General features: G+C 47.6%; 1 protein-coding gene across 1 annotated transcript; it reads left to right on the top strand.

Annotated features, from left to right (window-relative positions):
- The first annotated feature begins 78612 nt into the window (after positions 1 to 78612).
- SMOX (spermine oxidase) lies at positions 78613 to 134645 on the top strand. Its single transcript, XM_063925319.1, has 7 exons — positions 78613 to 78796; positions 91347 to 91581; positions 92392 to 92618; positions 98347 to 98520; positions 116413 to 117109; positions 126401 to 126561; positions 134126 to 134645. Exons 2-7 carry the CDS (start codon positions 91374 to 91376, stop codon positions 134261 to 134263), a joined length of 1605 nt encoding a protein of 534 aa, XP_063781389.1. The 5' UTR covers positions 78613 to 78796; positions 91347 to 91373; the 3' UTR covers positions 134264 to 134645.
- The last annotated feature ends 9534 nt before the right edge of the window (positions 134646 to 144179 follow it).

Below are 144179 nucleotides of genomic sequence, written 5' to 3'. Positions count from 1 at the left end.
CCATTCTTTCAATGGGGAGAGAATCATATGCAGTGACAGTAGACGACATGTCCGTAATCGTTGACAGGTCCTTCAGTCCGGACCAGATGTCAGCATCAGCAGTCGCTCCAGACTGCCCTGCATCACCGCCAGCGGGTGGGCTCGGAATTCTGAGCCTTTTCCTCGCACCCCCAGTTGCGGGAGAATGTGAAGGAGGAGATGTTGACAGGTCGCGTTCCGCTTGACTTGACAATTTTCTCACCAGCAGGTCTTTCAACCCCAGCAGACTTGTGTCTGCCGGAAAGAGAGATCCAAGGTAGGTTTTAAATCTAGGATCGAGCACGGTGGCCAAAATGTAGTGCTCTGATTTCAACAGATTGACCACCCGTGAATCCTTGTTAAGCGAATTAAGGGCTCCATCCACAAGTCCCACATGCCTAGCGGAATCGCTCCGTGTTAGCTCCTCCTTCAATGTCTCCAGCTTCTTCTGCAAAAGCCTGATGAGGGGAATGACCTGACTCAGGCTGGCAGTGTCTGAACTGACTTCACGTGTGGCAAGTTCAAAGGGCAGCAGAACCTTGCACAACGTTGAAATCATTCTCCACTGCGCTTGAGACAGGTGCATTCCACCTCCTATATCGTGCTGAATTGTATAGGCTTGAATGGCCTTTTGCTGCTCCTCCAACCTCTGAAGCATATATAGGGTTGAATTCCACCTCGTTACCACTTCTTGCTTCAGATGATGGCAGGGCAGGTTCAGGCGTTTTTGGTGTTGCTCCAGTCTTCTGTACGTGGTGCCTGTACGCCGAAAGTGTCCCGCAATTCTTCTGGCCACCGACAGCATCTCTTGCACGCCCCTGTCGTTTTTTAAAAAATTCTGCACCACCAAATTCAAGGTATGTGCAAAACATGGGACGTGCTGGAATTTGCCCAGATTTAATGCACACACAATATTGCTGGCGTTGTCCGATGCCACAAATCCACAGGAGAGTCCAATTGGGGTAAGCCATTCCGCGATGATCTTCCTCAGTTGCCGTAAGAGGTTTTCAGCTGTGTGCGTATTCTGGAAAGCGGTGATACAAAGCGTAGCCTGCCTAGGAAAGAGTTGGCGTTTGCGAGATGCTGCTACTGGTGCCGCCGCTGCTGTTCTTGCGGCGGGAGTCCATACATCTACCCAGTGGGCTGTCACAGTCATATAGTCCTGACCCTGCCCTGCTCCACTTGTCCACATGTCCGTGGTTAAGTGGACATTGGGTACAGCTGCATTTTTTAGGACACTGGTGACTCTTTTTCTGAGGTCTGTGTACATTTTCGGTATCGCCTGCCTAGAGAAATGGAACCTAGATGGTATTTGGTACCGGGGACACAGTACCTCCAACAAGTCTCTAGTTGGCTCTGCAGTAATAATGGATACCGGAACCACGTTTCTCACCACCCAGGATGCCAAGGCCTCAGTTATCCGCTTTGCAGCAGGATGACTGCTGTGATATTTCATCTTCCTCGCAAAGGACTGTTGGACAGTCAATTGCTTGGTGGAAGTAGTAAAAGTGGTCTTACGATTTCCCCTCTGGGATGACCATCGACTCCCAGCAGCAACAACAGCAGCGCCAGCAGCAGTAGGCGTTACACGCAAGGATGCATCGGAGGAATCCCAGGCAGGAGAGGAATCGTCAGAATTGCCAGTGACATGGCCTGCAGGACTATTGGCATTCCTGGGGAAGGAGGAAATTGACACTGAGGGAGTTGGTGGGGTGGTTTGCGTGAGCTTGGTTACAAGAGGAAGGGATTTACTGGTCAGTGGACTGCTTCCGCTGTCGCCCAAAGTTTTTGAACTTGTCACTGACTTATTATGAATGCGCTGCAGGTGACGTATAAGGGAGGATGTTCCGAGGTGGTTAACGTCCTTACCCCTACTTATTACAGCTTGACAAAGGCAACACACGGCTTGACAAATGTTGTCCGCATTTCTGGTGAAATACTTCCACACCGAAGAGCTGATTTTTTTGGTATTTTCACCAGGCATGTCAACGGCCATATTCCTCCCACGGACAACAGGTGTCTCCCCGGGTGCCTGACTTAAACAAACCACCTCACCATCAGAATCCTCCTTGTCAATTTCCTCCCCAGCGCCAGCAACACCCATATCCTCCTCATCCTGGTGTACTTCAACACTGACATCTTCAATCTGACTATCAGGAACTGGACTGCGGGTGCTCCTTCCAGCACTTGCAGGGGGCGTGCAAATGGTGGAAGGCGCATGCTCTTCACGTCCAGTGTTGGGAAGGTCAGGCATCGCAACCGACACAATTGGACTCTCCTTGTGGATTTGGGATTTCGAAGAACGCACAGTTCTTTGCGGTGCTTTTGCCAGCTTGAGTCTTTTCAGTTTTCTAGCGAGAGGCTGAGTGCTTCCATCCTCATGTGAAGCTGAACCACTAGCCATGAACATAGGCCAGGGCCTCAGCCGTTCCTTGCCACTCCGTGTGGTAAATGGCATATTGGCAAGTTTACGCTTCTCCTCCGACAATTTTATTTTAGATTTTGGAGTCCTTTTTTTACTGATATTTGGTGTTTTGGATTTTACATGCTCTGTACTATGACATTGGGCATCGGCCTTGGCAGACGACGTTGCTGGCATTTCATCGTCTCGGCCATGACTAGTGGCAGCAGCTTCAGCACGAGGTGGAAGTGGATCTTGATCTTTCCCTAATTTTGGAACCTCAACATTTTTGTTCTCCATATTTTAATAGGCACAACTAAAAGGCACCTCAGGTAAACAATGGAGATGGATGGATACTAATATACTTATGGATGGACGAGCGACTGCCGACACAGAGGTAGCTACAGCCGTGGACTACCGTACTGTGTCTGCTGCTAATATAGACTGGATGATAATGAGATGAAATCAATATATATATATATATAATATCACTAGTACTGCAGCCGGACAGGTAGATATATTTATTATGTAATGACTGATGACGGACCTGCTGGACACTGTCAGCTCAGCAGCACCGCAGACTGCTACAGTAAGCTACTATAGTAGTATGTATAAAGAAGAAAGAAAAAAAAAAAAAACACGGGTAGGTGGTATACAATTATGGATGGACGAGCGACTGCTGACACAGAGGTAGCTACAGCCGTGGACTACCGTACTGTGTCTGCTGCTAATATAGACTGGATGATAATGAGATGAAATCAATATATATTATTTCACACTAGTACTGCAGCCGGACAGGTAGATATATTTATTATGTAATGACTGATGACGGACCTGCTGGACACTGTCAGCTCAGCAGCACCGCAGACTGCTACAGTAAGCTACTATAGTAGTATGTATAAAGAAGAAAGAAAAAAAAAAAAAAACCACGGGTAGGTGGTATACAATTATGGATGGACGAGCGACTGCCGACAGAGGTAGCTACAGCCGTGGACTACCGTACTGTGTCTGCTGCTAATATAGACTGGATGATAATGAGATGAAATCAATATATATTATATCACACTAGTACTGCAGCCGGACAGGTAGATATATTTATTATGTAATGACTGATGACGGACCTGCTGGACACAGTCAGCTCAGCAGCACCGCAGACTGCTACAGTAAGCTACTATAGTAGTATGTATAAAGAAGAAAGAAAAAAAAAACCACGGGTAGGTGGTATACAATTATGGATGGACGAGCGACTGCCGACACAGAGGTAGCTACAGCCGTGGACTACCGTACTGTGTCTGCTGCTAATATAGACTGGATGATAATGAGATGAAATCAATATATATATATATATATATATAATATCACTAGTACTGCAGCCGGACAGGTATATATATTTATTATGTAATGACTGATGACGGACCTGCTGGACACTGTCAGCTCAGCAGCACCGCAGACTGCTACAGTAAGCTACTATAGTAGTATGTATAAAGAAGAAAGAAAAAAAAAAAACCACGGGTAGGTGGTATACAATTATGGATGGACGAGCGACTGCCGACACAGAGGTAGCTACAGCCGTGGACTACCGTACTGTGTCTGCTGCTAATATAGACTGGATGATAATGAGATGAAATCAATATATATATATATAATATCACTAGTACTGCAGCCGGACAGGTATATATATTTATTATGTAATGACTGATGACGGACCTGCTGGACACTGTCAGCTCAGCAGCACCGCAGACTGCTACAGTAAGCTACTATAGTAGTATGTATAAAGAAGAAAGAAAAAAAAAAACCATGGGTAGGTGGTATACAATTATGGATGGACGAGCGACTGCCGACACAGAGGTAGCTACAGCCGTGGACTACCGTACTGTGTCTGCTGCTAATATAGACTGGATGATAATGAGATGAAATCAATATATATATATATAATATCACTAGTACTGCAGCCGGACAGGTATATATATTTATTATGTAATGACTGATGACGGACCTGCTGGACACAGTCAGCTCAGCAGCACCGCAGACTGCTACAGTAAGCTACTATAGTAGTATGTATAAAGAAGAAAGAAAAAAAAAAACCACGGGTAGGTGGTATACAATATTATATATATATATTATATACAATTATATATATATATATATATTAAACTGGTGGTGACTGGTGGTCAGGTCACTGGTCACACTATCAGCAACTTGCAAGTAGTACTCCTAAGCAGACAATCACAATATATATTATACTGGTGGTCAGTGTGGTCACAATGGCAGTGTGGCACTCTGGCAGCAAAAGTGTGCACTGTACGTTATATGTACTCCTGAGTCCTGCTCTCAGACTCTTAACTGCTCCCCACTGTCAGTGTCTCCCCCACAAGTCAGATAATATACAGTCACACTATCTATCACTTCAGCAAGTAACTAGTACTCCTCCTAATGCTCCCCAAAATTACTACTGTGTCTCTCTCTACTGTCTCACTCTCTTCTCTATAAACGGAGAGGACGCCAGCCATGTCCTCTCCCTATTAACAAAGCAGAATTCCTTTATGTATTTATAACCCTTTATGAGGTCTAAGAACACTGTACGCTGAATGCGTAAGAAGTACCGTAAAGGTACGCTATTTGCGTATCGATCGCTTAGCCGTGATCGAGACGCTCAGGCGTCACGTTCACTCACGAGTAAATGATCACAGGCAGGCACGCTATTGGCTATAGACAAACGTAATGATTCGCTATGGCGTAGCAGACGCTCGAGACCACGAGGAGGTCACCAGCGGCGCAGACGCTCACAACACTATACCTTTATATCTATATTTTTAACAATGAAATACACAGTATACCTTAGTGTTGAGACAGGGTGTAAGTGCAACCTGGTGTAACCTGATTAAATACAAAGCTGCTTGAGAGTCACCGACGCTCAAGTGAATACTTAACACTATAAGAAATACACCGATACTTGTTTAGGGTCCAAAGCCTACTATATGTATTATAACTAATATACTTGCAAAAAGGAATCACAGTACAAATGATACACTACAATATAACAGAGACTTCCTAACCAAATAACTACACTATAAATACAATACAATTCAATCTAATCAAGGGAAAATACGAGAGAGAGAGTAGAGAGAGAGAGAGAGAGAGAGAGATGAGAGATGAGAGAAATGGCTCACAGTAAGACAATATGATCACGGAGAGACTTACGCACAAGGGTAACGATCGCAAGCGCTTTCTGGACAGCCAGCTTCCCGATTATCAGCAATGAGAACCGTTTGATGAGAAGTGCAAGCTGGATGCCACAGGCCCGTCTTTTATGCTACTCACACAATGCAATCTAATGGTCCCTACAATCTCATTGTCCATTGGACGCAGGAATTCGGCTTCGCATTATAACAAAGGTCATAGGTTGATTCATACAGGTGGGCTGTATGTGGTCTTGGTTATGCAAAACAATGGGTGATAACTAACACATTCCTGTCTTCTGGAGAGCTATTGTTTGGCGAATACAAAACAGAATCCTGTCTGGGTTCTGTTCTATATTCATGATGTCCACTTTCAGTTGAGACAATGACATCTCAGCCCTCATTCTCCTGTATACAAATCCAGCCCCATTTGTAAACACAGGTGTTGGCCCTCCTCATTGAGTCTCAAAGCTCAGTGTAATTAAAGGCTATTGTACTCCGTCTGCGGGAAAGATACTGATTTGGAGTACAATTGATCTTCAATTACTATTCCGGTGCTTACCTTATGCATGTAAAGATATGAGGCCCTCCCAACATGCAAACTATTGTTTGGGGGATCTCTGAGGTCAAAGAGCCATTTGAGACCCACTGATACCTGTACTGTTCAGGTGCATGACTAAGTAAGAACAAATAATAATAAATGGACATAACTTCTTATGTCCATAACTATTCGCACGAGCGATTAATCCGCTCCAAACCAACACCGGAATATTGCTATTTAAATACTCTTCCGATGGGTACCAAACACCACTGTATGACTCCTGTTAGACCCTTCGCACAATACAAAGAGGGATTCCTCCGTTCAGGGACATTCTATATTAACCAAACTTTCAGAATCTATCAAAGGGACCATGATCTATAAAATACATTATTAATGAAAATATGTAACGATTGAGTCGCACGCTATGATTACATAAACTCTACCGTAAATACGCATACCGTGCGCCTGCGGGTGCCCGCGGCTGTGAGTATGTGCACGTACGGGAGAGCGTACGCCTGCGCAGCGCGGACATGAATGAGGTGCAAATATGGCCGTGTGCATAGAGATATTTTTCTGACTTTGACAGTCTACCCTTTGGCAGTCAATAATAACTGCCACCTTCTAAAACATTTCAAAAGGAGAAAAATATAGGTCAGGGGTTAATTCATTTCCATGGTTGGGCAGGGGAGGAGAGAGGAGTAGGTGTGAAGAGGGTATGACCTAGTGAGATAGCAGAAGCGTGTGTGTATGAGTCCATGTTTGGGGGGTCATGTATCATCGTGCCGTACGTGTTGTAAATCAAGCTTCGAGGTATTGCGAAGTATACATTTGAATTCCTTCTTATCCCGTGGTACAGGTCTGTGGATGGGCTGTCAAACTTTACCGAGCTCTTTTCGGTTTTTGAACAAAATGGGGAGCACATTTTAGTTGATGATACATGAATGGGGGAATATGTGATTGCTGATATCTGTGCCTGTATTCCCTATACTATGTGTGTTATTACCTGAGGGTTGTAGAGATGAAGATGAAGAACACTTATGGAAAATGCAATGATATTCTATGTCAGGTAAATGTACATCTGTCGTCGAAGTTTTGTTCGGTATCAGTTGAAAGTCGTCTTCTTTGCGCTGTTTTGCTCCTTAGGCATGAGCAACAAGCTTTGTCAGTGCCATCAGATTTACAAAAAATGTTGGGCTAGCGTGAGTTTAAAAATACTAGGGAAACTGGGGATCCATGGCAAAGTTCATCAAGTGTCCATTTCTCAAGTGGTCAAAAACTCTTTCTTTGGTCCATCCGTTGTCTGTATAGCGACTCGTCAACTTCCTCGTCCAAGGGGGTCTTTTTATCTTGGAGAAAAGCAGAAAAACAGGTGAAAGAAACGGACCGTATAATCGCATTTTCATCACATCCTGGTTTCTATCATTGGGTCATAAATCAAATCCAGGTTAATTACAGTTTCCTCACTCCTCAAACTCATCACTCTTGTACTTTGTTTGCACTTTATTAAAGCCTGCCCGCATCTAAATATCAATCCAATCGATATAACGACACCTAAAATACATAGGAGAAACTTTCCAACATCCATTATGACTCCTTGAGCCCAGTCTCCCAAACCGGAGAACCAATTTCGCGGGTTCAACCATGACACCCAACCAGTCAGCTCATTACCAACAGCAGTAAGAGTGAGATTGTGTTTTCGGCGAAATTCCCATTTTAATTGGAGAATATCGTCCATTTTTTTTGGTCTATGACCTCTACCGGATCCTCGGTGCTATTCGTGATGTACGTGCAACACTTCACGCCGTACTGTGTTGCCAATGTAACACAATATCCGCCTGTCACTGCTGTGAGGTAATTAAGAACCATTCTATGCTGTACCAGTTCTGTTTTATAAGCTTGGAGTTCTCTTCCAGTGTATCTAAACGTGTCATCATACATTTCAGTGATATTATCTAACAAATTGGCGAGTGCGGAAATGTATCTATAATTCATCACTCCTCTAGCGGTGCGAGTGAAATCTAACGCTACCAGAACCTGAATCCCGGTGGATTCATGGATTAGGTCAGAGGCCGGATGTTCTAACCTTTCTGACAGTTGTCTTTTAACTCGGTGCTCGTAATGAGTGTGAGTATAAGGAGCTTGGGCACCACGGTGTATGTCTTTCATTTTATCATGAGTTACAGTCATCACTTCAGGCAATACTTTTCCAATATAACACAATCCTTCAGAGTTTGGGGCAAGCCACTTGTACGCCTTTCTCCCGCATATGAAATAAGCATCATCGGGGAGAACATATGGGACGGAGAAGGACATTACCATGTTACAAACCTTCCAGGTGAACTCTCCTGATCCTAATTCTTCCATCTGCTTAATGCACGTATCAGGCTGTACGATATGTGCACAGTATCCTGGTGATACTTCTCCAACTCTAGTAATCCTATTTCCTAAGGTATATCTATACCTGAAAGATTTTCCTCTACTAGCTATGTGGCGTACAAGCTCTGTATCTGTAGGCATTCTATCTGCTCTGTGTGAAAAGGTCATGGTGTGGTTACTCCATGACACTTCCCAATTTCCCGGCTTTCTGGGATTGGAGATGTTAAAACATAACAGGGACCTATCCACATGGTACTGGTGGAGCTTCAAGCTAGGAGGGCTGGAGATATTAAACCTCCGGTCCACCGGTCTCCCACCATTTAACTCAAGTACCTCCCCTATCGTTAAAGGAAATGGTACTAGCCCTGATTTGCTATGACCCTGAGGTACTTGAGAGCATACCCAACAATCTGTTTTGTTTAACACATTACCCACTAAAGAGTGATAGTCACTCAATGGATGCCGGTCCATATGGATATTAAAACTGGATTGGCATTCCTTTATGCACCCATCCTCAATGACATTGTTACAAAGCCTACAGATACAGTTTTCTTCAGCTAACAATCCTTCAAAGAAAATGTTTACAGATAACATGGTTGTTAGATCGTGCCCGGTACTCGCCTTTGCTTGGTGATTGGGTTGCTATTGGAAATTTACACCTCCGTCTCAGCCATCAGGACCTTTCTGGATCCTTTCTCGACCTCACTGGTACTCTCACCGAAACAGACTGTTCTGGTCAACATCATGGTCAACAGGAAAATCCATATCACAGTCTCTTGGGGCAAGTCCATCTTACAGGAGGAGAAAAGAAGAAATTTGTAAAGGGGGTATAAGAAAACAGTTTGAGGGGGAGAGAACTTGTTACGATAATAAGTTCTCTCGTCTTGTTGTTCTTCTTGTTCTGCTGTCCTCTCAAAGGTGCTGTCTCTCAGTCTTCCAAACGAACATTCTGGTGATGCAATATTCCTTCCTAACCGGCGATCTTTCTGTAAGGAGCAAAAATCTGGCATTACCATTGGTCCAACTGAGGGGTGACATAGCATCTTTAAACCATGGAAACATGAGTGGGAAGAGAGAGACAACAACAACAAAAAAAAACCAAAAGAGATAGAGAACAATTCATGTGCATATATACATTACATAACTCGACAATAACCATCAATAAGAAAAGAGAAACAAAGCATTTTTAAACATTGTCAACATTAAGAAAACATTGTTAGCATTAGAAAAACATTGTCAGACTTATTAGGCTGTCATATCTATGTGTCTAATGGTCTCCTTGAGCAGTCCCTCCCCACCAGCACCTGCATTACTCCACTGTCTGTATCTGGCCAGAAATACATTGTGGCGGAGGTCATGCTGGGGTTTGGTAGACTTCTGCAAGGACCAAGTGGATAGGCAATGTGTGAATTCTTACCACTACTCGTCAGAGATGGGGATAGAGAGAGAGAGAAAAAAAAACATTTTTCACAAATACATTTACAACTTTTCCCCTGGTCATTCCTGTGTCTTTCAGTGAATGACCTCCCAATTTATTAACCGTTACCTCAGGCTTACCATCAGTTCTAATGTTCACCTTTCCTGACTACATATCATGAGTGTGGGCCAGAATTCTTCCTGTCGGATCTCTGATTATAATTTGGTGTGTCCTTACTTTGCTCATTTCTTGGTCTAGGGGGTCTAACTTTATGTGGGCTGTTACAGTTGCTAGCATAATGCCCTTCTCTTCTACAATGGTAACAGATCCTTGGCTTTCTCCAAGTGTCAGTGAACTGGGGTCTTGGCTGATTTGATGCCTCCTCAAACGCTTGGATGCTCATCACCATCAACCGCTTTCCCTGTACCTACCTGATTCCTTGGATACCATGATAATGTCGTTGTCTAGGGAGTTGATATACCTTCTGTGAATCTTTGATCATACAGTTAGATCTTTCCTAGGATCTGGGTAATCAGACATGATTGATCTCAATTCTGTCCGGGACCAGGGATGGCGCATTGCACTGTCCTTGACGGGAATGGTTCCCTGATCGTCAGTCTTCCCATTGGGGACTGTGATCACCCTGACAGGACTAAACTCAATTACATCACCTTGTTTTGGTCTTACAATATGGGGTACATTTGTTTGTGCGTGATATAAAACTTTGTACGTACCTGTGGACACGACCTCACCTGACCCTCCGTTAGGGGGTTTGATTATTGCCTTTACCGATTTGATCGTGTCCACCTGGATGTCTTGTAGGATGGCTTCTGGAAGAGGTGCCGACATTGTTCTGGGCTCACTTTCTTGTTTGTATTCCTGAGGGAAGTTTGACATGGGGTGCAACTTGTATAGGTTAATAGTTGTACATTCAACAGTATTACAATAATCATTGTTACATTTATTACACTTATTCTTATAATCTATACTACAGTTGCTAAGAGCGTTTTTATTGTTCACCCTTGTGCTTTTCTCTCCGCAATCAACTCCTCTCCTGATGCCATGTCTCTCCCCTCAAGATAAGAGTCAGAAAAGTCAATTGAATCTCTTTGTAATTCACCTTCCTGTTGCCATAACTGCAAATAATCATAATGTTTACTTCGTCTCTTTGTTGGTTCAATGAGACATATCCTCCTCCTTAAATTTTGTAACACTTTTGGGCTAAAGCTGCCTATATTTGGGAACTTCTCCCCATCATGTACAGTCATTCTCTCCCATTCATCACATAAAACTTCTGCGTGATTTCCTCACACATGATGTACCTTGCCGACACGACTGGTCGGTTCTCTGAATCAACCCGAACCGAGGTTGATCGCCCCCTACCTGAACAACTGGCCCCCATAATCTGCAGGTGTTGCTTACTACTCCTTTGATCTTTATATCACGGTCTTCAGCGAACCCTTACAGCAAACCAAATTATTCAAAATAGGCCGGCGGTGGCGGTTTACCGAGTACCCCACTCACTCGCCCACCTCGACCAATACGACCTGATCACACCGATATGGTGCTGGCGTACTCGATACAGGGCCCTACCAGAAACCTTCTGTTTACTGGAACATGTGAGGGTTACCCGCAGGACACTTACTCTTTCCAGTAAAGGTGGGGTTGTTAGATAGTTCCTGAGTGACCAGCGAACTTCCCTTCAAAAATAAAAAATTACACAAATCACGTCAGAATGTACAACTAGCGTTTATGACTTTTGTACGCAAAATGATACTAGTCAGGTTTACTAATGCCCACAATGACGTGCGGTACAATCGTTCAGTACATAAACACTACCTGTTATGTACTGAGAGATCAGTGGAATCGAAAATTTCGGCTGCGAATTCCTTCAGCCAGAGCTTATATGGCCTATATGGGTTCTGCACCAACCCCCGGGGTTGTGCCTCTTACCTTTACAGCGGACCTCTTTGTCTCCTTATGACCTCCTGGTCTGTTATGACCTCCTGGTCTGACCTCCTGGTCTTGTACTGGTCCGCTATACTCTAATGCTCAAATATTTATTTTAACCAAGGATGCCTCCTTAGCCACCGTATATGTCACTTACACGTATGTCCCTTACGAGTACCCGATTTCTTTTTGGTTCAACCTCTAAGTTATATAAACTTATGTGATAAAAACACACTCACTCAACACATGTACACTTTTGTTTCTATATCTATTTCTGCGCAGAAATTTTCTTTAGCCCAGCTGTGTTACCAATTAGGAGCAGGATCTGTTAAACTAAATTTCAGATTTCCAAAAATAGACTTGCGTTATTTATCGCCTGTTGCGCTATTTACCGCTTTGCGCTAACTACCGCTTTTGCGTTAATTATCGTTTTGCGCTAAAATTCAACTTTTCGTGACTTGGGCTACGTGGGCGTAACCGGACGCTCCTTTGCGTAATGTACGCTGCGTGCGTCAGCCTTTGGATTGCGTACGCTAGTCTTTGTTAGAGACACGTGTACGCAAAACAAAGATCCACCGTAACACAATATACTTTTATCAATGTAAACGATCCCTGATCATCTACCGCGTACCCCACTGGCTTTGCCTTATCTCCCAGGCAAACCTGTGTGTTTGTCTACACTTTTAACTATTACCTCTATTCTTAAACTATGAAATAACAGCAAGTCTCTTTTTGCACTTTTCTATCAACTATAAAACTGGCAAACAGGATAGTGATATACGAAAAATGAAATACACAGATGGAAAAGAAATGCAGATATATATATGTATGCGTGCGTATATATGCAAGACAGAAGAAAAATAAACAGTTTTAAAAGACACTAGCGTTTTGTTCTTACCTCCGGTTCCCGGATTCCTTCAGCACTCTTTATCTAAGCGAAGCAGACGCTTATCCCATCAGCACTGCGAGACAACCTTCCGCCCTTTGCTGGGGGATAATGTCTGCTGATCTACCTAGTGCAGATATGTGAAGGACTGGACGGCCCCCAATTAACAAAGCAGAATTCCTTTATGTATTTATAACCCTTTATGAGGTCTAAGAACACTGTACGCTGAATGCGTAAGAAGTACCGTAAAGGTACGCTATTTGCGTATCGATCGCTTAGCCGTGATCGAGACGCTCAGGCGTCACGTTCACTCACGAGTAAATGATCACAGGCAGGCACGCTATTGGCTATAGACAAACGTAATGATTCGCTATGGCGTAGCAGACGCTCGAGACCACGAGGAGGTCACCAGCGGCGCAGACGCTCACAACACTATACCTTTATATCTATATTTTTAACAATGAAATACACAGTATACCTTAGTGTTGAGACAGGGTGTAAGTGCAACCTGGTGTAACCTGATTAAATACAAAGCTGCTTGAGAGTCACCGACGCTCAAGTGAATACTTAACACTATAAGAAATACACCGATACTTGTTTAGGGTCCAAAGCCTACTATATGTATTATAACTAATATACTTGCAAAAAGGAATCACAGTACAAATGATACACTACAATATAACAGAGACTTCCTAACCAAATAACTACACTATAAATACAATACAATTCAATCTAATCAAGGGAAAATACGAGAGAGAGAGTAGAGAGAGAGAGAGAGAGAGAGAGAGAGATGAGAGATGAGAGAAATGGCTCACAGTAAGACAATATGATCACGGAGAGACTTACGCACAAGGGTAACGATCGCAAGCGCTTTCTGGACAGCCAGCTTCCCGATTATCAGCAATGAGAACCGTTTGATGAGAAGTGCAAGCTGGATGCCACAGGCCCGTCTTTTATGCTACTCACACAATGCAATCTAATGGTCCCTACAATCTCATTGTCCATTGGACGCAGGAATTCGGCTTCGCATTATAACAAAGGTCATAGGTTGATTCATACAGGTGGGCTGTATGTGGTCTTGGTTATGCAAAACAATGGGTGATAACTAACACATTCCTGTCTTCTGGAGAGCTATTGTTTGGCGAATACAAAACAGAATCCTGTCTGGGTTCTGTTCTATATTCATGATGTCCACTTTCAGTTGAGACAATGACATCTCAGCCCTCATTCTCCTGTATACAAATCCAGCCCCATTTGTAAACACAGGTGTTGGCCCTCCTCATTGAGTCTCAAAGCTCAGTGTAATTAAAGGCTATTGTACTCCGTTGCGGGAAAGATACTGATTTGGAGTACAATTGATCTTCAATTACTATTCCGGTGCTTACCTTATGCATGTAAAGATATGAGGCCCTCCCAACATGCAAACTATTGTTTGGGGGATCTCTGAGGTCAAAGAGCCATTTGAGACCCACTGATACCTGTACTGTTCAGGTGCATGACTAAGTAAGAACAAATAATAATAAATGGACATAACTTCTTATGTCCATAACTATTCGCACGAGCGATTAATCCGCTCCAAACCAACACCGGAATATTGCTATTTAAATACTCTTCCGATGGGTACCAAACACCACTGTATGACTCCTGTTAGACCCTTCGCACAATACAAAGAGGGATTCCTCCGTTCAGGGACATTCTATATTAACCAAACTTTCAGAATCTATCAAAGGGACCATGATCTATAAAATACATTATTAATGAAAATATGTAACGATTGAGTCGCACGCTATGATTACATAAACTCTACCGTAAATACGCATACCGTGCGCCTGCGGGTGCCCGCGGCTGTGAGTATGTGCACGTACGGGAGAGCGTACGCCTGCGCAGCGCGGACATGAATGAGGTGCAAATATGGCCGTGTGCATAGAGATATTTTTCTGACTTTGACACTATGAATCTCAATGCACGTGTGAAAATGGCGGCGACGCGCGGCTTCTTATATAGAATCCGAGTCTCGCGATAGAATCCGAGCCTCGCGAGAATCCGACAGCGGGATGATGACGTTCGGGCGCGCTCGGGTTAACCGAGCAAGGCGGGAAGATCCGAGTCGCTCGGCCCCGTGTAAAAAAACATGAAGTTCGGGCGGGTTCGGATTCCGAGGAACCGAACCCGCTCATCCCTAGTAAGTACACCCTGCGATTCCTGTAACCAGAGGCGGATTGGTCATAGGGTCTACAGGGAAGATTCCCGGTGGGCCGGCGCACCTGCGTGGGCCTGTTTTGTTTGAGGACATGTGGTCCTTTTTATAGACATAATGAATAAGATGCAAAATAATTTGCATATATGAAAATTACTGCCACTTATCCTGTGATTGCAGATGATCTAGTGTATGCTCTGTCTGCCTGCTTGGCTGACATATAAGATTAAGTGAATAGTGATTGGGATACGGTTGGTGTAATAAGCAAGAAAATATATCTTTCTAAAGAATGATATAGTTTCCTAAATTCTGAAGGTGTTTTCGTATAATGTGCTCATAATATTTAATTTTATTTCTTTTTAACTTCCCCCTTGATGCTGGACATGCCCACTATCTGGAAAGTCTTGGGGGGAGGGTGCTGCTGCCATGGCCCATGGCTAGATCTTACACCTCTGGTGCTGCCCATGTGGGGCCACTAGTACAAATTTTTCCAGGGTCGCTTTTTGTTCCCAATCCGCCCCTGGTTGTAACCAATCAAACTTTCTCACAAAATATACAGAAATACAGATTACATTTCAAAAGATAAAACCAAATTTTGTTCCTTTCTTTCATATAACACCTAAAACCAGTTGGCTCCCTTATATACAAACTGATTTAGCATACACTGACTCTCTCACAAATGTAACTATGACTCAAATTTCAATTGCATTCCTCCTTTCCTATATCCATGACCGTGACAGAAACCAGTTTGGCTTATTCACAATCTTAATACCTTCTTCGAAAGTTCCCCAATACCCCCTAGCGCAGCGTTTCCCAAACCTTTTTGAATCACGGCGCCCTAGAGTATCAGAATTATTTTCACGGCACCCCTGGACCAAAAGTTTCTTATTGAGAAATTTAATAAAAGAATATTAAATTAAGTAAAATGAGATTTATGGTAAGAACTTACCGTTGTTAAATCTCTTTCTGCGAGGTACACTGGGCTCCACAGGGAATTACATTGGGGTGTAGAGTAGGATCTTGATCCGAGGCAACAACAGGCTGAAAAGCTTTGACTGTTCCCAGAATGCATAGCGCCGCCTCCTCTATAACCCCGCCTCCGTGCACAGGAGCTCAGTTTTTGTTAACCAGTCCAATGCAGTAGCAGGTAAAAATAAGATTTTACTTACCGATAAATCTATTTCTCGTAGTCCGTAGTGGATGCTGGTGACTCCGTCAGGACCATGGGGATATAGCGGCTCCGCAGGAGACAGGGCACAATAATAAAAGCTTTAGGATCAGGTGGTGTGCACTGGCTCCTCCCCCTATGACCCTCCTCCAAGCCTCAGTTAGGTACTGTGCCCGGACGAGCGTACATAATAAGGAAGGATATTGAATCCCAGGTAAGACTCATACCAGCCACACCAATCACACAGTACAACCTGTGATCTGAACCCAGTTAACAGTATGATAACAACGAAGGAGCCTCTGAAAAGATGGCTCACAACAAGAATAACCCGATTTTTGTAACAATAACTATGTACAAGTATTGCAGACAATCCGCACTTGGGATGGGCGCCCAGCATCCACTACGGACTACGAGAAATAGATTTATCGGTAAGTAAAATCTTATTTTCTCTGACGTCCTAGTGGATGCTGGTGACTCCGTCAGGACCATGGGGATTATACCAAAGCTCCCAAACGGGCGGGAGAGTGCGGATGACCCTGCAGCACCGAATGAGAGAACTCCATGTCCTCCTCAGCCAGGGTATCAAATTTGTAGAATTTAGCAAACGTGTTTTCCCCTGACCAAGTAACTGCTCTGCAAAGTTGTAAAGCCGAGACCCCTCGGGCAGTCGCCCAAGATGAGCCCCCTTCCTTGTGGAAAGGGCTTTTACCGATTTTGGCTGTGGCAGGCCTGCCACAGAATGTGTAAACTGAATTGTATTACAAATCCAGCGAGCAATCGTCTGCTTAGAAGCAGGAGCACCCATCTTGTTGGGTGCATACAGGCTAAACAGCGAGTCAGATTTTCTGACTCCAGCCTTCCTGGAAACATATTTTTCAGGGCCCTGACAACGTCAAGTAACTTGGAGTCCTCCAAGTCCCTAGTACCCGCAGGTACCACAATAGGTTGGTTCATGTGAAAAACAGAAAACACCTTAAGGAGAAATTGAGGACGAGTCCTCAATTCTGCCCTGTCAGAATGAAAAATTAAGTAAGGGCTTTATATATGATAAAGCCGCCAATTCTGACACACGCCTGGCTGAAGCCAGGGCTAATAGCATCGTCACCTTCCATGTGAGATATTTTAAGTCCACAGTGGTGAGTGGTTCAAACCAATGTGACTTTAGGAAACTCAAAACAACATTGAGATCCCAAGGTGCCACTGGGGCACAAAAGGAGGCTGTATATGCAGTACCCCTTTTACAAACATCTGAACGTCAGGCACTAAAGCCAGTTCTTTCTGGAAGAAATTCGACAGGGCCGAAATTTGAACCTTAATGGACCCTAATTTTAGGCCCATAGACAGTCCTGTTTTCAGGAAATGTAGGAAACGACCCAGTTGGAATTCCTCTGTAGGGGCCTTCTTGGCCTCACACCACGCAACATATCTTCGCCAAATGCGGTGAAAATGTTTTGCGGTTACATCCTTCCTGTCTTCGACCAGGGTAGGGATGACTTCATCTGGAATGCCCTTTCAGGATCCGGCGTTCAACCGCCATGCCGTCAAACGCGGCCGCGGTAAGTCTTGGAACAGACAAGGCCCCTGCTGGAGCAGGTCCTTTCTTAAAGGTAGAGGCCACGGTTCTTCCGTGAACATCTCTTGAAGTTTCGGGTACCAAGTCCTTCTTGGCCAATCCGGAACCACGAGTATCATTCTTACTCATCTCCCTCTTATGATTCTCAGTACTTTTTGTATGAGAGGCATAGGAGGGAACACATACTCTGACTGGTACATCCACAGTGTTACCAGAGCGTCCACCGCTATTGCCTGAGGGTCCCTTGACCTGGCGCAATATCTAGTTTTTTGTTCAGGCGGGACTCCATCATGTCCACCTTTGGTTTTTCACAACGGTTTACAATCATGTGGAAGACTTCCCGATGAAGTCCCCACTCTCCCGGGTGGAGGCCATGCCTGCTGAGGAAGTCTGCTTCCCAGTTTTCCACTCCCGGAATGAACACTGCTGAGAGTGTTATCACATGATTTTTCGCCCAGCGAAGAATCCTTGCAGTTTCTGCCATTTCCCTCCTGCTTCTTGTGCCGCCCTGTCTGTTTACGTGGGCGACTGCCGTGATGTTGTCCCACTGGATCAATACCGGCTGACCTTGAAGCAGAGGTCTTGCTAAGCTTAGAGCATTGTAAATTGCCCTTAGCTCCAGTATATTTATGTGGAGAGAAGTCTCCAGACTCGATCACACTCTCTGGAAATTTTTTCCTTGTGTGACTGCTCCCCAGCCACTCAGGCTGGCATCCGTGGTCACCAGGACCCAGTCCTGAATGCCGAATCTGCGGCCCTTTCATAGATGAGCACGCTGCAGCCACCGCAGAAGAAACACCCTTGTCCTTGGAGACAGGGTTATCCGCTGATGCATCTGAAGATGCGATCCGGACCATTTTTCCAGCAGATCCCACGTAAAGGTTCTTGCGTGAAATCTACCGAATGGGATCGCTTTGTAAGAAACCACCATTTTTCACAGGATCCTTGTGCAATGATGCACTGATACTTTTCCTGGTTTTAGGAGGTTCCTGACTAGCTCGGATAACTCCCTGGCTTTCTTCTCCGGGAGAAAACATCCTTTTCTGGACTGTGTCCAGAATCATCCCTAGGAACAGTAGACGTGTCGTCGGAAAAAACTGCGATTTTGGAATATTTAGAATCCACTCGTGCTGTCGTAGAACTACTTAAGTGCTACTCCGACCTCCAACTGTTCTCTGGACCTTGCCCTTATCAGGAAAGCGTCCATATTTCTTTTAAGAAGAATCATCATTTCGGCCATTACCTTGGTAAAGACCCGGGGTGCCGTGGACAATCCAAACGGCAGCGTCTGAACTGATAGTGACAGTTCTGTACCACGAACCTGAGGTACCCTTGGTGAGAAGGGCAAATTTGGACATGTAGGTAAGCATCCCTGATATCCAGTGACACCATATCGTCCCCTTCTTCCTGGTTCGCTATCACTGCTCTGAGTGACTCCATCTTGATTTGAACGCTTGTATGTAAGTGTTCAAATATTTCAGATCTCACCTAGCCGTCTGGCTTCAGTACCACAATATAGTGTGGAATAATACCCCTTCCCTTGTTGTAGAAGGGGTACTTTGATTATCACCTGCTGGGAATACAGCCTGTGAATTGTTCCCAATACTGCCTCCCTGTCGGAGGGAGACGTTGGTAAAGCAGACTTCAGGAACTTGTGAGGGGGAGACGTCTCGAATTTCCAATGTACACCTGGGATACTACGTGTAGGATCCAGGAGTCCACTTGTGAGTGAGCCCACTGCGTGCTGAAACTCTTGAGATGACCCCCTACCGCACCTGAGTCCGCTTGTACGGCCCCAGCGTCATGCTGCGGACTTGGCAGAAGCTGTGGAGGGCTTCTGTTCCTGGGAATGGGCTGCCTGCTGCAGTCTTCTTCCCTTTCCTCTACCCCTGGGCAGATATGACTGGCCCTTTTGCCCGCCTGCCCTTATGGGGACGAAAGGACTGAGACTGAAAAGACTGTGTCCTTTTCTGCTGAGATGTGACTTGGGGTAACAAAAGGTGGATTTTTCAGCTGCTGCCATGGCCACCAGGTCCGATGGACCGCCCCTTTATACAGCAATACTTCCATGTGCCGTCTGGAATCTGCATCACCTGACCACTGTCGTCTGGCAGATATGGACATCACATTTACTCTTGATGCCAGAATGCAAATATCCCTCTGCGCATCACGCATATATAGAACTGCATCCTTAAAATGCTCTATAGTCAATAAAATCTTGTCCCTGTCAAGGGTATCAATATTTTCAGTCAGGAAATCCGACCAAGCCCCCTCAGCGCTGCACATCCAGGCTGAGGCGATTGCTGGTCGTAGTATAACACCAGTATATGTGTATATACTTTTAGGATATTTTTCAGCTTCCTATCAGCTGGCTCCTTGAGGGCTGCCGTATCTGGAGACGGTAACGCCACTTGTTTTTATAAGCGTGTGAGCGCCTTATTCACCCTAAGGTGTGTTTCCCAACTCGCCCTAACTTCTGGCGGGAAAGGGTATACCGCCAATAATTTTCTATCGGAGGAAACCCACGTATCATCACACACTTCATTTAATTTATCTGATTCAGGAAAAACTACAAGTAGTTTATTCACACCCTACATAATACCCTTATTTGTGGTACTTGTAGTATCAGAAATATGTAACACCTCCTTCATTGCCCTTAACATGAAACGTGTGGCCCTAAAGGAAAATACGTTTGTTTCTTCACCGTCGACACTGGAGTCAGTGTCCGTGTCTGTGTCTGTGTCGACCGACTGAGGTAAATGGGCGTTTTTACAAGCCCCTGACGGTGTCTGAGACGCCTGGACAGGTACTAATTTGTTTGCCGGCCGTCTCATGTCGTCAACCGACCTTACAGCGTGTTGACATTATCACGTAATTCCTAAATAAGCCATCCATTCCAGTGTCGACTCCCTAGAGAGTGACATCACCAATACAGGCAATTTGCTCCGCCTCCTCACCAACATCGTCCTCCTACATGTCGACACACACGTACCGACACACAGCACACACACAGGGAATGCTCTGACAGAGGACAGGACCCCACTAGCCCTTTGGGGAGACAGAGGGAGAGTTTGCCAGCACACACCAAAAACGCTATAATTATACAGGGACAACCCCTTATACAAGTGTTTTCCCTTATAGCATTTTTATATATGTAATCATATCGCCAAATAAGTGCCCCCCCCTCTCTGTTTTAACCCTGTTTCTGTAGTGCAGTGCAGGGGAGAGCCTGGGAGCCTTCCTCACAGCAGAGCTGAGCAGGAAAATGGCGCCGTGTGCTGAGGAGAATAGGCCCCGCCCCCTTTTCGGCGGGCTCTTCTCCCGGAGTTTGTGAGATCTGGCAGGGGTTAAATACATCCATATAGCCTCAAGGGCTATATGTGATGTATTTTAGCCATAAAAAGGTATTATACATTGCTGCCCAGGGCGCCCCCCCCAGCGCCCTGCACCCTCAGTGACAGTTGGTGACTGTTGGTGAAGTGTGCTGACAACAATGGCGCACAGCTGCAGTGCTGTGCGCTACCTTATGAAGACTGAAAGTCTTCTGCCGCCTGTTTCTGGACCTCTTCAACTTCGGCATCTGCAAGGGGGGTCGGCGGCGCGGCTCCGGGACGAACCCCAGGGTGAGACCTGTGTTCCGACTCCCTCTGGAGCTAATGGTGTCCAGTAGCCTAAGAAGCAAATCCATCCTGCACGCAGGTGAGTTTTCTTCTCTCCCCTAAGTCCCTCGTAGCAGTGAGCCTGTTGCCAGCAGGACTCACTGAAAATAAAAAACCTAACTTAAACTTTTATTCTAAGCAGCTCAGGAGAGCCACCTAGATTGCACCCTTCTCGTCGGGCACAAAAATCTAACTGAGGCTTGGAGGAGGGTCATAGGGGGAGGAGCCAGTGCACACCACCTGATCCTAAAGCTTTTATTATTGTGCCCTGTCTCCTGCGGAGCCGCTATATCCCCATGGTCCTGACGGAGTCACCAGCATCCACTAGGACGTCAGAGAAAGAGACGATAACCATTAGTAGCCACATACACCACATTCTCACGACAGGAGAAAGTGTCAGCGGCTAATGCCATACCAACCCAAAGAAGCTAAGTGTGTCAGTGTGGGCACCCTGTGGAGCCCAGTGTACCTCGCAGAAAGAGATTTAACAACTGTAAGTTCTTACCATAAATCTCGTTTTCTGCTGCGGGGTATACTGGGCTCCACAGGGAATGACATTAGGGATGTCCTAAAGCAGTTCCTTATGGAAGGGGACACACTGTGGCGGGCACAAGAACCCGGCGTCCAAAGGAAGCATCCTGGGAGGCGGATGTATCAAAGGCATAGAACCAGGGCCGGCTCCAGGCACGTTCGACTAGAGCGGCCGCGCGGGGCGCCACCCTTTATGGGCGCCGCGCGCTGGCGCCGCCATCTTTGTGCCTGGAGCCAGCCTGCAGTGCTGCCTGGCATAAACTTAAGTTGTTGTGTATGCGGCTGTGCGGCGCCGGCGTCTGACGTTAGACGCCAGCGCCGGGCAGCCGCGCACACAGGAGTTTAGAAGAGCCGCCCGCGTCCTCAGCGGCACTCCCCCTCCCGCCACAACCACAGGTATCGTGGATCGGGCTCTGTGTGGGGGCACTGTTGGGGCATATCTTTCACTGTGGGGCAATTATGTATCTGGAAATGTGGGGGCATGTATGTCTGCATTGTGGGGGTATATCTTTCACTGTGGGGGCGTTTATGTATCTGGCACTGTGGGGGTATATCTGCACTGTGGGGGCATTTATGTATCTGGCACTGTAGGGGCATATCTGCACTGTGGGGGCATTTTATGTATCTGGCACTGTGGGGGCATTTATGTATCTGGCACTGTGGGGGCATTTATGTATCTGGAACTGTGGGGGCATTTTATGTATCTGGCACTGTGGGGGCATTTATGTATCTGGCACTGTGGGGGCATTTATGTATCTGGCACTGTGGGGGCATTTTATGTATCTGGCACTGTGGGGGCATTTATGTATCTGGCATTGTGGGGGCATTTATGTATCTGGCACTGTGGGGGCATATCTGCATTGTGGGGGCATTTATGTATCTGGCACTGTGGGGGCATATCTGCACTGTGGGGGCATTTATGTATCTGGCACTGTAGGGGCATATCTGCACTGTGGGGGCATTTTATGTATCTGGCGCTGTGGGGGCATTTATCTGGCACTGTGGGGGCATTTATCTGGCACTGTGGGGACATTTATCTGGCACTGGGGGCATTTATCTGGCACTGTGGGGGCATTTATCTGGCACTGTGGGGACATTTATCTGGCACTGGGGGCATTTATCTGGCACTGTGGGGACATTTATCTGGCACTGGGGGCATTTATCTGGCACTGTGTGGGGTCATTTATCTTGCACTGTGGGGGCATTTATCTGGCACTGTGGGGGCATTTATCTGGCACTGTGGGGGCATTTCTGTATCTGGCACTGTAGGGGCATTTATGTATCTGGCATTGCTGGGGGGCATGTCATGTGTTGCTGGCACTGCTGGGGGCATATCTGGCACTGTGGGGGCATTTATCTGGCACTGTGGGGTCATATCTGGCACTGTGAGTGCATTTATGTAGCACTGTGGGGTCATATCTGGCACTGTGGGGGCATTTATCTGGCACTGTGGGGGCTTTTCTGTATCTGGCACTGTGGGGGAATTTCTGTATCTGGCACTGTAGGGGCATTTATGTAGGGACATATCTGGCACTGTGTGGCCATTTATGTATCTGGCATTGCTGGGGGGCATGTCATGTGTTGCTGGCACTGCTGGGGGGCATGTCATGTGTAGCTGGCACGGCTGGGGAGCATATCATGTAGTGTTCCCGCTAGGTGTCTGTGGCTAGGCAATGTGTCTAACGTGCTCTGCCTGGCGCAAAGTGTCTAACGTGCTCTGCCTGGCGCAAAGTGTCTAACGTGCTCTGCCTGGCGCAACGTGTCTAACGTACTCTGCCTGGCGCAAAGTGTCTAACGTGCTCTGCCTGGCGCAAAGTGTATAGGAGGTTCTACCTGGTGCAGTGTGTATTAACTGCACTACTGTGTGGTGTAATGCGAATTGCCACTATTATGTGGCCACGCACCTTCCCCACGAAGCAACGCCCCTAAATTTTTGCTGCACGCCTCCGGCGCGCACTGTCCATGCTTTCCCATGTAGGTAAATGAGCACCAAGCATTACAGTATGTACATCATTTTGCCCTCCTAACTTAAAAATGTGCCCTCCCTGCCCTGAAAAGTGAACACTATCGTGTAGCTGGCACTGCTGGGGGGCATATTGTGTGTAGCTGGCACTTCTGGGGGGCATATCATGTCTATCTGGCACTGCACATTGTGTATCTGGCACTATACTGGAGACATTATGTGTATCTGACACTATACTGGAGTCATTGTGTGTAAGGAACACTACTGTGGCTGTTATGTGTAAGGCTGCTAATTGTGTGCGTAGAGGGGGTGTGAAAACATATTTATTTATAGTCTAATAATATGAAGTCATGAGGCCACGCCCACTTTCCCTTTCCGGGCCCTCAACATGGTTTGAATGACCGCCTCAGAAAATCCTTTGGCCCTCAAGACGGAAGCTTCAAGAACCACGCCATCAAAGCCAACCGGGCTAAATCCTGATATACACAAGGGCCCTGAACGAGGAGATCTGGGTGCTGTGGAAGTAGAAGGGGACGCTCTATCGAGAGACCCTGCAGATCTGAGAATCAATGCCATCTGGGCCACGCGGGAGCGATCAGATTCCTCCTTCTTACTTGAACTTCCTTATTACTATGGGCAGGAGTGACACCGGAGGGAACACATATGGCAGCTGAAAGTTCCAAGGAATTGCCAGTGCATCCACGAATGCCGCTTGAGGATCCCTTGTCCTTGCTCCGAAGACCGGAACCTTGTGATTGTGTTAAGAGACCATCAGGTCCACATCTGGAAGGCCCCACCTGTCCACGAGGAGTTGAAACACTTCTGGATGGAGGCTCCACTCTCCGGCGTGTACGTCCTGACAACTGAGAAAATCTGCTTCCCAGTTTAGGACCCCCGGAATGAACACTGCCGATATGGCTGGCAGATGGCGTTCCGCCCATTGAAGAATCCGTGATACTTCCCTCATTGCTATGCGGCTTCGATTGCTGTCCTGATGATTGATGTATGCCACCATGGTGGCGTTGTCCGACTGTACTTGAACAGGTCTGTGCTGTATTAAATGCTGGACCAAGTTCAAAGAGTTGAACACCGCCCGCCATTCCAGAATGTTTAACGGGAGGAGAGACTCCTCCTTGGTACACCGACCCTGAAGGGAGAGTTGCTCCAACCCTGCACCCCAACCTCTCAGACTGGTATCCGTTGTCAGAAGGACCCAGTTGGAGATCCAGAAGGGACGACCCTGCTCAATCGTTGGTCCTGAAGCCACCAGCTCAGTGACAGACGGACCTCTGGAGACAAGGAGATCATTTGAGACCTGATCTGGTGAGGTAAGCCATTCCACTTGGCAAAAATCAGCTTCAGCAGAGGGCAGGAATGGAATTGAGCGCACTCCACCATGTCAAAAGCCGACACCATGAGACCTAGTACTTGCATCGCCGAATGTATAGACACTTGCGGACGAGATAGGAAGCATCGAATCCTGTCCTGAAGCTTCAGGACTTTCTCCTGAGACAAGAACAACTGCTGGTTGTGAGTGTCCAACAACGCCCCCAGGTGCACCATGCTCTAAGAAGGGACCAGGGAAGATTTCTTCCAGTTGATGAGCCACCCGTGGGCTTGCATAAACCGGATAGTCAGATCCAGATGGCGTAGGAGAATTTCTGGGGAATTTGCCAGGATCAACAAGTCGTCCAGGTACAGTAGGATCCTGACCCCTTGACGGCAGAGTACAGCCGTCATTACCGCCATGACCTTGGTGAAGACTCGCGGAGCCGTGGTCAAACCAAAAGGTAATGCCGAAATTGGTAATGGAGGTTGCCAACCGCAAACTTCAGGTATTGCTGATGCGACATTGCAATAGGAATATGCAGGTAAGCATCCTGTATGTCCAGGGAGACCATATAATCCCCAGGTTCCAAAGCCAGAACAAGAGAGTGAAGAGTTTCCATACGAAACTTGGAGACCCTCACAAATTTGTTCAAGGACTTGAGGTTGAGAATGGGCCGGGCAGACCCATTTGGTTTTGGGACTAGAAAATCCGGGGAATAGTACCCCATGCCTCTCTGAGCCAGAGGCACCTGTACTACCACTCCTGTGTTCAGGAGGGACTATACCACCGTATGAAGAGTTTTTGCCTTCACCTGATCCGAAGGGACGTCTGTTAGGCAAAATCGATGAGAGGGACAATTTTTGAAGGATACGGCGTAACCTTGAGTGATGACTTCCCGTAGCCAGGCATCGGAAGTGGTCTTCAACCATTCCTGGGTATACCCTAGAAGTCGGCCCACCACCCTGGGATCCCCCAGAGGGAGGCCCTCCCCGTCATGCAGCAGGCTTGTCAGTCTTGGAAGCAGGCTGACGGGCAGCCCAGGCCCGTTTGGGTTTGGGCTTATTAGGTTTGGAAGTGCAAACCTGTTTCGGGTACGCCTGACTCTTTGCTTTCCCTGAAGGACGAAAGAAGCGAAAGGAAGTACTCTTAGCATTCGTACCGAAGGGGCAGTACTAGGTAGACAAGCTGTTTTAGCAGAAGCTAAGTCAGCCACTATCCTGTTGAGGTCTTCTCCAAAAAGTATGTCTCCTTTAAAAGGGAGCACCTGCAGGGTTTTCTTAGAGTCCAGATCCACTGACCAGGACCGCGGCTAAAGAATCCGGCGATCCAGTATGGACGTAGTAGAAGCCTTGGCCGCCAGAATACCAGCATCAGAAGCCGCCCCCTTAACGTAATGAGAGGCTGTGACAATGAGGGTCATTCTGAGTTGATCGCTCGCAGCGCAGCGTTCAGGGCAAAAAATGGCATTTCTGCGCATGCGTATGCCCCGCAATGTGCGCGCGCGATGTAAGGGTACAACAAACGATGTGATTTTGCACAGGCTCTAGCGAAGAATTGAGTCGCACTGACAGCCGCAGAGTGATTGGCATGAAGTGGGCATTTCTGGGTGTCAACTGACCATTTTCAGGGAGTGTTTGTAAAAACGCAGGCGTGCCAGGGAAAACGCAGGCGTGGCTGGGCGGGTGTGTGACGTCAAATCCGGACTCGAATAGGCTGAAGTGATCGCAAGCACTGAGTAAGTTTTGAGCTACTCTGAAACTGCACAAACTGATTTTGCAGAGCTCGGCTGCACAAACGTTTGCACTTCTGCTAAGCTAAAATACACTCCCCAGTGGGCGGCGGCATAGCGTTTGCACGGCTGCTAAAAACTGCTAGCGAGCGATCAATTCGGAATGACCCCCAATATACAATAGACATTGTCTAGCATGATCAGAAGCGTTGGAAGACATTTCAGCTTCCAACTCCTGAGCCCACGCTTCAATAGCCTCTGCAGCCCATGTCGCTGCAATAGTGGGTCGATGCGCAGCACCTGCTAGGGTGTAGATCGCCTTTAAACAACCCTCCACACGCTTATCCGTCGGTTCTTTCAGAGACGTGACGGTAGTTACCGGCAGAGCAGAGGATACCACCAGCCGCGCCACCTGCGAATCCACTGGCGGGGGTGTTTCACAATTTTTACTAAGTTCTGCCGCGAGGGGATAGCGAGCCAGCATTTTCTTGTGAGGCGTGAATTTCTTTCCTGGATTTTCCCAGGATTCCTGACGTATGTCAACTAAATGGTCAGAATGAGGTAAAACTTGTTTAACCACTTTCTGACGTTTAAACCTGTCCGGTTTCTTAGGGGCAACATCCGGCTCTGGGTCATCAGTAATTTGAAGAATTAGCCTGATAGCCTCCAACAAGTCAGGAACATCCACCTGTGAAACAGATTTCCCATCAGAAGCATCAGGATCAGAATCTGTGGGGTCAGTATAAACGCCATCCTCATCAGATGAGGTGTCTGGTACGTTGGTGGATTGTGAGGAAGTAATGGCCTGCTTAGAGGACCCCGTGGTCTTGTGGTCCTCTAAGCGGGCCATTACTTCCTCACAATGACATGAGGGTTAGATTTCTGTTTAGTCAGTGATTGGTTCAATTGCTGTAATTGAGAGGACAGTTGATCTGCCCATGGGGGATTAACCGCAGGGACCATAAGCGGTTGTACCAGCACAGGAGGTCCCATAGGGGGCGCAAGTCTAGTTACTAGTAGAGATGTGCACTTGAAATTTTTCGGGTTTTGTGTTTTGGTTTTGGGTTCGGTTCCGCGGCCGTGTTTTGGGTTCGACCGCGTTTTGGCAAAACCTCACCGAATTTTTTTTGTCGGATTCGGGTGTGTTTTGGATTCAGGTGTTTTTTTCAAAAAACACTAAAAAACAGCTTAAACCATAGAATTTGGGGGTCATTTTGATCCCAAAGTATTTTTAACCTCAAAAACCATAATTTCCACTCATTTTCAGTCTATTCTGAATACCTCACACCTCACAATATTATTTTTAGTCCTAAAATTTGCACTGAGGTCGCTGGATGACTAAGCTAAGCGACCCTAGTGGCCGACACAAACACCTGGCCCATCTAGGAGTGGCACTGCAGTGTCACGCAGGATGGCCCTTCCAAAAAACACTCCCCAAACAGCACATGACGCAAAGAAAAAAAGAGGCGCAATGAGGTAGCTGTGTGAGTAAGATAAGCGACCCTAGTGGCCGACACAAACACCTGGCCCATCTAGGAGTGGCACTGCAGTGTCACGCAGGATGGCCCTTCCAAAAAACACTCCCCAAACAGCACATGACGCAAAGAAAAAAAGAGGCGCAATGAGGTAGCTGTGTGAGTAAGATAAGCGACCCTAGTGGCCGACACAAACACCTGGCCCATCTAGGAGTGGCACTGCAGTGTCACGCAGGATGGCCCTTCCAAAAAACACTCCCCAAACAGCACATGACGCAAAGAAAAAAAGAGGCGCAATGAGGTAGCTGTGTGAGTAAGATAAGCGACCCTAGTGGCCGACACAAACACCTGGCCCATCTAGGAGTGGCACTGCAGTGTCACGCAGGATGGCCCTTCCAAAAAACACTCCCCAAACAGCACATGACGCAAATAAAAATGAAAGAAAAAAGAGATGCAAGATGGAATTGTCCTTGGGCCCTCCCACCCACCCTTATGTTGTATAAACAGGACATGCACACTTTAACCAACCCATCATTTCAGTGACAGGGTCTGCCACACGACTGTGACTGAAATGACGGGTTGGTTTGGACCCCCACCGAAAAAGAAGCAATTAATCTCTCCTTGCACAAACTGGCTCTACAGAGGCAAGATGTCCACCTCATCATCATCCTCCGATATATCACCGTGTACATCCCGCTCCTCACAGATTATCAATTCGTCCCCACTGGAATCCACCATCTCAGCTCCCTGTGTACTTTGTGGAGGCAATTGCTGCTGGTCAATGTCTCCACGGAGGAATTGATTATAATTCATTTTAATGAACATCATCTTCTCCACATTTTCTGGAAGTAACCTCGTACGCCGATTGCTGACAAGGTGAGCGGCGGCACTAAACACTCTTTCGGAGTACACACTTGTGGGAGGGCAACTTAGGTAGAATAAAGCCAGTTTGTGCAAGGGCCTCCAAATTGCCTCTTTTTCCTGCCAGTATAAGTACGGACTGTCTGACGTGCCTACTTGGATGCGGTCACTCATATAATCCTCCACCATTCTTTCAATGGGGAGAGAATCATATGCAGTGACAGTAGACGACATGTCCGTAATCGTTGTCAGGTCCTTCAGTCCGGACCAGATGTCAGCATCAGCAGTCGCTCCAGACTGCCCTGCATCACCGCCAGCGGGTGGGCTCGGAATTCTGAGCCTTTTCCTCGCACCCCCAGTTGCGGGAGAATGTGAAGGAGGAGATGTTGACAGGTCGCGTTCCGCTTGACTTGACAATTTTGTCACCAGCAGGTCTTTGAACCCCAGCAGACTTGTGTCTGCCGGAAAGAGAGATCCAAGGTAGGTTTTAAATCTAGGATCGAGCACGGTGGCCAAAATGTAGTGCTCTGATTTCAACAGATTGACCACCCGTGAATCCTTGTTAAGCGAATTAAGGGCTCCATCCACAAGTCCCACATGCCTAGCGGAATCGCTCCCTTTTAGCTCCTCCTTCAATGCCTCCAGCTTCTTCTGCAAAAGCCTGATGAGGGGAATGACCTGACTCAGGCTGGCAGTGTCTGAACTGACTTCACGTGTGGCAAGTTCAAAAGGTTGCAGAACCTTGCACAACGTTGAAATCATTCTCCACTGCGCTTGAGACAGGTACATTCCACCTCCTATATCGTGCTCAATTGTATAGGCTTGAATGGCCTTTTGCTGCTCCTCCAACCTCTGAAGCATATATAGGGTTGAATTCCACCTCGTTACCACTTCTTGCTTCAGATGATGGCAGGGCAGGTTCAGGCGTTTTTGGTGGTGCTCCAGTCTTCTGTACGTGGTGCCTGTACGCCGAAAGTGTCCCGCAATTCTTCTGGCCACCGACAGCATCTCTTGCACGCCCCTGTCGTTTTTTAAAAAATTCTGCACCACCAAATTCAAGGTATGTGCAAAACATGGGACGTGCTGGAATTTGCCCATATTTAATGCACACACAATATTGCTGGCGTTGTCCGATGCCACAAATCCACAGGAGAGTCCAATTGGGGTAAGCCATTCCGCGATGATCTTCCTCAGTTGCCGTAAAAGGTTTTCAGCTGTGTGCGTATTCTGGAAACCGGTGATACAAAGCGTAGCCTGCCTAGGAAAGAGTTGGCGTTTGCGAGATGCTGCTACTGGTGCCGCCGCTGCTGTTCTTGCGGCGGGAGTCCATACATCTACCCAGTGGGCTGTCACAGTCATATAGTCCTGACCCTGCCCTGCTCCACTTGTCCACATGTCCGTGGTTAAGTGGACATTGGGTACAACTGCATTTTTTAGGACACTGGTGAGTCTTTTTCTGACGTCCGTGTACATTCTCGGTATCGCCTGCCTAGAGAAGTGGAACCTAGATGGTATTTGGTAACGGGGGCACACTACCTCAAGAAATTGTCTAGTTCCCTGTGAACTAACGGCGGATACCGGACGCACGTCTAACACCAACATAGTTGTCAAGGCCTCAGTTATCCGCTTTGCAACAGGATGACTGCTGTGATATTTCATCTTCCTCGCAAAGGACTGTTGGACAGTCAATTGCTTGGTGGAAGTAGTAAAAGTGGGCTTACGACTTCCCCTCTGGGATGACCATCGACTCCCAGCAGCAACAACAGCAGCGCCAGCAGCAGTAGGCGTTACACGCAAGGATGCATCGGAGGAATCCCAGGCAGGAGAGGACTCGTCAGAATTGCCAGTGACATGGCCTGCAGGACTATTGGCATTCCTGGGGAAGGAGGAAATTGACACTGAGGGAGTTAGTGGGGTGGTTTGCGTGAGCTTGGTTACAAGAGGAAGGGATTTACTGGTCAGTGGACTGATTCCGCTGTCGCCCAAAGTTTTTGAACTTGTCACTGACTTATTATGAATGCGCTGCAGGTGACGTATAAGAGAGGATGTTCCGAGGTGGTTAACGTCCTTACCCCTACTTATTACAGCTTGACAAAGGCAACACACGGCTTGACAAATGTTGTCCGCATTTCTGGTGAAATACTTCCACACCGAAGAGCTGATTTTTTTGGTATTTTCACCAGGCATGTCAACGGCCCTATTCCTCCCACGGACAACAGGTGTCTCCCCGGGTGCCTGACTTAAACAAACCACCTCACCATCAGAATCCTCCTGGTCAATTTCCTCCCCAGCGCCAGCAACACCCATATCCTCCTCATCCTGGTGTACTTCAACACTGACATCTTCAATCTGACTATCAGGAACTGGACTGCGGGTGCTCCTTCCAGCACTTGCAGGGGGCGTGCAAATGGTGGAAGGTGCATGCTCTTCACGTCCAGTGTTGGGAAGGTCAGGCATCGCAACCGACACAATTGGACTCTCCTTGTGGATTTGGGATTTCGAAGAACGCACAGTTCTTTGCGGTGCTTTTGCCAGCTTGAGTCTTTTCATTTTTCTAGCGAGAGGCTGAGTGCTTCCATCCTCATGTGAAGCTGAACCACTAGCCATGAACATAGGCCAGGGCCTCAGCCGTTCCTTGCCACTCCGTGTGGTAAATGGCATATTGGCAAGTTTACGCTTCTCCTCCGACAATTTTATTTTAGATTTTGGAGTCCTTTTTTTACAGATATTTGGTGTTTTGGATTTTACATGCTCTGTACTATGACATTGGGCATCGGCCTTGGCAGACGACGTTGCTGGCATTTCATCGTCTCGGCCATGACTAGTGGCAGCAGCTTCAGCACGAGGTGGAAGTGGATCTTGATCTTTCCCTAATTTTGGAACCTCAACATTTTTGTTCTCCATATTTTAATAGGCATAACTAAAAGGCACCTCAGGTAAACAATGGAGATGGATGGATACTAGTATACTTATGGATGGACCAGCGACTGCCGACACAGAGGTAGCTACAGCCATCGACTACCGTACTGTGTCTGCTGCTAATATAGACTGGATGATAATGAGATGAAATTAATATATATATATATATATAATATCACTAGTACTGCAGCCGGACAGGTATATATATTTATTATGTAATGACTGATGACGGACCTGCTGGACACTGTCAGCTCAGCAGCACCGCAGACTGCTACAGTAAGCTACTATAGTAGTATGTATCAAGAAGAAAGAAAAAAAAACAAACACGGGTAGGTGGTATACAATTATGGATGGACCAGCGACTGCCGACAAAGAGGTAGCTACAGCCGTGGACTACCGTACTGTGTCTGCTGCTAATATAGACTGGATGATAATGAGATGAAATTAATATATATATATATAATATCACTAGTACTGCAGCCGGACAGGTATATATATTTATTATGTAATGACTGATGACGGACCTGCTGGACACTGTCAGCTCAGCAGCACCGCAGACTGCTACAGTAAGCTACTATAGTAGTATGTATCAAGAAGAAAGAAAAAAAAAAAAAACACGGGTAGGTGGTATACAATTATGGATGGACGAGCGACTGCCGACACAGAGGTAGCTACAGCCGTGGACTACCGTACTGTGTCTGCTGCTAATATAGACTGGATGATAATGAGATGAAATCAATATATATTATATCACACTAGTACTGCAGCCGGACAGGTAGATATATTTATTATGTAATGACTGATGACGGACCTGCTGGACACTGTCAGCTCAGCAGCACCGCAGACTGCTACAGTAAGCTACTATAGTAGTATGTATAAAGAAGAAAGAAAGAAAAAAAACCACGGGTAGGTGGTATACAATTATGGATGGACGAGCGACTGCCGACACAGAGGTAGCTACAGCCGTGGACTACTGTACTGTGTCTGCTGCTAATATAGACTGGATGATAATGAGATGAAATCAATATATATTATATCACACTAGTACTGCAGCCGGACAGGTAGATATATTTATTATGTAATGACTGATGACGGACCTGCTGGACACTGTCAGCTCAGCAGCACCGCAGACTGCTACAGTAAGCTACTATAGTAGTATGTATAAAGAAGAAAGGAAAAAAAAAAAACACGGGTAGGTGGTATACAATTATGGATGGACGAGCGACTGCCGACACAGAGGTAGCTACAGCCGTGGACTACCGTACTGTGTCTGCTGCTAATATAGACTGGATGATAATGAGATGAAATCAATATATATTATATCACACTAGTACTGCAGCCGGACAGGTAGATATATTTATTATGTAATGACTGATGACGGACCTGCTGGACACTGTCAGCTCAGCAGCACCGCAGACTGCTACAGTAAGCTACTATAGTAGTATGTATAAAGAAGAAAGAAAAAAAAAACCACGGGTAGGTGGTATACAATTATGGATGGACGAGCGACTGCCGACACAGAGGTAGCTACAGCCGTGGACTACCGTACTGTGTCTGCTGCTAATATAGACTGGATGATAATGAGATGAAATCAATATATATTATATCACACTAGTACTGCAGCCGGACAGGTAGATATATTTATTATGTAATGACTGATGACGGACCTGCTGGACACTGTCAGCTCAGCAGCACCGCAGACTGCTACAGTAAGCTACTATAGTAGTATGTATAAAGAAGAAAGAAAAAAAAAAAACCACGGGTAGGTGGTATACAATATTATATATATATATTATATACAATTATATATATACTAGGTGCTTCATCGCGCCCTACGGGCGCTCTTCACACCGTCGCAAGGGGCTACGCCCCCTTAACCCTTGCATGCCTTTCTGGGGTTTAATATTTGTATTATATGGAGTATTACCTGCATTCCTTTGTTAGTGGTTAAATATTGCACAATGAAAGGGCATGCGATGGTGAAGGAGGCGCAGCCCCTTGCGACGGCGTGAACAGCACCTGCAGGGCACGATGTACAGAATGTAGCGGGTGCGGGGGGGACTGCGGATGGTGTCTGTAGATGCTGCGGGTGGAGGGGAGGCAGAAGTGGGGGTGGGGCCCGGATGGGGAAGGTTCGGGAGGTGCTGCGCGTGGGGGAGGGGCAGAGGAGTGGGGGATGCAGATGGGGGAGGGGTCCGGAGGCACTGCAGGTGGGGGAGGGGCAGGGGTGCCACGGGTGGGAGAGGGGCAGGTGTGGGGATGTTGTGGATGGGTGAAGGGTTCCGGAGGTGCTGTGGGATGGGTGTGCCGGGGGTTGGGTAGGGGACCGCAGGCACCATGGGTAGGGTAGGGGCAGGTACGGGTGTTGCGGCGGATGGGAAAGGAGGTCCGGAGGTGCTGCAGGTGGTGGAGGGGCAGGTGCGGGGGTGCCATTGGTGGGGGAGGGGTGGGGGAGGGGGGGACCGCTGATGGAGGAGGGTGTCTGCAGATGCTGCGGGTGGAGGGGGGCAGGTGTGGGGGGAGACGTATAAGGGGGGTGAATGGTGGAAGGGGCCTGGAGGTGCTGTGGGTGGTGAAGGGGTGGGAGCCACGGGTGGTGTAGGGGGTCTGGAGGCACAGCATGTGGGGGAGGGGTGGAGTGCCGCATGTGGTGGAGGGGAAGGTGCGGAGGTGTAGTGCATTGGGGAGAGGTCTGGAGGCGCTGCGGGTACTGTACATGCCATAAAAGGTAGTTGGAGGGTATGCAGTAACAGGGCCAGGACAGGGGTGACAGGGTCAGTACAGGGTTGACGGGGCCAGGACAGGGGTGACGGTGCCAGGACAGGGGTGACGGGGCCAGGACAGGGGTGACGGGGCCAGGACAGGGGTGACAGGGCCAGGACAGAAATGATAGGGACAGGATAGGGGTGACAGGGCCAGGACAGAAATGATAGGGACAGGATAGGGGTGACAGGGCCAGGGTAGGGGCAGCAGGACCAGGACAGGGGTGACGGGGCCAGTATAGGGTTGACAGGGCAAGCACAGGGGTGACAGGGCTAGGATAGGGGTAACAGGGCCAGCATAAGGGTGACAGGGCCAGGATAAGGGTGAAAGGGCCAGGATAAGGGTGAATGGGCCAGAATAAGGGTGGCAGGGCAAGGCCAGGGGTGACAGGGACATGACAGAACACAGGGCACGGGAGAGATTGGTATTAGGGACAAAACAGTGGTGACAGACAGATGTGTCTTACCGGAGTCACTGCTGCTGGCTGCTGCTGTTCCATTCCAACCTGTTGGGATCTGCTGCTGCTGGAGACTTGGCATGGCTGCCTCTCTCAGGCTGGAGTCCTGCTTTCTCTGCCAGTCCGCATCCCTCCCCCCCTCCTCAGTCACACACCGCAGACCTCGCGCAGCTGCCGGGCACTGTGGTAAGGTGAGACTGGAAATGACTGGTTAGCCCCCAGGAGATGCTGCGGCTGGAGGGAGGAGGGGGTCATAGCATGCACGTGGCGCGGACCTCACGGCTTCCGGGCACTGTGGTAAGGGGAGACTGGGAGTGACTGGTTAGCTCCCAGGAGTCGCTGCGGCTGGAGGGAGGAGTGGGTCAGAGCCTGCAAGCAGCTCGGATTTCTGCAGCGCTACCCGCCAGCTAAAGTATGTGAATGAGCTGGGCGCACTCCACTGCGGGTGGCAGCGCTGCAGCTAGCGGTGGGGTTGCCGGGGCTGGAGATAACAGAGGCAGTATGGAACCTGCACAGCGGCAGGTGCCCCACTAAACTGCAGCTAAGAAGCGTGGAGTGTGTCAGAAAGTGACGCTCCTCCGCACCAGAGAGACCCTGCTGAGTATGCCGATGTGGGGGGTCAAGCACACAGTGAGCCGGTGCCCGTCTGTCTGTATGACATACCCCTCACACACCCCCATACCTCCCAAATGTCCCGATTTTCGCGGGACAGTCCCATTTTTTGGGGTCTGTCCCGCTGTCCCACCCGCGGGTCGCAGTGTCCGGCGGTGGGGGGGGGGGGGGCAGTTGGAAAGCTCCTGTACTCGCTGTTCTGCTTAGCAGAGCAGCGGTGAATAGTGGAGACAGAGGGAGAGGGGGCATCAGGGGGTACGGATTACGGGGGGGGGGGTTTCCAGCAGCAGAGCCGGATTAAGGGGGGGGGGGGTGGCCAGGGGATACGTACCGTTGGCCCCACAGTTTTAGGGGGCCCCCCGGCTGGAGTAGCTCTGTCCCAGCTCAGAAGCTCCCCCCGTCCTGCCAGCAACAGCGGCAGCATTGTGCTACAGTCAGCACACGCTGCTGCATATTGGCAGGTCTGTGGTGTTGCAGGGAGGCAGCAGTCTCCCTGCTTTCTTCTCCCTGTGCGGGTGTGTAGGGGGAGCGACCACGTCCTCTGGATTTAGCCCTAGCTGAGGGGTCAAAATCCCATAAAAAATTTTTAAAAATTAAAATCGGAATTTGCATAAGGGGGCGTGGCCGCGCGGGCCGCGATTAGGCCACGCCCCAACCCACAGCAGGCACACCAATGAGATAGGGCTCCCCTGTCTCAAGTGCCCTGTGCCCCCCGGACTCATAATCAGCCCCTGGGGGCATGCCAGCAGCTCACAGAGCGCTGGGCAAGCCCCCTCACTGACGAAAATGGGGGCCCTCCCGTGAAGCCACGCCTCCTTTTCGCCGAGGGTGTTTCCCTCCTTCTGCCTGGAGAAAGCTCCTGCAGAAAGCTGGGAGGTATGCACCCCTGCCTGTGACATGCCCAATGCCCATGCTATCTGCTTCTGCTCCTAGTCTCCTGTAGATTTGGCCAGATCTCTGTGACTCATTTGAATAACTCCGCCCACTGTTGTGACTCCGCCCAGCGTTAGCAAATGAATCACAAGGTCACATAATAGGGCTATTATATAGGAGATATATATATATATATATATATATTAAACTGGTGGTGATTATTAAACTGGTGGTCAGGTCACTGGTCACACTATCAGCAACTTGCAAGTAGTACTCCTAAGCAGACAATCACAATATATATTATACTGGTGGTCAGTGTGGTCACAATGGCAGTGTGGCACTCTGGCAGCAAAAGTGTGCACTGTACGTTATATGTACTCCTGAGTCCTGCTCTCAGACTCTAACTGCTCCCCACTGTCAGTGTCTCCCCCACAAGTCAGATAATACAGTCACACTATCTATCACTTCAGCAAGTAACTAGTCTAGTACTCCTCCTAATGCTCCCCAAAATTACTACTGTGTCTCTCTCTACTGTCTCACTCTCTTCTCTATAAACGGAGAGGACGCCAGCCACGTCCTCTCCCTATGAATCTCAATGCACGTGTGAAAATGGCGGCGACGCGCGGCTCCTTATATAGAATCCGAGTCTCGCGATAGAATCCGAGCCTCGCGAGAATCCGACAGCGGGATGATGACGTTCGGGCGCGCTCGGGTTAACCGAGCAAGGCGGGAAGATCCGAGTCACTCGGACCCGTGTAAAAAAAAATGAAGTTCGGGCGGGTTCGGATTCCGAGGAACCGAACCCGCTCATCTCTAGTTACTAGCGTACTCAGTAGCGTGGAAAAAGTAGCCCAAGGCGGGTCATTTTGAACCCCCGTTGCTACGGTCACACTGGGGGGTAAGGAATCCCCAGAACCAGAACCCTCAGCTATATTCTCCTCAAACGTGTCTGCAGCGTCACCACCACGCAATGTGGGATCAGCCCCAGCTCCGTCGCCCCTTGTAGCTGACATCTGAAAGCTCAATGCAAGGCAACACAGTACAATATCAGCAGCACAATACCTGACAAGAACCCCCTGTGTATGTATTTGCACAAACAGAGATTTCCAGAGGTATATGGTGACTAAAATTCACAGAGAAAAAATAGGATTTTAATACCTACCGGTAAATCCTTTTCTCTTAGTCCGTAGAGGATGCTGGGGACTCCAAAAGGACCAAGGGGTATAGATGGGATCCGCAGGAGACATGGGCACACTATAAGACTTTGAATGGGTGTGAACTGGCTCCTCCCTCTATGCCCATCCTCCAGACTCCAGTTAGAGAACTGTGCCCATGGAGATGGACATTTCGAGGTAAGAATTTATTGTTTAAACACGGTGAGTGCCATACCCCCTCACACCTCGAACATGCCGCAGAACGTGGCATTCAATAGAACAAAAGCCGACGGCATGAAAAACATACAGCAATATGCTGACCGAAAATGTAACACAACCTGTGTGTAAACACGACAAATAATCACATCCCGCTTGCAGACTTGACTGAAAAGAAACACCACATGAGTGTAACCACAACCAATAGCTGCAGGTACAGTACGCACTGGGACGGGCGCCCAGCATCCTCTACGGACTAAGAGAAAAGGATTTACCGGTAGGTATTAAAATCCTATTTTCTCATACGTCCTAGAGGATGCTGGGGACTCCAAAAGGACCATGGGCTCTATACCAAAGCTCCAGACCGGACGGGAGAGTGCGTATGACTCTGCAGCATCGATTGAGCAAACATGAGGTCCTCATCAGCCAGGGTATCAAACTTGTAAAACTTAGCAAAAGTGTTTGAACCCGACCAAGTAGCTGCTCGGCAAAGTTGAACCGCCGAGACTCCTTGGGCATCCGCCCAAAAAGAGCCCACCTTCCTGGTAGAATGGGCCTTCACTGACTTCGGTAACAGCAATCCAGCCGTAGAATGAGCATTCCGAATCGTATCACAGATCCAGCATGCAACCGTCTGCTTAGAGGCAGGAGCCCCAATTTTTGTTGGGAGCATACTGGGTAAACAGAGCCTCTGTTTCCCGAATTTAAGCCGTTCTGGCGACATAAATATTCAAAGCTCCGACTACCTCAAGAGACTTCGAATCAGCCAAGGCTTCAGGAGCCACAGACACCACAATAGGTTGGTTCATGTGAAACGCAGAAACCACTTTTGGTAGAAATTGTTGCCGAGTTATCAACTCCGCTCTATCCCCATGGAAGATCAAATAGGGCCTCTTGTGAGACAAAGCCGCTAATTCCAACACCCGCCTTGCGGACGCCAAGGCCAATAGCATGACCATTTCCCAAGTGGGAAATTTTAACTCAACCTTTCATAAAGTTTCCAACCACTGTGACATAAGAAACTGCAACACCACGTTAAGGTCCCATGGTGCCACTGGAGGCACAAACGGAGGTTGGATGTGCAGCACTCCTTTCACGAAAGTCTGAACCTCTGGAAGGGTGGCCAATTCTTTTTGAAAGAAAATTGATAAGGCCCAAATCTGCACTTTAATGGAGCCTAACTTTAGGCCTGCAGCCACCTCTGCTTGCAAAAAATGGAGAAACAACCCAGCTGAAATTCTTCCGTAGGAGCCTTCTTGGACTAACACCAAGACACATACTACCTCCAAATACGGTGGTAAAGCTTCGCCGTTACTCCCTTTCTAGCCTGAAGCAATGTGGGAATGATTTCACGGGAAATACCCTTTCGGGCTAGGATATGGCGTTCAACCGCCATGCCGTCAACCGCAGCCATGGTAAGTCTAGATACACGCCCGGTCCTAGCTGTAACAGGTCCTCTCGTAGATGAAGAGGTCAGGGATCTTCTATGAGTAAGTCTTGAAGATCTGGATACCAATCCCTCCTTGATCAGACCGGAACAATGAGGATCGCCTGAACCTTTGTTCTTCTTATGTTTATCACCTTCGGAAAGAGTGAAAATGGAGGGAACACATAGACCGACCGAAACACCCATGGTGTCACGAGGGCGTCCACTGCTATAGCTTGAGTGTCCCTTGACCTGGTACAATATTTCTGAAGTTGCATATTGAGGCGAGACGCCATCATGTCCAATTGAGGAATTCCCCAAAGACTTGTCACTTCTGTGAACTTATTGATGAAGATCCCACTCTCCTGGATGGAGATCGTGTCTGCTGAGGAAGTCTATTTCTCCGTTGTCAACACCCGGAACAAAGATCGCTAATAGAGCGTTTACATGCCTTTCCGCCCAGCGGAAAACTTTTGCGGCTTCTGCCAGTGTCGCTTTGGTTTTTCGTTCCGCAATAGCGGCTTAGTTACGCCACTGCTGTTAAGTCGTCCGACAGAATTAAGACGGGCAGATCGCAAAGAAGATGTTTCGTTGTAAATAGCTCTTAACTCAAGAATGCTTATTGCAGACAAGCTACCCAGCTTGACCTTTTCCCCTGCAAATTCTTCCCCTGGAAAGACTGCTCCCCAGCCTCGGAGACTTGTATCCCTGGACACCAGGATCTAATCCTGGATCCCGAACCATCATCCCTCTAGGAGGTGAGAACTGTGAAGCCACCACAGGAGAGATATCCTGGTCCTGGAAAATAGGAATATTTTCCGGTGTATGTGCAGGTGAGACCCGGACCACATGTCTAACTGGTCCCGCAAAAACAACTCTGGCATTTGACCTGCTCACCGAATGGCCTCGTTGGCCACAACCATCTTCTTCATCAACGGAACGTATTGATGGGTTTACACTGTTGCAAATCTGATCCAACTCTGGATCCTCAGATCTCTTTCCACAGGAAAAAACAACTCTCAACAGTTCAGTATCTAATCTTATTCCCACCTCCGACCTCTGCGTCATAGGGATCAACAGCGAATCTGTTGAAGAACTTTCAGAGAGAAACAACGATTTGTACCACTTATTTCTTGACCTCGCCGTAGTCAGGAGAGCGTCCCAGTACCGAATAATAATGGCTCTTACTATTGAAGGAAAACCATCATACTGCCATCACTCCAGTGAAATGGCAATGCCAATCCTGAGTAGCAAACCCAGGTAAGCTCAATGCGGATGAAACCGCCTTTAAACTCTCTTCTTCTTTTACAGGTTGGAGATCCCTGCCCTGAGAGATTCCATCTTGTAGTTCAACTTCTTAAGTAGAAATATTTTTTGGGATCGTTCTGACCAAGCTGTCCGGGCTCAGAAGCACGAAAAAGCTTGAATAATAGCTTCTTCTTCTTTTTTTTTTTTTTTTGTGTGACAGGGACAGCAGGACAATGTCCTGATCCTGGCCCAACTCTTGTATGGCGTTGCATACTACCTCCCCGTCCAGAAGAGAATCGATAAAATTTATATGAAAAATCAGTGAGGGTAAACATCTGGACACTCCAGTATGTCCCTCTTTGGACTCTATTCTTAACTCCATGGTCCAAGTCCATTCCAGGACTGACTGAAGAGTATTAGACGAGTTCCCACCGGTGTGGGCTCCAGCAAGATAGATCCAGCGACATGCGAAGGATGTGGTAGAAACAGAGAACGATATCTGCTTCTGCGAATTTGAAAAAGGTTGCAGAACTCTTACCTTTTTCACCTTTGTCTACCTGCAACGAAGGGGAAAAAACGGTATCCAACCGGTCCAATGACTGCATCCTACAAAAAAATGTGTCACCAACCTTTGTGAGGGGCATAGGTCAAGAAGGTAGACTTACCACTGGTACCTGCCGAGATCAACTTAACAAAGCCATCCCCAAACCAGGTTACACCTTCCTAGGTAAGATACTCCAGTATTCCTCGGAGGCAGCCTCAGCAAGCCCTTGGTGAATCCACAACGCCCTCCCAGTCGAGAGGGCCATGGAAGTGGCCCACGGACCCCAGAGACCCATACCTCTTGTAGTCGCACGGCAACATGCTGCAATGTTCTAGATAAGACCCAACTTAAGGAATATCCCCACTCTCTCTAGGGTAATTATATCGGATGCCAAGGTAACCGACCATTCCGGAATACAAGCACTCCCCCATGCGTATGTAATGCAAATATTATCAAAGCATATAATTAAAATATCACTTAGCTTCCTGTATACGATCCTTTGTGACAGTGCCCCAGTGCAGACCAGGGGTTGACTCTCACTTTATTCCATCCACGGCGGAAAAAGAATACTCGGACTCCTCGTGAGGATTTGAGACCATCTCGTCAGGCTGACCTATAGCTTTATCAACAGAGCGGCCAGCACATGAGAAGGAATAACTTTACTTCAGCATTCATTAGAAAACGTAATATGAATATACATATTTAAATACACATATGCACCCATATATCTATATATATACACATCATACATATATATATTGTCAGGAACAGCAGGGTCCTTAGTGACATTAATGTGTTCTGCATGTGTATGAACATGTACTGAATGCCAATGTTATGGATCTAACCAGGAAACATTATGGTCGACATAAGACATAGTATTCGTCGACAACAGGGAGTAGTAACCGGGCAAAATAATATTCTTGCAACCCCGAGGGGTCTGAGGGAAATATCAATGCAACCGTACCATACACACACACATATATATATATATATATATATATACACAGGTATAGGTTATTACATAATCATGTTAATTTACACCCAGTTATAATAGTTGGTGCCGACAGGGTCACCCACATACGACTGTGTCTCCCATACAGTGTTTACTTTAGAAAAGCATACAATTACTGACATTTCATCTGAATCAAGTACCATCAGGAGTCGGCAATGCCGACAGAGGGATTCCCCTAGATGTTTGCGGCAGAGCTCTTACGCATGTCGACACACGTGTACTAAAACACCCACCGACCTCGCTTATATTGGGTAGCTCCCATTATCTGACAGGGAAAACACAGACCTTTTAATAACTCAATAATCACACGCTCATTAATATATATATATAGTGCTTCTGAACCTGTAGCGCACTAAACAACTGTGCCCCCCCTCGTTTTACACTGTTTGTAGTTCAACAGTGTTTTTGGCGGGGCCAGCGTCTCTGTGAGGAGAAAATGGCGCTGAATAGAGTTGTGAGGGCTAAGCCACGCCCCCTTCTCGGCGCGCTTCAGTCCTGCTATTTTTTTATCTTTTTATACTGGCGGGGGTCAGTATACAGTGCCTATGCACTGTATACCTCTTTGCCAGGCCTTTATATGAGGTATTATTGCTGCCCAGGGCGCCCCCCCTGCGCCCTGCACCCTTGTAGTGCTGCTTGTGTGTGGGAGCAATGGCGCGCAGCGCGACCGCTGCGCGGTACCTCTGAGACTGTGAAGTCTTCTGCCGTCACTGAAGTCTTCTGTTCTTCTAATACTCACCCGGCTTTTTTCTTCTGGCTCTGTGAGGGGGGTGACGGCGCGGCTCCGGGAACGAGCAGCTGGGTGAACCAAGTGATCAGACCCTCTGGAGCTAATGGTGTCCAGTAGCCTAAGAAACAGAGCCTTTGAACTCAGCAGAAGTAGGTCTGCTTCTCTCCCCTCACTCCCACGATGCATGGAGCCTGTAGCCAGCAGGTCTCCCTGAAAATAATAAACCTAACATAAAGTCTTTTCAGGAGAGCTCCCCTAGTGTGTGTCCAGTCTCTCTGGGCACAGAGTCTAACTGGAGTCTGGAGGAGGGGCATAGAGGGAGGAGCCAGTTCACACCCATTCAAAGTCTTATAGTGTGCCCATGTCTCCTGCGGATCCCGTCTATACCCCTTGGTCCTTTTGGAGTCCCCAGCATCCTCTAGGACGTATGAGAAATACACAATAAGAATATTTTGTGAAACACCTATATTAGATAATAACCTTGACCAGGGCCGGTGCTAGGGTGTTTGGCGCCCACCTGCAAATTATAAATTTGCACCCTAACTCCCATACATTATAAATGGTCAGTACACGCCGAAGGAAGAGACATGGCCACACAGTAGCATTCCCAATTTATATTACACCACACAGTGGCACAATATAATTCACATTATACTGCACATAGTGCCCGAATCATATTATACCACACAGTAGTGTCCCCTATTCACGTTACCACACACAGTAGTGCCCTTTATACACATAATGCCCACAGTGGTATTGCCCCTTACATGTAATAGCCACAACAAAAAAAGTGGTAGACCTGGGCGGGGTAAACGCAGGATTTCTCTGGGGGGGGGGGGGAATGAGGGTGGGGGGCACAGGGGGTTCCAGATATATATATATATATATATATATATAATCATCCAAAAATAGACCCTGGCACTCCGGTCTTATGTTTCACCTGCTCAGGTGCCTTCCCATCAGACCGTTATCTGCTGCATATATTCAGGGGCTTGTTCACTATTTTGTTCCGAGTTGTGAAAGTCTCTGAGTGCCGCCCGAACTCTGGTGAATATATATATATATATATATATATATATATATATAGAAATTTGGGTATGCAGGCACTCACCAGTAAATTCCAACAGGTATTTATTAATAACTCACAGAGACATAAAGACGGTGTGTCAGACACACCGTCTTTATGTCTCTGTGAGTTATTAATAAATACCTGTTGGAATTTACTGGTGAGTGCCTGCATACCCAAATTTCTATATACCGGCCTACTATGGGCCTTTGTGGAGCACCCCATCGTTGATCTTATCAAGTCTGGAGTGTGGACTTTACCGTATCTATCTATCTATCTATCTATCTATCTATCTATCTATTCGTGCAAAGTAGTGATGAGCGGGTTCGGTTTCTCGGAAACCGAACCCCCCCGAACTTCACCCTTTTTACACGGGTCCGAGCCATACTCGGATTCTCCCGTATGGCTCGGGTAACCCGAGCGCGCCCGAACGTCATCATCCCGCTGTCGGATTCTCGCAAGATTCGGATTCTATATAAGCAGCCGCGCGTCGCCGCCATTTTCACTCGTGCATTGCAAATGTTAGGGAGAGGACGTGGCTGGCGTCCTCTCCGTTATTGTTGAACTTGATTGTGCACTATTGCTTAATTGTGGGGAGGGCTAGGGAGCAGCTGTATAATATAGGAGGAGTACAGTGCAGAGTTTTGCTGATCAGTGACCACCAGTTATCCGTTCTCTGCCTGAAAAAAACGCTCCATATCTGTGCTCAGTGTGCTGCATATATCTGTGCTGACACTGCTTAATTGTGGGGACTGGGGAGCAGCTGTATTATATAGCAGGAGTACAGTGCAGAGTTTTGCTGACAGTGACCACCAGTATACGTTGTCTGCCTGAAAAACACTCCATATCTGTGCTCAGTGTGCTGCTTTATTGTGGGGACTGGGGACCACCAGTATAATATTATATAGGAGGAGTACAGTGCAGAGTTTTGGTGACCAGTGACCACCAGTATATAATATATAGCATTACGGTACAGTAGGCCACTGCTGTACCTACCTCTGTGTCGTCATTAAGTATACTATCCATCTACATTCTATACCTGTGGTGCATTTTAGTTTTGCAGTTTGCTGACACAGTGACCACCAGTATACTATATATAGCAGTACGGTACGGAAGGCCACTGCTGTACCTACCTCTGTGTCGTCATTAAGTATACTATCCATCTACATTCTATACCTGTGGTGCATTTTAGTTTTGCAGTTTGCTGACACAGTGACCACCAGTATACTATATATAGCAGTACGGAAGGCCACTGCTGTACATACCTCTGTGTCATCATTAAGTATACTATCCATCTACATTCTATACCTGTGGTTCATTTTAGTTTTGCAGTTTGCTGACACAGTGACCACCAGTATACTATATATAGCAGTACGGTACGGAAGGCCACTGCTGTACCTACCTCTGTGTCGTCATTAAGTATACTATCCATCTACATTCTATACTTGTGGTGCATTTTAGTTTTGCAGATTGCTGACAGTGACCACCAGTATATATAGCAGTACGGTACGGAAGGCCACTGCTCTACCTACCTCTGTGTCGTCAAGTATACTATCCATCAATACCTGTGGTGCATTTCAGTTGTGCGCAGTATATATAGTAGTAGGCCATTGCTATTGATAGTTACTGGCATATAATTCCACACATTAAAAAATGGAGAACAAAAATGTGGAGGTTAAAATAGGGAACGATCAAGATCCACTTCCACCTCGTGCTGAAGCTGCTGCCACTAGTCATGGCCGAGACGATGAAATGCCATCAACGTCGTCTGCCAAGGCCGATGCCCAATGTCATAGTAGAGAGCATATAAAATCCAAAAAACAAAAGTTCAGTAAAATGACCCAAAAATCAAAATTGAAAGCGTCTGATGAGAAGCGTAAACTTGCCAATATGCCATTTACGACACGGAGTGGCAAGGAACGGCTGAGGCCCTGGCCTATGTTCATGGCTAGTGGTTCAGATTCACATGAGGATGGAAGCACTCATCCTCTCGCTAGAAAAATGAAAAGACTTAAGCTGGCAAAAGCACAGCAAAGAACTGTGCGTTCTTCTAAATCACAAATCCCCAAGGAGAGTCCAATTGTGTCGGTTGCGATGCCTGACCTTCCCAACACTGGACGGGAAGAGCTTGCGCCTTCCACCATTTGCACGCCCCCTGCAAGTGCTGGAAGGAGCACCCGCAGTCCAGTTCCTGATAGTCAAATTGAAGATGTCACTGTTGAAGTACACCAGGATGAGGATATGGGTGTTGCTGGCGCTGGGGAGGAAATTGACAAGGAGGATTCTGATGGTGAGGTGGTTTGTTTAAGTCAGGCACCCGGGGAGACACCTGTTGCCCGTGGGATGAATATGGCCATTGACATGCCTGGTCAAAATACAAAAAAAATCAGCTCTTCGGTGTGGAATTATTTCAACACAAATGCGGACAACAGTTGTCAAGCCGTGTGTTGCCTTTGTCAAGCTGTAATAAGTAGGGGTAAGGACGTTAACCATCTCGGAACATCCTCCCTTATACGTCACCTGCAGCGCATTCATCATAAGTCAGTGACAAGTTCAAAAACTTTGGATGACAGCGGAAGCAGTCCACTGACCACTAAATCCCTTCCTCTTGTAACCAAGCTCCTGCAAATCACACCACCAACTCCCTCAGTGTCAATTTCCTCCTTACCCAGGAAAGCCAATAGTTCTGCAGGCCATGTCACTGGCAAGTCTGACGAGTCCTCTCCTGCCTGGGATTCCTCCGATGCATCCTTGAGTGTAACGCCTACTGCTGCTGGCGCTGCTGTTGTAGCTGCTGGGAGTCGATCGTCATCCCAGAGGGGAAGTCGGAAGACCACTTGTACTACTTCCAGTAAGCAATTGACTGTCCAACAGTCCTTTGCGAGGAAGATGAAATATCACAGCAGTCATCCTGCTGCAAAGCAGATAACTCAGGCCTTGGCAGCCTGGGCGGTGAGAAATGTGGTTCCGGTATCCACCGTTAATTCAGAGCCAACTAGAGACTTGATTGAGGTACTGTGTCCCCGGTACCAAATACCATCTAGGTTCCATTTCTCTAGGCAGGCGATACCGAAAATGTACACAGACCTCAGAAAAAGACTCACCAGTGTCCTAAAAAATGCAGTTGTACCCAATGTCCACTTAACCACGGACATGTGGACAAGTGCAGCAGGGCAGACTCAGGACTATATGACTGTGACAGCCCACTGGGTAGATGTATTGCCTCCCGCAGCAAGAACAGCAGCGGCGGCACCAGTAGCAGCATCTCGCAAACGCCAACTCATTCCTAGGCAGGCTACACTTTGTATTACCGCTTTCCAGAAGAGGCACACAGCTGACAACCTCTTACGGAAACTGAGGAACATCATCGCAGAATGGCTTACCCCAATTGGACTCTCCTGGGGATTTGTGACATCGGACAACGCCAGCAATATTGTGCGTGCATTACATCTGGGCAAATTCCAGCATGTCCCATGTTTTGCACATACATTGAATTTGGTGGTGCAGAATTATTTAAAAAACGACAGGAGCGTGCAAGAGATGAGGTCGGTGGCCCGAAGAATTGCGGGCCACTTTCGGCACTCAGCCACCGCGTACAGAAGACTGGAGCACCACCAAACATTCCTGAACCTGCCCTGCCATCATCTGAAGCAAGAGGTGGTAACGAGGTGGAATTCAACCCTCTATATGCTTCAGAGGATGGAGGAGCAGCGAAAGGCCATTCAAGCCTATACATCTGACCACGATATAGGCAAAGGAGGGGAAATGCACCTGACTCAAGCGCAGTGGAGAATGATTTCAACGTTGTGCAAGATTCTGCAACCCTTTGAACTTGCCACACGTGAAGTCAGTTCAGACACTGCCAGCCTGAGTCAGGTCATTCCCCTCATCAGGCTTTTGCAGAAGAAGCTGGAGACATTGAATGAGGAGCTAAAACAGAGCGATTCCGCTAGGCATGTGGGACTTGTGGATGGAGCCCTTAATTTGCTTAACCAGGATTCACGGGTGGTCAATCTGTTGAAATCAGAGCACTACATTTTGGCCACCGTGCTCGATCCTAGATTTAAAACCTACGTTGTATCTCTCTTTCCGGCAGACACAAGTCTGCAGAGGTTCAAAGACCTGCTGGTGAGAAAATTGTCAAGTCAAGCGGAACGTGACCAGTCAACATCTCCTCCTTCACATTCTCCCGCAACTGGGGGTGCGAGGAAAAGGCTAAGAATTCCGAGCCCACCCGCTGGCGGTGATGCAGGGCAGTCTGGAGCGAGTGCTGACATCTGGTCCGGACTGAAGGACCTGCCAACGAGTACTGACATGTCGTCTACTGTCACTTCATATGATTCTCTCACCATTGAAAGAATGGTGGAGGATTATATGAGTGACCGCATCCAAGTAGGCACGTCAGACAGTCCGTATGTATACTGGCAGGAAAAAGAGGCAATTTGGAGGCCCTTGCACAAACTGGCTTTATTCTACCTAAGTTGCCCTCCCTCCAGTGTGTACTCCGAAAGAGTGTTTAGTGCAGCCGCTCACCTTGTCAGCAATCGGCGTACGAGGTTACTTCCAGAAAATGTGGAGAAGATGATGTTCATCAAAATGAATTATAATCAATTCCTCCGTGGAGACATTCACCAGCAGCAATTGCCTCCACAAAGTACACAGGGACCTGAGATGGTGGATTCCAGTGGGGACGAATTAATAATCTGTGAGGAGGGGGATGTACACAGTGAAAGGGGTGAGGAATCGGAGGATGATGATGAGGTGGACATCTTGCCTCTGTAGAGCCAGTTTGTGCTAGGAGAGATTGATTGCTTCTTTTTTTGGTGGGGGCCCAAACCAACCAGTCATTTCAGTCACAGTCGTGTGGCAGACCCTGTCGCTGAAATGATGGGTTCGTTAAAGTGTGCATGTCCTGTTTATACAACATAAGGGTGGGTGGGAGGGCCCAAGGACAATTCCATCTTGCACCTCTTTTTTTCTTTAATTTTTCTTTGCATCATGTGCTGTTTGGGGACAATTTTTTTGAAGTGCCATCCTGCCTGACACTGCAGTGCCACTCCTAGATGGGCCAGGTGTTTGTGTCGGCCACTTGTGTCGCTTAGCTTAGTCACACAGCGACCTTGGTGCGCCTCTTTTTTTCTTTGCATCATGTGCTGTTTGGGGACAATTTTTTTGAAGTGCCTTCCTGCCTGACACTGCAGTGCCACTCCTAGATGGGCCAGGTGTTTGTGTCGGCCACTTGTGTCGCTTAGCTTAGTCACACAGCGACCTTGTGCGCCTCTTTTTTTCTTTGCATTGTGTGCTGTTTGGGGACTATTTTTTTGAAGTGCCATCCTGCCTGACACTGCAGTGCCACTCCTAGATGGGCCAGGTGTTTGTGTCGGCCACTTGTGTCGCTTAGCTTAGCCATCCAGCGACCTCTGTGAAAATTTTTGGACTAAAAATAATATTGTGAGGTGTTCAGAATAGACTGGAAATGAGTGGAAATTATGGTTATTGAGGTTAATAAAACTATGGGATCAAAATGACCCCCAAATTCTATGATTTAAGCTGTTTTTTAGGGTTTTTTGTAAAAAACACCCGAATCCGACAAAAAAATTTCGGTGAGTTTTTGCCAAAACGCGTCCGAATCCAAAACACGGCCACGGAACCGAATCCAAAACCAAAACACAAAACCCGAAAAATGTCCGGTGCACATCACTAGAAAGGTGCGGCTGTATTAATGCAGTAAATCGACACGCAGTCAGTGATACTACATTGACTACGTGTCAATTCATTGCATTAATACAGCCTGAGTGCCGCACCTTTGCACGAATATACAGAGATTTTTGTGAAGGCACCAGGCGGAGAAATGATTTGCAAGCTGGGTGTGCCAGACTTGGACGCTGTATATATATATATATATATATATACAGCGTGTAACCGGCACTCACACTTCTGTTCATGCCGTGGTGCTCATTCCCTAGTGTGTGTAGTCAGTCCAGAGTACGGCTGTTGATTAGCCTTTTTCAAGCAGCATGACCATGGTCATGCTGCTTGAAAAAGGCTAATAAATAAAAAGCCGAAACGTTGCAAAGCTTATGCTGCCTAAGCTGTGACTTATTTTGGATGACTAAGACCGCTGAGTGCCGTACTCTGGACTGACTATATATATATATATATATGTGGTATTTGTATCGGCGTCACTCAGCAGTCTTGTTAAACAGTTTAAAAGATGCCTTTATTTACACCTACGTTTCGGGCATACACCCGTCGTCAGGGCAGGACTCACAAACACTGAACAATTGAAGTACAAATATATACACTGCGGACAACACAGAATTAAAACATAAGTGTGCTCACCTGCTCGGCGGCGCCGGGCAGGCCAGCCCCTGGAAACCCGGTTGCTACAACAAGTGCTAATGTTAAAAACACTGACCACAGTCCCAAGCATAATAGCACTCATCTGCTGCACTCAAATTAAACCCTTGCTATCGTCATACAGATCCATCTTTAACCTGTCTCCCATAAAACACTGCTTAATGCAAAAAAACACAAACTGGGATCAGTTATAATTAATCATATTACATAATGGGTCTGTAACAAAGAAATAATAAGATTTTACTTACCGATAAATCTATTTCTCGTAGTCCGTAGTGGATGCTGGGGACTCCGTCAGGACCATGGGGAATAGCGGCTCCGCAGGAGACAGGGCACAAAAGCAAGCTTTTAGGATCACATGGTGTGTACTGGCTCCTCCCCCCATGACCCTCCTCCAAGCCTCAGTTAGGTACTGTGCCCGGACGAGCGTACACAATAAGGAAGGATCTTGAATCCCGGGTAAGACTCATACCAGCCACACCAATCACACCGTACAACTTGTGATCTGAACCCAGTTAACAGTATGATAACAATGAAGTAGCCTCTAAAAAAGATGGCTCACAACAATAATAACCCGATTTTTGTAACAATAACTATGTACAAGTAATGCAGACAATCCGCACTTGGGATGGGCGCCCAGCATCCACGACGGACTACGAGAAATAGATTTATCGGTAAGTAAAATCTTATTTTCTCTAACGTCCTAGTGGATGCTGGGGACTCCGTCAGGACCATGGGGATTATACCAAAGCTCCCAAACGGGCGGGAGAGTGCGGATGACTCTGCAGCACCGAATGAGAGAACTCCAGGTCCTCCTCAGCCAGGGTATCAAATTTGTAGAATTTTACAAACGTGTTCCCCCCTGACCACGTAACTGCTCGGCAAAATTTTAAAGCCGAGACCCCCTCGGGCATCCACCCAAGATGAGCCCACCTTCCTTGTGGAATGGGCACTTACAGATTTTGGCTGTGGCAGGCCTGCCACAGAATGTGCAAGCTGAATTGTACTACAAATCCAACAAGCAATAGTCTGCTTAGAAGCAGGAGCACCCAGCTTTTTGGGTGCATACAATATAAACAGCAAGTCAGAATTTCTGACTCCAGCCGTCCTGGAAATATATATATATATATCTATATATTTTTAGGGCCCCGACAACGTCTAGCAACTTGGAGTCCTCCAAGTCCCTAGTAGCCGCAGGCACCACAATATGTTGTTTCAGGTGAAACGCTGACACCACCTTAGGAAGAAACTGGGGACGAGTCCGCAGTTCTGCCTTGTCCGACTGGAAAAACAAATATGGGCTTTTTTAAGACAAAACCCCCAATTCTGACAATCGTCTGGCCGAGGCCAGGGCCACAACATGGTCACTTTCCATGTGAGATATTTCAAATCCACAGATTTGAGCGGTTCAAACCAATATGATTTTAGGAATCCCAACACTACGTTGAAATCCCACGGTGCCACTGGAGGCACACAAGGGGCTGTATATGCAATACTCCCTTGACAAACGTCTGGACTTCAGGAATTGAAGCCAATTTTTTCTGGAAGAAAATCTACAGGGCCGAAACTTGAACCTTAATGGACCCCAATTTGAGGCTCATAGACACTCCTGTTTTCAGGAAGTGCAGAAATCGACCTAGTCGAAATTTTTTCGTGGGGCCTTCCTGGCCTCACCCACGCAATATATTTTCACCACATGTGGTGATAACGTTGTACGGTCACCTCCTTCCTGGCTTTGACCAGGGTAGGTATGACTTCTTCCGGAATGCCTTTTCCCTTAGGATCCGGCGTTCAACCGCCATGCCGTCAAACGCAGTCGCGGTAAGTCTTGGAACAGACAAGGTCCCTGCTGGAGCAGGTCCTTTCTTAGAGGCAGATGCCACGGTTCCTCTTGGAACAGACATGGTTCTTGCTGAAAGCAAATCCCATCTTAGCTCCCGAGGCCATTAGTCCTCTGTGAGCATCTCTTGAAGTTCCGGGTACCAAGTCCCTCTTGGCCAATCCGGAGCCACGAGTATAGTTCTTACTCCTCTACGTCTTATAATTCTCAATACCTTGGTTATGAGAAACAGAGGAGGGAACACATACACCGACTGTTACACCCACGGTGTTACCAGGACGTCCACAGCTATCGCCTGAAGGTCTCGTGACCTGGCGCAATACCTGTCACGTTTTTTGTTCGGGCGGGACGCCATCATGTCCACCTTTGGTCTTTCCCAACGGTTCACAATCATGCGGAAAACTTCCCGATGAAGTTCCCACTCTCCCGGGTGGAGGTCGTGCCTGCTGAGGAAGTCTGCTTCCCAGTCATCCACTCCCGGAATGAACACTGCTGACAGTGCTAACACATGATTTTCCGCCTAGCGAAAAATCCTTGCAGTTTTGACCACTGCCCTCCTGCTTCTTGTGCCGCCCTTTCTGTTTACGTGGGCGACTGCCGTGATGTTATCCCACTGGATCAATACCGGCTGACCTTGAAGCAGAGGCCTTGCTAAACTTAGAGCATTATAAATTTGCTCTTAGCTCCAGTATATTTATGTGGAGAGAATTCTCCAGACTTGATCACACTCCCTGGAAATTTTTTCCCTGTGTGACTGCTCCCCAGCCTCTCAGGCTGGCCTCCGTGGTTACCAGCATCCAATCCTGAATGCCGAATCTGCGGCCCTCTAGAAGATGAGCACTCTGTAATCACCACAGGAGAGACACCCTTGTCCTTGGATATAGGGTTATCCGCTGATGCATCTGAAGATGCGATCCGGACCATTTGTCCAGCAGATCCCACTGAAGAGTTCTTGTGTGAAATCTGCCGAATGGAAGCGCTTCGTAATAAGCCACCATTTTTACCAGGACTCTTGTGCAATGATGCACTGACACTTTTCCTGGTTTTAGGAGGATCCCGATTAGCTCGGATAACTCCCTGGCTTTCTCCTCTGGGAGAAACACCTTTTCCTGGACTGTGTCCAGAATCATCCCTAGGACCAGCAGACGTGTCGTCGGAACAACTGCGGTTATGGAATATTTAGAATCCACCCGTGCTGTCGTAGAACTACTTGAGATAGTGCTACTCCGACCTCCAACTGTTCTCTGGACCTTGTTCTTATCAGGAGGTCGTCCATTCTCTTTGACGACGAATCCTCATTTCGGTCATTACCTTGGTAAGGACCCGGGGTGCCTTGGACAATCCAACGGCATCGTCTGAAACTGATAGTGACAGTTCTGTACCACGAACCTGAGGTACCCTTGGTGAGAAAAGCAAATTTTTGGGACATGGAGGTAAGCATCCCTGATGTCCCGGGACACTATATAGTCCCCTTGTTTGCTATCACTGCTCTGAGTGACTCCATCTGAATTTGAACCTTTGTAGGTGTTCAAAAAAATTTTTTGATTTAGAATCGGTCTCACCTAGCCTTCTGGCTTCAGTACCACCATATAGTGTGGAACAATACCCCTTTCCTTGTTGTAGGAGGGGTATTTTTATTATCACCTGCTGGGAATACAGCTTGTGAATTATTTTCAATACTGCCTCCCTGTCGGAGGGAGACATTGGTACAGCAGACTACAGGAACCTGCGAGGGGGGAAACGCCTCGACATTCCAATCTGTACCCCTTGGATACTACTTGTAGGATCCAGGGGTCCTGTACGGTCCCAGCGTCATGCTGAGAACTTAGTAGAAGCGGCGAAGGGCTTCTATTCCTGGGAATGGGCTGCCTGCTGCAGTCTTCTTCCCTTTTCTCTATCCCTGGGCAGATATGACTCTTATAGGGACGAAAAGACTGAGGCTGAAAAGACGGTGTCTTTTTCTGCAGAGATGTGACTTAGGGTAAATAACGGTGGATTTTCCAGCAGTTGCCGTGGCCACCAGGTCCCATGGACCGACCCCAAATAACTCCTCCCCTTTATACGACAATACATCTTTGTGCCGTTTGGAATCTGCATCACCTGACCACTGTCGTGTCCATAACCATCTTCTTGCAGATATGGACATCGCATTTACTCTTGATGCCAGAGTGCAATATCCCTCTGCGCATCTCGCATATATAGAAATGCATCCTTTAAATAGTCAATAAAATACTGTCCCTGTCAAGGGTATCAATATTTTTAGTCAGGGAATCCGACCAAGCCACCTCAGGTCTGCACATCCAGGCTGAGGCGATCGCTGGTCACAGTATAACACCAGCATGTGTGTGTATACATTTTAGGATATTTTTCAGCCTCCTATTAGCTGGCTCCTTAAGTACGGTCCTATCTGTAGATGGTACCGCCACTTGTTCTGATAAGCGTGTGAGCGCCTTATCCACCCTGAGGGGTGTTTCCCAATGCGCCTTAACTTCTGGCGGGAAAAGGTATACCGCCAATAATTTTCTATCGGGGGAAACCCACGCATCATCACACACTTCATATAATTTATCTGATTCAGGAAAAACTACAGGTAGTTTTTTCACCTCACACATAATACCCTTTTTTGTGGTACTTGGAGTATCAGAAATATGTAACACCTCCTTCATTGCCCTTAACGTGTGGCCCTAAAGGAAAATACGTTTATTTCTTCAACGTCGACACTGAAATCAGTGTCCTTGTCTGGGTCTGTGTCGACCGACTGAGGTAAATGGGCATTTTACAGCCCCTGACGGTGTTTGAGACGCCTGGACAGATACTAATTTGTTCGCCGGCCCTCTCATGTCGTCAACCGGCTTACAGCGTGTTGACATTATCACGTAATTCCATAAATAAGCCATCCATTCCGGTGTCGACTCCCTAGAGAGTGACATCACCATTACAGGCAATTTGCTCCGCCTCCTCACCAACATTTACCTCATACATGTCGACACACACGTACCGACATACAGCACACACATAGGGAATGCTCTGATAGAGGACAGGACCCACTAGCCCTTTGGGGAGACAGAGGGAGAGTTTGCCAGCACACACCAAAACGCTATAATTATCCAGGGACAACCTTTATATAAGTGTTCCTCCCTTATAGCATTTTAATATATGTACATATCGCCAAATCAGTGCCCCCCCTCTCTGTTTTAACCCTGTTTCTGTAGTGCAGTGCAGGGGAGAGCCTGGGAGCCTTCCCACCAGCATTTCTGTGAGGGAAAATGGCGCTGTGTGCTGAGGAGAATAGGCCCCGCCCCCTTTTCGGCGGGCTTCTTCTCCGGAGTTTTTGATATCTGGCAGGGGTTAAATACATCCATATAGCCTCAAGGGCTATATGTGATGTATTTTTCGCCATACAGGTATTATACATTGCTGCCCAGGGCGCCCCCCCCCAGCGCCCTGCACCCTCCGTGACTGCTGTGAGAAGTGTGCTGACAACAATGGCGCACAGCTGCAGTGCTGTGCGCTACCTGATGAAGACTGAAAGTCTTCTGCCGCCTGGTTCCGGACCTCTTCATCTTCAGCATCTGCAAGGGGGGTCGGCGGCGCGGCTCCGGGACGAACCCCAGGGCGAGCCCTGTGTTCCGACTCCCTCTGGAGCTAATGGTGTCCAGTAGCCTAAGAATCCAATCCATCCTGCACGCAGGTGAGTTGAAAATCTCTCCCCTAAGTCCCTCGATGCAGTGAGCCTGTTGCCAGCAGGACTCGCTGAAAATAAAGAACCTAAAAACTTTTTCTAAGTAACTCTTTAAGAGAGCCACCTAGATTGCACCCTACTCGGACGGGCACAAAAACCTAACTGAGGCTTGGAGGAGGGTCATGGGGGGAGGAGCCAGTACACACCATGTGATCCTAAAAGCTTGCTTTTGTGCCCTGTCTCCTGCGGAGCCGCTATTCACCATGGTCCTGACGGAGTCCCCAGCATCCACTAGGACGTTAGAGAAATATAGTAGTTAAGTGTGAGCTATGAACCAGACTACAGGTAACATTGTAACCCAATTGTTTCATTAAGTCCCCTAGGTGCTATGGTGTCCAGGGTAAAAATCCACTGGCTCTCTCGTTTCAACAGCATTTTAGCCCTATCACCCCCTCGCCTGGGGGCCGGCACATGATCTATTATAATGGATCTCAATGAGGCTACGCTATGTTTAAGTTTAAAAAAATGTCGTGCGACCGGTTGGTCGCTACGATTTGATTCTAAAGCTTGCCTAATGGACATCCTATGCATAGCCATTCGTTCACGAAATTGGCGCTGAGTTTTCCCTACATAGGATAATCCACAAGGACATGTCAACATATAAACTACATGTGTAGTAGTGCATGTGACGGGAAACTTGATTTTACATTTTTTCCCGGTATGCGGATGATTAAATGTGCTATTTGCTGTCAATGAGCTACATGTAGTGCAGCCCAAACACTTGAAGCATCCAGGCTTTCGACTCAAGAAGTGAATCGGGAGCTCTTTGTCTAAGCCAGTAATGTCTAACTTGACTATTTTATCTTTCAAATTTTTATTACGCGTATAGCTCGGCATTAAGCGTGTATCTTTAAACCTGGGGAGATCCTTATCTGAATTGACCATCGGCCACCACTGCTTGGCCTTCTTTGTGAGGTCACTACTGTAGGTAGTGTATCTATTTACCCATGGTATGGTAGTGTTGGGCAATTCCTTTTTAACTTTTGGTGTTAGTAAGGTTTCCCGTGATAGTCCCATCACTTTTTGTTTATGCTTGGCCAATTGCCTTCTATCATAACCCCGTTCACTAAATCTTTGTATCATCTGATCCAGTGCTGGTTCTACTTGTGACGGATCTGAGGTTATACGTTTTACCCTTAATAGTTGAGAATAGGGTAAACTTCTACGTAGGGGTAATGGGTGGAAGCTTTCATTCCGTAATAGGTTATTTCTGTCAGTACTTTTTCTGTATATGCTGGTCTGTAATTGCTGATTACACAGCTGAACATTAACGTCTAAAAATTGTACACATTCCTTACTGATATTAAACGTTAATTTAGCCGGACTAGAGGAGGCATTGTGAGATTCTAATAGACAAATCAATTCTGACTCTGTCCCTACCCAAATGATCAAAAGGTCGTCTATAAACCTACGATAAAGCAGAACCTTTGGATTAATTACCCCTCCTATGTTAAAGAGTTGTTTTTCTATTGCATACATAAATGCGTTGGCATACGATGGGGCCACTGAGGACCCCATCGCACACCCCGAGCATTGCAGGTAATACTGCCCATTGTGCAGAAAATAATTCCTAGTGAGGATCAATATCAACAGTTGTAATACGAAGTTTACATCAGGCCCCTGATATGTAGGATTATCAATAATCAATTCCCTGACTGCCTGTACACCCGCCCCATGGGGTATACAGGTGTACAGGCTGGTCACATCCACACTACACAGTATCGTATGGTCAGGAACATTCTGCAAATCACATAAAGATTTTAACAGCATATTTGTATCTTTTAAATATGATGGAATCCCTTGTATGCAAGGGTTAAGCAAAGAATCAATATAAATAGATACTGGCTGATATAACGACCCGCATGTTGAAACAATAGGTCGACCCGGGGGAGGATTTAAACCCTTATGTATTTTGCCTGACTCAAAATACCGTCCAATTCAGTCTTAAATCTGTTAGTCGGGTCACCAGCGAGATGTTGGTATGTGGTCTCATCCTGTAATTGCCTATCACATTCCTTTTTGTAATCCACAAGATCTTGAACCACAACTGCGCCACCTTTGTCCGCCGGCCGTATTATGATGTCATTACGTTTACTTAAAGCTTCCACAGACATACGTTCCTCTCTTGACATATTATTGTGATAGTCAGTCCGTTTAGCCATTTTGGATCCTTCGGATTCCAGTAACCTAGTAAAGGTTTTAATGGACGGGTTGTGATTAGGGGGATCAAACTTTGATTTTGGAAGAATCTTAGATAATTGGTGCGGGATGTCATCACTCTTATTATGCCTGTTTATTTCAGTTGATACTCGTGAGTAATAGTCCTTAACACGCAGAGATCTATTAAAGCGAAATGTATCCAATTTCCATTGGAAGGGATCCATTTTAGATGATGGCACAAATGATAAACTTTTAGATAGGACTTGAGACTCTGTTGTTGTGAGGGGGATAGATGATAAATTGAACACCAGGTGTTCTACTTTCTTGGAGGTCTTGTTGTAGATCCTCTCATTCTGCCGTGTTTGTAACCCCAAAGGGTTGGAGGCTTCTGATATACCCGTCTCAGAACTGAGACGGGTATATCCATGGTTGTCCAGCAATAGTTCTAATAAGGACAGACCTAAATATCACAGAAAGAGGGGGCAATATAGGAAATTTGATAACACGGGAGAATCAAGTACATCACAGAGCGACACAGATAATCAAGCTACATCAGAAGCCTCCAACCCTTTGGGGTTACAAACACGATCCACACTATATGCTCCTCCAACCAGAGGAAGAGGCCGACGAGGCGGTCGCGGCAGAATGAGAGGATCTACAACAAGACCTCCAAGAAAGTAGAACACCTGGTGTTCAATTTATCATCTATCCCCCTCACAACAACAGAGTCTCAAGTCCTATCTAAAGGTTTATCATTTGTGCCATCATCTAAAATGGATCCCTTCCAATGGAAATTGGATACATTTCGCTTTAATAGATCTCTGCGTGTTAAGGACTATTACTCACGAGTATCAACTGAAATAAACAGGCATAATAAGAGTGATGACATCCCGCACCAATTATCTAAGATTCTTCCAAAATCAAAGTTTGATCCCCCTAATCACAACCCGTCCATTAAAACCTTTACTAGGTTACTGGAATCCGAAGGATCCAAAATGGCTAAACGGACTGACTATCACAATAATATGTCAAGAGAGGAACGTATGGCTGTGGAAGCTTTAAGTAAACGTAATGACATCATAATACGGCCGGCGGACAAAGGTGGCGCAGTTGTGGTTCAAGATCTTGTGGATTACAAAAAGGAATGTGATAGGCAATTACAGGATGAGACCACATACCAACATCTCGCTGGTGACCCGACTAACAGATTTAAGACTGAATTGGACGGTATTTTGAGTCAGGCTAGAACCAATTCAGTAATTTCATCAGATTTGTGTGGGGCTTTGACAGTTGAATATCCTATAACCCCATTATTCTATGTTGTACCCAAAATACATAAGGGTTTAAATCCTCCCCAGGGTCGACCTATTGTTTCATCATGCGGGTCGTTATATCAGCCAGTATCTATTTATATTGATTCTTTGCTTAACCCTTGCATACAAGGGATTCCATCATATTTAAAAGATACAAATATGCTGTTAAAATCTTTATGTGATTTGCAGAATGTTCCTGACCATACGATACTGTGTAGTGTGGATGTGACCAGCTTGTACACCTGTATACCCCATGGGGCGGGTGTACAGGCAGTCAGGGAATTGATTATTGATAATCCTACATATCAGGGGCCTGATGTAAACTTCGTATTACAACTGTTGATATTGATCCTCACTAGGAATTATTTTCTGCACAATGGGCAGTATTACCTGCAATGCTCGGGGTGTGCGATGGGGTCCTCAGTGGCCCCATCGTATGCTAACGCCTTTATGTATGCAATAGAAAAACAACTCTTTAACATAGGAGGGGTAATTAATCCAAAGGTTCTGCTTTATCGTAGGTTTATAGACGACCTTTTGATCATTTGGGTAGGGACAGAGTCAGAATTGATTTGTCTATTAGAATCTCACAATGCCTCCTCTAGTCCGGCTAAATTAACGTTTAATATCAGTAAGGAATGCGTACAATTTCTAGACGTTAATATTCAGCTGTGTAATCAGCAATTACAGACCAGCATATACAGAAAAAGTACTGACAGAAATAACCTATTACGGAATGAAAGCTTCCACCCATTACCCCTACGTAGAAGTTTACCCTATTCTCAACTATTAAGGGTAAAACGTATAACCTCAGATCCGTCACAAGTAGAACTAGCACTGGATCAGATGATACAAAGATTTAGTGAACGGGGTTATGATAGGAGGCAATTGGCCAAACATAAACAAAAAGTGATGGGATTGTCACGGGAAACCTTACTAACACCAAAAGTTAAAAAGGAATTGCCCAACACTACCATACCATGGGTAAATAGATACACTACCTACAGTAGTGACCTCACAAAGAAGGCCAAGCAGTGGTGGCCAATGGTCAATTCAGATAAGGATCTCCCCAGGTTTAAAGATACACGCTTAATGCCGAGCTATACGCGTAATAAAAATTTGAAAGATAAAATAGTCAAGTTAGACATTACTGGCTTAGACAAAGAGCTCCCGATTCACTTCTTGAGTCGAAAGCCTGGATGCTTCAAGTGTTTGGGCTGCACTACATGTAGCTCATTGACAGCAAATAGCACATTTAATCATCCGCATACCGGGAAAAAATTTAAAATCAAGTTTCCCGTCACATGCACTACTACACATGTAGTTTATATGTTGACATGTCCTTGTGGATTATCCTATGTAGGGAAAACTCAGCGCCAATTTCGTGAACGAATGGCTATGCATAGGATGTCCATTAGGCAAGCTTTAGAATCAAATCGTAGCGACCAACCGGTCGCACGACATTTTTTGAAACTTAAACATAGCGTAGCCTCATTGAGATCCATTATAATAGATCATGTGCCGGCCCCCAGGCGAGGGGGTGATAGGGCTAAAATGCTGTTGAAACGAGAGAGCCAGTGGATTTTTACCCTGGACACCATAGCACCTAGGGGACTTAATGAAACAATTGGGTTACAATGTTACCTGTAGTCTGGTTCATAGCTCACACTTAACTACTATATATTTCTTTGTTACAGACCCATTATGTAATATGATTAATTATAACTGATCCCAGTTTGTGTTTTTTTGCATTAAGCAGTGTTTTATGGGAGACAGGTTAAAGATGGATCTGTATGACGATAGCAAGGGTTTAATTTGAGTGCAGCAGATGAGTGCTATTATGCTTGGGACTGTGGTCAGTGGCCCTCATTCCGAGTTGATCGCTCGCAAGGCGAATTTAGCAGAGTTGCTCAGGCTAAGCCTACGCCTACTGGGAGTGTATCTTAGCTTCTTAAAATTGCGACCGATGTATACGCAATATTGCGATTACAAACTACTTAGCAGTTTCAGAGTAGCTTCAGACTTACTCGGCATCTGCGATCAGTTCAGTGCTTGTCGTTCCTGGTTTGACGTCACAAACACACCCAGCGTTCGCCCAGACACTCCCCCGTTTCTCCGGCCACTCCTGCGTTTTTTCCGGAAACGGTAGCGTTTTTATCCACACGCCCCGAAAACGCCGTGTTTCCGCCCAGTAACACCCATTTCCTGTCAATCACACTACGATCGCCGGAGCGATGAAAAAGCCGTGAGTAAAAATACTATCTTCATTGTACAATTACTTGGCGCAGTCGCAGTGCGAATATTGCGCATGCGTACTAAGCAGAATTTCACTGCGATGCGATGAAAAATACCGAGCGAACGACTCGGAATGAGGGCCAGTGTTTTTAACATTAGCACTTGTTGTAGCAACCGGGTTTCCAGGGGCTGGCCTGCCCGGCGGAGCTAGGTGACGTCAGTGGTCAGCGACGTCCTGTACAGACGCGTGGACCGGGGGGAGCCGGGCGCCGCCGAGCAGGTGAGCACACTTATGTTTTAATTCTGTGTTGTCCGCAGTGTATATATTTGTACTTCAATTGTTCAGTGTTTGTGAGTCCTGCCCTGACGACGGGTGTATGCCCGAAACGTAGGTGTAAATAAAGGCATCTTTTAAACTGTTTAACAAGACTGCTGAGTGACGCCGATACCAATACCACATATGCAGAGCGTGCAAGCTCATGGTTGGCACCGCAGCAAGTTACACCAGACCCCATTGGGAGTGCCGGACGTTTGGGACTATATATATATATATATATATATATATATATATATATATTTATTTTAAATGCTGTGTGCATACGTCTGTTTGAGTGCCGCCTTCTTCTACTACCTATATATATATATATATATATATATATATATTGCATGTCCGGCACTCAGGGGGATACAGCTGATAGTTTATGTGCTCTGGTGCCCTCCTACCATACTCTGCGGTCCGTCTGTACACTGAGGGAAAGAGAGAGAGAGGGGCATGGGGGAGAGAGAGAGATGGGGGTATGGGGAGAGAGAGTTATGGGGGAGAGAGATGGCATGGGCAGAGATGGGGCCATAAGGAGCGGGAGAGACAGGCATGGGGAAAGAGACATCCATAGGGAGAGACTAGTGAAGCTGGGATGGCGGTTGGTTTCCATCTGAGACTACCTTACCTCATGGGGAGTGCAGGAGAGGTGCACTAGCCCCAGCTGACAGGTACATGAACACGGCAGAGCATGGAACAAACGTTTCATTCTGAACTTGTGGTGTCTCTGATCTCTTGTGGAGCCCGGTGACGTGACCTGGGAGGGCGTGGCTTGTTTTGCCGGAACGCAGGTCCTCCCTTCTGTACAAAAGCTGGCCATACATCAGGACGATATCTTTCCAACCAGCCAACTAGTTGGCTGGTTGGAAAGATAATGTGGCAGTGTTTGGGAGCAAACGATTATCAGCCGTTTGCTCCCACACGCTGAAAAACGGACAGAAACGGTCTGTCCAACTAGTTGGGAAAATCAAACCTGTTTGATTTTCCCAACCAATCGTTCAGGTGTAGGGGAAACTTTCCCCCCAACTGAACGATAAGTAGGCGGACACTGCCTGCTAGTGTCCGCCTACTGCGCGGCGGCATGACCCCCCCCCCCCCCAATCACCTGTGACAGCGGGCTGTGCAGTTCGGGGCCTGAAAAGGGGGCGGAGCTACGGCGGCACGAGGGGGCGGAGCTACACGGAATAGAGGGGCGGAGCTAAACGGGACCAGACAGCTTTGCAGTGATGGCCAGCCAGACTTGGTAAGTGGAGGGTGAGAGAGAAGTGTGTGTGTGTGTATGGTGGGGGTGTGTGTGTGTGTGTGTGTTTGTATATATGTGTGAATTGTGTGTGTGTGAGGTATGTCTGTGTGTGCGCGCTTTATGGACGCCACTGCTGGGAGGGCCATTACATGCAAGGACGCTACTACTATAGGGGGGCATTATGTATAAGGACGCTACTATTGCTGGGGGGGCCATAACGTATAACGATACTACTGCTTGGGGGGCATTATGTATAAGGACGCTACTATTACTGGGGGGGGCATTACCTATAACATTGCTACTACTACTGGGGGGCATTATGTATAAGAACGCTACTACTACATGGGGGTATTACATATAACGATGCTACTACTGCTGGGGGGGCATTATGTATAAGAACGCTACTACTACAGGGGGGCATTACATATAACGATGCTACTACTACTGGGGGGGCATTATGTATAAGAACGCTACTACTACAGGGGGGCATTACATATAACGATGCTACTACTACTGGGGGGCATTATGTATAAGGAGGCTACTAATACTGGGGGGGCATTACATATAAGGACGCTACTATTGGGGGGCATTATGTATAAGGACGGTGCTACTACTACTGGGAGGGCATTACATGTAAGGATGCTACTACTACTGGGGGGGCATTATGTATAAGGACGGTACTACTACTGGGGGCACATTACGTCATACTTGCCTGCCTGACCCTCTCCATGAGGGAGAAAATGCTCTGTTCCTGGACTTTCCTGGTAATGTATGATTGCCATCACCTGTGGTGAAACACCTTTCTTATCAATTACCTAGCTCACCTCAGGTGATGGCAATCATACATTACCAGGTAAGTCCAGGAACAGAGCATTTTCTCCCTCATGGAGAGGGTCAGGTAGGCAAGTATGCATTACGTATAAGGATGCTACTACTACCGGGGTGGCATTACGTATAAGGACGCTGGATCAGATGAGTATAATTATCTTTTATTTTCAGGTACCCGTGGATTCTACTTGGAGAAGAGGACCGACTGCTTCGTGTCAACATAGGTAAGTATGTGTGTCGACATGTGTGAAATAAAGTTTTACTGTCACGGTGTGTGTCTCCTGTTTTTATTTGGGTATTTTTTTTCCATTAGAACTACAGGTACCAGCGGGCCCGTTTTTCTCCCGCATGCTGGTACTTGTGGTTCTCCAAGTACCAGCTTGCGGGGAGGCTTGCTGGGACTTGTAGTACTACTGGGAAAAACAATATTCTTTCAATTTTCTCAAGGCTATCAGCCCCCCATCCGCAGCCTTTGGATGGGGGGGACAGCCTCGGGCTTCACCCCTGGCCCTTGGGTGGCTGGGGGGGGGGACCCCTTGATTGAAGGGGTCCCCACTCCCCCAGGGTACCCCGGCCAGGGGTGACTAGTTGGATATTTAATGCCATGGCCGCAGGGCACTGTATAAAAGTGACCCCCGGCTGTGGCATTATCTGTCCAGCTAGTGGAGCCCGGTGCTGGTGTAAAAAATATGGGGGACCCCTACTCTTTTTGTCCCCCGTATTTTTTGCACCAGCACCAGGCGCAGAGCCCGGTGCTGGTTTTAAAAATACGGGGGATCCCCTGTCCCTTTTTTCCCCGGATTTTTAGAACCAGGACCGGCTCGAAGAGCCAGAGGCTGGTTATGCTTTGGAGGGGGGACCCCACGCAATTTTTTTTCGGGTTTTTCCCATTCCATTTAAAAAAAAAATATATATATATATAATAATAATCTTTTTAAAAATATATAGTGCCGAATATCTACATCTTATATATATATATATATATATATATATATATATACTAGGTGCTTCATCGCGCCCTACGGGCGCTCTTCACACCGTCGCGAGGGGCTACGCCCCCTTAACCCTTGCATGCCTTTCTGGGGTTTAATATTTGTATTATATGGAGTATTGCCTGCATTCCTTTGTTAGTGGTTAAATATTGCACAATGAAAGGGCGTGCGATGGTGAAAGAGGCGCAGCCCCTTGCGATGGCGTGAACAGCACCTGCAGGGCACGATGTACAGAATGTAGCGGGTGCGGGGGGGACTGCGGATGGTGTCTGTAGATGCTGCGGGTGGAGGGGAGGCAGAAGTGGGGGTGGGGCCCGGATGGGGAAGGTTCGGGAGGTGCTGCGCGTGGGGGAGGGGCAGAGGAGTGGGGGATGCAGATGGGGGAGGGGTCCGGAGGCACTGCAGGTGGGGGAGGGGCAGGGGTGCCACGGGTGGGAGAGGGGCAGGTGTGGGGATGTTGTGGATGGATGAAGGGTTCCAGAGGTGCTGTGGGATGGGAAGGGACGGGAGTGCCGGTGGTGGGGTACGGGACCGCAGGCACCATGGGTAGGGTAGGGGTAGGTACGGGTGTTGCGGCGGATGGGAAAGGAGGTTCTGCAGGTGGTGGAGGGGCAGGTGCGGGGGTGCCATTGGTGGGGGAGGGGTGGGTGAGGGGGGGACCGCTGATGGAGGAGGGTGTCTGCAGATGCTGCGGGTGGGGGGAGACATATAAGGGGGGTGAATGGTGGAAGGGGCCTGGAGGTGCTGTGGGTGGTGAAGGGGTGGAGGAGTGGGAGCCACGGGTGGTGTAGGGGGTCTGGAGGCACAGCATGTGGGGGAGGGGTGGAGTGCCGCATGTGGTGGAGGGGAAGGTGCGGAGGTGTGGTGCATTGGGGAGAGGTCTGGAGGCGCTGCGGGTACTGTACATGCCATAAAAGGTAGTTGGAGGGTATGCAGTAACAGGGCCAGGACAGGGGTGACAGGGTCAGTACAGGGGTGACGGTGCCAGGACAGGGGTGACGGTGCCAGGACAGGGGTGACGGGGCCAGGACAGGGGTGACGGGGCCAGGACAGAAATGATAGGGATAGGATAGGGGTGACAGGGCCAGGGTAGGGGCGGCAGGACCAGGACAGGGGGGGTGACGGGGCCAGTATAGGGTTGACAGGGCAAGCACAGGGGTGACAGGGCCAGGATAGGGGTAACAGGGCCAGCATAAGGGTGACAGGGCCAGGATAAGGGTGAAAGGGCAAGGATAAGGGTGAAAGGGCCAGGATAAGGGTGGCAGGGCAAGGCCAGGGGTGACAGGGACATGACAGAACACAGGGCACGGGAGAGATTGGTATTAGGGACAAAACAGTGGTGACAGACAGATGTGTCTTACCGGAGTCACTGCTGCTGGCTGCTGCTGTTCCACTCCAACCTGTTGGGATCTGCTGCTGCTGGAGACTTGGCATGGCTGACTCTCTCAGGCTGGAGTTCTGCTTCTTCTGCCCGTCCGCATCCCTCCCCCCCTCCTCAGTCACACACCGCAGACCTCGCGCAGCTGCCGGGCACTGTGGTAAGGTGAGACTGGAAATGACTGGTTAGCCCCCAGGAGATGCTGCGGCTGGAGGGAGGAGGGGGTCATAGCATGCACGTGGCGCGGACCTCACGGCTTCCGGGCACTGTGGTAAGGGGAGACTGGGAGTGACTGGTTAGCTCCCAGGAGACGCTGCGGCTGGAGGGAGGAGTGGGTCAGAGCCTGCAAGCAGCTCGGACTTCTGCAGCGCTACCCGCCAGCTAAAGTGTGTGAATGAGCTGGGCGCACTCCACTGCGGGTGGCAGCGCTGCAGCTAGCGGTGGGGTTGCCGGGGCTGGAGATAACAGAGGCAGTATGGAACCTGCACAGCGGCAGGTGCCCCACTAAACTGCAGCTAAGAAGCGTGGAGTGTGTCAGAAAGTGACGCTCCTCCGCACCAGAGAGACCCTGCTGAGTATGCCGATGTGGGGGGTCAAGCACACAGTGAGCCGGTGCCCGTCTGTCTGTATGACATACCCCTCACACACCCCCATACCTTCCAAATGTCCCGATTTTCGCGGGACAGTCCCATTTTTTGGGGTCTGTCCCGCTGTCCCACCCGCAGGTCGCAGTGTCCGGCGGTGGGGGGGGGGGCAGTTGGAAAGCTCCTGTACTCGCTGTTCTGCTTAGCAGAGCAGCAGTGAATAGTGGAGACAGAGGGAGAGGGGGCATCAGGGGGTACGGATTAATGGGGGGCTTCCAGCAGCAGAGCCGGATTAAGGTGGGGGGGGGGGCAGGGGATACGTACCGTTGGCCCCACAGTTTTAGGGGGCCCCCCGGCTGGAGTAGCTCTGTCCCAGCTCAGGAGCCCCCCCCCCCCCCGTCCTGCCAGCAACAGCGGCAGCATTGTGCTACAGTCAGCACACGTTGCTGCATATTGGCAGGTCTGTGGTGTTACAGGGAGGCAGCAGTCTCCTTGCTTTCTTCTCCCTGTGCGGGTGTGTAGGGGGGAGCGACCACCTCCTCTGGATTTAGCCCTAGCTGAGGGGCCAAAATCCCATTATAAAAATAAAAATCGGAATTTGCATAAGGGGGCGTGGCCGCGCGGGCCGCAATTAGGCCACGCCCCCCAACCCACAGCAGGCACAGCAATGAGATAGGGCTCCCCTGTCTCAAGTGCCCTGTGCCCTCCGGACTCATAATCAGCCCCTGGGGGCATGCCAGCAGCTCACAGAGCGCTGGGCATGCTCCCTCACTGACAAAAACGGGGACGCTCCCGTGAAGCCACGCCCCCTTTTCGCCGAGTGTGTTTCCCTCCTTCTGCCTGGATAAAGCTCCTGCAGAAAGCTGGGAGGTCTGCACCCCTGCCTGTGACATGCCCAATGCCCATGCTATCTGCTTCTGCTCCTAGTCTCCTGTAGATTTGGCCAGATCTCTGTGACTCATTTGACTAACTCCGCCCAGTGTTGTGACTCCGCCCAGCGTTAGCAAATGAATCACAAGGTCACAGAATAGGGCTATTATATAGGAGATTTGCCTTGGCAGCCCAACCATGCTGGTATCCATAGTTCAGTATAAAAATAAGTAAATCTAATAAATGTATGGTGGTGAAAGAAAAGCCCAGTTTCACTGAAAAAAAGACACGTCTGCATGTTTTGAAATTAAAAAACAAAACAAAACTGAAGAACTGTAGGCAGGCACTGTCCGCCTACTTCGGTGACTTCACAAGTTGGACAGAACAGTTGGAAGGTTGGTTGGTCTGATGAAAAGTTGGTTAGATGTGTGGAGCACTGGTAAAAAGTTGGTGAGATGTGTGGGGCACTGTTTTAGTTGAACAGACAAGTTGGATGGTTGGAAGTTTGGAGTGTTGGAGAAAAGTTGGTCTGATGTATGGCTAGCATAGTCCCGGTGCCTGATGCTGTTGCTGGGAGGAGGGATGAGCCAGACGGATCCTCTCCGCACCACATGACAGCGGAGTACAGTGTGAGGCTAAGCGGCGATATTCTTCCCCGTTCCAGCTTTACAATGCTGCAGCCAGCAGCAACAGCTGGGTGTACAGCAGGTGGGATGCAGAGCAGGGAAAGCGCTTCTCCACTCTAGCGCCTCCCTGCTTTGCATCCCCTTGCTGACAGTGTTCCGCCGGCTCTGACCCGGACGCACGTAGCCCCCTCAGGTTATAGAATTTCGGGATACACGAAATGGAGGTCACACAGCAGCTATATGCACACACACATAGTCACATTGTACAATGCAGAAATTATGACATGCAATAACACTGCACTGGACTAGCAATACAGAGTAGTACTAAGTATAGCTATACACTCAATAGATATAACAATGCACAGTAAAGACTGGATGTATATCACAGGGTACTTGTACTACATAACCCTGACTAAATGCACTCTTTATTAACTAACACTGTCAGCAGACATGTAGAATACTTAAGTGTCCTGTAAAATGCACAGCGCTGACATGCAGGCGGCTTTACAGAGGAGGATTTGCCCAAACAGTCCCAGGATCAGCTCAACTTGTCCTAATGGCGCCCAAGCGCCGGATCGCGATTTCCTGCGGGTCCCACCTGGGGGACCCCCTTACCTCCTCCCTGTGTGCGGCCACGCGATCCTGGAGAGTTGGGGTGCTGTGTGTGACTGACGAAGAAGAACCGGAGCCTCCGCTGTAAGTACCCGGCAACCAGGGCGCGGGAGTATACAGCGCCACTGAGGGAGGTGATGGAGCTGCAGCAGGAGATGTCTGACTGAAATCTAACACTTACAGTGCCTCTGCTGCAGCCCTTGAAGTCTTCATTTTTCACTTTAAACAGCTCTTCTCAGGGCTGCTGGATCAGCTTCCCTGTTGTATGCCTGCACTGCATGGCACCAACTACAAAACTTAGCTCCTGTGCACGGAGGCAGGGTTATAGAGGAGGCGGCGCTATGCATTCTGGGAACAAAGCTTTTAGCCTGTTGGTGCCTCGGATCAAGATCCTACTCTACACCCCAATGTCATTCCCTGTGGAGCCCAGTGTACCCTGCAGCAGAAACTATGTTTATATGGCATCCTTAGGTTCAATTATGTGATGAGGGGCAAGATTTGCTTCTGTTGTGCACATATTTTGTGATTGTCTGCCACAAGCACTGGTTTTGGCTAATAGGGAGGGGTGTAATATGTATGAGCACAGGAGGAAGGGGTGTAATATGTATGAGTACAGGAGGGAGGGGTGAAATATGTATGAGCACAGGAGGGAGGGGTGTAATATGTATGAGTACAGGAGGAAGGGATGTAATATGGGAGGGGTGTAATATATATGGAAACAGGAGGGAGGGTTTAATATATATGAGTACAGGAGGGAGGGGTGTAATATGTATGAGTACAGGAGGGAGGGGTGTAATATGTATGAGCACAGGAGGAAGGGATGTAATATGGGAGGGAGGTGTGTAATATATATATGGAAAAAGGAGTGAGGGTGTAATATATAGGAGTACAGGAGGGAGGGGTGTAATATGTATGAGTACAAGAGGGAGGGATGTAATATGTATGAGTACAGGAGGGAAGTATGTAATATGGGAGGGAGGGGTGTAATATCATACCCTCCAACTGTACCTTTTTGGCAGGTACAGTAACTTTTTTTATGGTCTGTATCGATTTTGGCTCTCCAAACTTCCATTGAAAGTAAAGGAGAAGGCGCTTTCCTAATTTGTACCGATTTTTATGTGTAAAATGTTGGAGGGTATGTAATATATATGAATACAGGAGGAAGGGGTGTGATATATACGAGTGCAGGAGGGACAGATGTAATATGGGAGGGATGGGTGTAATATGTATGAGTACAGGCGGGGGGTATATAATATGTACGCGTACAGGAAGAAGGAAGGGATGTAATATGGGAGGAAGGGGTGTAATATGGGGTGTAATATGTATGAGTACAGGAGAGAGGGGTGTAATATATATGAGTACAGGAGGGACAGATATAATATGGAAGGGAGGGGTGTGATATGTATGAGCACAGAAGGGAGGGGGTGTAATATGTATGAGCACAGGAGGGAGGAGTGTAATATCAGAGGGAGGGGTGTAATATGTATGAGTACAGGAGGGAGGGGGTGTAATATGTATGAGCATAGGAGGGAGGGGTGTAATATGCAAGAGCACAGGAAGGAGGGGTGCAATATGTACGAGCACAGGAGGAAGAGGTGTAATATATATGAGTACAGGAGGGACAGATATAATATGGAAGGGAGGGGTGTGATATGTATGAGCACAGAAGGGAGGGGGTGTAATATGTATGAGCACAGGAGGGAGGAGTGTAATATCGGAGGGAGGGGTGTAATATGTATGAGTACAGGAGGGAGGGGTGTAATATGTAACATAGAAACATAGAAACATAGAATTTGTCGGCAGATAAGAACCACTTGGCCCATCTAGTCTGCCCCCTTTTTTTTTTTTTTTTTTTTACATTATTTTTATCTGTAACCTTATTTGATCCTTATTTCTTTGTAAGGATATCCTTATGTCTATCCCATGCATGTTTAAATTGCTCTACTGTCTTAGCCTCTACCACCTCTGATGGGAGGCTATTCCACTTGTCCACTACCCTTTCTGTGAAATAATTTTTCCGCAAATTTACCCTGAACCTCCCCCCCTCCAGTCTCAGTGCATGTCTTCGTGTCCCATTGCTTCTCTTCATTTGGAGAATGTTTCCCTCCTGGACTTTGTTAAAACCCTTGATATATTTGAAAGTTTCTATAATGTCCCCCCTTTCCCTTCTCTACTCCAAACTATACATATTGAGATTTCTTAGTCTTTCTGGGTATGTTTTGTGATGTAGGCCATTCACCATTTTAGTTGCCCTCCTTTGTACAGTTTCTAATGTATTAATATCCTTTTGAAGATATGGCCTCCAGAACTGAATACAGTATTCTAGATGAGGCCGTACCAATGACCTATACAGTGGCATTATTACTTCTGTCTTTCTGCTGCTGATTCCTCTCCCCAGTGCCGTTTCTAGCGGCGGGCGAGCCGTGCAACCGCACGGGGCGCCCGCCGCGGCACTTTAAGTGTTATTTCCCCCTCTCCTCCCTCTCCCCGAGCGCTCCTGCTCGAGGGGGCGGAGTTTCGCGAAATGACGCGTTTGCGTCGTGACGTCATGACGCAAACGCGTCATTCCACGAAGCCCCGCCCCCTCGAGCAGGAGCGCTCGGGGAGAGGGAGGAGAGAAGCTGGAAGGAGGCGGCGGCGGGGGCGGCTGGCGCGAGGGACGTCCGGCGGCGGGATCCGAAGAGCGGAACATGTAAGTATATCTCTCTCTCCCCCTTCCTTCCCCCCCACCACTTGACACCTGCATGCCACACTGGGGATACCTGCCTGCCACACTGGGGATACCTGCCTGCTGCACTGTGTAAAATGGGGACACCTGCCTGCCACGCTGTGTAAAATGGGGGCCTGCCTGCCACGCTGTGTAAAATGGGGGCCTGCCTGCCACGCTGTGTAAAATGGGGGCCTGCCTGCCGCGCTGTGTAAAATGGGGACACCTGCCTGCCGCACTGTGTAAAATGGGGACACCTGCCTGCCGCGCTGTGTAAAATGGGGACACCTGCCTGCCGCGCTGTGTAAAATGGGGACACCTGCCTGCCACGCTGTGTAAAATGGGGGCCTGCCTGCCACGCTGTGTAAAATGGGGGCCTGCCTGCCGCACTGTGTAAAATGGGGACACCTGCCTCACTGTGTAAAATGGGGACACCTGCCTGCCGCACTGTGTAAAATGGGGGCACCTGCCTGCCGCACTGTGTAAAATGGGGACACCTGTCTGCCGCACTGTGTAAAATGGGGACACCTGTCTGCCGCACTGTGTAAAATGGGGACACCTGCCTGCCGCACTGTGTAAAATGGGCGCCTGCCTGCCGCACTGTGTAAAATGGGCGCCTGCCTGCCGCACTATGTAAAATGGGGACACCTGCCTCACTGTGTAAAATGGGGACACCTGCCTCACTGTGTAAAATGGGGACACCTGCCTCACTGTGTAAAATGGGGACACCTGCCTCACTGTGTAAAATGGGGACACCTGCCTGCCGCACTGTGTAAAATGGGAACACCTGCCTGCCGCACTGTGTAAAATGGGGACACCTGCCTGCCGCACTGTGTAAAATGGGGATACCTGCCTGCGTACTGTGTAAAATGGGGATATCTGCCTTCCGCACTGTGTAAAATGGGGAAACCTGCCTGCCACACTTTGTAAAATGGGGATACCTGCCTGCCGCGCTGTGTAAAATGGGGATATCTGCCTGCCGCACTGTGTAAAATGGGGATACCTGCCTGCGTACTGTGTAAAATGGGGATATCTGCCTGCTGCGCTCTGTAAAATGGGGACACCTGCCTGCCGCACTGTGTAAAATGGGGACACTTGGCTGCTGTAATGTGTAAAATGGGGACTTTTTTTATTTTTTCCCCCCTGTGTGTGGGCGTGATGATATCAGATGAGGCCACGCCTTGTTGGGAGCACGCGCGCCTCCGGCGCGCGCATACTTTTTCTTTTTATAGCTATAAGGGGGGGGGCGCAATTTTTTTTATAGCAATGGGGGGGGGCGCATTTTTAAATCTCGCACTGGGAGCCAAATTGTCTAGAAACGGCCCTGCCTCTCCCAATGCAGCCAAGCATCTGACTAGTCTTCCTCATTGCCTTGTTACATTGCTTACCTGCCTTTAAGTCATCTGAAATAGTGACTCCTAGATCCCTTTCCTCCTCAGTAGTTTCCAGTATAGTGCCATTAATACTATATTTAGCTTTTGGATTTTTGAGACCCAAGTGCATGATTTTGCATTTTTTGGCATTAAACTGTAATTGCCACACTCTTGACCATTCCTCTAGTCTACCTAGATCCTCAATCATTTGTTTTACCCCACCTGGTGTGTCTACCCTGTTGCATACCTTTGTGTCATCTGCAAAAAGGCATACTTTCCCTTTAATGCCATTTGCAATGTCACCAATAAAGATATTAAAAAGCACTGGTCCAAGTACAGTTCCCTGGGGTACTCCACTGGTAACATTTCCCTCCTGTGAATGCACTCCATTTACCACAACTCTCTGGACAGGAAGGAGGGGTGTAATATGTATGAGCACAGGAGGGAGGGGTGTATTATGCATGAATACAGGAGGGGGAAGTGTAATATGGGATGGAGGGGTGTAATATGTACGAGTACAGGAGGGGGTGGTGTAATATGGGAGGGAGGGGTGTAATATGTACGAGTACAAGAGGGAGGGGGTGTAATATGTACCAGCACAGGAGGGATGGGTGTAATATGTAAGAGCACAGGAGGGAGGGTGTAATATGTATGAGTACAGGAGGGGGAGGTGTAATATGGGAGGGAGAGGTGTAATATGTATGAGTACAGGAGGGTGGGGTGTAATATGTACAAGCACAGAAGGAAGGGGTGTAATATGGGAGGGGTGTAATATATATGAGTACAGGAGGAAGGGATGTAATATGAGAGGAAGGGGTGTAATATGTATGAGCACAGGAGGGAGGAGTGCAATATGTACGAGCACAGGAGGAAGAGGTGTAATATGGAAGGGAGGGGTGTGATATGTAAGAGCACAGGAGGGAGGGGGTGTAATATGTATGAGCACAGGAGGGAGGAGTGTAATATCGGAGGGAGGGGTGTAATATGTATGAGCACAGGAGGGAGGGGTGTAATATGCAAGAGCACAGGAAGGAGGGGTGCAATATGTACGAGCACAGGAGGAAGAGGTGTAATATGGAAGGGAGGGGTGTAATATGTATGAGTACAGGAGGTGGGAGGTGTAATATGGGAGGGAGGGGTGTAATATGTACGAGCACAGGAGGGGGTGCAATATGTACTAGCGAAGGAGGGAGGGGTGTAATATGTACGTGCACAGGAAGGAGGGGTGTAATATGGGAGGGAGGGGTGTAATATGTACGAGCACAGGAGGTGGGAGGTGTAATATGGGAGGGAGGGGTGTAATATGTATGAGTACAGGAGGTGGGAGGTGTAATATGGGAGGGAGGGGTGTAATATGTAAGAGTACAGGAGGGAGGGGTGTAATATGTAAGAGCACAGGAGGGAGGGGTGTAATATGTATGAGTACAGGAGGTGGGAGGTTTAATATGGGAGGGAGGGGTGTAATATGTAAGAGCACAGGAGGTGGGAGGTGTAATATGGGAGGGAGGGGTGTAATATGTATGAGTACAGGAGGTGGGAGGTGTAATATGGGAGGGAGGGGTGTAATATGTATGAGTACAGGAGGTGGGAGGTGTAATATGGGAGGGAGGGGTGTAATATGTACGAGCACAGGAAGGAGGGGTGTAATATGGGAGGGAGGGGTGTAATATGTACGAGCACAGAAGGTGGGAGGTGTAATATGGGAGGGAGGGGTGTAATATGTATAAGTACAGGAGGTGGGAGGTGTAATATGGGAGGGAGGGGTGTAATATGTACGAACACAGGAGGTGGGAGGTGTAATATGGGAGGAAGGGGTGTAATATGTACGAGCACAGGAGGGAGGTGTAATATGTAAGAGCACAGGAGGGAGGGGTGTAATATGTATGAGCACAGGAGGTGGGAGGTGTAATATGGGATGGAGGGGTGTAATATGTATGAGTACAGGAGGTGGGAGGTGTAATATGGGAGGGAGGGGTGTAATATGTAAGAGCACAGGTGGGAGGTGTAATATGTAAGAGCACAAGAGGGAGGGGTGTAATATGTATGAGCACAGGAGGTGGGAGGTGTAATATGGGATGGAGGGGTGTAATATGTATGAGTACAGGAGGTGGGAGGTGTAATATGGGAGGGAGGGGTGTAATATGTATGAGTACAGGAGGTGGGAGGTGTAATATGGGAGGGAGGGGTGTAATATGTATGAGTACAGGAGGTGGGAGGTGTAATATGGGAGGGAGGGGTGTAATATGTAAGAGCACAGGAGGGAGGGGTGTAATATGTAAGAGCACAGGAGGTAGGGGTGTAATATGTATGAGTACAGGAGGTGGGAGGTGTAATATGGGAGGGAGGGGTGTAATATGTACGAGCACAGGAGGTGGGAGGTGTAATATGGGAGGGAGGGGTGTAATATGTATGAGTACAGGAGGTGGGAGGTGTAATATGGGAGGGAGGGGTGTAATATGTAAGAGCACAGGAGGGAGGGGTGTAATATGTATGAGTACAGGAGGTGGGAGGTGTAATATGGGAGGGAGGGGTGTAATATGTACGAGCACAGGAGGTGGGAGGTGTAATATGGGAGGGAGGGGTGTAATATGTACGAGCACAGGAGGTGGGAGGTGTAATATGGGAGGGAGGGGTGTAATATGTAAGAGCACAGGAGGGAGGGGTGTAATATGTAAGAGCACAGGAGGGAGGGGTGTAATATGTATGAGTACAGGAGGTGGGAGGTGTAATATGGGAGGACGAGGGAGGGGTGTAATATGTACGAGCACAGGAGGTGGGAGGTGTAATATGGGAGGGAGGGGTGTAATATGTATGAGTACAGGAGGTGGGAGGTGTAATATGGGAGGGAGGGGTGTAATATGTAAGAGCACAGGAGGGAGGGGTGTAATATGTAAGAGCACAGGAGGTGGGAGGTGTAATATGGGATGGAGGGGTTTAATATGTATGAGTACAGGAGGTGGGAGGTGTAATATGGGAGGGAGGGGTGTAATATGTATGAGTACAGGAGGTGGGAGGTGTAATATGGGAGGGAGGGGTGTAATATGTATGAGTACAGGAGGTGGGAGGTGTAATATGGGAGGGAGGGGTGTAAAATGTAAGAGCACAGGAGGGAGGGGTGTAATTTGTATGAGTACAGGAGGTGGGAGGTGTAATATGGGAGGGAGGGGTGTAATATGTACGAGCACAGGAAGGAGGGGTGTAATATGGGAGGGAGGGGTGTAATATGTACGAGCACAGAAGGTGGGAGGTGTAATATGGGAGGGAGGGGTGTAATATGTATAAGTACAGGAGGTGGGAGGTGTAATATGGGAGGGAGGGGTGTAATATGTACGAACACAGGAGGTGGGAGGTGTAATATGGGAGGAAGGGGTGTAATATGTACGAGCACAGGAGGGAGGTGTAATATGTAAGAGCACAGGAGGGAGGGGTGTAATATGTATGAGCACAGGAGGTGGGAGGTGTAATATGGGATGGAGGGGTGTAATATGTATGAGTACAGGAGGTGGGAGGTGTAATATGGGAGGGAGGGGTGTAATATGTAAGAGCACAGGTGGGAGGTGTAATATGTAAGAGCACAAGAGGGAGGGGTGTAATATGTATGAGCACAGGAGGTGGGAGGTGTAATATGGGATGGAGGGGTGTAATATGTATGAGTACAGGAGGTGGGAGGTGTAATATGGGAGGGAGGGGTGTAATATGTATGAGTACAGGAGGTGGGAGGTGTAATATGGGAGGGAGGGGTGTAATATGTATGAGTACAGGAGGTGGGAGGTGTAATATGGGAGGGAGGGGTGTAATATGTAAGAGCACAGGAGGGAGGGGTGTAATATGTAAGAGCACAGGAGGTAGGGGTGTAATATGTATGAGTACAGGAGGTGGGAGGTGTAATATGGGAGGGAGGGGTGTAATATGTACGAGCACAGGAGGTGGGAGGTGTAATATGGGAGGGAGGGGTGTAATATGTATGAGTACAGGAGGTGGGAGGTGTAATATGGGAGGGAGGGGTGTAATATGTAAGAGCACAGGAGGGAGGGGTGTAATATGTAAGAGCACAGGAGGGAGGGGTGTAATATGTATGAGTACAGGAGGTGGGAGGTGTAATATGGGAGGGAGGGGTGTAATATGTACGAGCACAGGAGGTGGGAGGTGTAATATGGGAGGGAGGGGTGTAATATGTACGAGCACAGGAGGTGGGAGGTGTAATATGGGAGGGAGGGGTGTAATATGTAAGAGCACAGGAGGGAGGGGTGTAATATGTAAGAGCACAGGAGGGAGGGGTGTAATATGTATGAGTACAGGAGGTGGGAGGTGTAATATGGGAGGACGAGGGAGGGGTGTAACATGTACGAGCACAGGAGGTGGGAGGTGTAATATGGGAGGGAGGGGTGTAATATGTATGAGTACAGGAGGTGGGAGGTGTAATATGGGAGGGAGGGGTGTAATATGTAAGAGCACAGGAGGGAGGGGTGTAATATGTAAGAGCACAGGAGGTGGGAGGTGTAATATGGGATGGAGGGGTTTAATATGTATGAGTACAGGAGGTGGGAGGTGTAATATGGGAGGGAGGGGTGTAATATGTATGAGTACAGGAGGTGGGAGGTGTAATATGGGAGGGAGGGGTGTAATATGTATGAGTACAGGAGGTGGGAGGTGTAATATGGGAGGGAGGGGTGTAAAATGTAAGAGCACAGGAGGGAGGGGTGTAATTTGTATGAGTACAGGAGGTGGGAGGTGTAATATGGGAGGGAGGGGTGTAATATGTACGAGCACAGGAGGTGGGAGGTGTAATATGGGAGGGAGGGGTGTAATATGTACGAGCACAGGAGGTGGGAGGTGTAATATGGGAGGGAGGGGTGTAATATGTAAGAGCACAGGAGGGAGGGGTGTAATATGTAAGAGCACAGGAGGGAGGGGTGTAATATGTATGAGTACAGGAGATGGGAGGTGTAATATGGGAGGGAGGGGTGTAATATGTACGAGCACAGGAGGTGGGAGGTGTAAGTACGAGCACAGGAGGTGGGAGGTGTAATATGGGAGGGAGGGGTGTAATATGTATGAGTACAGGAGGTGGGAGGTGTAATATGGGAGGGAGGGGTGTAATATGTACGAGCACAGGAGGTGGGAGTTGTAATATGGGAGGGAGGGGTGTAATATGTACGAGCACAGGAGGCCGTTTCGTGTCTTGCAGGAGGTGGGAGGGCCCTGCGCGCTGATAAACAGACTGGCCCGGCTCCTGCAGCCACAGTGCCCGGACGGCTGATCACCGAGCAGGAGACAGAGCTGTGCCCAGTGTGAGAGCCGGGAGCGGAGTCAGTGATCACATCGGGCGCACGGAGGAAGGTAGACGGATACGATGTATGTATGCGGTGTCCGGTAACCCTGTGTGTGCCGGGGGTAGGGGGCACTGGGCACCGGGCACCTGCACCCCTCCTCCCGTGTGTGTGCCAGCCTGGCACTATGTGCTGTATAACAGTACATCGGATTCCCGTGCATTTACTGGCAAGTGCCCCCTCCTGTCCCCCCCCCCCCCCCCACCCAGTGGCCTCCTCTACCCTGCAGTGCTGTGTGCCTGATCGTGTGGCGGGGGTGGGGGCTCAGCTCCTGGGATGGGGGCCCTCTGTAGCGGGCAGGGGGCTCTGCTGCTTCTGTGTGCGGCGCTGGGGGGCTCCGAAAGGGGATCAGTGCCTAGGTATGTCTGCTCCGGCTTATGGGGGGGCTCTGCCGCTTCTGTGTGCGGCACTGGGGGGGCTCTGCAGCAATGTGCGGTAGGGGGAGTGGGCTGCTCCTGGGGATGGGGGGCTCTGCTGCTTCTGTGTGCGGCACTGGGGGGGGGGGGGGGGGATTTGAGGGGCTTTGCTCCTGGGCGAGGGGGGCTCTGTAGCGGGTAAAGGGCTCTGCCGATTCTGTGTGCTGCACTGGGGGCTCTGCAGGGGCTCATCGCCTAGGTATGTGGGGCAGGGGGTCTGCTGAGAGTAGCTGGTGCTCCTTGTAGTCAGTAACCCCAGCATTGCAGGTAGGGGGAGGCTAGATCCTCTCCCTGCCCAGCAGCACATGACAGGAGATCTGGGGTTCTGCACCAAAATCCTGACTCCCCCATTATCATCTCCCTCCTGCACCCTCTCCCCTCTGCCTTCCTCAGACCTCCTTTTTCAGTTGTAGAGAAGCAACCCCCCCCCCCATGACATCATCATTTAATCCCCATTATCAGTCTTATTCTTGCTCCACATGTATAGTGACCCGCTGCAGTGCAGTTTCCCTGAGCCACTAAGCTGACAGTCTACTCCTCATACAATGCCGAGCCGTCCGTCACGCCATCCTGGGTTTTGATCCACATCTGTGGCGCTAGAGTGTGAAGATCTGTCTCTGGGATGTTGATGGGAGGCTCCGACATCTGTTATAGGCTTGCAGGGTGTACAAGGCCTGTGGTAGAATGTAGCCGGCATAATAGCCATAGACCGGGAGCATCGGAATATGGGAGCAATGGCCTCATTCATCCGGTATCAAGTGGTCTGTTAATGGTTTTTGGATTGGCATTAAATGGTTTAAAGATCTGTTCAGAAATAATGGAGTGTAAGCTCTTCAGGACAGAAGTACATATCGCGCTTTATCTGTAAACCCTTCAATGGCAGCCCTGCTTGCTTTCAAATTAATTGTAGGAGAATATTTACAATGCAAGAACGTTGTTTCCTAAACCAATCCATCAATTTTTTTTTTTGTATTTCCTTTTTATATATTAAGATATTTGACAGATTTTTTTTCTTTTTCTTTTTTTAAAATATTATTCTCCTTATTTTTCTTGTTTGAAAGTTGCGTCCGTTTTGCTGCCTTGACTTTAATTTGCCCTTGTGCTGAAGTTTGTTGCTGGAAAGCACCAGCGCTGAGGACGTTAAATCCCTATTCCTTCATTACTGACCCCATTAAGAGGTGTGTAGTTCCCATGGCAGCGAGAAGCTCAGGGCTGGGTTTTAAAACCTGTATAAACGTGAAATCCCTGCAATCCGATCCTGCCTCCTGGACCTGATCCTTTTATTTTTGTTCTCCAGACGTAAAGAAGCCTGGTTCCAAAGCTTCCCTTCAGCCCGGTTCTAAATGCTGCTGCTGCTGCGGTGTAAAATCCTATTGTTTGGTGTGTGGTATGGCTGGGATGTGACGCCAGTGCTGAGTCAGACCTGCTCTCTTTTGTTGCAGCATGATAAAGTACAATACGTGGACCTACGTGGCACTCTGTCCTTGCGTGACCCTTCCGGGTGTCTTTTGTGGTTCCGTAGAAAAGGAGGGGGGAGGGGGGATTGGTAAATGGAACCTTGTACACCCATACTGTGATGCAGGATATTATTATGCACTGCGGGCTCATGGTGACATTTCTGACCTTACATATAGTTTACTAGTTATTTATGTAGCGCACACATATTCTGCAGCGCTTTACAGAGAATATTTGGTTATTCACATCAGTCCCTGCCACAGTGGAGCTTACAATCTATTTTCCCTACCACATGTACACACACAGACATTCACACTAGGGTTAATTTTTGGTGGGAGCCAGTTAACCTACCAGTATATCTTTGGATTGTGTGGGGGAAACCGGAGCACCCTGGGAAACCCCACGCAAGCACGGGGAGAATATACAAACTCCACACAGTTAGGGTCATGGTGGGAGTTGAACCCATGACCTCAGTGCTGTGAGGCAGTAATGCTAACCATTACACCTCCACCAAGAGGCCTATACGTGGTGCAGTTTGCAAATAGTCGCTGGGTGCTCAATTTTTTTTACTTGCATGCAACTCGAAAGCTGTCCCTTTAATGCCTATGGTACTCTTGAGAAATCTGCACGAAAGTTCTTCCCTGACATAGCTTCCTTTTGGAAGTCACCCTTGTAACCCCGGCTTTGGTCTGTGTTGTGAAGAGGGAGAGTCGTGTCCGGAGATGATGCCAATGTTCCGCTGTGTGGTCTGCTGCTTTGTACAGGGGTGCTGTGTAACTTCATGGGACGGTTTATATCTTATGCTGGGTACACCCTGGACGATTTGAGTGTTGTTCAGAAATATCGGAATCTGACATATCTTTCAAAAGTCATCCAGTGTGGACCCAGCTCAAACCTACACTGTGGTGTGTGTATATGGTAGCTTATGGGGGGAATTCAATTTATTGAAAAGTCGGTCGGGTGTCTGGTTGTCCCCCCCCCCCCCCCCCCCCCCCCCCATACTGTATTAGTATTTATTAACCCTCTCATTTGCCTTCTTTCTTTCCAAGATAGGCAGCGCTGGGCCCCTGACTCGATGGCTTTGCTACAATGCCAAAGTGTGGTTGGCTAATGGGTTCCCAGATGGGCAGATTTTAGTAGGCCTCTGTCATCTAGAGAGTTGAAACATACTGCAACCTGCGGGCAGTTACCCCTGGAATGTACTACATCCGCTGCATGCTGGTCAGTCGGCCTCTCCCGACACCCTGCCCCCAGATCTGCTGCAGTACAGAGAACAATGAATGGAGAGGTGTGTGGTTGGGTAGATATTCAGTGGGGATCGTGTCATGTTAAATATTTAATGTATTTGTGCGCACAGGCTGCGTGGAATACTTGGCATTTAGTGCAGCACCTTGTTCTGCTGATGTCGGTCTTGTTGCACAAGTCTTGTGCAATGCACAATCTTTCATCCCTTGTAAAGGTTACGGTGACTCTTTGTGAGTCATGAGCAACGATTTTCTAGATTTTATTTTCCAGGCTGTGAATCAGAGTGTGATAGAATAGTGCAGGATCCGGTGACCTCGCTCCTTACCTAGTGCGCAGTTCACAATGACTCCAGGTTCGTACACGGCTGCCCTATCCTGCATGCTTCGGATGTGTACACACCTGCTCTATACTGTGTGCCTCGGGTGTGTACTTTATCTAATGTTCCAAGAGTTTCTGAGAACTTCTCTAGTGTTTACATGGATTGCCAGCCAGATGTTGCATAACGGGTGCAGGGGACAAGATCTGGTGCTACAAGGGACGCTGCTGGGGCACTCTCTGTATATAACTTCTAGTATTTTATTTGTAGCCATTCTTAAAGTGTTTTGGCACAGGTTTTTTTTCCTGTTATTGGGGGGCAATTCAATTAGCTGTGTAACCCCAGCAACTGCACCCACCAGGTACGCAGGAGAATGTGCCATGTTGGGGTAACTTAATTCTTGGCGTTGGTGCACATCTCCACCCCTCATTGCTGGGAATTGAATTGACCCCTTAACCTCCTGCCCACCTGTTGGGACCCAGTTTGTATCACAGCAGTGTTTCCAGACACACGTGCTGATTTTGTGGGAGGCTACAACTTGGCAGAGGCAGTATTACAATTTTGGGGCGGTGAATGCTTGATTGGATAATTCTAACATCCATAATTTATTAACGGCGGCAGTGTGGAGTACCTGGCCGACGAGGTGAGCGCCTGAATGGATATTTGTATGATCTGCGCACTGTGACCCCTTCGTTTAGGTACCATCCACCACTGTGGCGCCAGCTTGCTGATGGCAGCCCTTAGTTTTTGTGGCTTGGTATTTTAAGCTGGCCACACATGGACTAATCCAGCTACTCTGCTCCGGAGCCAATTGACTATATTATTTTGGGGTTTTTGTTTTTGTTTTTTGTTTTTTTTCAGACACGTGTTGCAAAAATGGATGTAATGATATATGGGGGTCATTCCGAGTTGTTCGCTCGCAAGCTGCTTTTAGCAGCTTTGTACACGCTAAGGCGCCGCCTACTGAGAGTGAATCTTAGCATATCAAAATTGCGAACGAAAGATTAGCAGAATTGCGAATAGACACTTCTTTGCAGTTTCTGAGTAGCTCGAGACTTACTCGGCATCTGCGATCAGTTCAGTCAGTTTCGTTCCTGGTTTGACGTCACAAACACACCCAACGTTCGCCCAGACACTCCTCCGTTTCTCCAGCCACTCCCGCGTTTTTCCCAGAAACGGTAGCGTTTTTTCGCACACACCCATAAAACGGCCAGTTTCCGCCCAGAAACACCCACTTCCTGTCAATCGCATTACGATCACCAGAATGAAGAAAAAACCTCGTAATGCCGTGAGTAAAATACCAAACTGCATAGCAAATTTACTTGGCGCAGTCGCACTGCGGACATTGCGCATTAGCGACTATTCGCTCCGTTACGACAAAAAAATAACGAGCGAACAACTCGGAATGACCCCCAATGTGTGGATGATCGCATTATGTACTGTATGTATACAGATACAACTCACCACCCGCTCCTCGCACCCGTCCCGGATAACTGCTAGCTCCTGCGCTATATTAATAAATAAATGTCCGTAGGGGTGTGGGGTGGCAGGAAATATCAAAGTGCAAAGCAGATTATTTAAGTATTGTGGAACTACAGATTCCAGCAATCCCTGGTACCCATTTACTCTTTGAATGTGCTGCAGCCTTTTTGACTTGCCTGGGTATAACCTGTCCCGTTGCCACAATTCACCAGTGTAAGTTTGTAGAAGCAGCGGCTGCTCACTGGGGGTATTGTCTGGCAGCGGTTTACCGCGTCTCTGAGCCGTTATAGTCCCCTCTGTGCGTGAGTGACCCGGCTATGCTGGTACACAGGCCTGCGCTAGAAACTGGGACTTTGTCTTCTAGTATATTAGGAAAATAGAGCAGGTAACAAAATTCATGGTTTCACTAGAAAACGTAATTCTAAATTGCAAGTTGAAATCTAAACGCTTATTTTAATAAGCTTAAAACCATTTGCTGCTTAAGTTTTATTTTCATAAAAAAAACTGCTCAAACCACAACTCATTTTACTAAATCCATAAGGAAACTTCTGACTTTGTTACTGAAACAGCCTTAAGGGATTAGAAAATACACATTTCACGTCCTGACTGACACGTAACGCCGCTACTTGACACGACCGCGACCCGCAGCTCTCACTGTGTACAGCCTGTAACACTTACATCCTGCACACGATGGCTTAAGTCAGGCAATTTTCTTAGAAGTGATGCCAGAATATATGTCAAATAGGTCTGTTTGCTTAATATGGACGTAAGCTCTGCTTTGCAATGTCCTGTTTCCACACTTATTTAACTTCCTTGAGGGTTTTTTTTTTTTTAGTACTAAACTTCTGTATCTGCACCTGTTTACCTTATATTGGATTTCTGTGACCGTTGATGAGACATGAATATATTTGAGTTTAGATTTCACCAATAGGCTTTTGAGCGTCAAATGTTAATTTGCAATGGGCCACTACACCCACTTCTGTGGGGCATACATGCATTGTAGGGGTCACCAAAGTCCAACTTTTGGTGTTTTGAGTATTTGCCCTGTTACTTAGGGCTCTACTTATCATTGGTGGCTCGTGATTGCGGAAACTCGCTATCCAATTACTGCGTATTTATATGTGGCCACAATTTACCTTGCCGGGAATCCCCTGCAAGGGTTTCCTTCCAGTCACCGGTAGCCTAGCCCTGATGGCGAAGGGTTAAAGTTATATGGGTATAGTGGCTACTGTATTTGCATTCGCATTGTGAGTTGATTCAGCAGCGGTCTCGCAAAGCGTCATCGGCTCCCACTACAAGTTATAGATTGCCGCAGAAAACAAAGCGGCTTGCCGCATGGTATATTAAATAAGGCTGCCCTCCTCATAGAGATCTATGGGGACTGCAGCATGAAATGGGTAACCAACCAAGACATCAGATTTTCTCTTAAGTGAATTTTGAGAAGCAAAAGTAAGAACTCCATAGATCTTATTTCCACACCGTGACTATACCCCCCCCCCCCACCCCCCTTCTATAGTATGCCTGCATCCAGATACACTCCATGGTTTAGTCCCATTTCTCCTAATATAAAAATAAAGTGAAATGCGTGAGCAAAACTCCCAGTATCTGTGCCTTTCCCACCATTAGTCAGTACTGTACCCCTTCTGCGGTCTGTAAATGGAGACGGTCCTGCCAAAACGGGGACTTTTGGGAGGTACGCAGAAGGTACACATGTTATACAGACTGTCCTGGTGATCCGTCTCTTGCTCGCGTTTGTTGGGAGGCAGAAATGAGGCTTATACTGAGCAGAAGGAGGGGAGAGCTACAGTTGCATTTGTCCGGCTTGTTGACCCATAGCAGGGGTGTATCTAGGGGTCCGCGCGCCCCTGGCAAAGTAGCTGCCCCCCCAACAAACATATATTTGAAATAAGGGAGGGGTGTCAAAAAGGAATGTGGCCTTGTGGGGAAGGGGCGTGGCCACACAATAGTACTTCCAATTCAAATTATGCCACACAGTATCACATTACACCGCACAGTAGTGTCCATTACTCACATTACACCGCACAGTAGTGTCCATTACTCACATTACACCGCACAGTAGCGTCCATTACTCCCATTACACCGCACAGTAGTGTCCATTACACCCATTACACCGCACAGTAGTGTCCATTACTCCCATTACACCGCACAGTAGTGTCCATTACTCCCATTACACCGCACAGTAGTGTCCATTACTCCCATTACACCGCACAGTAGTGTCCATTACTCCCATTACACCGCACAGTAGTGTCCATTACTCCCATTACACCGCACAGTAGTGTCCATTACTCCCATTACACCGCACAGTAGCGTCCATTACTCGCATTACACCGCACAGTAGCGTCTCTTATTCATGTTACACCGCACAGTAGCGTCCATTACTCGCATTACACCGCACAGTAGCGTCTTTTATTCATGTTACACCGCACAGTAGCGTCCATTACTCGCATTACACCGCACAGTAGCGTCCATTACTCGCATTACACCGCACAGTAGCGTCCATTACTCGCATTACACCGCACAGTAGCGTCCATTACTCGCATTACACCGCACAGTAATGTCTCTTATTCATGTTACACCGCACAGTAGTGTCTCTTATTCATGTTACACCGCACAGTAGTGTCTCTTATTCATGTTACACCGCACAGTAGTGTCTCTTATTCATGTTACACCGCACAGTAGTGTCTCTTATTCATGTTACACCGCACAGTAGTGTCTCTTATTCATGTTACACCTCACAGTAGCGTCCATTACTCACATTACACCGCACAGTAGTGTCTCTTATTCATGTTACACCGCACAGTAGTGTCTCTTATTCATGTTACACCTCACAGTAGCGTCCATTACTCACATTACACCGCACAGTAGCGTCTCTTATTCATGTTACACCGCACAGTAGTGTCTCTTATTCATGTTACACCTCACAGTAGCGTCCATTACTCGCATTACACCGCACAGTAGCGTCTCTTATTCATGTTACACCTCACAGTAGCGTCCATTACTCACATTACACCGCACAGTAGTGTCTCTTATTCATGTTACACCTCACAGTAGCGTCCATTACTCGCATTACACCGCACAGTAGCGTCTCTTATTCATGTTACACCTCACAGTAGCGTCCATTACTCGCATTACACCGCACAGTAGCGTCTCTTATTCATGTTACACCGCACAGTCATACCCCTATAGAAAACACCATCTATAAAAGGCATAGGGGGAATGCAAACAAAGTGAAAATGTGGACCAGTGCTAATAAATATATTCCTAATTTTATATGGGGAATGCGGTCAAACCACATTTGCTATTAGTATACCTGATCCTGCCCATAGGCACACACATATACACTTACATAGTCATACACAAAACGCATACATATGATATAGTACAGTCACACATGGAGTATATACAAATACAGTCCCATACATAGTCACACACTAAAACACATAAATACAGTAGATACTTATATATATATATACACACACACACACACACACACCCCCCCCACATTACAGACAGGGTACGCTGACTGCATGTACTTTAGTAGCTCATTGTCCTCTCTCCCTCTCCTCCATGCTGCTGGGCTGCCTGGCAGTGAGTGTCGTGTTGTCCCTCCCCCGTACTTCCACTCCGTCCACTGCCCTAGCCCAGTGCAGGGCAGTGCAGTCCTGTGCCTTGACCCCCCCCCCCCCCCCCCCCCCCAATAATCCAGCTCCGACTGTACCTGGTAACTGTCTGTCACTGCCGGCGCCAGTGTCCAGCATCACAGCTCAGCACTAGTGATCAATCAGACTCAAAGTAAACTACAGCTCCTAGCAGCCCTTGGTGCCGGGAGCTCCCAGTAACGAGGGCTGCTGGGAGCTGTAGCTTATGTTGAGTCTGATTACAAGCGAGGTGCAGTGCGCTGCTGCCGGACACTGGTGCAGGCACTAACAGACAGTCACCAAGTCTAACAGTACCACTTGTTTCTACCCCCTGGCCATGGATGGCACAGCCGGATGGCGCCCCCTCCTTCCCTGGCAAGTGCCATCCTGGCCAATAGGTAGATACACCCTTGACCCATGGATTCTGTGCTGCTATTATGTGCGGTGCAGAGGTTCCCGAACTCCTCAACACACCCAAACGTTCCAGGTTTTAAATATATCCATAATTGGCCACGGTTGACTTATCAATTAGTACCCCAGTCAAACTGTGCTGAGCCATGGAGGTCTTTAAAGACAGAACTGTTAAGGTGCCTTTGGGACTGAGTTTGGGGTCCACTGGCATAGAGGCTCTCACCTCCTGTATAGTTTGTGGGGACTCTTCATCCTCCATTGTTCTGTAGTCTCTGGTATGTGCCCCCCATTTTTCTGAAGTGCCTGGTATGTGGGGACTTTCCCCCATTCTTCTGTAGTCTCTGGTAAGTAGGGGACTCTTCCCAACCCCCATTCCTCTGTAGTCCCTGGCATGTAGGGACTCTTTCCCCCCCCCATTCTTCTGTAGCCATTGGAGTGGTGTATAGGTGCTCTTCTCAAACCCCCCCCCCCCCCTCTTCTGTAGGCTCTGGTGTAACTCTCTCTGTCTCTCTCTCTCTGTCTCTCTCTCTCTCTCTGTCTCTCTCTCTCTCGTCTCCCCCCTCCCCCTGTTCTTATGTAGCCTCGTTTGTAATGTTGGGGGTCTCTCCAACTGTCAAATACTGTCCGTAACTGTACACAATGGCTTTCTCAATAGTGCGGATTGTTGGCATCACCCACCTTACCCAGACATAATGATGGCCACTAGAGCTCTTACTGTAACCACTTCATACCTCTGTCTGAAATCACCCGTTGAAAACTCCCTGTTGCTACCACTTGGCAGAATGGCTGTGAATAAGTGGCCTCACTTGACAAAATTGGTTACCATGGAAACAAACCGTAACAATGCAATGGTTTGTTTCCATGGTTACAGATATTGCCATGAAGGTTATGAACAGAAGACCAATCTGTCCAGTGACAGTGATAGCATTTTCTTGAGTTTCAGCTGCTGCTTTCAGGTGAAAATCCCACTTCACGTTTTGGGAGGGATGCCAGCGGCTGGAAGTACCCAGATTAAATATTCTACATCAAAATTACAGTGTAGGGTGTGTCTACAAAGGTAGCGGCGAATTTATGTGTGTATATATGCTTTTGTGTGTCTATAGATTGCGGTCATAGCAAATTTAGGGGACAATTCAAAGTTGCGCTGTTACTTGGCCCGATTTCTCCTCATTCGTGTGGATGTTTGTGTAAAGCGGAGTCTGGAGGTATTGATTGTAAGTCTGGCCTATAGCTGCACCTACTTCGGCCATGGGTGGGTGGGGGATAATTTAATTGTCCCCTAATTTTAGAACCGTTCAAAAGGGCAATAGAATTCATTATTAAGTAGCAATGCACAGGTCAGAAGCCTGGTTGACCAGGACTTTAGTGGGATTTTTCTTTATACACTTTTATAGTAAAGACTATGGTCTTTATTGTGGTTGGCCAGCAGACCTCATTAGTGCAAACTGGGGACACTACAGTTCCTTCACTTTGCCACTGGCGCCTGGACCCCTAGACAAGGGGCGGATTGGCCATAGGGTCCACAGGAAGAATTCCCTGTGGGCAGTTATTGGTTCCAGCTGTTAAATATTATGTGCTTTTTCTTCTGTGGAATTCTGAACTATTGTTTCTGTGCGTCCCTAGTTCCAGAGATCACTGGTATTCTATATACAGTCGTGGTCGCCAAGGTTACTTGTGTTTTCCTCTTATCACCGGTTGCCGTTTGGCACTTGTCCTGCGAGATGTTCTTGTACTGGCATGTATTTATCTTGCTGTTGTATCCATGCAAAATAAATGTGGTTATTCACATGGTAATGGGGGACCGGGGATAGAAATAAACGGTTGGAAGAAGTCATTCTGTTCCTGTTGAGGTAATTGATGGCAATTTTGTAAAACCTCCCTTGTTCGGCCAGCTTTTAGTTTATTAAAGCACAGACTGTTCCCAGACAAATCATTTGCTGCAGGAGGTTGAGATTTATTTATTTATTTTCCTGTCCTGCTCTTATTATCCGATAATGTGTTGCCAGTCCATTAATCTGTATCGGAGCAGTTCCAAGAAAGTCGCCGGGTTGATTCCTCCTTTATCCAAATCGAGGCAAAATATTCTGAGGGCTACAATGTCTTCTCTAAACCCTTATTTTCCGGCTGGACGGCCTATTTAAAAGTCTGTTTCGTGTCTCAAAGAACAACCCAGATGGATCTTTCACAACAAAATTAATTTGTTTTCCTCTTTTAAATACGGGATGCGTGCAGCCTTCTCCCCTCGTCTGTGTAATCGGCATTCTTGGCAAGCACGGAACTCTGTGTTCTGGAAATAGAGCGAATACGGCTGTTGACTGACGCTGGTAAAAAAGTAGGAGTTTGGTGAAGCCATTCTATGACCAGATTAGCTGCCGATGGTCCTGGATTTCAAAAGTCATCCCAGGAAAATGTTATATCTATTTCTTGTAAAATTAGGAAAAATAAAAAAGCCTGACTGCCCATCTACAGTAGGTCAACTCCTTCCCTGTATTATATACGACCTTTTCCAAAATTACATCATTACAGTCCCGGTTTTAAGGCTATCCAAGCTTGAGCACAGGTGAATTCCCTAGTTCCTCACTCAATTTTATTTAACCAACTGATCTCAAGCAGGAGTATCCTTAACACCTGGACTGTAATGGCAAAGTTTTGGAAATTCAGGTATAGGAGTTTAAGAGGACAATGCTTTTAACTAAGAGACTTGACTTCTATTCTGGTGATCACAGTCCTATTGGGTGGAAAAATATACTAGCCTTGAATGGTCAGAAGTCAACAGTGTAGGTTTCCTCCTATCCCATTTTCTTTATCCACTAGGCTTCCCTCCACCTCCTCCTGCACTTACCTAGTGACCTTTTCTGGCATTTCGGTTCTTGTGTAAGCATGGGCCCTAGTGACTGTCTTTATTAAATTGTAATATTAAGGTCTGATATGAATATATCCATAATGGGATGATGGATTCTTGCAAATCTTAGTTAACCGTTGTTTTCTAGGTTGAGTTGGTTACACTTTGACCTAGAATATTACACCTCCTATTGTAATTCATAGTCTAGAACCTCTACCAGTATGATCTGCATTCTGTAATAATGTACTGATATCCAGGGCATTGATTGGACTCTTGTGTAGCATCTGTCCCTTTTGTCCAAATGTTTACATCCTTTTCATGCAGACCCTGCAACATGACCATTTCCACAAGAATGGTCAAAATGCTCTGCTACTGGGCTTCCAAATTAAATTACCATTATAGTCACCTGTGTTGGTCAGACTAGTGGCTGAGAAGAGTGTGTACAAGTGACTGCCATCATAAATGAAGTGGAAAGTCCAGGAGCAGAGCTTTTTGTGCCTGGTGGAAGGGGACAGGTTGCAGGGTATGTTCATGGGTTCACCTTTGATAACCTAATTTGATAACCTACATCTTGGGTGGGCGTTCAGGAGGAAATTAGGTTTAACTTTCCAATAGTATGTGTGTGTGTGTGTGTGTGTGTGTGTGTGTGTGTGTGTTTGTGTGTGTTTTTTTTTTTTCCTTTCTTTCTCTTCTATACTTGATGTACTGAAATTGTATTGTGTTGTCTCCACTAGGTCAACTAAAAGGAGAGCTTGGACGGCATGCAAAGTTGTGAAATATCTTCAGAAAACTCCGATGATCCTCTTAGTAGTGGCCCACATCGAAACGGACAACCGCGTATAGTGATCATTGGGGCGGGTCTTGCAGGCCTCTCTGCTGCAAAATTTCTCCTTGAGAAAGGATTCACGGATGTTACGATCCTTGAGGCTTCTGATCGAATTGGAGGTAGAGTGCAAAGTATAAAACTTGGTGAGTAGCGTCCTAACCCCCCTCCCCCCAACACGACCCTTACCTTCCCTTCCTCCTATTGATCAAGAAGTCCCTCTTCTTATTATGGTTTTTCTCAGTAACCTTCCGTCTCACCCTACTTGTAGAACCTCGAGGATCCTATTCTCTGCAGTTCAGGAGATGCTCCTCCCACCATCCGCTGTAATGGTCACTTCTCCCTGGCCGAAAACCGGGGGAAGTATGAACGGATACTAGATCGATAGTTGTTGATACATCCCTTTTATTCAGGGGGAAGAAAAAAAAACGGAAAAACCTTCTGTCCCAATTCTTAAGTGTAGCATCCTCTTGGTTTTTCTTTCTTTCCTGCACAAAATTAGATTTTTATCAAAAAGATACTGATGTCTGGTTTTCTTCTGGCCTTCACTTCCAAAACGTGGTTTTCTACCTGCAGTTCTCACTACTTATGGTTTGACATGCCCCCTCTATAATAGGCTAAGCATTCTCTCCTTGTTCTGGGACAGGTATAAAACTTAAGTTTGGTAGGTTGCACTTAATACGATCTTGAAATGTGATTATCTGTAAAGGGCAAAACAAAAACCCCATGCAACCACCCACTGAATAGTCCTCAGTGGACCGACACAGAGGAATCCCAAATCTATAAGACAAAAACACTAACTGGACATTATATTTTTTGTTGCATTGACAGGACACCGTCCATCTTATATTTGAAAGGTAATGCAAGCTGTTGGTGCTACTACATTTCATGGTCCATGTTCTTACAGTTGTGGCCCTTTGTGACTTTGTTGTAATTTTTTGCTCTCTTCTCTTTAGAACACGCTACATTTGAACTGGGAGCTACTTGGATCCATGGGTCGAATGGCAATCCCATCTATCATCTAGCAGAAGACAATGGCTTACTGGAGGAAACTACGGATGGCGAGAGAAGTGTTGGGCGCATCAGTCTATACTCCAAGAATGGAGTGGCTCACTACCTCACCAGCAGCGGACAGAGGATCCCAAAGGATCTGGTTGAAGAATTCAGTGATGTTTATAACGAGGTGAGACTCAAGAGTCCCCCTTTTATATAAAAAAAAAAATACAGTAACTGCTGGATAAGTGCAAATCTTTCAGACTTCGTTGTCTGGTAGAATTCTCCACTCTAAGGCAGGGATGTAATGAGTTCAGCGGCCGTGCGGGATGCCGAACTCTGACTTCATTATGTCCTGGCCTAAGTTGGCACTCGGGCGGGTAAAGATGGACAGTTGGCTTGAGCACCAAAGGACTTGATTTGAGCACAGTGCTGGTGACCAGAATCTGTCGGGTTTGGCCATTGTTGGTTGACCAAGTGGCATCTATGCCAGTTAGTACGGTCAACACTGTTAGAGGGTTTGTGTAGAGAGGCATCAAACTACAACGTTCTGCCAATATCTGTACTTTATTGGTCTTGGGTCACTTTTGGTTAGGAGCTACTGTATGTATAGGCAATGTAACTTCGTCTGTTTTGCCTAGTTGGTGTACATTTACAGTATGAATATACTGTATAGGGTTTTAAATGGCAACACATTTAGTCTATTGAATTGAGTCCGATCTCCTGCAACTTTTACTTGATATCTTTATGACGTCTGCTTGTGAGTGATTTTTGTGTGCCGTTAGCCGTTCTAGGTATGAGTGACTCAGCGGCCGCTTGTTTTTCTGGAACAGCTGGTTATGGATGGAATCCTCATCCTGTTATGTTAAAGTTGTGATTACGTACTGAAAAAAGGAATCGTCTTGATCCTTTAATTAATGGATTTCTGTGAGTTAACTCTGCCACCTTGTGTCAGACCTGTTAAATTAGATAATGAGACTTTCATCATTAGATGGAAACAGATATGCCTACAATTGACTGGAATGGGAAATCTTTAAATTTAAAGCTAAAATCTCTAATTTACTCTTAATATTGTAATTTATTAGGGCAGCTTCTAAGTTGCCCACAAATCGTATACTGAAAGTCTATAAAAGTTATTGAGAAGCACCTTTTTCTTAATTGGGAATGTTTGGAATACAGACTATTCACATGGCGTTCCAACTGTCACTCTTAAGGCCGAATGGTCCCACTGCCCTGATGATAGGGTTAGGGTTGATGGCACTTCCCTTTAATCAAGGACTCCTGAATTGGACAGGTTCTAAGCAGCTACAGAATTGGTGTCGTTCGTAATTCTCTTATTAAAGGGATGGAAAGCAACCCTATAGAGGGTGCTTTCTGCCAGGGCTACCAGGGACAAGTGTTACCTGCAGTTAATGATCGGTGACTTTAGTGGAAAGGGGGTTGGTTTTAATGCAATTCTGATGTTTTGAGGGGCTAGTACACTAGTATTGTGTGGCATGGCCATGCCTTCTGTAATGCCACCACACCCATAATATGTCACCGCTATTCCCCCTTTGGTGCATTGTCCTGGTCTTGGATGCATCCACTGCAGGAACTGTTAAACCATAAAGGTTGAGGACCTTCCTTGAGATAATACTCTGTTTCAGAGCTACTACAGCACATGCGTTACAGGCTTGCGGTGGAATGCTTTTCTTTCTCCCCCCCCCCCCCCCCCGCCCTTTTTTTTTTTTTCTTTTTTTTTTTTTTTTTAACTGCGTAAGGAATTGGCAATGGTGTACTGGGTGCAGACATAGTTTGTCAAAGAAAGGGTGTTGGTGGAACTAGTGCCCCAACTTCTGATGAATTATAGGTTGGCCTCAGAATTCTGTATCCTGACAAAAAGATAAAAGCGCAGCATATTTTTCTACGGCCTTTCAATTTTATGAGGCTGAAGGAGGAGTTGGGGCTTCTATAAGGGACTGCTGATCACCCCCTCCCAGTACCAGTTGGCAGCATATAGATGTGTTCTTCATTGTGGTTTGTTTTGTGGTGTTGTGTTTTTTGTTTTGTCATGAACAATATTGATTGATCTCTCCACCTGTTTGCTCTTCAATTTTATTATGAAGTGTCCATACGCCATTCAGGTCTCTCCGCTCTTGCTGGTAGGCTGTACGCAACGCTGTTGTATTAGAAACACTGGAACATAGTCCATTTGTGTTACAAGATCATGCAGCAAACCTTTAATATCTCTAGTACGTGGCAAGTCCTGCAAGCACAGTCCGTAACCACCTTTCTCCTTTTCTTTTTTTCTTTTCTTTATTTGTTGGACGGAGCAGCATGGCTGTCGTTAACGAGGACCTCCCTCGTCCGTACATGTTCGGACGAGGGAGGGGGTCGTTAATGATGCGCGGGAGTGCGCATCATTAATGACATTAGTGTACACACTGGACGAGGTTGTGGAAGATCTCGCTCAGATCAACCATTCTGAGCGAGATCTTTCAAAATCTCGTCTGTGTATGGGGCTTACCACTAATGGTAGACATGCATTAGGTCGACAGGGTCAGCAGGTCGTCAGAGAATAGGTAGACAGCAGAAAAGGTCGACCGGGTCAAAATGTCTACTTAGAAATAGTCGACACAATAAAGGTAGACAAAAAAGTTGGGTTTTTTTGGTTGTTTTGTCACTTTTCTGCCACAAACAAGTCCCATTAGTGTACTGCGTCCTCTCGCATGGCTCACTTCGCTCACCATGATTCAGACCAGGTTACTATTCCCAGTCATAGTCCATGTGGATGGTAATGTATGAAAAGGTTGAAAAAAATTGGCAAAGACTTCTGTCGACGATTGTTATGTCTGACCCCTTTTTTTTTTTGTCCATGTCAACCGAATGCATGTCCAACACTAGTGGTAGACCTATTGACTGTAGACCTATGGTCCGGATACCTTTCCAAACATCTTGGAGAATTAACCACAGATCTGGAAGTATTTGAGCAAGCCTACATCCACAGAAGATCTGTGGTTAGTTCTCCAAGATGTATTGAACAATCTCCCTGCCGAGTTCCTTCAAAAACTGTGTGCAAGTGTACCTAGAAGAATTGATGCTGTTTTGAAGGCAAAGGGTTGGTCACACCAAATATTGACTTGATTTAGAGTTCTCGTCTGTTCATTCACTTTGCATTTTGTTAATTGATCAAAATAAACTAACACTTCTGTTTTTAAAAGCGTTCCTACGTTGCAGCATTTTTTCCACACCTACCTAAAACTTTTGCACAGTACTGCAGAATACAGGCTAGGCAAAGCCCTGCAACAGGAATATTTTAGGCCGAGAGATTTAGCAGTGTATCAGAAACTTGATATCCTTATCTCTATGCAGAAAAGACAGACGTTTGGCGTAATGGCTCCTCTGCTACTGCCAAATTAAAAGCTGGTAACTAAACCCGTTTAAGAAATGAAGCTCTGATATTGCCTTTCGTGTCTGTCTGTGGACGCAGCTATTGAAGCTGTCTCATTGAGATGTGTCTGAATTTCCAATCTGACCTAATAGTCTATGAGAAACCAATTTACTCACTACGTTAGTGAGATTATGACTGGAATTCAAATGTTTCTTACGGTCGTGTTCCATTAACCTGCTGCGAAGCTATTGGCTTTCTAGGCACGGCATTCAGTGCCGAAATAGGGAAGCGTAATCTACCCTAAAAGGACCGTTTATTAGCAATCGGTTGTCAGTGCGAGCTGCAGCCTCCAGGCGTTCTACCCACAAGGTGAAGTCAAGGTGCTCAGACAGTGCCCTATATGATTTGACTACTCTGTGTGATGTATTTCTGCAGAGCAAGTGTGGCTAGCGGTCAGTCATTCTGTGGCTGCTCTGTTAGAGAGCCGCATCCCTCTCAACCAGACAAGCTGCGGATCATGGTTCTTCAGCGATGCTAAACCATTACCTCTCCAGTGCATGGCGAGCTATAAGCAGGAAATACAGAGTTAATGGGACAAAAATCAAGGGGTATTATTGGGTTCTTGTGGTCCTACAGCACAACGACAATAACTGCATCTGGGTAAAGTACAGCAGAAACATTTCAGTCTATGACATTATGCGGGTTCTATACGATGCGTTAATCCAACAAGTTGCATAGACTGATTAAGGCCCAGATTTATCAAACCTTGGAGAGTGATAAACAACAAGGTGATAAAGTACCAGCCAATCTGCTCCTAACTGCCATGTTACAGGCTGTGTTTGAAAAAGGACAGTTAGGAGCTGATTGGCTGGGACTTTATCACCTTGTTGTTTATCACTGTCCAAGGCTTGGTAAGTCTTTTCCTATATGCCTTGCACTAGACAGACAGCAAGCATATAATATGGTTATATTTCATTGTATTAAACAGGAGAGGATCTAGAATATTGGTGTTACCCATCCCCTATAAGTGGTAACATTAATTTCACATGCTGTAAGTGAGGAATTGTCGGCTGCTCTTTCTTTCTTTCTTTCTTTCTTTCTTTCTTTTTCTTTCTTTCTTTCTTTCTTTCTTTCTTTCTTTCTTTCTTTCTTTCTTTCTTTCTTTCTTTCTTTCTTTCTTTCTTTCTTTCTTTCTTTCTTTCTTTCTTTCTTTCTTTCTTTCTTTCTTTCTTTCTTTCTTTCTTTCTTTCTTTCTTTCTTTCTTTCTTTCTTTCTTTCTTTCTTTCTCGCGCTCTCTTTTTTTTTTTTTTTTTTTTTTTCCATCCAACAAACTGGCTAGCTTAGCTTCTCTCCGTCTGTAGGGAATTGTAATACTTAATGAGAAATGGAGCTAAGTGGAGGACCCGGTTTTTAATTCATGCAATCCCTGTGATTAATGGGCGCTCACAGCCCGGTGGCTGCAGATGAGACGATTCCCAATTAGTCGTCGCATACACTGGGGGCACGGGTCATAAATTGATATTCAAGGCATGAGTTGCTGGAAGTCCGCGCATACACGGACGCATCGTCCTCCTCTGTTACAGCTGCTGCAAGTCAGAGTAGACCTGTATGGGGAAGCTTGGCGAATCGGAAAGACCTAAAATTACCATCCTGTTCCAGTTATAAAAATATATTCATTGGCTGCAATGTAAGGAAAAAGGCTTGACCATTTTCTTGGAAAATGTTGGCGCCAAGCAAGCTGTCCTAAACCGATCCCAGTGTTGTGCGGTTATTGGAGGCTCCCTGCCTTTGGCTGTCATCGTTCCAGCAAGCTTACCCGAACCCCAATTAAGTCTTAAGCATTTTTGGTTTTATATATATTATACTCTCATAATTCTTCCAAGTTCATTTGTGTGTGTGTGTGTGTGTGTGTGTGTGTGTGTGTGTGTGTGTGTGTGTGTGTGTGTGTGTGTGTGTGTGTGTGTGTGTGTGTGTGTGTGTGTGTGTGTGTAACCAGATAACAAGTAGTTATTTTTTTTTGTATTTAAAAAAAATATATATATATTTTTTTTTATTTTTTTTTTACAAAATTTAAAAACACCTGTAGTGTGTTAATAAGCCCTTCCAATGTTGTTTTAATATATGTGGCGGGATGTAATGGAGTCTGAAATCACAGGTGCGGGAAAACTTTTTAAAGGGGCAGTCACTTACCAGGAAAACACATGTCCTGTAAGTGATTGCCCCTTTAAAAAAAGAAAAAAAGTCCGAGATCAGCCGGCATACTGCAGCTCCAGCGATATCGTACTCCATTACGTCCCGCCGAATTCTGAAGCCAATGGTGTACTAGCTATATACGCCAAGATCACATCGTGCAGAGAGAAAAAATAAAATAAAATCGCCGCTAGATTCCCACTGTGAGAAGACACAAAAGTCTGGGGCACATTATCTTGTGGCTGAATTTATAATCTTAAAGTCCACTTTTGTTAGTGCTTGTGTTTACTGTTAGAGTGTAAGCCTCTGGGTACTAACGTGGATTGTGTTCTGTCTTGTCTTTTTTTATTTATTCCAGGTCTATAACTTGACTCAGGAGTTCTTTCAGAATGGAAAACCAGTCAACGCAGAAAGTCAAAACAGCGTGGGCGTCTTTACCCGAGACGTGGTACGGAAACGCATCAAGGCTGATCCTTACGATTCAGAGACAACAAAGCGGCTGAAGCTGGCTATGATTCAGCAGTACTTAAAGGTAAAGAGAGGCTGTCATGTCTGCTTTATCATCACAGCGCACATGTAACGTATAATGTAGGCTGGTTCCCGGGCTGGCTGCCTTCCTCCTTACTTCTTGTAAGGGGTCCGTATATAACCATGCACCTTTTTTTTTTTTTTTTTTTTTTTTTTTTTTTTTTTCCTTTTATTAAGCTTATGCTGTATCAAAAAAATGTGACCGTACTGATGCATGTTATTCCCCTTTCAGACTGCCAGCCAGTTGAGCAACCCAATGTTTCAACCCGGGTAGCGAGCAGGGTTGAACACTGGTTCAACGCGGCTCGTGGTGCAGTGTGAACGTGTAATCCGTGCCTGTGCGACTCGGCACCTGTTCACTGCATAGGAAAAGGCGCTGCTTGGGGATCACCTGCAGGCACCGCCTCGGGACATGTCGGCAGTGATGTCACCAACCTGGCAATAAGTTGGGCCGCCAGTCTGATATGGGTCTCGCATGGGAAGGGCCGGTGCATAAAATCCCAGGTGTGACCTGGCAGTGCAGTCTGAAATTAAGTTTACTAACTATACTTCACTTGGAAAAGAAAAAAACCCAACAAACACAATGGGGGGTGGGGGGTTGTGGTAGAACAGCCAATACAGCCTATTCAGATGTCGGTTCTACTTAGCTTCTGATAAGTGCAGTAATACTCCTTTCGCTTACGTCCTAGAGGATGCTGGGCACTCCAAAAGGACCATGGGGTATAGACGGGATCCGCAGGAGCTTGGGCACACTGAAAAGACTTAAACTGGGTGTGAACTGGCTCCTCCCTCTATGCCCCTCCCCCAGACCTCAGTTAGACTTTGTGCCCAGGAGTGATGGGACACACTCTAGGGGAGCTCTCCTGAGTTTCTCTTGAAAAGACTTTTGTTAGGTTTTTTTATTTTCAGGCAGACCTGCTGGCTACAGGCTCCCTGCAGCGTGGGAGTGAGGGGAGAGAAGCAGAACCTACTTCTACTTAGTTTAAAGGCTCTGCTTCTCGGCTACTGGACACCATTAGCTCCAGAGGGTTCGATCACTTGGGGCGCCTAGCTGCTTGTTCCCGGAAGCCACGCCGTCACCCCCCTCACTGAAGCCAGAAGAAAGAAGCCGGGTGAGTATGAGAAGAAAAGAAAACTTCAGGATGGCAGAAGACTTCAGTGACCAGGTACAGCGCAGCGGTAACGCTGCACTCCATGCTCCCACACATTATCAGGAAAGGCACTCACAGGGTGCTGGGGGGAAGGGGGGGCGCCCTGGGCAGCATGTTACTGAAGTCCGGGGCCGGCAGAAGCCTTTTCGGTGCCTCGGCACCGTTTCTCAGACCCCCGCCGGCATTTTTACATTTTCAAATTTGGCGGGCTGAAGCGCGCCGGGAAGGGGCGGAGCTTCGTCGCTCGGCTCACAGCGCCATCTTCTCCTCCAACGCGCGGCTGAAGGAGACGCTGCCCGGGACCTCCGCAGCTCCTCTCACAGTAACGGGGAGCTAATCGGGAGGGGGGGGGGGGGGCAGTTGTGGTGCATTCTATTGTGGTTAAGCAGCGCTGGTCACATATATCCCTTGAGTGGACATATGGGCGCTGGGGTGTGAGCTGGCATACTCCCTCTGTGTCCTCTATCTGGGCTTCATTGTGGGCCTGTCCCCTAGCTGAGACATTCTGTGTGTCGTTACTACGCGTCGGCATGTCTGAGGCTGAATGTTATTCACCGGAGGAGGTTATTGGGGGAGCGGATATGGCTTCTTTATCAAAGAGGTTGGATAAGTCTGAGTCACAGATACAGGTGGGGAGAGTCCATGGAGGAGGCTTTGTCCCTGGTACAGATCCCATCGGGGTCGCAAAAGCGGCCGTTTAATCAAGTGGTAGATACTGATACCGACACAGACTCTGATTCCGACGTCTATTTCACTGAGGCTGCGTTACATCCACGATTAGTTAAGAGTATTCAATACATGATTGTGGCTATAAAAGATGTTTTACACATTTCTGATGAACCTGCGGTACAGGAAATAAGGATTTGCTTGTTCAAGGGAAAAAAACCTGGAGGTGAAGTTTCCCCCCTCTCATGAAATTAATACTCTTTGTGAGAGAGCTTGGGAGTCGCCGGACAAGAGGTGGCAGATTCCCAAGAGGATTTACATGGCGTATCCTTTCCCCTCTGATGACAGGGAAAAATGGGAGTCGTCTCCAAATGTTGACAAAGCTCTATCTCGTTTGTCTAAGAAAGCGGCGCTTCCGTCTCCTGACACTGCAGCTCTCAAGGATCCGGTGGATCGCAAGCTGGAGACGTCTCTGAAGTCCATTTTCGCTAATTCTGGTGCATTGCTCAGACCTGCTGTGACGTCTGTATGGGTGAGTAGTGCTATTGCTAAATGGGCTGAAAATTTAGCTAATGATATGGATACACTTGATAAAGATAATGTTATTTTGACTCTTGGTTATATCAAGGACGCTGCAGATTACCTGAAGGATGCGGCGAGGGTTGTTTGTCTCTTGGGATCAAGAGCCAATACCATGTCCATATCGGCCAGGAGGGCGTTGTGGATACATCAATGGAATGCTGATGCCGACTCCAAGAGAGCTGTGGAAGCTTTACCCTTCAAAGGTAATGTCTTATTCGGGGACGACTTGGCTGACCTGGTCTCTACCGCGACTGCGGGTAAGTCCTCTTTTCTTCCCGATGTTCCCACACAATAGAAAAAGGCACCACATCAGCAGATGCAGTCCTTTCGTCACAATAAATACAGGCGAGGAAAAGGTTTGTCCTTCCTTGCTTCAAAGGGTAGAGGAAGGGGAAGGAAGTCGCCTGCCGTATCAGGCGCCCAGGACCAAAAGTCCTCCCCTGCCTCTACCAAGTCCACCGCATGACGCTGGGGCTTCCCTGGGGGAGTCCGGACCGGTGGGGAGGCCGTCTGCGACTCATCAGTCAGGTCTGGATTCAATCAGACCTGGATCCTTGGGTCCTAGAGATTGTGTCTCAGGGATACAAGCTGGAGTTTCGGGAGGTGCCACCTCACCGGTTTTTCATTTCGGCCTTACCAGTGTCTCTTCCGGAAAGTTAGGTGGTGCTGGCAGCGATACAAAAATTGTGTCAACAGAGGGTCATTGTTCCCGTTCCCCCGTCCAACGGGGGGAGGGGTTCTACTCGAGCCTCTTTGTTGTGCCGAAACCGGACGGTTCGGTCAGACCGATTCTGAATCTAAAATCCCTCAATCCATACTTGAAGGTTTTCAAGTTCAAGATGGAATCCCTTCGAGCGGTGATTGCCAGCCTGGAAGGGAGGGATTTTATGGCGTCAGTCGACATAAAGGATGCCTACTTACACGTCCCGATATATCATTCGCATCAGGCCTTCCTCAGGTTTGCGATACAGGATTCTCATTACCAATTTCAGACGTTGCCGTTTGGGCTTTCCACGGCCCCCGGGGATTTTCACCAAGGTCATGGCAGAAATGATGGTTCTCCTTCGCAAGCAAGGGGTTACCATTATCCCGTACTTGGACGATCTCCTGATAAAGGTGAGGTCCAGGGAACGGTTACTGAGAAGTGTAAATTTGTCGCTGTCTGTTCTGCGACAGCACGGTTGGGTGCTCAATTTGCCAAAATCTCAGTTGATTCCGACCACTCGGCTGCCTTTTCTGGGCATGATTCTGGACACTGAGTTACGGAGAGTATTTCTTCCAGAAGAAAAAGCTCTGGAACTGCAGACGATGGTCAGGGAACTTCTGAGGCCAAAGAGTGTGTCAATCCATCACTGTACTCTGTTTCTGGGGAAGATGGTTGCGGCGTACGAAGCAGTTCCGTTCGGCAGGTTTCATGCCTGGGTGTTTCAGTGGGACTTGCTGAGCAAATGGTCCGGGTCTCACCTGCACATGCATCGGAAGATAAGTCTATCTCCCAGAGCCAGAATTTCTCTCCTGTGGTGGCTACAAAGTTCTCACCTCCTAGGGGGATGCCGGTTCGGTATCAAGGATTGGGTACTTCTGACAACAGATGCAAGTCTCCGGGGCTGGGGCGCAGTCACCCAAGGAAGAAACTTCCAGGGGAAATGGTCACTCCAGGAAGCTTGTCTCCACATAAATGTTCTCGAGTTAAGAGCCATTTACAACGGCCTGCAATAAGCCTTCTTCAGGGTCGACCTGTCCTGGTACAGTCAGACTACATCACAGCGGTGGCACATATAAACCGTCAAGGCGGAACAAGGAGCAGAGCGGCAATGGCGGAGGCCACAAGAATCCTTCGCTGGGCGGAACAACACGTGAGCGCCCTGTCAGCGGTCTTCCTACCGGGAGTGGACAACTGGGAAGCGGATTTTCTCAGCAGACACGATCTCCATCCGGGAGAGTGGGCTCTTCAAGAGGTATTTGCAGAGGGGACAAAGTGTTGGGGAATTCCGTTGATCGACATTATGGCATCTCGTCTCAACAAGAAGCTCCCGAGGTATTGTTCCAGGTCAAGGGACCCCCAAGCCAGTGCAGTGGACGCCCTGGTGTCTCCGTGGGTGTTCCAGTCGGTGTATGTGTTCCCTCCACTTCCTCTCATTCCAAAGGTACTGGGGATCATTCGACGAGCACGGGTTCAGGCGATTCTCGTCGTTCCAGATTGGCCAAGAAGGGCCTGGTACCCGGATCTTCAGGAATTACTGGTGGAAGATCCTTGGCCGCTTCCTCTAAGAGAGGACCTGTTGTTGCAGGGTCCATGCGTGTTTCCAGACTTACCGCGGCTGCGTTTGACGGCATGGAAGTTGAGCGCCAGATCTTAGCTCGTAAAGGTATTCCCGGGGAGGTAATTCCCACTCTCCTTAAGGCTAGGAAGGAGGTTACGACGAAACATTATCACCATATTTGGAAAAAGTATGTTTCCTGGTGTGAGTTTAAAATGGCTCCTGCGGAAGATTTTCACTTGGGTCGCTTTCTCCACTTTTTGCAGGCAGGTGTAGATGCAGGCCTGAAATAAGGCTCCATCAAAGTACAGATTTTGGCTTTGTCTATTTTCTTTCAAAAAGAACTAGCTGTCCTCCCAGAGGTGCAGACTTTTGTGAAAGGAGTAATGCATATCAATCCTCCGTTCGTGCTTCCGGTAGCTCCATGGGATCTTGATGTGGTCTTACCGTTTCTTATGTCTTCCTGGTTTGAAATTGAAATTGGTTTGGTTGAGTTGAAATTTCTCACTTGGAAGGTAGTCATGCTGTTGGCGCTGGCATCTGCCAGGCGAGTGTCAGAGTTGGCGGCCTTATCTCATAAGAGCCCGTACTTGATTTTTCATTCGGATAGAGCGGAATTGAGGACTCAACAATTTCTGCCGAAGGTGGTTTCTTCATTTCATATTAACCAGCCTATTGTGGTGCCGGTGGCTACGTATGCTGTGGCGGTTCCAAAGTCTCTGGATGTTGTGAGAGCTTTGAAGATCTACGTCACCAGAACGGCTGTTGCCAGGAAAACTGAGGCACTGTTTGTCCTGTATGCTTCCAACAAGATTGGTCATCCTGCTTCAAAACAGACTATTTCACGCTGGATTTGTAGTACGATTCAGCAGGCTCATTCTTCGGCCGGGCTACCAGTGCCGAAGTCAGTAAAAGCCCATTCTACCAGGAAAGTGGGCTCATCTTGGGCGGTTGCCCCAGGCATCTCGGCTTTACAGCTTTACCGAGCAGCTACTTGGTCGGGTTCAAACCCCTTTGCTAAGTTCTATAAGTTTGATACCCTGGCTGATGAGGACCTTGTGTTTGCTCAGTCGGTGCTGCAGAGTCGTCCGCACTCTCTCGCCCGGTCTGGAGCTTTGGTATAAACCCCATGGTCCTTTTGGAGTCCCCAGCATCCTCTACGGACTAGGAGAAAATGATTTACCGTTGGGTACCAAAATCCTATTTTCTCTTACGTTCTAGAGGATTCTGGGGTCCACATTAGTACCATGGGGTATAGACTGGTCCACCAGGCGCCATTGGCACTTTAAGAGTTTGAGAGTGTGGGCTGGCTCCTCCCTCTATGCCCCTCCTACCAGACTCTGTTTAGAAAATGTGCCCGGAGTAGCCTGTCACAGCTAGGGGAGCTCTACAGAGCTTTTCTAGTAAAGTTTAACTTAGAGTTTTTATTTTATTTTACAGGGAGGTTGTTGGCAACAGCCTCCCTGCAGCGAGGGACTAGGGGGGGGAGCAGTGTCCGCCCTGCGCGGTCTGAGCCACTGTCTCCGCTGACTGGACACTGAGCTCCAGAGGGGTCTGATCGTTCTCCGCCACAGGAGACCGCTCGCCCCAGCAGCATGCCGCCAACCCCTTACAGAGCTGAAGAAGTGGTGAGTGAGACACCGATTCCCCCTAGCAAGCAGGGAGTCGGTGTGAAGATGGCGGCAGCGGGGAGGGAGCGCAGTATTAACTGCGCTCCTGGGAAGGCTCAGCGGTACATGGTGTGGCGCTGTGAGGGGCGCCCTGGGCTAGCGCTTACCCCCTACACTGGTCCAGAAGCCTGTAGGGGTCCTCTGATCTCAGCCAGCACTATTTCCTCAGGCCAGTATAATCCATGAAAGGCGGGAAGACAGCGCCATTAAGGGGGCGGAGCTTCTCAGAGCAGACCCAGCAGCGTTTCAGCGCCATTTTCCTGCCTGCACAGTGCTGAGAGGAAGAACAGGTCCCTCCACATCAACTCCAGCTATCTATACACTGTATCAGGTGGTTGTAGAAGGGAGGGGGAGGCTGTAATAAGACTGTGTGTGCTATTAAGGTGCACAGTCAGCGCTGACAAGGGGTCTCCCTTTGCTAAAAGCGCTGTGTGGGTTGGCTCCAATCTCTCTCTTGCCATTATTGGGGGGGAGGGGAGACTCTGTCTGCCCTCACCTGTTTGTGGAGTGTTTGCCGGTCTCCTTTAGCTATGTCCAGGGACACTGTGTGTCATATGCTGCCGAGGACTTATCCTCCCAGGATGATCCCATTCCATGTAATCAGGATAGCACTGGTTTAGCACAGATTCCAGCAAGGGAGCCTGAGTGGTTTTCCTCTATCAAATCTTGGATTTCTCAGATTTCTGACAGGGTTGTAAGTAATGAATTTGCAACCCAGGTATTACAGAGCTCTATTGCAATAAGGCCGGTTTATGGTACCTCCCGACGCCCCGCTATATACCCCCACAAACGCGCGCTTGTGCATGTCAAACAAGACGACACGGATACCGATTCTGACACCACAGACTGTGATGGGGATGTGTTGCAGGGCTCCGCATCTCTTGCAAAGGGGGTGCAATTGTTGATAGAGGCTATCAGGGATGTGTTGAATGTTAATGATACCACACCTGAGCAGGTTGAGGAGGCTTTTTTTCACTGAAAATAAAAAAGCCTCGCTAACCTTCCCTGCGTCAAAGGAATTGAACGTTATGTTTGAAAAAGCATGGGTAAACCCTGAGAAAAAATTCCAGGTCCCTAAAAGGGTCCAGGTGGCGTTTCCTTTTCCCGAGGAGGTTAGGAAAAAATGGGAAAACCCGCCGATTGACGCATCTGTGTCCAGACTCTCAAAGAAGGTGGTTTTGCCTGTTCCAGGATCTACCGCATTAAAGGAGCCGGCTGATAGGAAAATTGATAACACGCTTAAATCAATGTACACTGCTTCAGGGGCCATATTATGTCCCACTATTGCTAGTGCATGGATTGCAAAGGCCATAGTAAAGTGGTCGGCTACCTTACTTGAGGATTTGGATACGATGGATAGGGATGACGTTGCATTATATTTACGCAATATACATGATTAGGCAGGTTTTATGGTAGAATCCATGAAAGACCTGGATTCCATGGCTGCGGGAATGTCTTTCATGTCTGTTTCAGCTCGTCGGGGACTGCGGCTGCGCCAGTGGTTGGCCGCCGCGGAATCCAGAAAGTGTGGAGTCCCTACCTTTTTATACAGGTCAGGCTCTCTTTGGGGAAGCTCCTAGATGCGTGGATATCTACTGCTACAGCGGGTTAGTCTCCGTTTCTTCCCTCAGCAGCACCTGCTCCGAAGAAAGCCTTCTCTTCATCTGCAACGCAGTCCTCGCGGCCTAACAAGCCTAGAAAGGCCAGAACGTCCAATACCTTCTTTAGGGGAGGTTGAGATAAGTCCAAGAAACCTGCAGCTGCAGGTTCCCAGGAACAAAAGCCTGCTTCAGGTACGCCAAAGTCCTCCGCATGACTGTGGACCGCACAGCCTGGATGTGGGGCTGGTGGGAGAGAGGCTCAGACACTTCAGTCACGTCTGTGTAACGTCCGGCCTGGATCCCTGGGTGATAGATATTGTATCCCAGGGATACAAGCTGGAATTCCAAAGTCTCCCTTCTCATCGCTTTTTCAAATCAGGCTTACCAACTCTGTTGGCAGACAGCACTGTCCTACAAGACGCTGTCCAAAAACTGATGGAGGCACAGGTCATTGTGCCAGTACCACCTCACATGCAGAACAAAGGTTACTATTCGAACCTTTTCGTGGTACCGAAACCGGATGGTTCGGTCAGGCCCATTCTGAACCTAAAATCATTGAACCCCTTTCTAAAGGAGTTCAAGTTCAACATGGAGTCTCTCAGGACGGTGATATCGGGTCTGGAAGAGGGTGAATTCCTGGTATCACTGGATATCAAGGATGCGTACCTCCACATTCCGATCTGGCTGCCGCATCAGGCTTATCTCCTTTTCGCATTGCTGGACTGTAATTTCCAGTTCCAGGCCCTGCCATTTGGCCTCTCCACAGCACCAAGGGTGTTTACCAAGGTGATGGCAGAAATGATGGTTCTCCTCTGCAAAAAGGGTGTGAACCTCATTCCATATCTGGACGATCTGCTGATAAAGGCATAGTCCAAGGAGAAGCTGCTACAATCCATTGTTCTCACAACACGCCTCCTCAGGAGTCATGGTTGGATTCTGAACCTTCCAATGTCACATTTGGAACCAACCCAGAGGTTGTCCTTTCTGGGAATGATCCTGGATATGGAAGTGCAGAAGGTGTTTCTTCCGCAGGAAAAGGTGTTGGTGATACAAGCTATGGTCTGGGATATCCTGAAGCCAGCCCGGGTGTCTGTTCATCAATGCATTCGCCTATTGGAAAAGATGGTGGCCTCTTACGAGGCTCTCCAGTGTGGGAGGTTCCACGCTCGGACCTTCCAACTGGATCTCCTGGACAGGTGGTCAGGATCTCATCTCCACATGCACCAGAGAATTCGTCTGTCGCCAAAGGCCAGGATTTCACTCCTCTGGTGGCTCCAATTACCTCACCTTCTGGACGGCCGCAGGTTTGGGATTCAGGACTGGGTCCTTCTAACCACGGATGCGAGCCTTCGGGGCTGGGGAGCAGTCACTGAAGGAGTAACCTTCCAAGGAAGGTGGTCAAGCCTGGAAGCCGGCCTGCCCATCAACATCCTGGAACTAACAGCCGTCTACAACGGTCTTCTTCAGGCGGCCCCTCTTCTAAGAAATCGGGCCATTCAAGTGCAGTAGAACAACGTAACAGTGGCTTACATAAACCGACAAGGCAGAATGAAATGCAGAGCGGCAATGTCAGAGGTGACAAGAATACTCCTCTGGACAGAGAAGCACGTGTTGGCGCTATCAGCCGTCTTCATTCCGGGAGTAGACAACTGGGAGGCAGACTTCCTCCGCAGACACGATCTACATCCAGGGGAGTGGGATCTCCATCCAGAGGTGTTCAAGGAAATAACACGTCTTTGGGCATTACCCCAAATAGACATGATGGCCTCTCGTCTCAACAAGAAGCTTCGGCGTTATTGTTGCAGGTCGAGGGATCCACAGGCAGTGGCAGTGGATGCCCTGGTGTCTCCGTGGATGTTCCAGGCAGTGTACGTGTTTCCACCACTCCCACTCATCCCAAGAATCCTATAGCTCATAAGAATGACATGGGTTTAAGCGATCCTTATTGCCCCAGACTGGCCAAGAAGGGCTTGGTACGCAGACCTTCTAAATCTACTGTAAGAAGATCCGAGGCCTCTTCCTCTTCAGGAGGACCTGCTGCAACAGGGGCCGTTCGCCTATCAAGACTTACCGCTGCTACGTTTGACGGCATGGAAGTTGAGCGCGTGATACTTGCTCGGAAGGGCATTTCGAAGGTCATTCCTATCCTCATTCAGGCTAGGAAAGGGGTAACGTCTAAACATTACCATCGTATTTGGAATAAATAGGTCTCTTGGTGTGAATCCAAGAAGTCTCCTACAGTGGAGTTTCAACTCAGACGTTTTCTCCTCTTCCTGCAAGCAGGTGTGGATATGGGCCTGAGGCTAGGATCTGTGAAGGTCCAGATTTCTGCCCTATCCATTTTCTTTCAGAAACAATTGGCTGCCCTCCCTGAGGTTCAGACCTTTTTGAAGGGAGTTCTGCATATCCAACCTCCCTTTGTACTGCCTACGGCGCCTTGGGACCTTAACAAGGTGTTGCAGTTTCTCCAGTCGGATTGGTTTGAGCCTCTACAGGAGGTTGAGGTCCAATTTCTTTCATAGAAGGTGGTCACGTTGTTGGCCTTGGCTTCTGCTAGACGTGTGTCCGAGTTGGGGGCTTTATCCTGTAAAAGCCCTTACTTGATCTTCCACGAAGATAGAGCTGAGCTCCGGACACGTCAGCAGTTTCTTCCGAAGGTTGTGTCGGCATTTCATATCAACCAACCTATTGTGGTGCCAGTGGCTACTGAATCCTCAATTACATCAAAGTCCTTGGATGTTGTAAGGGCTCTGAAGATATATGTGAAGAGAACTTCTCGTCACAGAAAGTCGGACTCTGTTTGTCCTTTATGATCCCAAGGAAATTGGGTGTCCTGCTTCTAAGCAGACTATTCTCACTGGATTAGGTTCACTATTCAGCACGCTTATTCTACGGCAGGACTGCTGTGTCCAAAATCTGTTAAGGCCCACTCTACTTGTGAGGTGGGGTCTTACCGGGCGGCTGCCCGGGGTGTCTCGGCAGTGCAACTTTGCCGAGCTGCAACTTGGTCTGGGTCGAACACGTTTGCAAAGTTTTACAAGTTCGATACTTTGGCCTCTGATGATCTGAAGTTCAGTCAGTCCGTTCTGCAGCAGCCTCTGCACTCCCTCCCGTTCTGGGAGCTTTGGTACATCCCCATGGTACTAATGTGGACCCCAGCATCCTCTAGGATGTAAGAGAAAATAGGATTTTGGTTACCTACCGGTAAATCCTTTTCTCGTAGTCTGTAGAGGATGCTGGGCGTCCGCCCAGCGCTTCGTTTTCCTGCACACGTTTGGTACAGTGCAACTTCGTTTTAGTTGAGTACTGCATTGTTACTTGATAAGTAATGTTTCTCTGACGTCCTAGTGGATGCTGGGAACTCCGTAAGGACCACGGGGAATAGCGGCTCCGCAGGAGACTGGGCACAAAAGTAAAAGCTTTAGGACTACCTGGTGTGCACTGGCTCCTCCCCCTATGACCCTCCTCCAAGCCTCAGTTAGATTTTTGTGCCCGAACGAGAAGGGTGCACACTAGGTGGCTCTCCTGAGCTGCTTAGTGAAAAAGTTTAAGTTAGGTTTTTTATTTTCAGTGAGTCCTGCTGGCAACAGGCTCACTGCATCGAGGGACTAAGGGGAGAAGAAGCGAACTCACCTGCGTGCAGAGTGGATTGGGCTTCTTAGGCTACTGGACATTAGCTCCAGAGGGACCGATCACAGGCCCAGCCATGGATGGGTCCCAGAGCCGCGCCGTCGGCCCCCTTACAGAGCCAGAAGACAGAAGAGGTCCGGAAAATCGGCGGCAGAAGACGTCCTGTCTTCAACAAGGTAGCGCACAGCACCGCAGCTGTGCGCCATTGCTCTCAGCACACTTCACACTCCGGTCACTGAGGGTGCAGGGCGCTGGGGGGGGGACGCCCTGAGACGCAATAAAAACACCTTGGATGGCGAAAAATGCATCACATATAGCTCCTGGGCTATATGGATGCATTTAACCCCTGCCAGTTTTCCTTAAAAAAGCGGGAGAAAGGCCGCCGAGAAGGGGGCGGAGCCTATCTCCTCAGCACACAAGCGCCATTTTCCCTCACAGCTCCGCTGGAAGGACGTCTCCCTGACTCTCCCCTGCAGTCCTGCACTACAGAAACAGGGTAAAACAAGAGAGGGGGGGGCACTAAATTGGCATAAGAATCTATACAGCAGCTATATAAGGGAGAAACACTTATATAAGGTTGTCCCTATACATTATATATAGCGCTCTGGTGTGTGCTGGCAAACTCTCCCTCTGTCTCCCCAAAGGGCTAGTGGGGTCCTGTCCTCTATCGGAGCATTCCCTGTGTGTGTGCTGTGTGTCGGTACGTTTGTGTCGACATGTATGAGGAGGAAAATGGTGTGGAGGCGGAGCAATTGCCTGTAATAGTGATGTCACCCCCTAGGGAGTCGACACCTGACTGGATGGTCTTATGGAAGGAATTACGTGATAGCGTCAGCACTTTACAAAAGACTGTTGACGACATGAGACAGCCGGCAAATCAGCTAGTGCCTGTCCAGGCGTCTCAAACACCGTCAGGGGCTCTAAAGCGCCCGTTACCTCAGATGGTCGACACAGACCCGGACACGGACACTGACTCCAGTGTCGACGGTGAGGAGACAAACGTGACTTCCAGTAGGGCCACATGTTACATGATCACGGCAATGAAGGAGGTTTTGAACATTTCTGATACTACAAGTACCACAAAAAAGGGTATTATGTGGGGTGTGAAAAAACTACCCGTAGTTTTACCTGAATCAGATGAATTAAATGAGGTGTGTGATGAAGCGTGGGTTTCCCCCGATAAAAAACTGATAATTTCTAAAAGATTATTGGCATTATACCCTTTCCCACCAGAGGTTAGGGCGCGTTGGGAAACACCCCCTAGGGTAGATAAAGCGCTCACACGCTTATCAAAACAAGTGGCGTTACCGTCTCCTGATACGGCCACCCTCAAGGAACCAGCTGATAGGAAGCTGGAAAATATCCTAAAAAGTATATACACACATACTGGTGTTATACTGCGACCAGCAATCGCCTCAGCCTGGATGTGCAGTGCTGGGGTGGCTTGGTCGGATTCCCTGACTGAAAATATTGATACCCTGGATAGGGACAATATATTATTGACTATAGAGCATTTAAAGGATGCATTTCTATATATGCGAGATGCACAGAGGGATATTTGCACTCTGGCATCAAGAGTAAGTGCGCTGTCCATTTCTGCCAGAAGAGGGTTATGGACGCGACAGTGGTCAGGTGATGCGGATTCCAAACGGCATATGGAAGTATTGCCGTATAAAGGGGAGGAGTTATTTGGGGTTGGTCTATCGGACCTGGTGGCCACGGCAACGGCTGGGAAATCCACCTTTTTACCCCAGGTCACCTCTCAGCAGAAAAAGGCACCGTCTTTTCAGGCTCAGTCCTTTCGTCCCCATAAGGGCAAGCGGGCAAAAGGCCACTCATTTCTGCCCCGGGGCAGAGGAAGGGGAAAAAGACTGCATCAGGCAGCCTCTTCCCAGGAACAGAAGCCCTCCCCCGCTTCTGCCAAGTCCTCAGCATGACGCTGGGGCCTTACAAGCAGACTCAGGCACGGTGGGGGGCCGTCTCAAGATTTTCAGCGCGCAGTGGGCTCACTCGCAAGTGGACCCCTGGATCCTGCAGGTAGTATCTCAGGGGTACAAATTGGAATTCGAGACGTCTCCCCCTCGCCGGTTCCTGAAGTCTGCTTTACCAACGTCTCCCTCCGACAGGGAGGCGGTATTGGAAGCCATTCACAAGCTGTATTCCCAGCAGGTGATAATCAAGGTACCCCTCCTACAACAGGGAAAGGGGTATTATTCCACGCTGTTTGTGGTACCGAAGCCGGACGGCTCGGTGAGACCTATTCTAAATCTGAAATCCTTGAACACTTACATACAAAGGTTCAAATTCAAGATGGAGTCACTCAGAGCAGTGATAGCGAACCTGGAAGAAGGGGACTATATGGTGTCTCTGGACATCAAGGATGCTTACCTCCATGTCCCAATTTGCCCTTCACACCAAGGGTACCTCAGGTTTGTGATACAGAACTGTCATTATCAGTTTCAGACGCTGCCGTTTGGATTGTCCACGGCACCCCGAGTCTTTACCAAGGTAATGGCCGAAATGATGATTCTTCTTCGAAGAAAAGGCGTCTTAATTATCCTTTACTTGGACGATCTCCTGATAAGGGCAAGGTCCAGGGAACAGTTAGAGGTCGGAGTAGCACTATCTCAAGTAGTGTTACGACAGCACGGGTGGATTCTAAATATTCCAAAATCGCAGCTGATTCCGACGACACGTCTGCTGTTCCTAGGGATGATTCTGGACACAGTCCAGAAAAAGGTGTTTCTCCCGGAGGAGAAAGCCAGGGAGTTATCCGAGCTAGTCAGGAACCTCCTAAAACCAGGTCAAGTGTCAGTGCATCAATGCACAAGGGTCCTGGGAAAAATGGTGGCTTCTTACGAAGCGATTCCATTCGGCAGATTCCACGCAAGAACCTTTCAGTGGGATCTGCTGGACAAATGGTCCGGATCGCATCTTCAGATGCATCAGCGGATAACCCTGTCTCCAAGGACAAGGGTATCCCTCCTGTGTTGGTTGCAGAGTGCTCATCTTCTAGAGGGCCGCAGATTCGGCATTCAGGACTGGGTCCTGGTGACCACGGATGCCAGCCTGAGAGGCTGGGGAGCAGTCACACAGGGAAGAAATTTCCAGGGCTTGTGGTCAAGCATGGAAACGTCATTTCACATAAATATCCTGGAACTAAGGGCCATTTACAATGCCCTAAGTCAAGCAAGGCCTCTGCTTCAGGGTCAGCCGGTGTTGATCCAGTCGGACAACATCACGGCAGTCGCCCACGTAAACAGACAGGGCGGCACAAGAAGCAGGAGAGCGATAGCAGAAGCTGCAAGGATTCTTCGCTGGGCGGAAAATCATGTGATAGCACTGTCAGCAGTGTTCAGTCCCGGAGTGGACAACTGGGAAGCAGATTTTCTCAGCAGACACGATCTCCACCCGGGAGAGTGGGGACTTCATCCAGAAGTCTTCCAATTGATTGTAAACCGTTGGGAAAAACCAAAGGTGGGCATGATGGCGTCCCGCCTCAACAAAAAACTAAACAGGTATTGCGCCAGGTCAAGGGACCCTCAGGCAATAGCGGTGGACGCTCTGGTAACACCGTGGGTGTACCAGTCAGTGTATGTGTTCCCTCCTCTGCCTCTCATACCCAAGGTACTGAGGATTATAAGACGGAGAGGAGTAAGAACTATACTCGTGGCTCCGGATTGGCCAAGAAGGACTTGGTACCCGGAACTTCAGGAGATGCTCACGGAGGATCCGTGGCCTCTACCTCTAAGAAGGGACCTGCTTCAGCAAGGACCCTGTCTGTTCCAAGACTTAACGCGGCTGCGTTTGACGGCATGGCGGTTGAACGCCGGATCCTGAAGGAGAAAGGCATTCCAGATGAAGTCATCCCTACCCTGATCAAAGCCAGGAAGGATGTAACTGCACAACATTATCACCGTATTTGGAGGAAATATGTTGCGTGGTGCGAGGCCAGGAAGGCCCCGACAGAGGAATTTCAACTAGGTCGTTTCCTGCATTTCCTGCAAACAGGACTGTCCATGGGCCTAAAATTAGGATCCATTAAGGTTCAAATTTCGGCCTTGTCGATTTTCTTCCAGAAAGAATTGGCTTCAGTTCCTGAAGTCCAGACTTTTGTAAAGGGGGTACTGCATATACAGCCTCCCTTTGTGCCTCCAGTGGCACCCTGGGATCTCAATGTGGTTTTGGGATTCCTAAAATCACATTGGTTCGAACCACTTGCCACAGTGGATTTAAAATATCTCACATGGAAAGTGGTAATGCTGTTAGCCCTGGCTTCAGCCAGGCGTGTCTCAGAATTGGCGGCTTTATCCTATAAAAGCCCTTACCTAATTTTTCATACGGACAGGGCAGAATTGAGGACTCGTCCTCAATTTCTCCCTAAGGTGGTTTCAGCTTTTCACTTGAACCAGCCTATTGTGGTGCCTGCGGCTACTAGGGACTTGGAGGACTCCAAGTTGCTGGACGTAGTCAGGGCCCTGAAAATATATGTTTCCAGGACGGCTGGAGTCAGAAAATCTGACTCGCTGTTTATCCTGTATGCACCCAACAAGCTGGGTGCTCCTGCTTCTAAGCAGACTATTGCTCGTTGGATTTGTAGTACAATTCAGCTTGCACATTCTGTGGCAGGCCTGCCACAGCCAAAATCTGTAAAAGCCCATTCCACAAGGAAAGTGGGCTCATCTTGGGCGGCTGCCCGAGGGGTCTCGGCTTTACAACTTTGCCGAGCAGCTACTTGGTCAGGGGCAAACACGTTTGCTAAATTCTACAAATTTGATACCCTGGCTGAGGAGGACCTGGAGTTCTCTCATTCGGTGCTGCAGAGTCATCCGCACTCTCCCGCCCGTTTGGGAGCTTTGGTATAATCCTTATGGTCCTTACTGAGTTCCCAGCATCCACTTAGGACGTCAGAGAAAATAAGAATTTACTTACCGATAATTCTATTTCTCGTAGTCCGTAGTGGATGCTGGGCGCCCATCCCAGGTGCGGATTGTCTGCAATACTTGTACATAGTTATTGTTAACTAAATCGGGTTATTATTGTTGTGAGCCATTCTTTCAGAGGCTCCTCTGTTATCATGCTGTTAACTGGGTTCAGATCACAGGTTGTACGGTGTGATTGGTGTGGCTGGTATGAGTCTTACCCGGGATTCAATATCCTTCCTTATTGTGTACGCTCGTCCGGGCACAGTATCCTAACTGAGGCTTGGAGGAGGGTCATAGGGGGAGGAGCCAGTGCACACCAGGTAGTCCTAAAGCTTTTACTTTTGTGCCCAGTCTCCTGCGGAGCCGCTATTCCCCATGGTCCTTACGGAGTTCCCAGCATCCACTACGGACTACGAGAAATAGAATTATCGGTAAGTAAATTCTTATTTTCAGCAGTTGCTGAGTGTTCAAGCTTCGTTGGCTTAACGTGCCTTGTATGTGTGAGCTGGTATCAATCTCTCCACTATCTGTGTATAATCCTTCTCTGGAAGATGTCCGTCTCCTCGGGCACAGTTTCTAGACTGAGTCTGGTAGGAGGGGCATAGAGGGAGGAGCCAGCCCACACAAACTCTTAAAGTGCCAATGGCCCCTGGTGGACCTGTCTATTCCCCATGGTACTAATGTGGACCCCAGCATCCTCTACGGACTAAGAGAAAAGGATTTACCGGTAGGTATCCAAAATCCTATTAAATGAATGAAGAAGAAAAATTAAGGAAATTCCATTAATTTCCCTACTACTAATGTGAGGTTAGTTTATAAAGTCTTCCAAAAACCAAGAACCTATCTCTCCAAGGATTAGTAAATAGACCCCCTAGTGATAAAGTACCAGCCAATCAGCTCCTAACTGCCATGTTACAGGCTTGGTTTGAAAAACTGAATTATGAGCTTGTTCGTTGCTTACTTTACTTTTTCTCCGTCCACTCTCACAAAGGCTTAGTAAATAGACTCCTAGGACTCTCCCTATCCCATTCAAAAGGAAAAGGCTGAATGTGTTTTTCTGTTTGAGGGTGGGATGTACTAACCTCCCCCGCCGCGTTATCTGGCTTTTCTCAGCGCTCCTTGTGTTACTGGTCTCCCCTCTGCTGCCCGGCGCTACCTGTTGCTCCCCCACACTCCCCGTCTCCCAGTGAGAGGAGAAAAAAGACGGGGAGTGGGAGGGAGCAACGGGCAGCAGAGAGGAGACCAGTAACCGCGGAGATAACACAAGGAGCGCTTACAAAAGCCAAATAACGCGGTGGGGGAGGTTAGTACATCCCGCCCTGAAACTGCAATGCGAGTATTCTTTTGGTATAAGCTAACTGAATTATGTGTTTTTCATGTTGTAATATTTGTTTTGTGATCCCGTACCAGGTGGAAAGCTGTGAGAGCAGTTCCCATAGCATGGATGAAGTTTCACTCAGTGAGTTTGGCGAATGGACCGAAATTCCCGGCGCCCATCACGTAATTCCTTGTGGCTTCATGAAGATTGTGGAACTGCTGTCCTCCTCTGTCCCGCAGTCCGTCATCCAGCTGCGCAAGCCGGTCAAGTGCATCCACTGGAACAGGTCCGTACGTAAGCAGATTGAGCGGGTGGCTGACCACAATGATGACCAACAGGCGGACAAGGGCTATCCCGTCTTTCTGGAGTGCGAAGACTTCGAGTTCATCCCAGCCGATCACGTGATCGTAACCGTTTCGCTGGGTGTACTGAAGAAGTGCCACGAGAGCTTATTTCACCCGCGCCTCCCAGAAGACAAGGCCACGGCCATAGAGAAACTCGGGATTAGTACCACTGACAAAATCTTTCTGGAGTTTGAGGAACCTTTCTGGAGTCCAGAGTGTAACAGCATCCAGTTCGTTTGGGAAGACGACGCGGAGAGCGAGAGCTTGACCTATCCAGAGGAGATGTGGTACAAGAAGATCTGTAGTTTCGACGTGCTCTACCCTCCGGAGAGGTACGGCTATGTACTCAGCGGCTGGATCTGTGGCGATGAAGCGCTGATCATGGAGAAGTGCGACAATGAGACCGTTGCCGAAACCTGCACAGAGCTTTTGCGGAAATTTACAGGTTAGTATTTTCCCGGGGGATCCGTTGAATTTGCCGACGCTGGAATCCCGATAATCTGTTCAGCACATGTGTTTAACGGGCCCTGCGATAGTATCCCAGAATTGGTAGGCATTTGTGGTGAGGAACAGGGGTGGCCATTTTCTGGGAGTGTGGAGACCAAGGACTACGTTGCGAGAATATATGTATTTTACTTTTACAGGTTACTGTGGTGCTCTGAACCAAAGCGAATAAGGCTTTTTACTTAATTGTATAGATTTTCAAGTAACATTGGAATCTATGTACTAAGCCTTGGAGAGCGATAAACTGGATGGAGATGGGGGACATTTACTAAGCAGTGAGAAGAGCGGAGAGGTTGCCCATGGCAACCAATCAGCACTGAACTAACATCTAATTTGCATACTATAAAATGATACAGAGCTGCTGATTGGTTGATGGGGGAACTTCTCCACTGGCTCACTTCTCCGCTCTTATCACTGCTTAGTAAATGTCCCCCTTAGGCTACTATTCCATAATTGATTATGGAAAACTTTCCATCTGTCAAACCTTTGTTAAATGCAACTTTCAAACACCTAGGGGGGAATTCAGTTAGCCTCTGTAAATTACCCCGGGTAATCAATCCATTGGTGGGAATTCAATTGATGCCGGTAGCCGGCATTAACGCAAATTCTGCTACGCCTGTCTGGAAGCAGGACACAAATTCCGAGAAGTGCCCTTTATGGGATACGGAATAAGATTCTGCATTACTGTGTTTTTGCACGAAAACGGGTAAATTTTTACTGTGGGGGAGGTGAGGGGGGGGGGGGGGGGGGGGGTTTGCTGTAAAATTTACTGCACCTAATTGAATGACTTTTAAACCTGATAGTTGAGCTTTAAAGACCTTTTATAGAAAAGTCGTCTCATCAGCAGTCATAAGTGATGAATTTTGGGACTCTTATTCAGAGCAGCTGAGCCTGCCAGTAGTTTTATCAGCACTTCCCGGCCCATCCTGCGAGAGGTACAAGTACTGGATGTGTTGCAGGCTGTTCCCTTCCTGCATTACTGAACAATGTAGTATATTAGAGTACCTGAAAGAATGCACCACGTGTGCGCAGCTCCACTAACCTGCATCAAGTGCACATTTCACAAAACTGGTGTCTTAAGTAATGTGTGGGGTTTTTTTTTTCTTTCTTGCTAAAACTGTTTAATTGGGATGTAGTTAAAAATGCCGTCTGTCGAAATTTCGATGCCGGAATCCCGACCGGCGGAATAATGCCGCCAACACAATCCTGACGGAGCTTTGGATCCTGGCATCAAAATTCAGACGCCGGTTATCCCCCCCCCCCCCCCCCAACGTTTTGTTAGCGGGACATGTTTGTGTCCTGCCACGGGGGTGGGAGGTTAGGTTTAGGCACTAGGTGGGGGGATAGGGTGCAGGGACGGGAAGGGGATGGTTGGGTACTGGGGAGGGGGGTTAGGGATAGGCCCCAAGCGGGGAGGGTTAGGTTCAGGCAAGAGAGGGTTAGGGTACTTTCTCTGGGGGCTTTTGGGATTTTGATGGTCTGGGTACTGCTGCTGGTATTACGACCACCGGCATATCAACCAACCGTATATCATACCGAATCTGTTTTAATCTTGTGACATAGTGGAAGCATTGTGGCTCCTTGTAAAGAAATGATTAATAAATCATCATCAACAACAACAAAAAGTAGAATATAATGTATACACGGTGCAGACAGTGACCCAGACTTGGCAGACAGGCCAGGGACCGCGTTTTGCTATGTAATACAATATGTCTCCATTGCAAATGTTTACAAGTGCTCAGCTTCCGGCCGGTGTACACATGAAGATCAGAACCGGACCATTTAGAATAGCTGGGATAATAATCAGACATTTAAATTATTTTTCATCAATTGTGTCCATATAATGAATTCTGTTTTTATATGGCGGGATCTGCAAGCTGACCCAAATGGGGTCACCTCTGTTTGTGAATGCCCCATAATTCAAGGGCTGGATTAAGCTTTACCTCTTTTAGAATGTGATATAATGCTTACATAATCCAGAAAAGTTTGTTTTACTAATTAATGAAATATTTTTTTTCTCCATGGAATCTGCCCAAATATATATATATATATATATATATATATATATATATATATATATATATAATATATATATAATATATATATATATATATATATATATCACAGGATTACAGGCGGCACTCACGGACTCACTCAGAAAACGACCGGGGTCCCCAGGTCTGCCGGTCGCTTTCTGAGTGAGTCCGTGAGTGCCGCCTGTAATCCTGTGATATGCTTCATTAACAAGAGGAGGGCACCCGGCATTGAGCTTGGTTGTTGTATTGGAGTGCCAGATATATATATATATATATATATATATATATATATATATATATATATATATATATATATATATATATATATATATATATATATATATATATATATATATATATATATATATATATATTTATTTCTCTGACGTCCTAGTGGATGCTGGGACTCCGTAAGGACCATGGGGATATAGCGGCTCCGCAGGAGACAGGGCACAAAATAAAAGCTTAAGGATCAGGTGGTGTGCACTGGCTCCTCCCCCTATGACCCTCCTCCAAGCCTCAGTTAGATTTTTGTGCCCGGCCGAGAAGGGTGCAATCTAGGTGACTCTCCTGAGCTGCTTAGAATAAAAGTTTAGTTAGGTTTTTTTATTTTCAGTGCGTCCTGCTGGCAACAGGCTCACTGCATCGTGGGACTAAGGGGAGAAGAAACGGACTCACCTGAGTGCAGAGTGGATCGGGTTTCTTAGGCTACTGGACACTAGCTCCAGAGGGACGATCACAGGTTCAGCCTGGATGGGTCACCGGAGCCGCGCCGCCGTCCCCCTTACAGAGCCAGAAGAGACGAAGAGGTCCGGTGAAATCGGCGGCAGAAGACATCCTGTCTTCAGACTAAGGTAGCGCACAGCACCGCAGCTGTGCGCCATTGCTCTCAGCACACTTCACACTCCGGTCACTGAGGGTGCAGGGCGCTGGGGGGGGAGCGCCCTGAGACGCAATATAACAGAATACCTTAGGTGGCAAAACAGAATACATCACATATAGCTCCTGGGCTATATGGATGTATTTTAATCCCCTGCCATTTTACACAAAAAAGCGGGAGATAAGGACGTCGTGAAGGGGCGGAGCCTATCTCCTCAGCACACAAGCGCCATTTTCCCTCACAGCTCCGCTGGAAGGACGGCTCCCTGACTCTCCCCTGCAGTCCTGCTTCAGAATCAGGGTAAAAAAGAGAAGGGGGGGCATTGTTGGCAGCAAATAACAATAATTAACAGCAGCTATAAGGGAATAACACTTATATAAGGTTATCCCTGTATATATATATATATATATATATATATATATATATATATATAGCGCTGGGTGTGTGCTGGCAGACTCTCCCTCTGTCTCTCCAAAGGGCTAAGTGGGGTCCTGTCCTCTATCAGAGCATTCCCGGTGTGTGTGTGCTGTGTGTCGGTACGCGTGTGTCGACATGTATGAGGAGGAAAATTATGTGGAGGCGGAGCAGTTGCCTGCGTTGGTGATGTCACCCCCTAGGGAGTCGACACCTGACTGGATGATTGTATTTAAACAATTAAGTGATAATGTCAGCAATTTGCAAAAAACTGTTGACGACATGAGACAGCCGGCAAATCAGTTAGTGCCTGTCCAGGCGTCTCAGACACCGTCAGGGGCGCTAAAACGCCCGTTACCTCAGTGGGTCGACACAGACCCTGACACAGATACTGAGTCTAGTGTCGACGGTGACGAGACAAACGTAATGTCCAGTAGGGCCACACGTTACATGATCACGGCAATGAAAGAGGCATTGAACCTTTCTGACACTACAAGTACCACAAAGAAGGGTATTATGTGGGGTGAGAAAAAACTACCAATATTTTTTCCTGAGTCAGAGGAAATAAATGAGGTGTGTGTGAAAAAGCGTGGGTTTCTCCCGATAAAAAACAGCTAATTTCTAAAAAATTATTAGCATTATATCCTTTCCCGCCAGAGGTTAGGGCGCGTTGGGAAACACCCCCTAGGGTAGATAAGGCGCTCACACGTTTATCTAAACAAGTAGCGTTACCGTCTCCTGATACGGCTACCCTCAAAGAACCAGCTGATAGAAGGCTGGAAAATATCCTAAAAAGTATATACACACATACTGGTGTTATACTGCGACCAGCAATCGCCTCAGCCTGGATGTGCAGTGCTGGAGTCGCATGGTCGGATTCCCTGACTGAGAATATTGATACCCTGGATAGGGACAATATTTTGTTAACTATAGAACATTTAAAGGATGCATTATTATATATGCGTGATGCACAGAGGGATATTTGCACCCTGGCATCAAGAGTAAGTGCTATGTCCATCTCTGCCAGAAGAGCATTATGGACCAGACAGTGGTCAGGGGATGCGGATTCCAAACGGCACATGGAAGTATTGCCGTATAAAGGGGAGGAGTTATTTGGGGCTGGTCTATCGGACCTGGTGGCCACGGCAACGGCTGGAAAATCCACCTTTTTACCCCAGGTCACTCCACATCAGCAGAAAAAGACACCGTCTTTTCAATCTCAGTCCTTTCGTTCCCATAAGTACAAGCGAGCAAAAGGCCACTCTTTTCTGCCCCGGGGCAGAGGAAGAGGAAAAAGACTGCACCATGCAGCCGCTTCACAGGAGCAGAAGCCCTCCCCTGCTTCTGCCAAGTCTTCAGCATGACGCTGGGGCTTTACAAGCAGACTCAGATATGGTGGGGGCCCGTCTCAAAAATTTCAACGCGCAGTGGGCTCACTCGCAAGTGGATCCCTGGATTCTACAGGTAGTATCGCAGGGGTACAAACTGGAATTCGAGGCGTTTCCCCCTCGTTTCCTGAAGTCTGCTTTACCAAAGTCTCCCTCCGACAGGGAGGCAGTTCTAGAAGCCATTCACAAGCTGTATTCCCAGCAGGTGATAATCAAGGTACCCCTCCTGCAACAAGGAAAGGGGTATTATTCCACGCTGTTTGTGGTACCGAAGCCGGACGGCTCGGTGAGACCAATTTTAAATCTGAAATCCTTGAACACTTACATAAAAAGGTTCAAATTCAAGATGGAGTCACTCAGAGCAGTGATAGCGAACCTGGAAGAAGGGGACTATATGGTGTCTCTGGACATCAAAGATGCTTATCTCCACGTCCCGATATACCCTTCTCACCAAGGGTACCTCAGGTTTGTAGTACAAAACTGTCATTATCAGTTTCAGACGCTGCCGTTTGGATTGTCCACGGCACCTCGGGTCTTTACCAAGGTAATGGCCGAAATGATGATTCTTCTACGAAGAAAAGGCATTTCAATTATCCCTTACTTGGACGATCTCCTGATAAGGGCAAGATCCAGGGAACAGTTAGAAGTCGGAGTAGCACTATCTCAGGTAGTGTTACGTCAGCACGGGTGGATTCTAAATATTCCAAAATCGCAGCTGATTCCAACGACACGTCTACTGTTCCTAGGAATGATTCTGGACACAGTCCAGAAGAAGGTGTTTCTCCCGGAGGAGAAGGCCAGGGAGTTATCCGAGCTAGTCAGGAACCTCCTAAAACCAGGACAGGTATCGGTGCACGAGGGTCCTGGGGAAAATGGTGGCTTCTTACGAAGCGATTCCATTCGGAAGATTCCATGCAAGAACATTTCAGTGGGATCTACTGGACAAATGGTCCGGATCGCATCTGCAGATGCATCAGCGGATAACCCTGTCGCCAAGGACAAGGGTGTCTCTCCTGTGGTGGCTGCAGAGTGCTCATCTACTAGAGGGCCGCAGATTTGGCATTCAGGATTGGATCCTGGTAACCACGGATGCCAGCCTGAGAGGCTGGGGAGCAGTCACACAGGGAAGGAATTTCCAGGGCCTGTGGTCAAGCTTGGAAACGTCTCTTCATATAAACATTCTGGAACTAAGGGCCATTTACAATGCCCTAAGTCAAGCAAAACCTCTGCTTCAGGGTCAGGCGGTGTTGATCCAATCGGACAACATCACGTCAGTCGCCCACGTAAACAGACAGGGCGGCACGAGAAGCAGGAGGGCAATGGCAGAAGCTGCAAGGATTCTTCGCTGGGCGGAAAATCATGTGATAGCACTGTCAGCAGTATTCATTCCGGGAGTGGACAACTGGGAAGCAGACTTCCTCAGCAGACACGACCTTCACCCGGGAGAGTGGGGACTTCACCCAGAAGTCTTCCACCTGATTGTAAACCATTGGGAAAAACCAAAGGTGGACATGATGGCGTCACGTCTAAACAAAAAACTGGACAGATATTGCGCCAGGTCAAGGGACCCTCAGGCAATAGCAGTGGACGCTCTGGTAACGCCGTGGGTGTACCAGTCAGTGTATGTGTTCCCTCCTCTGCCTCTCATACCAAAAGTACTGAGAATCATAAGAAGGAGAGGAGTAAGAACTATACTCGTGGTTCCGGATTGGCCAAGACGGACTTGGTACCCGGAACTTCAAGAGATGCTCACGGACGAACCGTGGCCTCTACCTCTAAGAAAGGACCTGCTACTGCAGGGGCCTTGTCTGTTCCAAGACTTACCGCGGCTGCGTTTGACGGCATGGCGGTTGAACGCCGGATCCTGAGGGAAAAAGGCATTCCAGAAGAAGTCATCCCTACTCTGGTCAAAGCCAGGAAGGACGTAACCGCAAAACATTATCACCGCATTTGGCGTAAATATGTTGCGTGGTGTGAGGCCAAGAAGGCCCCTACAGAGGAATTTCAACTGGGTCGTTTCCTTCATTTCCTTCAAACAGGACTGTCTATGGGCCTAAAATTAGGGTCCATTAAGGTTCAAATTTCGGCCCTGTCGATTTTCTTCCAGAAAGAACTGGCTTCAGTACCTGAAGTTCAGACATTTGTAAAAGGGGTGCTGCACATACAGCCTCCTTTTGTGCCTCCAGTGGCACCTTGGGATCTCAATGTGGTGTTGAGTTTTCTAAAGTCACATTGGTTTGAACCACTTTCCACTGTGGACTTAAAATATCTCACATGGAAGGTGTCGATGCTGTTAGCCTTGGCTTCAGCCAGGCGTGTGTCAGAATTGGCGGCTTTATCGTATAAAAGCCCTTACTTGATATTTCATTCTGACAGGGCGGAATTGAGGACTCGTCCTCAATTTCTACCTAAGGTGGTTTCTGCATTTCACATGAACCAACCTATTGTGGTACCTGCGGCTACCAGGGACTTAGAGGACTCTAAGTTGCTTGACGTTGTCAGGGCCTTGAAAATATATGTTTCCAGGACGGCTGGAGTCAGAAAATCTGACTCGCTGTTTATCCTGTATGCACCCAACAAGCTGGGTGCTCCTGCTTCTAAGCAGACGATTGCTCGTTGGATTTGTAGTACAATTCAGCTTGCACATTCTGTGGCAGGATTGCCACAGCCAAAATCAGTAAAAGCCCATTCCACAAGGAAGGTGGGCTCATCTTGGGCGGCTGCCCGAGGGGTCTCGGCTTTACAACTTTGCCGAGCAGCTACTTGGTCAGGGGCAAACACGTTTGCTAAATTCTACAAATTTGATACCCTGGCTGAGGAGGACCTGGAGTTCTCTCATTCGGTGCTGCAGAGTCATCCGCACTCTCCCGCCCGTTTGGGAGCTTTGGTATAATCCCCATGGTCCTTACGGAGTCCCAGCATCCACTAGGACGTCAGAGAAAATAAGATTTTACTTACCGATAAATCTATTTCTCGTAGTCCGTAGTGGATGCTGGGCGCCCATCCCTAGTGCGGATTGTCTGCAATACTTGTATATAGTTATTGTTACAAAAATTCGGGTTATTATTGTTGTGAGCCATCTTTTCAGAGGCTCCTTTGCGTTTATCATACTGTTAACTGGGTTCAGATCACAAGTTGTACGGTGTGATTGGTGTGGCTGGTATGAGTCTTACCCGGGATTCAATATCCTTCCTTATTATGTACGCTCGTCCGGGCACAGTATCCTAACTGAGGCTTGGAGGAGGGTCATAGGGGGAGGAGCCAGTGCACACCACCTGATCCTTAAGCTTTTATTTTGTGCCCTGTCTCCTGCGGAGCCGCTATATCCCCATGGTCCTTACGGAGTCCCAGCATCCACTACGGACTACGAGAAATAGATTTATCGGTAAGTAAAATCTTATTTTATATATATATATATATATATATATTCGTGGAAAAGATAGGCGGCACTCCAGGGTTTAGTCAAACAAAATTGTGTATTGGCATCACAAAATACAAAGTAACCGACGTTTCGGGGTCCGTGGCCCCTTCTTCAAGGTGTATGAAGAAGGGGCCACGGACCCCGAAACGTCGGTTACTTTGTATTTTGTGATGCCAATACACAATTTTGTTTGACTAAACCCTGGAGTGCCGCCTATCTTTTCCACGATTACCTATACCACGGAGGGCACCCAGGTTCTTTGTATGCTGCATCTAACGAGTGCCGGGCTACCCCACAAACGCTATATATATATATATATATATATATATATATATATATATATATATATATATATATATATATATATATATATATATATATATATATATATATATATATATATATATATATATATATATATATATATTTTAAAATCTATTTTAAGTGTTTTACAGATGAAGCTTTTTTTTTTTTTTTTTTATGTCAAATCTTAAATGTGTTTACAAGTATTTGAAACACTAATTTAGAATATGAAACCTTATATGTGAGCCGTGCATTTCGAACTGCAATTTAAAATCTTGGGGTATTTAACTAGAATTTCGATTTTATGGTCGAGCCCCTGAAAGTGGTGAAACGGTCAAATTTTTTCACTAGTTATCAAGAGATAGATAGATATATCTATCTATCTATCTATCTATCTATTTTTTTTTTTTTTTTCTTTTTCTTGCTGTGGTCTGAGAAAAAAAAAATGTGGTCTGACCATACATCCCAAAATGTCCCACCTTTTGAAGTGGACTGGGATAAAAAAGAAACCCACGAGCACCTTTAGCCCACTACTGTGATCGTATGGCCGTGTTCTGACCACATATGGTTAGTGCAGGCAGGGACAGCGTCATGAGCACCTGTATGGAGGGAACGGCCACTGCTGGGTGACCTGCTGCTGCTGCAGAGGAGTGACACGGGACCCCGTCTCATTAATACAGGACTTTTTTTATTTATTTATATTTTTCTATACAGTTGCGCTTTATCTGAGGTTTGCTTTTACATTTGTGTTTCATATTTTTTATTTTATTTTATTTTTGTTTCCCCCTAGGGAATCCGAACATTCCAAAACCTCGGCGTATCCTGAGGTCCTTCTGGGGCAGCAACCCGCACTTCCTTGGATCCTATTCCTACACTCAAGTAGGCTCCAGTGGAGAAGATGTAGAGAAGCTGGTGAAGCCACTGCCTTATACGGAGAGCTCAAAAACTGCTGTACGTACCCACGTGTCTAGTGTGTGTGTGTGAGACTTGCAGAATGGGAGATTTGCTACTTTTATCTCCCTTGTGGCAAAATGAGATGGTGTTAAACCCCCCCCCCCCCCCCCCCCCCCCCAAAAAAAAAAAACCCAACAAAAAAAAAAAACATACAGCCAACCCCCAGACTATATATCCAGGCCATTAGAGCACAATTTAATACCCATATTAAGTGTTTAAATGGGCTTTTTGGACTGCGCCCAAAAATACATGATCCTGCACCATATTACGGTTCTTATGTGTCTCCCAGGGTTATAGGTGGGGGTGGACGGGGCAGTTGTCCAGGGGCCCCCACACTGCACCAAACCTTGCCCCGACCCACTCTGCACCCTACCTGGCTCCCGCAGCAGTGCAGTCATTAAGGGAGGAGTTTTTATCTTTTTGAGACACAGCTTTGTCTTCACCTCTACAGTGAGTGAGACAGTCTCTCTAATCCTGAAATATTCACGCCCCCCCCCCTTCCCCGGTCTCACTCATTCTCTCCCTGTCACCCTCTTGCGCCTCTGTCTTCTCCCTTGGGAGAGTCCATTTTAGTGGTGTGATTAAAATGCCCAGAACGCTAGTATGTGATGTCAAATAAAATTTTAATGATCCCTCATTTAGTGCATAAGGTTTTCAAGTGTCCTAAAAAACAAGCGTTTAAATAAAGCCAGTGAAAATTGCCAAAAATATTGCGTTGTTCCCAAGCACAGATTTTAATTTTAAAAATGCCACATAGAAATGTTTTTTAGGGTATGCATCCCCCCCCTCCCCTCCATGTTTTGGGAAGATGGATTACTACTGAAGAGAGAATGGCAAAGAATTATTTGTTGGTTGCATTAAAAATAAGAAAAAAATTCTATATACTTTGGTTATGGTTACAGTTTTTGTTAGAAAGCACAAAAATGCTAACTTGTCCTGAGAGAAAAAAATTACTGTTTAATAAAAAAGTAATAGTTTGAATGCGACCAATGCAAACGCACACAGGTGGTAACGGCCTCCACAACTGAGGGGTTGCAATAAAAAATAGGATTTTGGTACTTACCAGGTAAATCCTTTTCTTTGAATCCATAGGGGGCACTGGAGTACTCTTGGGATATGGACGGCTTTAGCAGGAACAGGGCACTGAATATTTAAATTTTAGAACTCTCCTCCCCTCCATATCCCAGAGTACCTCAGTGTTTTTTACTGAGCTGAACAGGAGCGATAGAGAGGTTGACATTGGAGAATTACATATAACATAACGGACAACAATAAAGTTGACACATAACGTTACTGACAACTAAACAGTTGACACCATAACCGATAGAACTTGAAAATTTGAACCAGTCGGTGAGAATGTGTTACCATAAGATCCCCTGAACTTACCACAAACCAGGTAAAACTGCTCTGGGTGGGCGTCCAGTGCCCCCTATGGATTCAAAGAAAAGGATTTACCTGGTAAGTACCAAAATCCTATTTTCTTTTTCATCCACTAGGGGTCACTGGAGTACTCTTGGGACGTACCAAAGCTTCCCCCTTGGGCGGGAGAGCTGTTTGGCACCTGTAACACTAGGCGGCCAAAGCTAGAAGCTGATGCTGCAAACGTATCAAACTTGTAAAAGCGCACAAACATGTGCACTGATGACCATGTAGCCGCACGGCGAAGCTGCGTCGTAGAAGCCCCACGACCAGCTGCCCATGAAGTTCCCACAGAACATGTGGAATGAGCTGTTACTGATGTAGGCGGCTGTAGCCTAGCATGAAGGTAAGCCTGACGTATGGTCAGTTTAATCCATCTGGATAAGGTCTGCTTAGAAACTGGCCAACCCATCTTGGCAGCATCATAGAGAACAAACAATGTATCCGTCTTACGAACTGTAGACGTTCGGGATACATAAACGCGTAATGCGCGTACCACATCCAAAGTTCCAGAATTTCCTGTTAACACAGGAACTACTATTGGTTTATTGATGTGAAAAGATGACACGACCTTTGGTAAGAAAGCGGGATTCGTCCGAAGTTCCGCTCTGTCATCATGAAACACCAAATACGGTGGCTTGCTTGACAAGGCACCCAAATCTGAAATACGCCTTGCCGAAGCTAAGGCTAGGAGAAAACATTTTTCCAAGTGAGAAACTTAATATCCACTTGTTGTAAGGGTTCAAAATATGAAGACTGTAAAAAATCTAAAACCAGATTCAAGTCCCATGGCGCTGTAGGTGGAATGAATGGAGGCTGTACTCTGAGGACACCTTGCAGAAAAGTGTGTACAGACGGCAATAGAGCCAATCGTCTTTGAAAGTAAATTGATGATAAAGCAGATACCTGCACCTTTAGTGTAGATAAACGCAGACCTCCATCTAGCCCCGTCTGTAGAAATAACAAAAGACGGGATAACTTGAAAGATGATGTCGGAAACTTCCGAGCTTCACACCAACCTGTATTGGCACGCCAAATTCTGTAATAATGAGCTGCCGTAACTGGCTTCCTATCACGTAACATGGTTGGTATAACCGATTCTGGAATGCCCTCTTCTTAAGAGGGCGGTCTCAACAGCCACCCCGTCAGACGCAGCCGCGCTAAATCTGGGTAAAGGAACGGACCCTGTTGTAACAGGTCCGGACGTAGTGGGAGCGGCCAAGGATCGTCTGTGAGTAGTCCGCGGAGATCCGAGAACCAAGCTCTCCGAGGCCAATGAGGCGCCACTAGTATGACTGTGGCGGACTCTCTTTTGATCCGTTTTAGCAACAGAGGGAGCAGCGGAAACGGTGGAAACAGATACATGAGGCTGTACGGCCACGCAATTGTGAGAGCATCCACCGCCACTGCCTTTGGATCTCACGTTCTGGACGCATACTGAGGCGTTTGGTGATTGTGGCGAGATGCCATCAGGTCCACTTGAGGGTAACCCCACTTCTGGACCAACATGTGAAACACTTCTGGATTTAATGCCCATTCTCCTGGATGAAAATCCCGACGGCTGAGATAATCTGCCTCCCAGTTGTCCACTCCCGGAATGAACACTGCCGACAATATCACTTGGTGATGTTCGGCCCAATTGAGGATTCGAGCTATTTCCCGTATTGCCATGCGGCTTCTCGTTCCTCCTTGTTTGTTGATGTACGCGACCGCCGTCGCGTTGTCTGACTGCACCTGGACAGTCTGAGACCGAAGCATGTGCACTGCTTGTCCTAGCGCATTGTAAATTGCCTGGAGTTCCAGGACATTTATAGACCGCAATCTTTCGTGATCTTCCCAGAGACCCTGGAGCTGACAATTTTGAACGACAGCTCCCCAACCTCTGAGACTCGCGTCCGTCGTTAGAATTATCCAATTCCAGGCGCCGAACCGTTTCCCTGCGGTTAGATTGTGTACTTTGAGTCACCAGAGTAAAGATACTCTGGCCCGTGGTGACAACCTCACCCTGTGGTGAATCTGCAGATGCGAGCCCGACCACTGTGCGAGCACATCCAGTTGAAAACGACGCGAGAGAAATCTTCCGAACTGAAGCGCATCGAAAGCCGCCACCATTGTGCCTAAGAGGCGAATGCACAAATGTACCGAGACTGTGCATGGCTTGAGCACTAATTGTACCAGATGACGAATAATCTGTACTTTCTGTTCTGGTAGGTAAATTCTTTGATTTACCGTATCGAGAATCATACCTAGGAATTGAAGTCGTTGAGACGGAATTAGATGTGATTTCTTGAAGTTGACAATCCAACCGTGCTGAACTAGTACATTGGGGGTCATTCCGAGTTGTTCGCTCGCAAGCTGCTTTTAGCAGCTTTGCACACGCTAAGCAGCCGCCTACTGGGAGTGAATCTTAGCTTATCAAAATTGCGAACGAAAGATTAGCAGAATTGCGAATAGACACTTCTTAGCAGTTTCTGAGTAGCTCCAGACTTACTCGGCATCTGCGATCAGTTCAGTCAGTTTCGTTCCTGGTTTGTCACAAACACACCCAGCGTTCGCCCAGACACTCCTCCATTTCTCCAGCCACTCCCGCGTTTTTCCCAGAAACTGTAGCGTTTTTTCGCGCACACCCATAAAACGGCCTGTTTCCGCTCAGAAACACCCACTTCCTGTCAATCACATTACGATCACCAGAACAAAGAAAAAACCTTGTAATGCCGTGAGTAAAATACCTAACTGTATAGCAAATTTACTTGGCGCAGTCGCACTGCGGACATTGCGCATGCGCATTAGCGACTAATCGCTCCGTTGCGACAAAAAAATAACAAGCGAACAACTCGGAATGACCCCCATTGTTCGTTAGCAACGCATGTTGGAGGAGCATCTGTTGAGACGGAGCTTTGATGAGCAGATCGTCCAAGTACGGAACTATTATCACTCCCAGGGATCTGAGATGAGCTATCATCAAAGACATCACTTTGGCCTCTCGTCAGCACCTCGGGTATTCACCAAACGGTAGAGCCTGAAACTGGTAATGGTTCTGCCGTATTTGCAAAACGCAAGAACCTCTGATGAGGTGGCCAAATCGGAATGTGTAAGTACGCATCCTTGAGATCTAGCGCAATCATGAATTCCTGTGGCTCTAAACCTGCAATTACTGACCGCAGAGATTCCATCTTGAATCTGTAGTAAGTGACGTACTGATTGAGACCCTTTAAGTTCAATATTGGCCTGACTGAGCCATCCGGCTTTGGTACCACAAACAGACTGGAATAATAACCCTGACCTTGTTGGTGTACAGGGACCGGAATCAAAACTGCTGAATCCAGCAGGGCCTGAATGGCAATTTGCAGAACCGCCCTCTTGTCGTCCGACAGAGGCAGTCCTGTCTTGAAAAACCGCAGTGGCGGGAGACAGTCTAACTCTATTTTGTAACCTTTTAACACTGAATTGCGGATCCACCCATCTGTGGATGTCTGGAACCACGCCAAATTGGAACGTCTGAAGGCGCGCTCCCACAATTGGAGATCCGAGATGGGCTGGGAGCCCGTCATGCCACTGGCTTGTCGGTGACCTTAGCGTCCTGAGGACTGGTGTTGGTTTGTTGGAAACCACGTCCTTGACCTCGTCTACCTGGCGTGGCAGTTCCTCTACCACGGCCTCGAAAGGGTTGAAGTCTAAAGGATTTGAACGCCGGGCCAGAGTATTTCCGTCTAGGTACCGTTGGAGGCAATGGTAGGAAAACAGACTTTCCTCCCGTGGCCTCAGAAATCCATTTGTCCAATTCAGGACCAAACAACTTCTCGCCACCGTAAGGTAACGCCTCTATACCTCTTTTGACCTCTGCCAAGAACGCAGCCAGAGTGCTCGTCGTGCTGTAACTAGCGACGATGAAAGGCGAGAAGTGAGCTGACAGACGTCAGTAGAAGCTGTACATAGATAATCGGCAGCTTCACAGATTTGATCAGCGAGAAGTATAAGGTGATCGTCATGTAGGGCAGACTTGAGTTCTGTTATCCATACCATTAGCGCCTTAGTTACCCAAATGCCAACCAACCCAGGTCTAAGCAACACTCCTGCTGCTATATACATGGACTTTAGCATTCTATTTTACGGTCTGAAGGGTCTTTAAGCGTAGTAGCAGTTGGTACTGGTATGGTTCATTTCTTTGTAAGTTTTGGTGGATTCTCCCATGTAGATGTCACTGACTCTGGAAACGGGTAACTAGACTTAAATCGGCGAGGTATAGAAAACCGTTTATCCGGATTCTTCCGTGTTTCTACTAACATCTTATTAAGAGATTCCGAAACAGGAAAACCCATTGGAGATCTGTCGTTTAGTAAATACGACTTCATCATATGTCAGAAGCTCCTCAGTCTCTGCCTGGGCTGTTAAAATCATCACTATCTGACTGCTGGTCTAATTCACCCTCCTCACCCTCAACTTGCGCAATGAGGTCTGGCATGGAATCGTCAGAATGCAACATAGCAGAAACTGGTAAATCATAAGACAAATGAAATTTATCCCTTCTACCCAAAGTGGACTTGGACCTTTGCAAAGGCTGAGAGCCCTCCGGTAGTTCTGGCGGTCTCACCCGAGACTCGGATCTTGCCGCTTCCCGCTCGTGTAGAGCGGCGGCCAATTCTGTTTGCAACCCAGCCATTACATTTGCTAACCTAGACCATGGAGGGTCCGGGGATGAAACCGGCTTTGAAACTGGAGCGGAAAATGTATGTGTAGCTGAATTCACAAAACATACTGTACATGTGGTAGATCCATTTACAGACATTGCAGTGAAACTGCTTTTTAGTTGTTTGCTGGTGCCTTACTCATTATGCAGACAGACAATACAATATACAAAGACAGACACTTGCACGACTCAGTAAAATTGTTACTAATGTGTGTAAAATATATATATATATATATATATCTCCGAAGTGCAGTGCACGTGGCCAGTACTATATGAAACCTGATCCAAAATTCCCACTAACACCCCTGCGCCTCCGGTGGAGTAGAGATGTAGGACAGGAACGTTCTGGAATCAGGGAGAAACAGGAAGCATGGTTAAAATGGCCCCCATGCCCTGCTTACAGTTAGAATCACAAGTCAGGTTACAATACATGACTTTATAACCTGTGCCTGACTTTGCCTTTAATATAGGCTTAACAGCCTATTAATATAACCCATGCAGCATATGTAAAATGGCAGCCTGCCATGCAGCCTATGCTTTTCCCCCTTGCAGCAGCACTGCCTGTGAGCAGACTTCTCCCCCCTCCCCCTGTGCTCTGTGTACCGCTGCGGGGAGCGGTTGCCGGGGAGCGGTACCTGAAATCTGGAGTCATTGCAGGGAGCGCGCTATATGGAGAGCGGCTGTGCTGCGAAAGTGTGAACAGGGTGCGGCGGGCCGTAGCGGCGCTAGTCGGAGCGGCTGTGCTGCGGCGGTCGAAGCGGCTGGGGCGGGCGCTGAGCCCCATACAGCGCGGACGGAGCGGCTGGGCGGGCGGCCTGTAATTAGCGGCAAGTGCAGGCGGCAGTGATAAACACGGACCCCACACAGCGGGGTGGCAGTGTGCGCTGACCGCCCCGTCCCCCCCAGCATACCTTGTCTCCAGTAGTGAGGGCTGTGACGGGGCTTCTGTCTGTAAGCTCCGTCCAGCTCTTCCTGCAGGTCAGTGAGTGAGCTGCGTGTGGCTGTGAGGGTGCTCTTTGTGAGGACCGACACGCCATGCGCTGCCTCCGTGCAGCGGCACTATCCCGGACCCACGTTTTTTTTATAAACTGGGAAGGGATATGCTGAAGTTGTAAAGATTTTTTTTTTTTTTTAAATTAAAATCAAAAATAAAATATTCAAAGAAAGTGTGGGAGCTCCATACAAGCCTGGTTAGTGCTGTGAGCACAGAAAAAACACTGAGGTACTCTGGGATATGGAGGGGAGGAGAGTTCTAAATTTAAATATTCAGTGCCCTGTTCCTGCTAAAGCCATCCATATCCCAAGAGTACACCAGTGACCCCTAGTGGATGAAAAAGAAATGGTTTTATTCACAGTCTAATTAACCAGGATAAATGCGAGTAGTGGTGCCTTTGCCTTGCCCGTGATTTTTTACCAGTGTGTTTTTTAATTTTTTTTTTTTTTTTTTCCCCCTAGCCCATGCAGGTGATGTTTTCTGGTGAGGCCACGCACAGAAAGTATTACTCCACGACCCACGGTGCTTTGCTGTCCGGCCAGAGGGAGGCGGCTCACCTAGCCGATATGTACCAAGATCTCTTACAATGCAAAAACTAAAAGCTGCCATGCTGTAAGAACCACTAACTTGTGACACCCCATCCAGTGTGTGTGCTCTTTCCTCCATCCATTTTTTCTTTTTTTCTTTTCCTTTTTTTTTTTCTTCTTTTAAATGTTGAAGTAGAAGAATTTTTAACTTTTTTTTTTTTTAAATCCTAATTTGCTTTAAAACAAAAGAAGTCTGTAGCAATTTCATGTACTGTACTAACAGGGAAGGGTGCTCTTCTGTCCTAATAATGTTCTGTGTCATTTTAAATTTTGCACACTTGGTGCCTTTTTTTTTTTTTTTCTAAACATTATTATTATTTTTTTTCCCTGTATTGTAAGTGCCTTCTATAATAAATAATACAAAATGATTCAATAAAAGAATATCAGGTCAGAAGATTGTCTGCCTTGTGACGCTATAGAGTTGTAATCCTAGAATTACAATGGCTGTTTTGTTTTAGTAGCAAAGCTGAACAAATCTGTTTAATTGGCAAGGCCACCTATGTCGTACTGTACGTATTTTTATATTTTTGTTTTTTTTTTAATACCTCTGAAGCTGTGACTATTCCGTCTGTCTTCTCTAAGCTGCTGCAGGAGATGGTTGTAGCTGTGATGGGGTGAGCTGACAATGGGGGGGGGGTTATACTTTGATATAGTGGGGTACGCAAACCTTAACAAAACTGGACTTTAAGATTACAAATTTAGCCACAAGATAATGTGCCCCAGATTTTTGTGTCTTCTCCAAGTGGGAATCTAGCTGTGATTTATTTATTTATATTGTGATCTTGGCGTATATAGCTAGTACAGCATTGGCTTCAGAATTCAGCAGGACATAATGGAGTACGATATCGCCGGAGCTGCAGTATGCCGGCTGATCTCGGACGTTTTTGTTTTAAAATGTATTTTATTTTAAAGGGGCAATCACTTACAAGGCGTGTGTTTTCCTAATAACTGACTGCCCCTTAAAAACAGTCAGATCTTTTGGTTTCCCTTACATCACACCACATATATTTAAACAAGGAACAGTTGAAAGGCTTATTAACACACTACAGTTTTTTTTTTTTTGTTTATGCAAAAAACATAACTACTTGTTATCTACACACACACACACACACACACACACACACACACACACACACACACACACACACACACACCCCCCCCCCCCCCCATCTGTGCCCACATTTGCCGGTTTACAAATACTCCGGAAAATGTGCTGCAATAAAAATGCACAATATAGTTCCACCTGCTCCCAGCTACGGACCACCCCATTCATTTATTTACATTCTTCAGTTTCCTCCTCGAGTAATGCCCACTTAAGTTTCTCTTGTGCTAAGATAATGAGGAAAGTTAGCAGACCCGATGTTTTTTTTTCTTGTTTGTTTTTTTTTTGTTTTGCCATTTCTTGAAAATAAGGTGTACCTAGAATCTGTAGAAGTTCAGCTGGAATGTACAGGGGCAATGTTGTGTTTCTGGAACTGCTGACTAGAGAGGGGGATTGAAGTGCACTTGGGAATGACTTCTTAAATACGCCTCCTTCTCCACACCCACCAGCTAATTTTTTTAAATGGAAAAACTCACTTTTTAAACTAAAATACAACTTGATGCAATTGTGACTGTAGTCTGCATGGAACACTCCTGGTGTAATCTCTTTGCACCCTTGCGGAGCGTGCAATCCACACACATTGTGCTCACTTGTGAAAACGTAGACTGTGGTAAATGCATCTTCACTGTGCTGTTATAAAGGACGCCTGCACTGGTCTAGAATCCATCGATCTCAACCTGACCCGATTTTATTTTGTGGTCTTTAGATTTTTGAAAAATTCTGCTCTCCCTAAATATACTTTTATTATATATATATATATATATATATATATATATATATATATATATATATATATATATATATATATATATATATATAAATAAATATAATTTTTTTTATTTTTTTTGTAATCTGCATATTAGGCCCAGGTTTGGGAACTGATTAATTCAGGCATGACTTCTGGCTAGCCTAATGCACAGTTCCTATGTTCATACAGAATGATTTGCTAACAAAAATGTGAATAACTCAGGGATTTCATCCATATAGTGTGTATTTTTGTTGTGGATGTTTTTCTTTCTTTTCTTTTTCTTTTATATCCCAAATTTTATCACTGTGGCCCCAAACACCCGGTGTCTCCTGCATGGGGGATATTATGGTATAATACACTTGTTTGAAAAATTCAATGGTAAGGAAACGGCGACATAAGTTATGTAGGAGCTGCGGTTATTATCGGCTTCCTAAATGAGCCCTACAGGCGGATCAGGATAAGAGTGAGACAAACCTGTGTATATTTGCATGATTGTGTAGCGTAGAGGTCCTGCTTACCCCGGCAAGGTGTAATATACCATTCTAAAATGGTTTCTTATTTTGCTATTGAATATGATTTACGGCTTGTCAAAATACAATCCAAGACCCCTATGGAATGTGTAGGATACTTAAGTTCAGGGTTTACTTTCCAGGGCATCATGCACAGTAAACATCCTTCCAGCATTTTATATCCGAAAAAGTAATGAACGTTTTAAAATCTGCTTTCATATGTAAATGACGATGCATCCATACCCAGTCATTGATATAATTTTTTTTTTCTTCTATCTGTGCGATTATTGGGTAACCAGGATATGTCTTGTGCTATTGTTGCACACTACCGCCTCCGCATTTGTGTCTGTGGTATCACTAATTCCTAGTGAGTATATAGGCTGAATGGTGGTGGCCATTGGCGCAGCCCGCAAACTGGGCACTTGAAGTATTGTGGGGTTTTGGGCTTTTATTTTTTTTTGGTGGTCATTGCACGTTTTTTTTAGAGCATGGTGGATATGACTTTATACTGATGCATAATTACTGTATCTGGATGTTTTAAGGCGAAGGAAAATGTAAACGTCTTGTTTTATTGTGTTGTCTGTCGAAAAAGAAGATGAAATAATAAACACAAACTTGTAACTGCATTGTGACTGTATACCATCTCTCCGTGCGTTACTGTGCAATACACGAGCAATTGAACTACTTCCGCCAGGCTTACTGCAATCAAAAATATTAAAGAATCCTGCTCGATAATGGTTTCTCCCTGCTAAGGAAAACACCCTTCCCTGACCAGAAAGGCAGTGGGAGGTGACCTGGATTCTTTTTACTTTAGGTTTGTCTGCATACAATTTGCCTACTAGTCTGTGCCACCTTCAGCTTCTCCTGTCAGTGCTTCGCCTTCCCCTGGACTCTTCTGGCAGACTTTAAAGCGCCATCCTTTTCTTCATCTTTCCCATTTTGTAATATGTAAAGTACTATATATGGGATAAGACTGTGCTTACTCCTAATACGAGAGTCTTTCAGTATTGTTTTGGTAGTACCATTCAGTGTCTGAAATAGCTGAAACATACATATAAGAGCATGCCCCCAAATTTAGAAAATGTGGTCTGGTGTAAGATGTACATACAGTAAAAATTTGAAAAAAAGTCCTATTTCTCTTACGTCCTAGAGGATGCTGGGGACTCCGTAAGGACCATGGGGTATAGACTGGCTCCGCAGGAGACATGGGCACTATAAAGCACTTTTAGTATGGGTGTGCACTGGCTCCTCCCTCTATGCCCCTCCTCCAGACCTCAGTTAGATCCTGTGCCCAGAGGAGACTGGGTGCATTACAGAGGAGCTCTCCAGAGTTTCTCTGAAAAAGATTTTTGTTAGGTTTTTTATTTTCAGGGAGCACTGCTGGCTGGTGGTCTTCAGTATGCCGGCGGTCGGGCTCCCGGCGACCAGCAGACCGGCGCCGGGATCCCGACAGCTGGCATACCGACACTTATTCTTCCTAGTGGGGGTCCACGACCCCCCTGGAGGGAGAATAAAATAGTGTGGTGCGCGTAGCGCGCCCGCAAGGGGCTCATTTGCGCTCGCCACACTGTCGGTAGGCCGGCCTCCCGGCGCCGGTAAGCTGGTCGCCGGGAGGCCGGCCGCCAGCAGATCGTAGTGAACCCCTGCTGGCAACAGGCTCCCTGCATCGTGGGACTGAGGAGAGAGAAGCAGACCTACTTAAATGATAGGCTCTGCTTCTTAGGCTACTGGACACCATTAGCTCCAGAGGGATCGGTACGCAGGTCTCACCCCGCCGTTTGTCCCAGAGCCGCGCCGCCGTCCTCCTCACAGAGCCGGAAGACAGAAGCCGGGTGAGTATAAGAAAAGAAGACTTCAAGGCGGCAAAAGACTTCAGATCTTCACTGAGGTAAGCGCGCAGCGGTAACGCTGCGCGCCATTGCTCCCACACGCTACACACACACACACACACAGAACGGGCACTGATGGGTGCAGGGTGCAGGGGGGGCGCCCTGGGCAGCAATAAACCTCTGGTCTGGCAAAAACGGGTACATTAGGCTGCAGAGGCAGTAAATGAAGAGATCCCCCGCCATTTTTTGTATATTGAAGCAGGACCGAAGCCTGCCGCTGGAGGGGGCGGAGCTTGATCCCTCAGCACTAACAGCGCCATTTTCTCCACAGAACGCTGCAGAGAAGCTGGCTCCCCGGACTCTCCCCTGCTGAACTCTGTGACAGAGGGCTGAAAAGAGGGGGAGGGGGGGGGGGGGGCATGTTTAAGGGGCAGTGAGTGTATAACATTGAGTATATATATATATATATATATATATATATATATATATATATATATATAGCGCGCGCTGTCTGGGTTTTTCCAGTGTCAGTTTGGCGCTGGGTGTGTGCTGGCATACTCTCTCTGTCTCCCCAAAGGGCCTTGTTGGGGAATTGTCCCCTTATAGATATATCCCTGTGGGGGTGTCTGTACGTGCGTGTCGGCATGTCTGAAGCGGAAGGCACGTCCAAGGAGGAGGTGGAGCAGATGTGTGGTGTGTCTCCGTCGGCAACGCCGACTCATGATTGGATGGACATGTGGCATATGTTAAATGCGAGTGTGGCCTCATTACATAAAAGACTGGACAAAGCAGAGTCCAGGGAGAAAGCAGGGAGTCAATCCATGGATTGGACTGGGTCACAGGGCTCTTCTGGGTTTCAAAAACGTCCCCTATCCCAAATAGTGGACACTGGTACCGACACGGATTCTGACTCCAGTGTCGACCTACGATGATGCAAAATTACACCCAAGGGTGGCAAAAAGTATTCGGTGTATGATTATTGCAATAAAAGATGTTTTGCATATCACTGATGACCCTCTGTCCCTGACACGAGGGTATGCATGTATAAGGAAAAGAAACCTGAGGTAACCTTTCCCCCATCTCATGAGCTTAACGAGTTATTTGAAAAAGCTTGGGAAACTCCAGATAAAAAAACTGCTGATTCCCAATAGGATTCTTATGGCGTATCCTTTCCCTGCACAGGACAGGGTACGTTGGGAATCCTCTCCCAGGGTGGACAAGGCTTTAACGCGCCTGGCCAAGAAGGTGGCGATGCCATCTCCGGACACGGCAGCCCTCAAGGATCCTGCTGATCGCAGACAGGAGACTACTTTAAAGTCTATTTATGCTCATACGGGTGCTTTGCTCATACCGGCAATAGCATCGGCGTGGGTAGGTAGCGCAGTTGCAGCATGGACAGATTCCTTGTCAACTGACCTTGATCCCCTAGACAGGGATACCATTTTATTAACCTTAGCCCACATTAAAGACGCAGTCTTATATATGAGGGATGCACAAAGGGACGTTGGGCTGCTGGGTTCCAGAGCCAATGCCATGGTTATTTCTGCGAGACCAGCTCTATGGACCCGCCAATGGACGGGTGATGCAGACTCGAAGAAGCATATGGAGGTTTTACCTTACAAAGGTGAAGTGTTTGGGGAGGGGCTCGCGGGCCTGGTTTCAACAGCTACCGCGGGTAAATTTACCTTTTGTTCCCCCACAGCAAAAAAACTCCACAGTATCCGATGCAGTCCTTTCGGTCTCATAAGTCCAGAAGAGGTCGGGGTTCCTCCTTACTTGCCAGAGGTAAGGGTAGAGGGAAAAGAACACCAGCTTCGGCTAGTTCCCAGGAGCAGAAGTCCTCCCCGGCTTCTACAAAATCCACCGCCTGACGCTGGGGCTCCCCTAAGGGAGTCCGCACCAGTTGGGGCACGCCTTCGACTTTTCTGCCAGATCTGGGGTCTTTCAGACATGGATCCTTGGGTGATGGAAATTGTTTCCCAAGGCTACAAGCTGGAATTCGAAGAGGTGCCCCCACGCCGATTTTTCAAGTCTGCCTTACCAGCTTCACCCCCAGAGAGGGAAGTAGTGTTAGCTGCAATTCAAAAGCTGTGTCAACAGCAAGTGGTTGTCAAGGTTCCCCTGGTCCAACAGGGAAAAGGGTATTATTCAATCCTGTTTGTGGTCCCGAAGCCGGATGGTTCGGTCAGACCCATTTTAAATTTAAAATCCCTAAACCTGTACTTGAAAAAGTTCAAATTCAAGATGGAATCGCTCCGAGCTGTAATATCCAGCCTGGAAGGGGGGATTTTATGGTGTCACTAGACATAAAGGATGCTTATCTTCATGTCCCCATATATTCCTCTCATCAGGAGTACCTGAGATTTGCTGTACAGGACTGTCATTACCAGTTTCAGACGTTGCCGTTTGGGCTTTCCACGGCCCCGAGTATTTTCACCAAGGTGATGCCGGAAATGATGGTGCTCCTCCGCAAACAAGGAGTCACAATTATCCTATACTTGGACGATCTCCTGATAAAGGCGAGATCGAGAGATCAATTGCTGAAGAGCGTGTCGCTCTCCCTGAGAGTGCTCCAACAGCACGGTTGGATTCTAAATCTGCCAAAGTCACAATTGGTTCCAACGACTCGACTATCATTCCTAGGCATGATAATGGACACGGAACAAAAGCGTTTTTTTCTCTCATCTGAAAAAGCTCAGGACCTCCAGAACATGGTCAGAGACCTGCTAAAACCAAAAAGAGTGTCTGTTCATCCATGCACTCGAGTTCTGGGAAAAATGGTGACAGCCTACAAGGCCATCCCCTTCGGCAGGTTTCATGCAAGGACTTTTCAGTGGGACCTTCTGGACAAGTGGTCCGGGTCCCATCTACAAATACATCAGAAAATAACGCTGTCCCTCAGGGCCAGGGTGTCTCTCCTATGGTGGCTGCAGAGTGCTCTCCTTCTAGAGGGTTGCAGGTTCGGCATTCAGGACTGGGTTCTGGTGACCACGGACGCGATCCTCCGAGGATGGGGAGCAGTCACACAAGGAAGAAATTTTCAGGGACTATGGTCAAGCCAGGAGGCTTGTCTACACATCAACATACTGGAATTGAGGGCCATATACACCAGCCTACGACAAGCGGAAAATCTTCTTCGCGACCTACCGGTTCTGATTCAATCAGACAACGTCACAGCCGTGGCTCATGTAAACTGCCAAGGCGGGACAAGGAGCAGAGTGGCGATGGCGGAAGCCACCAGGATTCTTCGCTGGGCGGAAAATCACGTAAGCGCTCTGTCAGCTGTCTTCATTCCGGGAGTGGACAACTGGGAAGCAGACTTCCTCAGTAGACACGATCTCCATCCAGGAGAGTGGGGACTTCATCAAGAAGTTTTTGCAGAGATAACAAGTCTCTGGGGAATTCCTCAAATAGACATGATGGCGTCCCGCCTCAACAAGAAGCTTCGGAGGTATTGTTCCAAGTCCCGGGACCCTCAGGCAGTAGCAGTAGACGCCCTGGTGACACCATGGGTATTTCAGTCGGTCTATGCGTTTCCTCCTCTTCCTCTCATCACAAAAATTTTGAGGATCATAAGACAAAAAAGAGTACAGACAATGGGGGTGATTCCGAGTTGTTCGCTCGCTAGCTGCTTTTAGCAGCATTGCACACGCTAAGCCGCCGCCCTCTGGGAGTGTATCTTAGCTTAGCAGAATAGCGAACGAAAGATTAGCAGAATTGCGAATAGAAATTTCTTAGCAGTTTCTGAGTAGCTCTAGACTTACTCCTACACTGCGATCAGTTCAGTCAGTTTCGTTCCTGGTTTGACGTCACACACACGCCCAGCGTTCGCACAGACACTCCCGCGTTTTTCCCTGACACGCCTGCGTTTTTCCGCACACTCCCAGAAAACGGTCAGTTTCCGCCCAGAAACACCCACTTCCTGTCAATCACACTACGATCAGCAGAACGATGAAAAAACTTTTACGCCGTGAGTAAAATACCAAACTTTTGAGCTAATTTACTTAGCGCAGGTGCGCTGCGTACATTGCGCATGCGCAGTTTGCGACTAATCGCTCCGTAGCGAAAAAAATAACGAGCGAACAACTCTGAATGACCCCCATTACTCATTGTTCCAGATTGGCCTCGAAGGGCCTGGTACTCAGATCTTCAGGAAATGCTCACAGAAGATCCGTGGCCTCTTCCTCTCAGGGAGGACCTGTTGCAGCAGGGGCCCTGCGTGTTCCAAGACTTACCGCGGTTACGTTTGACGGCATGGCGGTTGAACACCGAATCCTAGCTGGGAAAGGTATTCCGGGGGAAGTCATCCCTACTCTGATAAAGGCTAGAAAGGAGGTGACGGCGAAACATTATCACCGTATCTGGAGGAAGTATGTATCTTGGTGTGAAGCCAAGAATGCTCCTACGGAAGATTTCCATCTGGGCCGGTTTCTCCACTTTCTACAGACAGGAGTGGATATGGGCCTGAAGTTAGGGCCGAAATCTGTACCTTAATGGAGCCTATCTATATTCTTTCAGAGGGAATTGGCTTCTCTCCCAGAAGTCCAGACTTTTGTGAAGGGAGTGCTGCACATCTAGCCCCCCTTTGTGCCCCCAGTGGCACCGTGGGACCTTAACGTGGTGTTAAGTTTCCTGAAATCTCACTGGTTTTAGCCTCTTCAAACGGTTGAATTAAAATTTCTCACGGGGAAGGTGGTCATGTTATTGGCATCGGCAAGGCGGGTGTCCGAATTGGCGGCCTTGTCCCACAAGAGCCCCTATTTGATTTTCCATGTGGATAGAGCTGAGTTGAGGACTCATCCTCAATTTTTACCTAAGGTGGTTTCTTCATTTCATATGAACCAACCTATTGTGGTGCCTGTGGCTACGGGGGACTGGGAGGACTCCAAGTCCCTGGATGTGGTCAGGGCCTTAAAGATTTATGTAGCCAGGATGGCTAGGGTTAGGAAAACAGAGGCTCTGTTTGTCCTGTATGCAGCCAACAAGGTTTGCGCTCCTGCTTCTAAGCAGACTATTGCTCGCTGGATCTGTAACACGATTCAGCAGGCTCATTCTACGGCTGGATTGCCGTTACCTAATTCAGTAAAGGCCCATTCCACGAGGAAGGTGGGCTCTTCTTGGGCGGCTGCCTGAGGCGTCTCGGCATTACAGCTTTGCCGAGCAGCTACTTGGTCGGGTTCAAACACTTTTACAAAATTGTACAAGTTTGATACCCTGGCTGATGAGGACCTCGCATTTGCTCAGCCGGTGCTGCAGAGTCATCCGCACTCTCCCGCCCGGTTTGGAGCTTTGGTATAAACCCCATGGTCCTTACGGGATCCCCAGCATCCTCTAGTACGTAAGAGAAAATAAGATTTTAAACCTACCGGTAAATCTTTTTCTCCTAGTCCGTAGAGGATGCTGGGCGCCCGTCCCAGTGCGGACTTGCTCTGCAAGACTTGTATATAGTTGTTGCTTACATAAGGGTTGGTATGAATCTTGCCCTTAGATTAACAAAATCCTTTCCTCATATTGTCCATCTCCTCTGGGCACAGTTCTCTAACTGAGATCTGGAGGATGAGCCAGTGTACACCCATACTGAAAGTTCTTTATAGTGCCCATGTCTCCGGCGGAGCCCGTCTATACCCCATGGTCCTTACGGAGTGCCCAGTATCCTCTACCTGACAAAGAGAAAAAGATTTACCGGTAGGTTTAAAATCTTATTTTTTTTTTCCCTTTCTATTAATAGAGCAGTGAAGTA

Source organism: Pseudophryne corroboree, chromosome 1 (genome assembly GCF_028390025.1).
Source record: "Pseudophryne corroboree isolate aPseCor3 chromosome 1, aPseCor3.hap2, whole genome shotgun sequence".
In the NCBI taxonomy this organism is placed as follows: Eukaryota; Metazoa; Chordata; class Amphibia; order Anura; family Myobatrachidae; genus Pseudophryne; species Pseudophryne corroboree.
Note: the sequence above shows the minus strand (reverse complement) of the source record. Positions and strands in the feature narration are given on the sequence as shown.

What these genes read in the sequence shown, in the direction of transcription:
- SMOX (XM_063925319.1), top strand. Translation starts at nt 91,374, where the DNA reads ATGCAAAGTTGTGAAATATCTTCAGAAAACTCCGATGATCCTCTTAGT. An exon ending in TGATTCAGCAGTACTTAAAG is followed by an intron (nt 98,521 to 116,412) that starts GTAAAGAGAGGC and finishes ATCCCGTACCAG; the next exon opens with GTGGAAAGCTGTGAGAGCAG. An exon ending in GCTTTTGCGGAAATTTACAG is followed by an intron (nt 117,110 to 126,400) that starts GTTAGTATTTTC and finishes GTTTCCCCCTAG; the next exon opens with GGAATCCGAACATTCCAAAA.